The sequence below is a fragment of the Lepidochelys kempii genome, chromosome 10 (genome assembly GCF_965140265.1).
Source record: "Lepidochelys kempii isolate rLepKem1 chromosome 10, rLepKem1.hap2, whole genome shotgun sequence".
Classification (NCBI taxonomy): Eukaryota; Metazoa; Chordata; order Testudines; family Cheloniidae; genus Lepidochelys; species Lepidochelys kempii.
This window is the reverse complement of record NC_133265.1, coordinates 36,041,205-36,163,100: the sequence shown is the minus strand read 5'-3', so window position 1 is coordinate 36,163,100 and position 121,896 is coordinate 36,041,205. Positions and strand designations below refer to the sequence as shown.

Below are 121,896 nucleotides of genomic sequence, written 5' to 3'. Positions count from 1 at the left end.
AATTTCCAAAGTACAGTAAAAACACCCATCTTCTATCAAATAAACACAGCTTACTTGCTCTCCCTTGAGTTCTTGTGTCTCCCCACCTCTGTCTCTCCGTCCCTGTCTCATTGTCTTTTAAAGTAGCCAGGTAATATTTTTTTCCTCCAATCTTTAAAGCCTTCTTCTCCATTGAGATTTCAGCCCTACTTTTCATCTTGGTTTTCTCCTGCAGTTCCTTTCCTCTCCTGCACTCATCTCTTTCCCCCATGTTGGCCAGTGGAGATGGGATGCTAGCTAGAAATGGGATGGGCAGCATAGAGGAATGGGCAGCACTTACTCACTGCACAGTTAAGTATGATTCATTCCACAAGGATCTGGAGTAGTAGTCTTGGAGAACCCTGGATTTTGGATGCACATATAGTAGAATCCCCATAATTTGGCCTTTCATCCACTTTAAGGAGATGTCACTTGACATCCAAATTGCTTTACTCCTCTTCACTCTTGTGGGCTCACTAAAGAGTAAGTGATACAGCTCCGCCACTGACCAGAGTCTCAGAGCTAATTATGGGTGTCCCTGCCCTGATATGCTAAATTTGGGGAGGGGAGGTATAGAGTGCCCCCCACACACTAGTGCACATGCACAGGAACATCCCTGATTTGACTGGCACTGCCCTGATGCACAAGCATAGGGCCAGTCGGTGCTGCTGGCAGAGCTGACTGTTCCAGAGAGTGGCATGTCTGCATGAGGCAGGGCAGAAGATAGATCCATCAAGACAATTGGACTCCTGCGGGTAAAAAGGGAGATTCCCCCTCACTAATCAACTTGGACAAGAAGGCAAAACTGATCAGAAAATGAAGTCAGGGCTCTTATGTCAGGCACCTGCTTGCTGCACCAACTGGAGAGCCACTATGCAGCCTGCAGTGCTTGCTAAAGGTCTACAGAGAGCACAAAGTGTCTGCTTTATGGAGCCTTCCCTCTCTGTGCAAAGGGCTGTGCTGGCTGCATGCCCATTGACCAGGCAGGAGATTTTAGCTTCTGCAATTCAACCCTCCCAAACTCCAACTTTCCAAATGCTGTCCTGGGGGAAAGAAAATGCGTCAGGTTCTCTTTGAGCGGGGAGAGCCCCAGCTGCTCCGTCTGGGCTTTGGATGAAAAGAGGGGGAATGGATGTCTTTAAGTAAGGAGGACAACATCTCTTCCAGGAGAAAACTAAGCCAGGGCTAAAGGTCCCTCTCTCTTAGGGAAGGGAGAAAGCGTTATGCTCTTGGGGAAGAGGGATCTGAGTGAGGATGAGAAGAGGCACTGAAGCAACTGGCTGAAAGAGGGGGAGATGCAAAGGTGCTGGTGTGGGGAGGGACTTAAGTGAGGAGCTAAGAAATAAAACAGCACTGAGCCACCTACACTACAGAGAGAGAAGCTGAGCTATTCTAATGCTACCCCACAACAATGGGACAGTTAGGGGATGGAGGCTGCAGAGGGGAGAAACATATTTATCTTAGTTCTCCCCATGAACGCCTAAACCAGGTAGATAAAATGCTGCTCGAGGTCAGGAAGGGTGTTTGCCAGCTGGTCTGAGCCCCCATCAGGAGCAGAGCTTGAGCCAAGCGCAGCCCAGTGAAACAGAGAGCCAAAGGGGCACAGGGAGGGAAGTAAAGGAAGCAGAGCCCCCCACCCCAAACACTGGGGGAGGCAACTAGGGAGGGGCACATGCGAGTTCCTCCAGACACAGGAGGGGGCCCAGGAGAGGCCGCAGCAGTGTGGCTAACTCCGGTGATCTCACGAAGAACCTCGTGACAGGGTGCTCAGCAAAGCCCTGGCACCTGGAGTCGCGGGATCTGGGGAGACTCTCCGCTGTTTTTGTTTTTAAATAGGAAATTTCCAACCCTGGCGGCTGGGCAGGAACCGAACCCGGGGAGGGCGTGGGAGCAGATAGGGCCAGCCCGGCACGGGGGCTGAGCTGTGTTGCCTGGCGGGGGGGTTGGCCGCTGCCCCCCTCCCCCGACGAACAAGCCCGGCCGCAGCAAACCCCCCCTCGGGTCACGTGACGAGATCCGGTCACGTGAGGCGGCGCCGGGATCAGCTGGCCGCCGAGCTGCCTGCCCCGCAGGGCCTGGGCAGAGCCGGGAGTGGGGATGGCAGCTGGAGCGGCCCGCGCGGGGCAGCACTGACACCGGCCCGGAGCGCTGCCCGGTAAGCGCCCCTCCTTCTCTCCTGGGGGCCCCTCGGCCCCCCTTCCAGCCTTCCCCGGGGGGTCCCCAGCCCCCTTCTATTCCCTCCAGCTTCCCCCGGGGGATCCCATCCCCGGGACCCCCCTTCCATTCCCCCAGCCTCCTGCAGTGGGACCCCTGGCCTCCATCTCCTCCCCTCCCACCCCCAGTTTACCCCTGGAAGACCCTGCTCCTCAGGCCCCAAGATCCCTTGTCTCACTCCCTTCTTCCTTCCCCCAACCTCGCACCCCTTCCCCCCGTCCTTGACCTTTTCCCTAGCAGCCTCAACCCCCCGCTTTTCCTCCTAGACCCTGAGTCTCACCCCCTTACCGTCCCCTAAAGCTACTCCCAACTCAGTTCTAATTGCCCTCCCATGTCTGCCCCCCCATGCCACCCCTGCACCTTAGGGGAGCAGCTCTGAGCTGGCAGCAAGGCTGGGGGGATATTCAGGATTCCCCCACTCTGAGCTCTTCACTCCCCCCCCCATGTCTTCCTCCTCTGTTCCTGTCCCCCCTACTCCTCCTTCAGCAGCAGGCCCGTTGCCCTATGGGGAATCCAAAGCATGGCAGGGCTTTTCCAACTCTAGTCCTTTGCTGTGGTTGGCACCGCATGATAGAGAGGATGGGGCCACTGTTGTAGATCAGCTTTGTAGCGTGGAATCCAGTCGGGACCCTGAGGGGGGGCAGATGGGCGGGACTCACACTTGCAGGTGTGTCTGCTTTCTGGGCAGGTGTGCAGCCCATTCTGTGGCTGCAGCCACCTGGAGCAGAGGCCACCTCAGCTACTGGGGTGTGCAGAGCTGTAAGAAGCCCCTGTGGTGGCTGAGACCTTGGCAGCTGGATGGGTGCTTTGGAGAGAAACCTGTGCCCGTTGTAAGGTTTGAATCTTCGTTCTGAATGTTTTATGTGAAAGTAGTACCTGGAGAGGGATCAGAAGAGGGGAAATAACTGGCCCCAGGGGGCACTCATTGAAGGGAGTCTCCTGGAGTTAATATTTTTAATTTTGAGGTGGGTTTAATGCAGGTGGAAGATACTAGCTGGCTAGTCCTGGAGGCTGAGTCCTCTCTTCATAGCAGACACAGTAGTGGCAGTGCAAGCTCCTGGGTGTCATCCTGCCACGTTGCTTACGGGATAATTAAGGCTCAGGGTTTAACTAAATCAACATTATATATTCTGGATTTTTTTTTCTTCAACAGCAAACATATTTTAACAAAACAAACATGAATTTTTGAATTTAAACATTCAAGTTTTTTTTTTTAAAATCAGGTTTGTTTTTGTTAAAATTCTTTAACTAAAATAGTTAAATGAAATATTAAAAAAAAAAAACAACCAAAAATTAAATCGACTGTGTCAGCCAGGTCAACGTGAGAAACTTAAAATATTGGCTTCTGCAGCTAACTCGTCTTCATTTTCCTGTTTGTTCATAATCTGGAAAAGAAAAACAAGCTTTCCTGCTTTGTCAGGTCCTAAATGATTTCTCGATTTGGAGTGAATTAGTCCAAAGGAAGAAAATATTCTTTCTACACTGGCTGAAGAAGCTATTGCTTTTAAAAGTGAGAATATAACTTCAACTGTCTCTGAATCCAAGTGCTTAAGTGACTTCCACCAGTTCACTGGTGTGACTTTCTTTAAAACATCATCAGCAAACATATATTTTTTGAATGGTTCTTATTCCCAAACTGGGTCTCTTTTACGGCCATTATAGGTTTTCTCTTCTAGTGAGAGAATGGTATGGTAGATCTCAAATCAATGAGGGCTACACTCAGAAAGACCTCAAGACTTCTGGAATATGCTGATCAAACAGTTTCACTTTTGTTTCTACTGCCTGTCCCTCCCTTCTCACATTTATCTCCAAACTTCTTCTCCTTGTCCAAATCTATTCTGCCCCCAACAATCTTCTATTCATTGAACTTTCTGAAACTTTGCACTTTTAGAGAGAGGTAAGGGATTGATTCTATATATACAAATTTGCAGAGGGACAATAGGGTTGAGGTCTGTTATTTCTCACCTTTATATATTATTTTTTTAATACCATTTTTGCTGTTAACTAGTATGTTATCTCTGGAGACACAAATCCACAGTTTGAGAACTGCAAAACTAAGCATCTCTGATGGTATCTTCTAGACTGAGCACGGAGTCCCATTGGGTAGACAGAAAGATTAACCTAAATAATCTCTATACAGAAGCCCCTGGAACCGCATATGATTGGGTCCCTAATCCATGAACTGTTGGAACTCCTTTACAAAACTTTTCTTAAACATTACATGAATATATTGTCTCATACTATAGAATTAGAATTTATAATCTCTATTCCATGATGAGAGATCTTAATGTATCTTAATTAAAAGTATCTTTAGATCAGATTTTTTCCTCAAAAAGCATTTTATCAAAAAATCTGATTTAAATAAAAATCTGTTTTTTGTTTTAATTTTTATTTTTAAATCATTGATTTTTATCCACCCTGTTAAGGCTTGTTCGGTGGAGATCGCCTCTAGGAGCTAAAGGGTAATCCTGTCTTTGTGGCCCATCCATTCCTTTGTTCTCTGGAGGTCTCTTATATGTTGGTACCTGGACTGGTACTCTCAGACTGGCCTTCAGAGCAGCCATCGGTTGTGTGTAACTTGACTATGGATCACCCCCTGTTGAATTTGAAAACCTATATCTACCCTCTTACGGCAGGAAGCTAACCTCATGGTTGTTCACCATCTATCTGCCTATGTTAGGTAGTGCACAGGTGGCAGAGAAAATAATCTGAATGTGTGACTGTGCGAGTGAGGGTGTCTCTAAGTCAAAATGGCATGCGTTCTTTGTCCCTTTCTTGCCTCTTTGCAGTCTTCATAATTATTGTCCTTTTACAAACACAAGTGTTAATGTTAGGAGTGGGTACAAGGTTTCGTGACTGGCAGTATAGCTGCCTAGTAGTAAATTCTAACTGGGAGCCTTCCCACTTCTATGAATTTTCGACTTTGGGCCCTGGCTGTAGTTCTTACTTGTGAACGAAGTTATGAGGCCTGGAATTACCCAAGGTTGCTGCTGCTTTTTCATTCTCTTTAAAACATGCTGCAGTGAGCAAAGTATAGTAGATGGGGCAGCAGAAGACTGAGATGGAGTTGGGGTTTCCTGGTGTTTTGTACGAGGGGAGAGTGTCTTTCTGGTACCACATTCCAGTCTCTGTGCTCCCACCTTGGAGAATGACCGGACCCCATTAGCAATCACCTGGCTTCTATTTCCAGTGTATATCTTTGTTTCCCAGCATGGGAAGCTTGCGGCTGCTGAACACTGGGGCTGTAAAAGCTGGGAGAAGCTTTGTTTTGTTGTAGCCCTACAGCGTGGGTGGCTTAAGTGTGACAGTGAAATTCCTGTCCTGTGCATGTGTGTGTAAAGGAGGTTGTGATGATGACACTGTTGATTTTCAAAGGAGAGTCAATGTGCAGCTTTTCCAGTACTACTTAGTGGTTATAGGATTGTATTGCTGTGGTGACTAATATATGTAGAGAAATTTTGGGGGTTACATTTCTTTGCTTGTTCACAGTTAGAAAAGATCCCTCATAATAATTATGAATGGGTAGCAAGGAGGGAAATATAGGGTAAACATGTCTTGACCTGCTTGACAAGCTGTCTTGACCTGAACTAAGTCAGTACACAGAAATGCTAGCCCTGGAAGCTGCACTTCCAGGAGTGATGGGAGTTGGCTGAAATAGCATTCTCGGGTACCTGCTTCTCATGATGCTGTCATAAGAGCGGCCAGTTTGGGCCAGACCAATGGTCCATCTAGCCCAGTATCCTGTCTGCCTGATGCTACAAAGGGAATGAGCAAAACAGGGTACTTGTCAAGTGATCCATCCCCTGTTGTCCACTCCCAGCTTCTGACGGTCAGAGGCGAGGAACACCCAGAGCACAGTTTTGCATTCCTGACCATCTTGGCTTATAGCCATTGATGGACCTATCCTCCATGAACTTATCTAGTTCTTTTTTTTTTAACACAGTCCTACTTTTGGCCTGGCAATGAGTTGCACAGGCTGACTGTGCGTTCTGTGAAAAAATACTTCCTTTTGATTGTTTTATACCTGCTGCCTCTTAATTTTATGCGGTGACCCCTGGTTCTTGTGTTGTGTGAAGGGGTAAATAACACTTTCTCCACACCATTCGTGATTTCATAGATCTCTATCATATCCGCCCTTAGTTGTCTCTTTTCCAAGCTAAAAAGTCCCAGTCTTTTTAATCTCTCCCCATATGGAAATTGTTCCATACTCCTAATCATTTTTGTTGCCCTTCTCTGCAACTTTCTAATTTACAGGTCCCAGTACCGATCCTCGGGGGACTGTCTACTATTTGCCTCTCTCCATTATGAAAACAGACCATTTATTCCTCCCCTTTGTTTCCTGTCTTTTAACCAGTTACTGATCCATGAGAGGACCTTCCTTTTTATCCCATGACTGCTTACTTTGCTTAAGAGCTTTTGGTAAGGGACCTGGTCAAAGGTTTTCTGAAAATCCAGGTACACTGTATCCTCTAGATCACCCTTGTCAACATGTTTGTTGAACCCCTCAGAGACTTCTAATAGACTGGTGAGGCATGATTTCCCTTTACAAAAGCCATGCTGACTCTTCCCCAACAAATCGTTTTCTTCTGTGTGTCTGATAATTCTGTTCTTCACTATCGTTTCAACCAATTTGCCTGGTACTCAAGTCAGGCTTATCGGCCTGTAATTTCCAGGATTGCCTGTGGAGCCTTCTTTTAAAAATTGGTGTCAAATTAGCTATCCTCCAGTCATCTGGTACAGAAATTAATTTAAGCAATAGGTTTTACATACCACAGTTAGTAGTTTGCAATTTCACTATTGAGTTCCTTCAGAACTCTTGGGTGAATATCATCATCTGGTCCTGATGATGTACATTAAACAGTAGGGCTGTCAAGCAACTAAAAAAAATTAATTGCAATTAACTGTGGTTTTAATTGCACAGTTAAACAATAATAGAATACCATTTATTCAAATTTTTTTTGGTGTTTTCTATATTTTCAAATATAGGCTGGGGGTGTGGGGCTCAGGGCTGGGGCTTCATGCAGTTAAAGTGTTAAATTAATGCATTAATTTTGTTTTCAGTTAATCGCAGGCATTACCTGCAATTAATTGACAGCCCTATTAAACAGTAATATCAGTTTGTTCCAAAACCTCCTCTACTGACACCTCAATCCGGGACAATTCCTCAGATTTGTCACGGAGAAAGAATGGCTCAGGTGTGGGAATCTCCCTCGCATCCTCTGCAGTGAAGATGGATGCGAAGAATTTATTTAACTTCTCCTCAATGGCCTTGTCTTTCTTGAATTCTCCATTAGCATGTCGATCATCCAGTGGCCCCACTGATTGTTTGGCAGGCTTCCTGCTTCTGATGTACTTACAATTTTTTGCTCTTTGTTTTGTGTCTTTTGCTAGTTGTGTTTTGGTTTCCTTTTTGGCCTGCCTAATTATACTTAAACTCTGGCAAGCCAGGTGTAAATGCTCTTTTGTATTTTCCTCAGTAGGATTTGACTTCTAATTTTTAAAGGATGCCCTTTTGCCTCTAACAGTCTCTCTTCGTCTGTATAGCCATGGTGCTGGTTTTTTGGTCCTCTTTCTATTATTTTTAATTCAGGGTATACATTTAATTTGAGCCTCTATTATGGTGTTTTTAAAAAGTTTCCATGCAGCTTGCCGGCATTTCACTCTTCTGACTGTTCCTTTCATTTTCAGTTTAACTAGTTTTCTCCTTTTTGTGTAGTTCCCCTTTCTGAAGGTAAATGCTCCTGCAGTGCGCTTTTTTGGGTGGTTTCCTCCCCCGCACCAAGGATATTAAGTTTAATTACATAGTGGTTGCTATTACTGAGTAGTTTAGCTATATTTGCCTCTTGGACCAAATCTTGTGCGCCCCTTATGACTAAATCAAGAATTGCTTCTTCTCTTGTGGGTTCTAGGACTAGCTGCTCCAAGAAGCCGTCATTACAACAGGCCGTGCAGCAGATCAATGAGACGGCATGGGTCTGGGTGAATGGCCGTGTGATTGGGAATAGGGGGGACTCCTGTAAATTTCAGGCAGGGCTGTCACTTGGCTTCTCTACCTGTTTTCCCTGTCTATAAAATGGGGATTATACTTGCCGGTCAGGAAGCTTATGGTAACTAGTTGATCGCTCTGACGACACAGAGTGCTGTGTAAGTGACAAAGCCCAGATTCTACATCCCGTTACTCACCTGCATCCACGCTAACTCCAGGCTTAGAACAGAGGGCACAGCTGGAGCCATACAAAATGTCTGTGAACTCAGATGGCCCATCCCTTTGGGCACAAATTCCCTCACCACTGCAAGATGAAAAGGCTCAATTCCTTGCTTAAAAGAGCAAACATTAGAGCCTCCCCCGAAGAGTGTCCTGATGAAATGACCAATATTTTAAGAGCAAGAGAACAGGCATTTTAGCAGGGAAGTGCCACTAAAGGGGAAATGAAGTGGGCTTTTTGTCTTAATAGCAGAGAGAAGAGCGTGAATGGGAGCCAGAGTGTTTGATTAGGGCAGGGTTAATTTGGCTTGGGCCCATTATTACTGCCATTCAGGAGTGTTGAGACCGCCTTGGATTGGGGCCATCTCTGGTTGTGGGGACTGCAAGTCCTCTCTGAAATGTCAAGTGGCTGATGGGATCTACACTCAGTCTTATCCCTTTGCTTTGATTTCGGTTTGTAACGTCTGATTAAAGTGTCCTCAGATGTGCTGCTCGCCCCCGTGGTCCAGGCTTGGGCTGCACTTGCTAACCCTTTGGCATGACTCAGTTTGCCACCCTCGACTCACTTCACCATGCTGCTGCAGGTTCCGGCATGGTGAGCGCTTACGCTACTGCAGTGCACAGAGCACAGCGAGCTTGTAACTTCACTTTGGGATTTCCTTCTGCCGCAAGGGCTGTCTCTGCCTCTGAGAGCAATAAACGCATTAGTTTCATACAAGGAGGAAATGTTTTCAAGCGAGTAAAAGATGCTGGCGCTAGAATATCTGCCATTGGTTTGGGAGCCAGTCTGTGCTGCCAAAGCTGGCCCAGCAGGATTTCCCAGCAATACCAGAGCTGGGCGGACAGAGTGTAAGGGCAGGGGTGACACGAGCTAGCAACTGGTGAAAGATGTGTCTTATTCTTCTAATAATTTAATTGCCTTAAACCCTCCTGTACAGAAATAGGGATGCAAACAAAGAATTCTACGCTGGTTCTGTTTTAGGACTATGTTAGTACAGAGCAATCAGAATAGTAGCGTGCTTTCAAAACAATTGAAGGTGAAAATGTTGGCAAGTTACTAGTGGTTCTGGGTTGTCTAGTCATGATTCAGCGTGTTGGTGAGTGGGGGCTTCAAGCTTTCGATGTCCAACGTGAGCCACCTTAAAGGGGCCTGACGTTCAGGAGGCCAGACCTCTCTGAAAGTCCAGCCTCCTTCAGGTGGCTCAGTGTGGGCCCATGAGATCACTAGTCACTTTTGAAAGCCTTGGCCAAAGGGCCTGCCGCCTTCGGTATGGTTCTTGGAATGTCTCAGTACGGGAATGAATAGAGGAGACAGCCCCTCCCCATTGTATTGGGTGGGAGGAGGGGAGAAAGAGGGCGTTCTGGGGGGTTAATATTAATGTTTTGATTCAAGTGTGTCCTTCCACCCTGTCCCTCCTCTCCTCTGTACAGGTAAGGCTAGCATGTGGTGTCTTACTGCAGCCCCACCCTGCTAATATGGGAACAAGGCGGGGTCTGGCATGCAGCTGTCTGATGTAGTCCTGCAGGTTGGGCTAGTTCCTACATTACACGGTTCTAATGCTTATCCAAGTGGGGGAAGGAGAAATGCTGATAAGGGAAACTGCCTTTTCCAGTCCTAGTTTCTATGGAAACAGGACATCAGAAGAGCAGAAATGCAGTAAGTGCTTTAAAATAATTGCCAGTTCTCAGAGCACATGGCCTGTTCTCAGCTTGCTCATCCACCTCTGTTGAGATGGCAACTGGAAGTGGCCAGCCCCCAAAACAAGATGCTGCAGAAGAAGAGCACTAGTATATCCAGGCAGCCTGTGTTTTAACCACTGCGTTCTCTAAATCAGGGGTTCTTAACCTTTTTCTTTGAGCACCCCCCCACCCCAGCATGCTATAAACACTCCACTGCCCAGCTGTGCCACAATTTGTTTTTCTGCATGTAAAAGCCAGGGTCAGTGTTAGAAGGTAGCAAGGAGGTCAATTGCCCGAGGTCCCATGCCACAGGGGACAGCACAATGCAAAGTTGCTCAGGCTACAGCTTCAGCTCCTGGTGGTGGGGCTCAGGGCCCCAGGCTGCAGTCTCATGCAGGGGGCTTTGGCTTTCTGCCCTGGGCCCTAGCGAGTCTGATGCCAGCCATGCTTGGCGGACTTCCTGAAACCTGCAGGGCCCCGGACCCCTGGTTGAGAACCACTGATCTAGATCTCCTCTGAACTGGATTAGACAACATGGCCGCTAATAACCTGGGGTCAATCCAGGCTACCTTTCCCAATATTGCTTGCGCTAGTGAAACGGTGGGAAATGCGAAGAAAATGGACGGTGCAGATGCAGCTTCTGTGATAGACCTTCTGTCTTGGTGTTTGAGTGTTGACATTACTGGTTCCTCAAGAAATATCTACACACGTTTGGGTACCAGAGGCTCAGCTCTGGTAGTTCGGGTGTTGGAGAATGTGTCTCAATTTCATCTCTATTCCCCTGAACTTGGTGGAGTTACGTTGAGGATGGATTTGGCCCCATGGACTTAGATTTTCTCACCCGAAAGACTGGGGTATCTACACTGTGCATTGAGAGCATCTCTGTGAGAGAATGTTATTGCCCAGCTCTCCTTGCTGAAGCAGTAATGTTTTCTCTTCCTCTGGCTTTTTTATTTAGGAAATCAGTCTCATCTTCCAGAGCTTAGTGCTAAGGTCAGGGCGAACAGTGTTCCTGGCCAGTAACTTGACCCATAGTGCACTGAAGCTGCAAAGCAAGTGTGTTCACATGCAAATTCTATGGTGTCCTCCTGCAGCGTTACTCTTGTGCCTGAATGTTGCTAGGTCACTTATGGTTGCTTTGCAAGGAAGATGCTCCTGGCTCTGCTGTTGGGGAAGAAGATGCTGATTGAGAGTCTCCCAGGAGCTGATGTTCAGCTGATCAAACTTTCTTTAGTTAATTAAAGCAACAGGTGTCACGGTTTCAATAGAACTCCAACACGTACTGATGTATGCAGGGCTGGAAAGCCAGATCCAGTGCATTCCCTCTTCAGATTGTCTTGGGCTGTTTTAGACGGCTTCTGGAAGGAGTTTCCCTTTGCAGCCATATGTCCATGTTGTCAGGTTGCTCTCTCTGGGCTACAGACCCTGAAAAATCTTGTATGGTCTCAGCCATATGCTGACTATTTGGTTTGACTCCTAACTTCCACTTTCTTCTGTCTCCAGTGGGTCAGAGAAGTCCGACATCAGTGTTACAGTGAGACTTCTCTAGCTCTCATAGGGTGGGGAATTCCGTACTTCTCTTTTTACACTTATTGAGGGCTTGGTGGGTTTTGACTGGCATAAATTATAGTCTTCTGGCTTCATGTGATCTTGGTTTTACTCAACAGTTGCTCGTTGGTTTCCTTAGAAACTAACACCACAGTATCTTCAACAGTCTGAGCATCCTGATTGGAGCAGAAAGTATGGGCCAGGAGAACTGTCAGGACAGGGAGAGGAGCTCCTGCCAGGAGTGTCTCTCTCTTCCTACAGTCTTCTCTGTTGCTCTTTTGTTTTAAACTCTAAATTAAAATTTGTCTGCACAGTTGAGGGTGGGAAACAAAAATCTTCTGATCACTTGGCCCAGGGCAGCTTTAGATTTCAAATTTGATGTATGTCCCAAAAATGCAGCTGTCCAATTTGCACGCTATATCCCAGTCCCTTGGGCAAATTGAAATGAAATATTATAGCTTCTGCAACTAAGGGCCTTTCTCTGCACTCTTCTTGTTCTACTCTGAACTACTGGGCCAAGATTTCTCAGTTTTTATCCTCTTGGTTTAGCATTTCCAAACCTCATTTAATCTGATGTGTTGAGCTTTGTCTTCACTTTAAAATGCCCCCACAAATCAGATGCTGAGGCTGTGCAACTGACTTCAAGTTCAGTTCTAGATGGGTGATGTCCATTAAGTTTGCAGTCTAGATCTGATCATGCAGAGTAGCCTGCCCGGTGCTGCTGCTGGGTGCTCCCTGAGACCATGTTCCCAATTCCTTTTACGCTGGTATCGAATAACTTGTTGGAACTAGAGTGTTTCTACTCTTGGGCCACTCACTTCATCAGATCCTGGAGCATTCTTCATCGCCCTCGTATGTGGGTGGGGCTTCTGCCACAGCAGTGTTGCAAGTTAGAGTGGTATTTCCACCAGGCAGGTGGCTGGTGAACGTATAAGACTTGTGCGCTGTTATTTGCTTCCCATTTAATGGTGTCTAAATGTCAGTTTAGAGGCAGCCACTTTAGGTGAGGGCGCAGCCTCTCCTGTTCTGTCCCAGAGAAAGCACTGCTGATTCTCAGTTTGTACGTTGCCAGAATCGGCCAATTCTTCATTGCTGGGCCACCGTGAGGAGTCAAGGCACCAAAACCAAGGCACCGTGCTTGCTGTAGTTTAGTAAATGTGACATCCACATCTTCAATGTCAGGAAACCCAACACTTCTGTTTGCCTAGAGGGTGCTCAACCTTGTGCCTGGTTCTGGGTAACAGGATCCTTCCCAGACGGGTACAGCACTTCATCTGATTATGTGTTGCGGGTCAGTCATGCATGTTAGAGGCCGGTTTGTGCATGGGAAGCTGACACTGAGTGGGATGTACGCAGATGCGTATCTATACGTGTGATTTCTATGGATCTGTATTGACCTGACTCTCTGCCAGATCTTGGGATAATCCCTATAATGCAATTATTCCAGCAACAAATAGTGTAGTGATAGGACCTGCCTTGTAGCATGCGCTGTCTTGCAGGATAGATCAGACAAGGTGATTCATTAACCTGAAATCTCTCATTGATTTGTTTGTTTCTCTTTGATGCCTTGAGCTCTCCATGGAGATTTGAGGCTAGGCATGGTGATATGATGGTTTCATCTCTGGAAACCCATCTCTTTTTGATGAGGAAATTCTGTCTTGTGAGATGAGGAAAGTAATTGTTATTTGTGTCAGTCTGCGGCAGCCGAGCAGTCTCACTGGAATCAATCAAAGGAAACGACTTTGTGCAGCGTGCACGCAGCCTGCGGAGTACCAGCTGCAGGAGGGCAGGGGCACAACCGCTGTGGCAGGATTTTAAAAAGAGTCCCTGTGACATACCTAGGGTACAGTCTAGACTAGTGAGGAGCCAGGTCATCCCTGCCTTCTAACCTGGGGGCTCTTTATGCTGCTTTGTTGTTGTTGCCTCCATTCCTGGACTGCTTGCAATCCACCACTAGTGTGTAAGTCACTCCCAGCTATGTCCGTGTGCACTTGCAACCTGTCAATCACACCCAGACGTTTACCACCTTGGATTATACTGCAGCGTGACCCCAGCACACACCCAGCCCCCAGATAGTTCCCCAGAATTGTATGTTTTCTACTGCCCAGCCATCTCCTGGGCAATACAAGCTCATGTAAGTCCATCATTTTATTAATAGAAATGGTGTGCACAAATCCAGTTCTCCCAAGTAGTGTCCCAAATACTTCAGTTCAAATACACTGGTCTAGATAAAACAATAAAATGAGTTTATTAACTACAACGAGAGATTTTGAGTGAGTACAAGTAATGAAGTACAAGAAAAATAAAGGATAACGCAGCTAGTGCTTCACTTAACAAACTGTTAGATTCTAAGCAAAGATTCTCTTGCCACGTGTTCTCAACACTATTACTAGCCCAACTTTGTAGGCCAGGACCCCTTCTTCTGTGTAATGGCTGCTTCGTTTGTTCCTTCTGGTGCAGTGAATCGATGGGAGAGCGAGGAGGAGTGTTTTGGGGTGTTTCCCCTTTCTTTTTATAGTCCTTTCCCGCCTTTGGGCAGCATCTCTAGCCGGGGATCAGGAGACAGAAGATCTGTGTGAACGAGAACCCCAGGATGTTTCTTTGCTAAAATGTAGATTTGTCGTCCACGTCCCCTTTTCCTGCTAAAGAAAGGTCACTTAGCAGGTGATGGTCCAGGGACCTTATGTACCTCTGGCTGAGGTGCAGCAGCTTGCCCTTTGACGTGGAAGAACTGGCTTGGCCACTCCTCAGGTTTGGAATATGTGTTAGTAACTCCAGACTGAGGAATCTTAGAACTCAACATGCAATGTTGCTACACGTGTTTTTACCAGGACAGTAATGTTCAGAAAATTGAGTTTTCAAGTGATACCTACCAAGGCATACTTTGTACAAAGATCATTACAGTGGTATGTGAGGGGTGAATACAGGGGTACAGTCTGTCTCAACTTTAAGTCTTTAAAACTTATTACCACCGGTTGGGCTTGCTAAGAGAAGGGTGATTAAATCTTGTGTTTCTAAGCATGAAATGACTGCCAGAAGGGGTCAGAAAGGACGCATCCCCCTGTGTTCTCCCCCAGTATCCATGAATTGCATTTCATGCTTAGCTGGGGGTGTTACAGTAGCTTCTTGTCTTCTTCTGAAGCATCAGGTACTGTCTGCTGCTGTGGAAGGAACATCGGGGGCCTGTGGCAAATCGAGCATTCCTATTCAGCAGCCCAAGCCTCTGGAGCCATGATGTACTAGTGACCTGGGCATCTGAGAGCCATGACTGTAGCTACATTGAACCTCCCTCCTGGCTTCAGGGGAATTACAGGGGTGGATGGGAAGGAAGCAGCTGCCCTTGTTCCATCCCAGAACATTGAGGCAGATGTGTCTCCCAGATCTTACCCATGATTTGCTTCCACTTGCTTCCTTCACTACTCCCATCTCCTCTAAGGGAGCCAGGGACAAAGGCAGCCTTGTTCATAAGCCGGTGGCAAGGGCTATGCCAGCTGCTGACCTAGCGTTAGGCTGAATAGCCAGACATCAAAGCTCCTGGGACTCCTACTGTTTGTAGCATACTTAAGCCATGTTTGCGCAAGAGGCCTTGACATTTTTTTGGGTAAACACCAATCAAGTCCTTAGCGTGCAGTGTGCCAGCACCTGGTGCTTGGGCCCTGGGAGTGGGAGATGGAAAAGTCCATTGTTTGCCCTGAAGCTTTTAGAAAACTCTGATGTTTCAGCTCCAAGTACAAAAAGTGTAGAAAAACCTGCCTGTACGGGGAAATTTTTCCTACCCCAGAGGAGCAATATCAATCGGCAATACAAGAGGGTAAAATCACAGCTCATCTCTCTCTGGGGTGGAGATTTTCTTTTCCCATGAGGAAGTTTCTTAGTGCAGTGGCCAAAATAATGGAGAAGTGATTGGAATGAAAAGTAGAGAGAGAGAATCTTTCAAGACGAGTTGAAGGTCAGAGATGCAATCCAAATACTGATCTTTCTCCCACACACCTCCCTTCAGGTCTCTACATAGCTCCCCACCATTGTTCTTGTCCTCACCTGTAATAGTGAAATAAGATGACATATTGTTAATGCAGTGCTGAGGTTGCAAAACCAAATACTCGGAAGCCTGGAAATTCCAGAAGTTAAAGGGACCCCAACTTGGGATCGGATCAGTTTCAACATAGTGGGTAAAAAGTCACTTCATGTCTTCCAATTTTCGGAGGTTGTGCCAAGCTCTCGTTCCCATGCCATAAAAAATACCTTCGACGTGTGAAAGACTCCTAGGAACAGGGGACGTGGTTAAAACTGGCTAGAGACACATTGCTGAATACACAACATAAAGACTTCCCCCTCCTCTTCTCCCCCCCCCCCCATTTATTTCAGTTCTCGGTATTTCAGTTCTCGGAATAAGGTTTGCCTGAAACAATGGTGGTTAAAACACATGAACAGAAGTACGGCTTTTAAGATGATGCTGTCTCTCTAAGGCTTTTGTTGCATTTTTAATTCTCTCTCACAGGGTCACTCGCCTGGTATGTTTCGCTGCCTTACCAAAGGTAATCTTTCCTCTAATGTTGTTTGTTTTTTCAATGCTTAGCCTGTAAGGATATGCTCAGCATTCCTAGGATTTGCAGTGTGGTATAGGGTGTATTCAGCACAGTGTGTAATGATACACAATTATACCTTGTTTTGGAGTTATAGGGCCAGACTTTTAAATGGTGACCTCCCTTTTTGTGCATTCAATTACGATATTAAGTGTAATTTAGGCCACTCGGATGTCTAAGTCTCTAATAGCACCTGCTAATTGCGTGCTGAGATGTCTTATGATCTAAAGTGTACTCTGGTTTGACTTCCCTTTGGACTCTTTCTTTATGGTTATTTGTTGTTGTTAACAGCAATGGCCAGGATTCTTTTCTGTAGCTCTTCTGACTTCAGCCAAAGCAGGAGTTGCTTAATGCTACAAACAGGCCACTAGAGTTTACAACAGATGCCTTTGTTAGTTTTATAATTCCCAGTATCTCTTCTCTAATGATTAGCTTATGCAAATTGTGTCCCATGGGGGAGGTCCAGTTCAGGCTAATCTAAAAATCAGGGTCATCAAAACTTAACATTAGAGCCCTGTGCAGATACACATTGTATCTGCATCTGCTCTGCAATCCGCAAACATGGTCTGTGGGTATAAAGCAGATACCTGCAGATTTGCAGGGCTCGAGATATAAAATGTGTAGCTGCACCCATCCGCGATCTACAAACATGGACAGCCATGAGGTTATCCACAGATTTGCAGGGCTCTACTTAACATTATGCTACACATATTTGTTTGTTTGTGGAGCGCGGCAGAGTGAACACTGCATGTTTTTCCTACTGTTCTAGTCTTTGTAAATAAAACAGAGTAGGGAAGGAAAAGGATTTCCCTACTTTTTTCTGGTTGTTTACTCTCAGCCTTGGACAGTTCTCTGTCAGGTCAGGTTTTTCCTTTCTAATCAGTTTTCCCTGTTTAGGTGAAGTTACTAGGGCTCCATGAGGCTCTGCCCACTTGGATCCGACTGTGGGGTCAGGGTTGTATATTGTGTCTGCCTGTGTGAGCCTGATTCTGCTCTGACTAAAGACACCAACAAATGCACTGCCATTGTCTCCATTAGCAAGTGAGCTGGCTCTGTAGGTGGCCAACAGCTTAGCACAACTTTTTGCTGTACATATGTACACTCAGTGCTGCATTTTCAAACATTCATGACTGTTCAGAACCATTCTCCCCACCACACACGTGCATGCACAGAACATGCCTTCATGCCCCCTGTCATAAATATAAAGGGAAGGGTAAACACCTTTAAATCCCTCCTGGCCAGAGGAAAAATCCTTTCACCTGTAAAGGGTTAACAAGCTAAGACAACCTCGCTGGCACCTGACCAAAATGATCAATGAGGAGACAAGATACTTTCAGAGTTGGAGGGTGGGGACGACAAAGGGCTCTCTCGGTCTGTGTGATGCTTTTGCCGGGACCGGAGCAGGAATGCAGGTCAGAACTCCTGTAAAGAGTTAGTAAGCAATCTAGTTAGATATGCATTAGCTTCTGTTTTGTTTAAATGGCTGATAAAATAGGCTGTGCTGAATGGAATGTATATTCCTGTTTTTGTGTCTTTTTGTAACTTAAGGTTTTGCCTAGAGGGATTCTCTATGTTTTGAATCTGATTACCCTGTAAGGTATTTACCATCCTGATTTTACAGAGGTGATTCTTTTACTTTTTCTTTTCTTTTGAGAACCTGATTGCTTTTTCATTGTTCTTAAGATCCAAGGGTTTGGGTCTGTGTTCACCTGTAGAAATTGGTGAGGATTCTTGTCAAGCCTTTCCCAGGAAAGGGGGTCTAGAGCTTGGGGGGATATTCTGGGGGGGAGACGTTTCCAAGTGGGCACTTCCCCTGTTCTTTGTGTAACACTTTGGTGGTGGCAGCGTCTTAACCTAAGCTGGTAAGAATAAGCTTAGGGGGTCTTTCATGCAGGTCCCTACATCTGTACCCTAGAGTTCAGAGTGGGGAAGGAACCTTGACACCCCCCCTCCCCAAACTTTGCCAAGCATATGCTGCTCATTAAGACCTATTGAGACACCAGAGCCCTGATCTTGCACAGGTAGAATCCAGTTAACTTCACTGGGGCTCTGTGTGGGTGCAATGATGGGAACAATTTCAGCTGTTTTGAACTAAGCCCTAAGGTGGGGGAAAGAGAGCTGCTTTTTACAGTGGGAGGAAGGAGTGTGTGAGCTCGTCGTCCTGTTCTGCAGCCAAACGAGTTTTTCTCAAATTTTGCCTCAGGTGAACTTGTATGAGACCAAGCCTGGAAAATGTCAGCCCAAAAGCTGACTGCTTTGGAAAGCTACCTGTACATGTGGAAACAGAAGGTTAGAATAAAAATTGTTACCTATTGTGTGGCAGTTGCTGCTGGTGAGACCGCTGTAATATATAACTTACCGAGAGCTGTAAGCGTTCAAAGCACTGCACAAATACTGACCTTTAAAGCACCCAGCTCTGTAGCTGGCCTCATTTCTTCTTATGCCCCATCCCTCTCCTTATTGAATGCTCCTGCCTTTCCTACGTTGTTACTGATAATTCTACCTTAGCCTGCATTCAGGCTTCTCCTAACAGTCTTTTGCCCTCTTCAGACATATCTCCTCTACACATGGAACAGATCCGCCCCTCGGGTCCAAGTTTTCCAAGCCTTCTGCTCTGGGAGGTCTAGTGGGGCTAACCTCAGAATGTGTCTCTCGTCTGCTCCTGGTGGTGGTAATGCTGTCTCTGGTATGGCGGCTGGAGACTGTAAGCTCTTTGAGGCAAGGACCTAGTAATTTATCAACCTATCTGATGTAGCTTTGCCCCTGGAAAGGGCTTTGCACGCTTATGAGTGGGAGTTTTCAAAGTCACCTAAGTGACTTGGGCACCCAAGATCCTGCAGTGAAAGTCCAATGGGACTTGTGTGCATAATTCACTTAAACACATTTGAAAATCCAGGCTGTAAAAATAAGACTTCCCCATTCCCTGAAGAGTTGGATCCATTGCTAAAAGAAACCAGGCTAGACCCAAAGCCGTTCCCATGTGCTGGCTGTTCAGGGAGCTGTGTGATGTGAAATGAGCTGGTGGCCCCAGGTGAGTTCCTGGTAGATAAGTCGTTTTTGCCTGAGAAGCCCACCATAACTGAGCACCTTACTGGGAATCTCACTTGTGGCCAAAAATCAAATGGGCTATAAAGCATGAGCTCCTCCCTCCCTCTTTCCAAGAGGTAGTTCCTTTGGGCCAGCTTTGAAGCACAATGGCAGGGTAGAGTGGGGGAAGTTTGCCCTGCTGTTACTTGTGCTGTACAGATCCTACAACAGATAGGAGAAGGGGCAAGATGGGGTCATCCTAAGAACTAGATATGGGCAGATCAAACAGAATCAGCAAAAGAAACCCATGTGTGGGCTCTTCCAAATGGCCATCTCCATGATAGATGATCCTGGGTTTCTTTTGTACATTTCACTCACTGCTGACTGCTCTTTTCTTCTAGAGTCCAGGAAAGAGGTGACTCTCCCCTTTCGATTGAAGAATGGTCGTGTTAAGGCAGTTTGGGTTGCTTCTCTGGAAGAACTACATTTTGCAGGTACTTTCACGCTGGGCTTTCTGTGCGGAGGAGAATAGATGATTGTGAAGATGAGGCTAAGCGAATCATGGCTTTAGCCATCTAATGTACGATGCTTCAAATGAAGTCACTTCTCAAGACCCTCCTGATATGTCTTCAAGCTCCAATGAACCTTAGTCGTTAGGGCAGGACATCATCGAGAGGAGAACTTCTCTGGATTTGTTTGAGTGTATGCATGAGGGAGGCGGGGTGGTTTTGGTTTTTTGTCATGCCCCTTCCCCCCATCCCCCATTTACCAATCCTTGTCAGTTAAATCAGGGCTGCCTGTTGATTTTTTTGGTTCTTTGCAATCTGCTCCAAATACAGTCTGGGGTACACAATCTAGCTGTCAGCTGGTCATTGAATTTATTAGCTCTGCAAGGCTAAGCCGCGAGACCAGGGCAGCTGGATGCTGGCTTGTTTCTTTCAGCCTTTCAGACACTTCGAATTTGACATTCGTTAGTTTCCAGCCGCTGAAATACTAATCAGGGAGCACTATTTTAAATGCCCGATCTCTCAGTTGCTTTTATTTTTGGGGAGGGGAGGGACTCCATCCATCTGGCATGCAGCCCACACCCACCCAGCTGGCATGTTGCCCAGGGCATCTGATCCGTGTTCCATCCTGCTTTGCTCCCGAACGCTGTGTGTGCTCCAGGCAGAGCAGAGCACTGAATGGAAGCTGCTTACCAAGCTCACCAGGGGCATGTATTTTTTTTTTTTGTGCATGGCCCATACTCCCAATCCCTGTTCTCCACCTACTACCCTCTCATTGCAACTCTCTCCCACAACCCTGCTGTGTGTGGGCATTGGGGAAGCAGCACTAGGTGGAGAGCACTGGGATTGGTTAGGTGACAGGGTGTTTCATTCAATGATTGAAAGGGGCACTGGCTGGGGGAAGCGGCTAACCCAATGATCCTGTAGAAAGATTCATCTCACTAAAAGTCTCTTTGTTGTTGCTTCTGTATCACCTCTTCAGACAGAACGTTCCGATAGAGCTGGTCCATGGGAAGGCAGTAGAGGGGGAGCATGAGTCTGTCCATGTCTAGACATGTTGGTAACTCTAAGAATGGTTCTTGGCACTGTAACCCTTGGAGCTCATGTTGGGAGAAGAGTGAATGCGAGGCCCGGCCCCACCTCGCCACTATCCAGATAGACCCTGCAGTGGCTGTTGAAAGAGGGAGAGGACCTCTGGCTTTCCACCCATCTGGCCTTGGCTGCTGCCTGCCTCTTGAGTACGAACGGCTCGGTGCCGATTCAGCTCTGCCCCTTGCTGACAAAGCTGCCTGCCTCTTAGGATTGAGGTGAGGCACTGGACCAGCAGGAGGGGAAGGCAGGTTGGGTTAGATCTGGCTCCATTCAAGAGGCCTGATTCAGCAGCACAGAGCCTGTCTCTTCCTTGATGGAGCACCCTGTCAGCCCAGCTATGTTTCTACAAACTGGGCAGCAATGAGAAGCGTAAGCTCCTTCAGGCTGACTGATGAGCGAAGGGTTAATGGGCCATCCATCAGACAGCAGCTCAAACGGCGCTTAGCTCCTTTGGCCTCTTGCTGATTTGGGGCCACATAGAATCATAGAATATCAGGGTTGGAAGGGACCTCAGGAGGTCATCTAGTCCAACCCCCTGCTCAAAGCAGGATCAATCCCCAACTAAATCATCCCAGCCAGGGCTTTGTCAATCCTGACCTTAAAAACTTCTAAGGAAGGAGATTCCACCACCTCCCTAGGTAACGCATTCCAGTGTTTCACCAGCCTCCTAGTGAAAAGTTTTTCCTAATATCCAATCTAAACCTCCCCCACTGCAACTTGAGATCGTTACTCCTCGTTCTGTCGTCTGCTACCACTGAGAAGAGTCTAGATCCATCCTCTTTGGAACCCCCTTTCAGGTAGTTGAAAGCAGCTATCAAATCCCCCCTCATTCTTCTCTTCTGCAGACTAAACAATCCCAGCTCCCTCAGCCTCTCCTCATAAGTCATGTGTTCCAGTCCCTTAATCATTTTTGTTGCCCTCCGTTGAACGTTTTGCAATTTTTCCACATCCTTCTTGTAGTGTGGGGCCCAAAACTGGACACAGTACTCCAGATGAGGCCTCACCAATGTCGAATAGAGGGGAACGATCACGTCCCTTGATCTGCTGGCAATGCCCCTACTTATACATCCCAAAATGCCATTGGCCTTCTTGGCAACAACAGCACACTGACTCATATATCCAGCTTCTCGTCCACTGTAACCCCTAGGTCCTTTTCTGTAGAACTGCTGCCTAGCCATTCGGTCCCTAGTCTGTAGCAGTGCAAGGGATTCTTCATCCTAAGTGCAGGACTCTGCATTTGTCCTTGTTGAACCTCATCAGATTTCTTTTGGCCCAGTCCTCTAATTTGTCTAGGGCCCTCTGTATCCTGTCCCTACCCTCCAGCATATCTACCTCTCCTCCCAGTTTAGTGTCATCTGCAAACTTGCTGAGGGTGCAATCCACACCATCCTCCAGATCTTTAATGAGGATATTGAACAAAACTGGCCTGAGGACCCTTGGGGTACTCCACTTGATACCGGCTGCCAACTAGACATGGAACCATTGATCACTACCCGTTGAGCCTGACAATCTAGCCAGCTTTCTATCCACCTTATAGTCCATTCATCCAGCCCACACTTCTTTAACTTACTGGCAAGAATACTGTGGGAGACCGTGTCAAAAGCTTTGCTAAAGTCAAGGAACAACACGTCCACTGCTTTCCCCTCATCCACAGAGCCAGTTGTCTCGTCATAGAAGGCAATTAGTCAGGCATGACTTGGCCTTGGTGAATCCATGCTGACTGTTTCTGATCACTTTCCTCTCCTCTAAGTGCTTCAGAATTGATTACTTGAGGACCTGCTCCATGATTTTTCCAGGGACTGAGGTGAGGCTGACTGGCCTGTAGTTCCCAGGATTCTCCTCTTTCCCTTGTTTAAAGATGGGCACTACATTAGCCTTTTTCCAGTCGTCTGGGACCTCCCCCGATCGCCATGAGTTTTGAAAGATAATGGCCAATGGCTCTGCAATCACATCCACCAACTCCTTTAGCACTCTTGGATGCAGCGCATCCGGCCCCATGGACTTGCGCTCGTCCAGCTTTTCTAAATGGTCCCGAACCACTTAATAAATACTGCCTACCCCGGCCCTGAACCTTTTCTAAATAGGAAAGGAACCACCTTTCCTATTCTCCTGTGACTCACCACCCAAATATGCAGAGGCACGGAGCCTGCCCCCGCAGTGGGGGTGGAATCTGTAGCTTGTTTTTACAATTTAAAAACCATGAAACAGTTGCAGATCAGCACTACATGTTTGAAGTAATCACAAACTCACTGGTCTGTGATGAGGACTCCTCGGCACTATGGCAGTGGTCACCAACTGGTCGATCGCAATCAACTGGTCAATCCTAGAGGGTTTCCCAGATGATCGCGATCTCCGGGGCGGCACAGTGTGGCTACTGCTAAGACAGATTCCCTGCCTACCCCGGCCCCGTGCCATTCCTGGAAGCAGCCAGTGCAGCCCCGAGGGTGGGGAGCAGGGGTCTCTCTCTGCATGTGGCTCCTCTCTGCAAGCACCGTCCCTGCAGCTCCCATTGGCCGGGAGAGCTGCGGGGGCAGTGCTTACAGAGGAGCAGCGTGCAGAGCCACATGGCCCCCTGCCACAGGGGCGCATTGGCCCCTTCCGGGAGCCACCGGAGGTAAGTGCTGCATGGTGGGAGGCAGCACTCCAACCCCCATCCCTGAGCCCCATCCTGGAGCCGTCACCCTGAGCCCCCTCCTGCATCCCAAGCCCCACCCTGAGCCCCCTCCCAGAGTCCAGCATTCCAAACCCCTTCCTGCACCCTAGCCCTGACCCCCTTCCCAGAGCCACACTCTGCACCCCCTCCTACACCCCCAACACTCTGCCAGAGCCCCCTCCTGCACCCAAACTCCCTCCTAGAGCTTGTACCCCTCACGCCCTGCCCCAGGCTCAGTCCAGAGCCCCCTCCCACACTGCGAACCCCTCGGTCCCAGCCCGGTGAAAGTGAGTGAGGGTGGGGGAGAGCGAACGACGGAGATAGGGCAGGATGGAGTGAGCAGGGCAGGGCTTTGGGGAAGGAGCAGGGTAGATCTTGGGTTGTCCTTAGACTCAAAAAGTGATCTTGGGCATAAAAAAGGTTGGAGACCGCTGGACTACGGGGATGCAGCTAGTGTCTTATCCTGACGGCCTTACCACAACATGGAGGGCTGGAGCCAGCGGCCTGAATGAGGGGACTTCATTTTGTACTTGCTTCACTTTCCTCATCTGTTGTTCTTAGTGCTGGGAGGCAGCATGGTCTAGTGGATAGAGCACAGGCCTGGTTATGTAGCTTTGTACTTCAGACGTTCCTGCAGAATGAGAGACATTGTACTCAAAGCAAACATCTTCGGGGGGTGGGTCACGCCTGGTCCTGGGTTTGTATGTGTGTCTTGAGAGACTCGGGAAATGCCTCTCTGGGCTTAGTTCCCTCTAATAGGAACCTGGCAGGCCTGAATCAGCCAAAGGGCTGTGTTTCTCCCTGGCCTCCCAGTCAGGGAAAGTCGCTCTGATTGCAGAAATGAAACTTGCAAGTGATTAGCAGGCCAGTTAAAATGGCTGTTGTCTGAGGGCTAGTTCTGTGTGTGGAGCTGGGTCCATGTGACTGGCTTAGCAACTAGACAATGATAACTGAGACGCTGGTTGCTGCTGAGAGATGGCCGCATCCCTGTAGCCTCCTGAGCTAGCGAGCTCTGTAGTCGTGCAGTCCTGCAACTGGCAGTGTATCGTGGCTTCTGTTTATGGAGCCGGATGATGATTTTGGACAAAGTCCAGAAGGCAGTTAGAGGGTCAATACAATGATGATGCCCTGGGAGGCAGCCTGCCTGCCAGGGGAATGTTGTAAAACTATCAGACAATCACAACGCTGACTCTGAGCATGGCCTCTGAAACACTCCTCCATCATGCAGGGCCAGATCATACTGGGTGTAACTCCAGGGGCGGCAGTAGGTTTACCCCAGGGTTGAATCTAGCCCATGACATGTCAGTTATTTCATTGATTCCCAAACCCCAAAGGGACAGAAACTGGCAGGCTGATGGCCAGTAAATGCCAAAGTGAGGCAGCTGCCCCAGGTAGATGTGTGTGGGGGCAGGGGCAGCTTGTCCGCTCACACAGAGGAATCAAACATGGGCCAGATGCATTGGCAGCAGTGGGTGGATGCCAAGGGCATCAGGCAAGATTAGCTGTGTTGCCAGTCCCCCAAATGCTACCCCTTTCAGAGATTCACATGCCAGGTGAGCCTCCCTCTTTCTAAGAAACAGTATTTCCGTGGATGCGTTGGGTCTGGAAGCCCATCCTGGCCAGGTCCCCCTCTACTCTTGGGATATGCTTCGGGCAGCTGGCCCCAGCAGGACTTAGACAGCCAGTTTGCGCCCCTCTCCTTATTTCCGCCACCCTGCGGGCCCCCGAATTGCTCACAGGCCTCAGCCCTCTTCTGGCCTTAGTGCTGTCCCAGCATGCATGTCCTAGAACCTGTGTGGGCAGGGAGGTTCTACCTCCCATGGGGGCTCATCAGCCTCTGGTAAGACAGGTGAGCTGGAATGGACTCCCCACCCCTTCTGCACAGGGCAGGCCATGCTCCTCCAGGCAGGTAGCAGTGGCTGGAGCTGGAGCAGGGGACTCTGCTAGGGAGAGGAATTCTTACTTTATCAACAGTATTTTGAAGAAACAACAAATAATTCATAGCCAGTCAGGTCCTCGCACCCCCCTCCCTCCCAGTAACCATCTTCCCCTCCCCAGGGGTGTGCATCACTGTGTGGGAAGGAAGTATGGTCTTTTTGGCTCTGGAGTGGGACACCTGGGCTCAATTCTTGGCTCTGCCACAGACTTCCCTGTGTGACCTTGCTCAAGTCACTTAATGCCTTGTCTCCCCATCTGAAGAATGGGGTGATCCTTCCCCACTGTGAGAATAAAATCCTTTAATGTTTGTGAGGTGCTGAAGGTACTACAGGGATGGGAGGCAAGGGGGATAATCTCCTGTGTGGGCTGCCTTGCTGCATTCACTCCTGTTTGTTATAGGTCCAGGAGGAATCGGCCATTATAGGAAGGAAAACAATCTATGAAAGGTGGAGGGAGGGGAATACAAACACACCCATGAAGAAAGTATCAAGGTTCAACTCCAGTGCATCGATCCTTTCAACAGGGATAGCGAAATGCATCAGTATGAATCTTCTGACAGGAAAACCAAACCCTATTCTGTCCTTGGGTTTAAATTGTGATCCTTCCTAATGTGAATCAATATACTTGTGGGCCAGATTAACTGATTGTTGGAAGCATGTTGGAAGCAGTTACACAAATTGCGCACCAGTTTGGAGATGATTTAACAGCTTGGTGGCTGCTCCAGGTGATGTTCAGGGGTGGGGCTGGGGCACCTGAACAAGCAGTTGTACAACAAATTGAGTAATAACATCTTCCTTCCATCTTTGGATCTCAAAGCACTTCACAAGCCTTTATTAAGCCTCCCCTTACCCCAGTGAAGTACATAAATAATATCAAACTCTTCTATAGCACTTTTCATCAGTAGATCTCCAAGTGCTTTATAAAGGGGGAAACTGAGGCACAGGGAAGTAAAGTAATTTGCTCAGGGTCAGCCAGGTGACAGATATGGGACTAGAACCCAGGTCTCCTGAGTCCCAGTGCTCTATCCCTGAGGCCATACTCCTCTGAGATGTTCTGCTAATTTTATCAATGTGCAGATGGAGGCAAAGTGACTTGCATGAAGTTCCATAGCAATGTAGTGGCACAGCAGGGAATAGAACCTGTGAAGTCCTGATTCCCTGTCGTCTTCTAAGCATTGTAAGACACGACCCAATATAATGATGCTGTGCACCATCACCTCCTTTGTGCCCTTCCTCCCCCTCCCCTTCAGTATATCCTAAATGCTGCTGCCAAGATTCTTATCCCCCTCCCCAGATCATCTCATTCCTACAGGCTTTTTCTTCACCCCTTCTCAGGTCTCGTCTACATTAGAAAATTAGACTGACCCAGCTGCATCACTCGGGGTGTGAAAAATCCACATCCATGAGCGCTGGATTTAAGCCCAACTAAGTCCCTGTGTCGACAGCACTAGCTACCACCTTTTGGTGAGCCCCTCCGGTTGCTGAAAAGCTACAGTGGCGGTCGTGTTTTAAGTGTAAATGTAGCCTAAGATACCCTTACTGGCTTCCATTCTCCTTCATGTTCAAGACTCAGCGCAACTATTCCCTCCTGTTTCTATCTATACATCAACTCTTCTCCTCCTCCTTAGACTTGCTGTTCCTTTACCCAGTCCCAACTTCACTTCTCCTTTCCCACTGCTCCTCATGCTTAAAGCAGCATCTCTATTGGGGATCTGATCCAAAGCCCATTGAATGATTCTCACTGACTTCAATTGGCCTGGGATGAAGGCCTTAATGAGGTGATATGGTCTGGTGGATTGAGAGTGGAACTGGGCCTATGGGCCAAGAACTCTACATTTAATTCAGCTCTGTCACTGATTTACTGGGTGACCTTGGGCAAGTCACTTAATCGTGCTGTGCCTCAGTTTCCCTATCTATAAAATGAGGGTGATGATACTTTGCTGCCTCCTGGGATGGCTGTAGCGGGTAATGTTTGTATGGCCTTGGGAATCATAAAGCGATAGACATGGTAAGTACAAGTATTAACACTTGTCAATGGGGCATTCCATGTACTCAGGGAAGCTCTGTGGCTGGAATAACACCCTACTTGGCTTGTTGTGTATTGTGCTTTACTGCCTTGTGCCTCCAGACTATAAACTCTTTGGGTATGACTTCACTTAAGGTTTTAATGCCGATGAACTTATTAGTTATCATGTCTGAACATTCTACACTAGGGGTGGCTCCGGAGCCGCATGCGGCCCTTCAGAAGTTAATATGCGGCTCCTTGTATAGGTGCTGACACTCTGGGGCTGGAGCTACAGGCGCCAACTTTCCACTGCTCAACCCCAGGCCCTGCCCCCACTCCACTCCTTACCCCAAAACCCCCTCCCCTGAGCCTGCTGCACCCTTGCTCCTCCCCTCTCCATCCCAGAGCCTCCTGTACACTGTGAAACAGCTGATTGCAGCAGGCAGGAAGGAGTGGGAGGTGCTGATCGCCAGGTTGCCAGAGGGCGGAGGTGCTGGGGGTGGGGTCAGGGATAGGCGGCTGAGGGCTGCTGATCTATGACTCTGGCTCTTTGGCAATGTACATTGGTAAATTCTGGCTCCTTCTCAGGCTCAGGTTGGCCACTCCTGGTCTACATGCTTCCTATTCCAGGACGAAGCCCTCCGTTTACCACCAACCTTTGTGGCCAGAGATGTGGAGTGTCTAGACTAGTGCATTCACATGTGTTAACTCGAGTTAAATGTCAACTCCGTTCACTTGATATTAAAACTCCAGTGTAGGCTAACTTCTGAGGCAGAGGCTTTGGACTCAGGCGCATTCTCCCTGCTGTACGGGGTGCATGCCGCACCTCTAGTTCTATGTAAAAGTGTTGTTGCATCTAGGGTTTGAGTGATTGACAGCTAAGTGGCCTTAACCATTATAGATGTGGTGTGATTGGCTGTCATGCTTGGAGCTGCTGTAGTGTTATACTATAAACTGTCCAGTATTTACATTAAAACCAAACGAGGTGACTTTGCAGATGTACTGTCAGATTCCAGTGCTGCTGAATAGCCCCACAGCTGGGCATGCTCTGTGCTGGTCAGATTCCCACTATTCTTGATGCCCTGCTGTAATCTGCACCTATTCCACTTTGTGCTGTGAACCTGTCAGATCTCATCATCTAATCAGACTCCGTGCTTTGATGTATAGTGGCCTCCAGGGAATTGCTGAGGAGCTGCAAGAAGTGGTGTTGGAGGTGCTCCTTCCCCCTGTGTCAGAGCTGACCTGCTTATAAAGACCTCTTTTTGCTGGAGGAGGAGAATTAACCTTATTATGCTCTGACTTAATGCCAGCTCCGCTTGCCCCATTCATCTCCTTTTTCCATTTGAATGCATTATTGTTCTTCACTCCCAGCCCTAAGCTATTGGGTAACGCTGCTGTCCTTCACCCCAGTGGTACTAAATCACCAAGCACCCCTTTCCATCCTTGCAAGAATGCAGTGTCATAATTTGATATCTGTGGAGTGCCCAGAGATGGCCAGGAGAGCCATGTATTTCCTGTTTATTTCTTGCATGCAATTGCCCTTATCTCTAGGAAGGGTTATCTGTGCACAAGAGGTGAAGAGGGTAGGGAATGACGTGTCATGAGTTGAGTACTCCTGCATCCATCAGGACTCTATATCAAAACCTTGCTAGGATTCATAGAATCATAGAATATCAGGGTTGGAAGGGACCTCGGGAGGTCATCTAGTCCAACCCCCTTCTCAAAGCAGGACCAATCCCCAATTAAATCATCCCAGCCAGGGCTTTGTCAAGCCTGACCTTAAAAACTTCTAAGGAAGGCGATTCTACCACCTCCCTAGGTAACGCATTCCAATGTTTCACCACCCTCCTAGTGAAAAAGGTTTTCCTAATATCCAACCTAAACCTCCCCCACTGCAACTTGAGACCATTACTCCTTGTCCTGTCCTCTTCTACCACTGAGAATAGTCTAGAACCATCCTCTTTGGAACCCCCTTTCAAGTAGTTGAAAGCAGCTATCAAATCCCCCCTCATTCTTCTCTTCTGCAGACTAAACAATCCCAGTTCCCTCAGCCTCTCCTCATAAGTCATGTGTTCCAGACCCCTAATCATTTTTGTTGCCCTTTGCTGGACTCTCTCCAATTTATCCACATGCTTCTTGTAGTGCGGGGCCCAAAACTGAATACAGTACTCCAGATGAGGCCTCACCAATGTCGAATAGAGGGGAACGATCACATCCCTCGATCTGCTGGCTATGCCCCTACTTATACATCCCAAAATGCTATTGGCCTTCTTGGCAACAAGGGCAGACTGTTGACTCATATCCAGCTTCTCGTCCACTGTCACCTCTAGGTCCTTTTCCGCAGAACTGCTGCCTAGCCATTCGGTCCCTAGTCTGTAGCTGTGCATTGGGTTCTTCCGTCCTAAGTGCAGGACCCTGCACTTATCCTTGTTGAACCTCATTCAAACTGGCTTGTTTCGCTATTAACTCCCCAGGCCTTTTTGGTTTGTTCACCCTGTGCTTCATGCCACAAAACCCAGATGACAAGATCTTGGAGGCCGGGATTGTCTCTTCCCTTTGCCTGTTCAGCATCTAGCACAATTGTGTCTTGGTTTGATTGGGGTCCCTCTGCCAATGCAATGCAAATAATGGTCATCACTTTTGCCTTTGGCTATGACTACAGTGAAATGCAGTGGACTCACTATGTGTAGTACTGGCGTATGTGAGCAGTAATTTCCCTCCCAGTGCTAAATTGATCCCCTGCCTCCCAATCTAACTGGTTTTCCCTCATTTCTCCTGCAGAAGCGACAGATTTTGGTAACGGTCATAGAAATGTGCTTGCCGTTGCTGTTTGCCGCAATCCTCATTGCACTCCGCAACAGAGTGCATTCGATCAGCCACCCCAATGCCACTATCTACTCCAGCCAGTCAGTGGACGAGCTGCCATGGTTTTTCCATCACCGGAAGCTCAACCCCTGGGAGCTAGCTTACATCCCCTCCAACAGCACTGCTGTGAAGAGCATCGCGGAGGCGGTGGAAAAGGCGTTGCACATCAATATCAAAGGTTAGAATGGGCTGAGGGTTCCTGGAGGGGAGGGAGGTCTTTTAAGTGTAGAAACTGGTGTGTACATGTGTGTGGGCACGCGTTTCGTATGGCCTTATGCAGAAAAGCATTTAAGCATGTTCGCTTTGCTGAAGAGAGATGAGATTATCCTAAGTGATCATAGATCATAGCATATCAGGGTTGGAAGGGACCTCAGGAGGTCATCTAGTCCAACCCCCTGCTCAAAGCAGGACCAGTCCCCAATTTTTGCCCCAGATCCCTAAATGGCCCCCTCAAGGATTGAACTCACAACCCTGGGTTTAGCAGGCCAATGCTCAAACCACTGAGCTATCCCTTCCCCCTAATGCTTTTAAAGTGCTTTTAAAGCTAAGCATGTGCGTAAGTGCTTTGCTGAATTGGGATCTGTGATGAGGCTGTTTTAAGTGTCCTGGATGCAGCTTCAGAAGGGAATGGAAATTGCTCTTAGTTAAACATTTCTAGTGTCCAGAATTCAAAATCCAGTGCAGGCATCAGGTGACAGTGATGTGGCTAGCTTCATCTTAAGAGCTGAGCCTTCTGCTATTGTAATTAAAGTAGTCACTTAAAAACCAGACTTCTTCTCTGGAAGTTTTCACCTCCTGTCAAAGTAGTACCTGAGAGAGACTAACAGAAGGAGATTAGAAAAACTAGCAATCTCCTTTATGCTGCTTGTTTATTTTGTGCATTTGACAGCTCTTTGTCTAGTCAGTTTCTCTGGTTTCCCCCTATGATAGGGAGAACCAGCTGAAAACATTTTCTGTTGGAAAATGCTGATTCAGCTAAATGGAAATGTTTTGCGGGAACATTTCACTTTTGTCAAAATTTTCAATGGAAAATTATGGAACTACTTCATTTTCACTCCTGTGTTCTGTTGTGACATCGTCTGACCTTATCAGAATATTTTGTTGTCATTTTGAGTGTTTCTGAAATATTTTGGAAGTTTCATTTTGTGGAACATTTTCTTTTCATTCCAATTTGGCAAACAAGTGAATGTTGGAATTTCCCACGGAATGGAAATTCCCTTTTCCATCAGCTCTAATGATCTGTATCTCCCTGTAGTTTGCACGGGTCTTTCACCCAGCACTGGAGAGAAAAACCTTTAAAAATAGGGAAATGGGGTTTTTGCAACCATAGGAATTGTCAGGGAGATTCAAGACTGGATCCCGAAATTGCTTTTTAACTCCCTTTTCATATTGTTTAGGCTTCCAAGTTTGCAGCATCCCTTTAACAGCATAAACTCGATGGGATCAGTACCAGACCTTCCACCTTAGCCAACATTTGATTTGTTCTGGTCTTGAGTTAGTTTAATGCCAGTAAAAGGTGCCAGATTCTACCCAGGCGAGTGAAGTTCTCTGGATAGCTACACACTAGCTACAGCTTGCCAGCAGCAATGCAAAGTTCCTCACTCCCTACCCTGGCTGAGCCTTGTTGGAGGGAGCCCTTCTAGCCCTAGAAGAGCTGTCCCAGACCAGAATCACATTGTCATGTGATGGGTTTGGTGAGCCTGCTCTGGGGAGGGTCCTGACATTGTTGGCCACAAAAGGAGGGGCGGAGTTGGTAGAACCATTGGTAGGCCTTGCCTAAGAAGAGTCTGAGTGTGGCTGGGCTTTCTTGTGCATGAACCAAACTCTCCCGTTGTTTTTTCTTTAAGTATTGGGGGACAGGGTGAGCTTCCTTTCTTGTGACAGGAGAAGAACATAACCCCTAGGTATCAGGAGCTGGCACTTCTGGCATGGGTGGGGATGGAGCATCATACTGGGAGCTGCCTTCAAGTGGGAGACGGAGCCAATGTCTCTGATCAAAGCAGAGCTCGGAAATCATCCCACTACCCACCATGCTCCCCATGCAGCCTGTTAGGACTGAAACTCAAAAGGCCTTGGCTCGGAAACATCCCAGTGCGCTCCCTCACAGCCGCAGAGCCCACCCCCATCATAGGCAGCTCATTGCGTGGATTTCCCTCCTCTGCAGCTCAAGGGTTCCCTTCGGAGAGGGAGTTTGAGGACTACGTGAAGTTTGATAACCGCTCGGGTAATGTGCTGGCCGCCCTCGTTTTCAAACACTGCTTCAATCAGAGCAAGGACCCCTTGCCGCTGCAGGTAAGTGAATCTGCAGGCCAGGCCCTTTCAGAAGTGAGCATCCTCCCCCGTCACAAAGGCCGGCGCTCCTCGGAGCTGTGTGGTGACCCCCACGGCCGCCGCAATGTGACATGAGAGAGAGAGGGTGTCCTGGTTACAATGTTACGGTGCACCGAGCGGCTCACGCTTCCATGTTGGGCTAGCTCCAGGAGCCATGAGCACTTCCTAGTGCCACGGTGGCAGAGGAGAGTACCGAGGTTACCATAGTGATGGGGGCCATCAAAGTACCCAGATAGCTATATGAAAGACAGCACTCCCCGGCACAGCGCCCCCAGTGCTAAATGCAGAATGGGGGGACTGGTATCCTTTCAACTGTCCAGGCCAGAGACAGCAGGCCTGTAGTGATGCTTTTGGAGGAAGACTGCCTCACAGTGGTCTTTTGGGGTGCTCCGAGCTGCACCTCCCTTTTCTTCTCACTGGTGCGCTCTGTCGTGCTCTGATTCTCTGTTGCCTCCTCCACAATCCCCTAATTTTTTTCTGACTCCAATGCCCTTCTCGTTCTGTTGCCTTGTAGGTTAATTATCAACTGCGCTTCAAATACAGCCCTCGGAATGCCCCCCGGAACGAGCAGACAGGCTTGAACCCGAACCTCGACCGTGACTGGCACACCAGCTACCTGTTCCCACTTTTCCAGTTACCGGGCCCCAGAGAAGCCAAGTTCCCTGATGGAGGGACTCCAGGTGAGCAGCATCTCTCTGGGGTTCATAGATTCCAAGGCCAGAAGGGACTATTGTGATCATCTAGGCTGACCTCATGCACGGCACGGGCCAGAGACTTGCCCCGAAACAATTTCCAGAGCAGAGCTTTTAGAAAAACATCCCATCTTCATTTAAAAACTGTCAGTGCTGGAGAATCCACCACAACCCTTGGTAAATTGCTCCAATGATTAATTACCCTCATTGTTAACAATTTAGAGCTTATTTCCTGTCTGAATTTGTCTAGCTTCAACTTCCAGCCATTGAATCATGTAATAGCTTTTTCTGTTAGACTGAAGCACGTATTATCAAATATTTATTCCCCATGTAGGCACTTAGAGACTGTGATCAAGTCACCCCTTAACCTTCTCTTTAAGCTAAATAGACTCAAGGGCTCTATCTATCACTATAAGGCAGGTTTTCTAATCCTTTAATCGTTCTCATGGCTCTTCTCTGACCCCTCTCCAATTTATTAAAATCCTTCTGGAACTGTGGGCCCCAGAACTGGACCCAGGATTCCAGCAGTGGTTGCACCAGCGCCATATACAGAGGTCAAATAACCTCTCTGCTCCTACTGGAAATTCCCCTGTTTATGGATCCCAGGATGGCATTAGCCCGTTTCTCCATAGCATCGCACTGGGCGCTGATGTTCCGCTGATTATCCATCATGACCCCCAAATCTTTTTCAGAGTCCCTGCTTCCAGGGATAGTTCCCCGTCCTGTACATGTGGCCTACGTTCATTGTTCCTGTATGTACACACTCACATTTAATCCTATTAAAATGCACATTGTTTGCTTGAGCCCAGTTTACCAAGTGATCCAGATTGCTGGACCCCACTAGAGAAACACTTGTTTGATTCCCCATTTACAGTTACATTTTGAGGCCTGCCAGCCAGTCAGTCTTCAGTCCATATAAGTGTGCCATATTCATTTTATATCTGTCTAGTTTTTAATCAAAATGTCACGCAGTAATAAGTCAAATGCCTTACAGAAGTCTATTACATCAAACTACTGCCACCTTTATCAACCAAACTTGTAATCTCCTAAAAAAGTCAAGTTAATTTGACAGGAACTGTTTTTTATAAATGCATATTAATTGGCACTAATTACATTATCCTCCTTTAATTCTTTATTAATCAGGTCCTGTATCTTTCACTCCATTATCTTTCCTCGGATTGATGTCAGACTGACAGGCCCATAGTTAGCTGGGTTGTCCCGTTTATCCTTTTTAAGTACTGGCACAATAGCTTTTTTGCAATGTTCTGGAACTTTCTCTGTGTTCCAAGACTAAGGTCTTGTCTGCACTGGCAATTAACAGAGCTGCAACTTTCTCACTCAGAGCTTTGGCCCCTAGGCGAGATACTGGAAAGCCTTTACTTTTCGCTACCCTTGTGGTTTTGGCTGCGAGAGGCAGCGTGGAAATCAGAGAGGAGCAAATAAAGCCAAGCTTGGGATACTGAACTTGCCCGAAGATGGGAGCTGGGCTGAATTGCTGCACACGTTGCAATTTGGTTCTCGGCAGAGGCACAGCTCCCACCAGTTCCATTGGGAAAGCGTGGACTGTTATTATGCGGACCGCCAGAAGAGTTGCTGACCTCCCCACTTTAAGTCAGTTGTGGAGTTAAACCACTGAAACAGCACGGAGAGACTATCACAGTGATGATGGACAAAGCTGTGATTCTCTTTCAACATACATCATACTAGGGAGGGGCACATACCTGTGTAGGTACAAGACATGGCAGGTACAGTGGTGTAGCAAGAGGGAAACCGAAATGGAACGAGCACAGTGAAGCCATTGTGCCGAGCAGCACAGCACATCTGGTCACCCCCTTGCCTCAGAAATCACCTGTGTATATCAGAGGCCCAAATCTCCTCCTACCAGGTCTGAGCCAGGGAATAAAACTTACAGCCCCTTGTTACAGAGAATAAGGGAATGTCTGCATCCAGCTGCTTGTCTGCCAGCGCATGATGATCGCTGACGGCACATTTGCCAGGTGGTTCCAGTTTACTAGAGCAGAGGTACTGAAAAGGCATGAGGTATTTGAGGCTAGTTGGGTTATTTTAGAGAGGACAGTCTCCCTGGCTTGCAGACTATTGAACCACAAAGTATAAAACAAAACATCTACTAAAGTTAGACATTTTTAAATCAGCAGGCCCAGGTAACTTGCATCCAAGAGTTTTAAAAGAGCTGGCCAAGAAGCTCACTGGACCATTTATGTTGATGTTCAGTAAGGGCTAGTTTACGCTGGCAACACTAAAGTGCTGCCACAGCAGCGCTTTAATGTGCCATGTGTGGTTGTGGTGCAGTGCTGGGAGAGTTCTGTATCCCCAGCTTGGCTACATTTGCTCCTCTCTGATTTCCATGCTGCCTCTTGCAGCTAAAACCACAAGGATAGCAAAAAGTAAATGCTTTCCAGTATCTCGCCTGGGGGCCAACTCTCTGGGCTGTGCAGAGGCACGTCGAGAGCTGTAATGAAATGCTGTTAGCTGGAGCTGCATGAAAGCTAATTTTTGGAGCAGTCCTTCTCCCCCTGAAATCACTAGCCAGGCTGAGTCGGGGCACTCTCCTTCCGTCCACAAGGCCGTGGCTTCTGTCCCTGCAAGTGGGGCAGAGAATGTGGGTGTAGTTCCCTACAGAGCCCATCAGTGCCATTTCTTAAAGGCTCTGTGTGTGTGTGTGTGTGTGTTCACTTGGTTTTGCACTGATAACTCTTCAGCAAACGAATGGTTTGTATGTTACTTTGACGCTGGGAAGAGGGCACTGTGAGCTCCACAGCACGGAGTGGCTGTATGTCCACTGACACATTATGCTTCATAAGGAGGCAGCGTTCTCCAGACAGGGTTCCAATTAGCATCAATTAGTCCCTCTACCAGCCAGTTTCACCTCAGTCACCCTTTTGTTTCCATTGGGCAGCGGCAGAAACGGCATGGGGTTTATCTCTACCTCTTTGCTGTCCTTCGTCCTGCAGAGCCTGTCTAAGATGCTCACATGTTTCCCATCACTGCAGTAGCTAAGCGGCTGGCAATCTTTAATGTATTTTTCCTGTGAGGCAGGACAGTGCTATTATCCCCATTTTGTACAGATGGGGAATGGAGGCCTGGAGAAGTTTAGTGGTGGTCAGGGTCATCCAGGGTGAAGAATCAAACCTGGGTCTCCTGAGTCTCTGACTAGTGCCCTGAGGTCAACAGAAAACCTTTAAGATCGAAAGAAGTAAAAACTCAGCTGGGGATGTGGACTCTGGGGTGGGACTGGGGATGAGGAATTTGGGGAATAGGAGGGTGCTTTGGGCTGGGACCGAGGGGTTCGGAGGGCGGGAGGGGGAATCAGGGCTGGGGCAGGGGATTGGGGCGCGGGAAGGGGTGCAGGCTGTGACTGGGGGTGTGGGCTTTGGGGTGGGGCTGGGGATGAGGGGTTTGCGGTGCAGGAGGATGCTCCGGGCTTGGAGCGAGGGGTTCCAAGGGTGGGAGGAGGATCAGGGCAGGGGATTGGGGCATGGGGGAAGGCTCCGTGTGGAGCGGCCCCCAGCCCTGCTTCCCAGCTGGAGCACTGGAGGGGGGCCGTGCCACGGCTTCCGGGAGCTGCACCCGACCCTGCTCCCTGGCTGGAGCACCGGAGCGGGGCCATGTGGCTGCTTCCACAAGCCGTGTGGAGCGGCCCCCTACCCTGCTCCCCGGCTGGAGAGCCAGAGCAGGGCAAGCCCCGCTCCCCAGCGGGAGCTCAAGGGCTGGCTTAAAACGGCTGGCTGGCCACCCCTCCGGTGCTCCAGCCGTAGTTTGCCCACCCCTGGTTTAGAGTGTAAGCTCTTTGGGGCAGGTTGTGTGTTTGTACAGCACCTAGCACCGTCAGGTCCAGTTCCATGTCTGGGCCCCCAGTCATTATGCTAATACAAATAACACAGTGCGCACCCATTTGCCGGCAGGAAGCATTCACCTATTGGGGCAGCCGGCTGCCCCATTCCTGCAGTGCCTCTCACTCATCGCCCTGTGCTTCCTCACAGGTTACATCCGGGAAGGGTTCCTGGCCGTGCAGCATGCTGTGGACAGAGCCATCATGCAATACCATGCCAACACCTCTACCACCCGCCTGCTGGAGGGGGTCACTGTGACCGTTCGGCGCTTCCCCTACCCCCCATACGTCAATGACCTCTTCCTACTGGCCATCCAGAACCAGCTGCCCCTGCTGCTCATGCTGAGCTTCACTTATACCTCGCTCAACATCGTCCGTGCCGTTGTGCACGAGAAGGAGAAAAAGTTGAAGGTAAACGCCAGGCAGATGGCCAGGGCACTGTTGGCTTCCTGGCGGGCTGAGCTGCTGCTGCGGCAGTGACACTGTGCGCTGTTGCCAGAGCGTTCGAGTCTGGGGGAGATCAGCACCGTGGCTTCCAAGACAGAATGGCGCTTGAGTGGTCACCTGCTGTTCCCGTGCGGTGGGAGGGGATCGTATTGGGAAGGTGAGCCGGCAAGGTCGCTCTGCTCTGCTGGCCAGCTTGCCCCAGCAGCCTGGCCCTGCACCTTGGAGGACGCTGCTTGTCTGTGCCCCTGGTAGCCAGCTGTGAGGAGAACACAAGGGGAAAGGATGCTGTCCTGGGCTGTGGAGGGAGACCTGAGCACTCCACCTGGGCTGGAGTCTGGTGGAACAAGGGAGAGGAGAGGGATGGGGAAGCGAGGGAGTGGGTGGAAAATGGTGTGCAAAAGGAGACGTCAAAAAATAGCCCTGGAGGAAAAACAACTAATGGCAAGAGCCTTGCTTAGCTTCATGCAGTGCAATCTCATCGGAAGGATTAAAAAGCCTGTGATCAGTTTGGGCTCGGTCTCTAAGCACAGGCACAGATAACTCTGCATTAACTGCTTTGCTTACCCATGCCAGATATGTTCTAAAGGTTTTAAGCTGCTGAATTGTAAACAAAATCCCACTCTTGCTAGGAAAGCAGGTTTGTGGAGGGCTAGTGAATTCCAAGGAGGAAGGTAGCTGATCCTGCTGCAGGAATTCAGCTCTGCCGCCTTACCGTGCATCTTTGTCTGTTTGGCGAGGCTCTTAGATCTGGTGGCAGTGGCAGGCGGGTTGCTGTCTTGCGTCTGAGTCTGATGCCTAAAGTGTGGTTCTGGAGGAGATGGAAACAGTTGTGAGTTCTGGTGGCTTGGGGGCGTAGTGAGGTTTGTTGCGGGGGGGAGTTCTTTAAGCGTCTGGGCACGATGCATTGTTTCATATCAAGAGACTGGTGTCTAGGCAACCATGAGCTCAGGTAACTCAGTCACTAGAGCATCAGATTGTTACTCTTAGGGTCCAGGGTTCAGTTCCTCTTTGGTTGGTGAGATTTTTCTTGGGTTGTGCAGGAGGTCAGACCAGATAATTGTATGGTCCCTTCTGGCCTTATCCTCTATCCAAATGGGTTTGGGTCTCCACCCAGTGCTCCAGGGGAACCTTGCTCTTCTTGCCACCCCAGCGTGACCCCTGTGTCATCCAGAGTCACTGGTGGTGGTTGTTCAGAGACAGGCTAGGATTTGAAATAGAACTGCACATGGGTGACAGCTGCACGGTGCTTGTCCACATTGGGCCTGGTTCTAGCACATGGTGCCCCGTTCTCATCAGCAGCCTCTTTCTGTCCCACTACGGAAAATCCAATCGTGGTGCTCTCAGCAGGCAGCTGTCTGCCTGCCTGCCTGCCTGCCAGTGGCTGGCTGCCACGGCACAGGGTAATGCGCAGCTTGTGTTGGCCTCCCACAGGAGTACATGCGAATGATGGGCCTCAGTAACTGGCTGCACTGGAGCGCCTGGTTCCTCATGTTCTTCCTCTTCCTCCTGGTGTCCATCTTCTTCGTCACGGTGCTTTTCTGTGTCAAGGTGAGTGTCCTGGCTCAGGCTTCCAAGGTATATGTCAGAACCACCCTGGGGATGGCGGTGGGAGAGCTGGTAGCTTTCTTGCATGGACAGACATCTTCAGGTGGCTTTAGATTGTAGGGGGAGGGCGCTGTCCTAGGCCCTTTGACTCAAAGATGCTGCTGAATTATATTTCCCCACTGCTCTCCACTCCTTCGATCCAGGCAGCTTTTCTCTTCACTATCCCAAACCAGGGGGAAAGGGGCAGCTGTGGGGTAAGACTTCGAAGTCAATATTGCTGGTAAGGGGGGTGCCTGCCCCTTCTCGGAATGGGGAAGTTCATTTTGCTACTTCAGGCTGGGCCTTTGCTGCATTCGATTTTGTAAATGTTTGAATCCCCCTCTGCAGACAGCATAGCTTGCTTTTCATACAGCTTGTGATATGCCACAGGGTATCATTGAGGCCAACAGCTTAGCAGGATTCAGAAAGGGATGGGACGTTCGTATGGTTAGCAGGAACATCTGATTATTAAAGGATTAAATCACGCAGGGTTTTTGAAGTGATCTAAACCCTCCTGCTTCAGGTTGTATGCAGCCTTAACCAATGGGAGGGAACTTCCCTCATGGGCAGGCTATCCCAGAACTGCTGGGGAAGGGTTTCCTGTGCCTTCCGCTGGAGCAGCTGGTGCTGCCCGGTCAGAAACATGGGTGCTGTACTGGAGGGACCACGGGTCTGATCCAGTCTGGCCATTCCAGTGGTTAGCCTACAGGAGTCCTTGAAGTGTTGGGGGCATAAAGGCCACTCTTCGTTAGAGCCTGGTCTACACTAGGATAATCACAGCTTATAATTCATGCTCAGTGCAGTGGTACAGACTGTAGGGTAGAAAGCTCTTTTTGGTATCTTTAACACAGTTTCTTTATCTCTCTTGACCACTGAGCCCATTCTGTGCCTCCATCTGCACCATGAGGATTGCAGGTCCCAGTTCCCAGGCAAGATGTGTCCATGTGGGTAACAGTACTCATGACCTGGATTTTGTTTGTAGGTAAGCCAGCAGGGGGCGGTACTCACCAACAGTGACCCAACCCTGGTGTTCACCTTCCTGGTGGTCTTCTCCATCTCCTCCATCTCCTTCAGCTTCATGGTCAGCACCTTCTTCTCCAGAGGTGAGCCCATACTGTTAACCTTTCATGCTCTTTGTCAGAGAGGCTGCTTTGGCTCTGGAACATGGACACCCATATAGAAATGGCACCGTATCCTCTCCCCGTGTGGATCCTAGCTGCCGACTTTACTAAGATCTTCCCATTAGCCCAGCAGAGCCAGACCACCTCTGGGAGAGTCACCTAGAGTCTGATCTGCCTTGAGAATGATCAACAGAATGATATACCAAGTGGCAGGGAGCTGCATAGGTGTCACTAAGGGGTTTTGTCCTGCGGAACCTTTATTACCAGTGGGGATGTGTGCGAAGGAAAGAGCCCAGCTTGACTCTCAGATCCTATGGACCTTGCAGAGCCAAGTTGTTACTTATAAACAGAGCAGATTTGCTATAGGAGCCACTGAGAGCCAATAAATACAGAGCCCCACAGCTCCATCTTTGCAGTTTCTCTTCACCATGTGGTGGAAAGGGCAGGGGCTGGACTAGTTTCGACAGCACTCATGAGCACTGATTGTTCTTTGGGGCTAAATATCACAGTGTTGGGCTAGCTCCTCTGAATGCCCCTTGCTGTGTGGGCACTTTGTGGGGAAACAAGGGGTGACTTGCCCCTCTTCCTCAGCAAAGGGCTGTTGGTTGCTTGTGAGTGGGCAGGGGATTTGACTAGAATTCCTGGCTTTTTCCTGGTATCCTCCCGAATGGAACTTGGGTGGCCCCTGGCTAGTGACTAAAGGAATGAAATCCCGCCTCTAACCTAGTGCCTCCAGCCTTGGAAGGCAGCAAGCTTTATTTGTGTAGGACTGTTGTGGCCCGTGCTTTACAGAGAGTTTGATGCTCTACCAGGGGAGCCATCTGAAGGTTTGATTGTTGTGGGACCTTTGCGCAGTTGTCCATTTGGCACTGGGCATTAAGCACGAGCGCGCTGGGGACAGAGGGATGAGCAGTGTGCCATAAAACCAGCAGAGCAGGTGCATTCCTCCAGGCCAATAACTGCAATGGAAATACCTGCTGGTCTCACTTGTCCATTGTTTGGTCTCCTAATGGCTCTTATTCCTGTTGTATAGGGAACAATCCAAGTGGGAAGGTGACTTCTAGCCAGGCTAGAGAAGCTGTTGCTCTGGATTTTTGTGCTGGGTGAAGAATTCAGGCAAATATTCCATCAGCCCCTCCAGCAGTTTTCCACAGGAGACCCAGGGAGCAGTTTGTTCTGAAACAACCCAGTAGGAGAAGCTTTTCCCTATGGGATCTGTGTCAGTGTCGTGGCTTGTAAACATCCCTCTTTCGAATGGGAAGGGTCTGTGTGTTGAATTGCTGATGCTCCTCCCACCTGGTAAGGGCAGGACTCATCTGGTGGAGGAAGGGTTTGGTTTCTTCTGTCTCCTGGTGTGACTTACAAAACCAAGCCTGCTCTCCTCCACAGATGAGCACTGAGCAGTGGCTTCAGTTTGGGAGGCTGCAGGTGTCCTTGGCTGCCGTACTCTGTATGGTAGGATGCTGGGAAGGGCTCCAAAGCATGTTCTCATTACTGGTAGGCTGTGCATGGGGCGTGCAGTCACTTGGGCTGTCTGGTTTGATGCTCAGTAAGGGCTGTCAATGCACATCCCCTTTCACCACTATTATTAAAAGCTGTGGTGCACGGGAAGTTTATATGCCAAACCTTTCCAAACTGGGCCAGCACATGCCGTAAGATCTCCCAGAGCCTGCTGAAACGGCATGGTGCAGCCCGATATTCACGATCTGGAGGATGGTGTGGATTGCACCCTCAGCAAGTTCGCAGATGACACTAAGCTGGGAGGAGTGGTAGATACGCTGGAGCGGAGGGATAGGGTCCAGAGTGACCTAGACAAATTAGAGGATTGGGCCAAAAGAAATCTGAGGTTCAACAAGGACAATGCAGAGTCTGCACTTAGGATGGAAGAATCCCATGTACCGCTAAAGGCTGGGGACCGACTGGCTAAGCAGCAGTTCTGCAGAAAAGGGTCTGGGGATTACAGTGGATGAGAAGCTGGGTATGAGTCAACAGTGTGCCCTTGTTGTCAAGATGGCCAACGGCCTATTGGGCTGCATTAGTAGGAGCACTGCCAGCAGATCGAGGGAAGTGATTATTCCCCTCTATTCGGCACTGGTGAGGCCACATCTGGAGTATTGCATCCAGTTTTGGTCCCCCCACTATAGAACGGATGTGGACAAATTGGAGAGAGTCCAGCGGAGGGCAATGAAAATGATTAGGGGGCTGGGGCACATGACTTACGAGGAGCGGCTGAGGGAACTGGGCGTGTTTAGTCTGCAAAAGAGAAGAGTGAGGGGGGATTTGATAGCAGCCTTCAACTACCTGAAGGGGCGTTCCAAAGAGGATGGAGCTTGGCTGTTCTCAGTGTTGGGAGATGACCAAACAAGGAGCAATGGTCTCAAGTTGCAGTGGGGGAGGTCTAGGTTGGATATTAGGAAACACTATTTCACGAGGAGGGTGGTGAAGCACTGGAATGGGTTACCTAGGGAGGTGGTGGAATCTCCATCCTTAGAGATTTTTAAGGCCCGGCTTGACATAGCCCTGGCTGGGATGATTTAGTTGGTGTTGGTCCTGCTTTGAGCAAGGGGTTGGACTAGATGCCCTCGAGGTTTCTTCCAATCCTAATCTTCTATGATAGTTAGTGCAGGGAAGTTGGGAGACTCTCCTCTAGTCCCAACTCAGCCTCTGACCTACTGTGTGGCCTGGGCCAATCATTCAGTCGCTGTGTGCCTGTTTCCCCATCGTCGTCATGGAGATAACACCCGCCTTTGCCAAATACTTAAATCTACTTGGATGGAAGCTCTAGAGAAGTGTGCAGTGTCAGTATCCATTTGTGTTTGTCACTACACTGTTGAACATTTGTTTTCTTTTTTCCCCCCCTTCTCTGCACTTGCAGCAAATGTGGCAGCTGCCGCTGGGGGTTTCCTGTACTTTTTCTCCTATATCCCCTACTTCTTTATTTCGCCTCGCTACGACCTGATGTCCCACAGTCAGAAACTGTCGTCCTGTCTCATCTCCAATGTTGCCATGGCCATGGGGGCACAGCTGATAGGCATGTTTGAAGGAAAAGGTGAGTGATTTTCTCTCTCTCACTGCTGTAGTAATGTGCAGGCCCAGCTGGGGAAGCCAAGCACCTGGAAGTCAGCCTGGAGACGTGCCCTGAGCTGTAGAGTTCCAGGACTGGGGATGTTAAGCACTCTGATGCCAGACTGAAAAGTCAGGCTCTAATCTGGCCTCCTTTTTTGAACCGTGAGACTTGACTCTGATCCTGTACCATTGAAGGAGTCTTGCCATTGGTATAAGTGAGAGCAGGAGTCAGTTCTTGGCTTGCTAATCCAAAGGAGGGGATCTGTCAATGCACACACTTACTGGCTTCGAGGTTCTGGATAACTGATAACTCTCTGAAGGAGCTGCCTTCAGTTTGTTGGAAGCACCTCATGTCCAAATTGGATCTGGCCAGCAAAGCTAGGATTCTTCTGTGGTTTTGCTTTTGTTAATTACAAAGTTAATACTACTCTGCGGAATGTAATTTCTGACATTAATTGCATCCAGATCATCTTTCCCCTGCTAATTTCCATGTTAATAAGCAGTCTGTCTCTTTGCGAATTGATGACACTAAGCGGGAGATTGAGACATGGGTAGTATTTTTAGGGGAGAAGACACAAATCACTCTCCTTGGTACAGTGTCAGAAGGTGCAAAAGAGGGTGGATGGTTTGTGATCAAGGGCCCCATTTGGGAATCAGGAGATCCGAGTTCAGCTCCTGTCACTTTCCCTATCTGTGCCTCGGTTCCCCATCTGTAACATGGGGATTGACTGTACATTTGTACCTGGCAAGGGTGCCATGGGCTATAATTTCTAATGTATGAGAGGTGCTTAGACACTACAGTGGAGGCCATGTGGGAGCCCAGATGGGAAATGGTGCAGACTGACGTGAAGATTACACTAACCCAAGCGGTATTTGGCAGGGATGCTGTTCAAAGCACTCCTAAGGGGACACAAGGGGTTTTACAAGCGTGTTAGGCAGACCAAATGGTACATGTCTTCAGTGTGGACACGGCACTGAGGCTGGGTGGACTGATCTACACTAGCACTGAATGTTTTCTTTGCCAGCTCGGGGGTCCTGTTCTAGAATAATGTTTTTAGCAATGATTTGATTCCTAGTGCAGGTGGAGTTTTTGAAGCCATACTCGGGGGTGGGAATAGAACAAGGCTGCTGAGAAAAAGGTTATGTAGTAACTTGGGTATTTAGCCAACACATTTTTGCAGATCTTTGTAAATTAAATCCAGACAATAAGTTACAGGCATGTGCTAAACATATTTATCGTGTCTTGCTTTCAGATGTGTTTTCTATCCCCCTGCCTGCCACAAATGCGTGCACAGTGTGCTAGCAGCCAACTTGTATTGTGATACCTTATTTCACAGTCCCGGGGAACGTGCACCACTGTGTGTATTCTCCCAGCCTGCGGGTGAGGTGTTACGATGTGTTACTGACTGTAGCTGCACGTTGGCAGATGCAAACGCCATCTTATGTGTTTTCAGGGACCGGCGTTCAGTGGCAGGACCTCATGAAGCCAGTCAGCGTGGATGATAACTTCACCTTTGCACAGGTGCTGGGGATGCTGCTGTTGGACTCTGTCCTCTATGGCCTGGTGGCCTGGTACGTGGAGGCCGTCTTCCCAGGGGAGTATGGCATGCCGCAGCCATGGTACTTCTTCTTGATGGTGAGCACCGCTACTGTGCGCTCCGTCGCTGGCAACGTCTGAGATGAAACGCAGGGATTCTGCTCTCACACCCTGCATGTTTAGTATAACAGGGCTTAAATAGGAATACTCTGCCCTGTGTTATACAGGAGGTCAGACTAAAACGATTGCAATGGTCTCTTCTGGGCTTAGTCTCAGCATCTGTGCCCCATACTTGACAGCCAAAGCCCTGTGCTGCCTTATCTGAAGAGCCTTGCACTGAGAATGAAATGCGCTTTCCAGGTCTTGGCTTCAGATCTTTGGGCTGGGGTTTATTGGCACATGTGATGCTGTGAGTCATGCCACCACACCCCAAACACCTGCCTTAAGGCTCAGAGAGCAGCCATGTAAGTGACTAGATCTTAGGGTTTGAAACCTGGCAGAAACTGAGCTCCATACAAGAGCAAGTGGTACAGGGCCACCGAGCATCGGCCATCACACGGTGGTGTTTTCTTTTGCCCCCAAATCCATATCCCAGCATGCTTTCATTTCAGTGCCTGGCTCTGTAGGGCAGGTGGGAGCACACAGAGCCGAGCGCATTCCTCTAGGATACCTGTGTGGGGCTCGGGAGCCAGTTCTCTGCTTGGCAGGTTGGTCTGCAGACTGCTGGAAAGCACAGGGAGTGCCAAGACCCTTCAGATCAGGAAATAGTAACCTGATGCGATGACTTTTGACACTTTCCCCTACAGCATGGAACGGGTCAGGCCCACTCGTGTGGCAGGCAGAGGATTGTGTAGCAGGCAGGAGAGCCAAATACAGGAGTGAAGTCAGGCCCCTCCTTCCAGCTAAGACATGAGTGGCCCTCTCACTCCTGAGAGCATGGCTCCCCCAATGATTAGAGTGATTGCAGCCTCTGAATAGTGGAAGTTCATGGCTCCTTTCACTTAATGCGTTTGAAAATGCTGCGTGGGCGGGGAGGATGGGGGCAGTGGGAGATTTGAAGAGTAGGTGACAGCCCTCTGAGCAGTCCCGATTACCCCCCTCCACTCTCATTGGCCCAACCCCCTGCCTTGGGGAGCCAGTGTCCCACTTGGTACATTCCTTGGCCAATATCATGCTAGGTGGGTGGTGCCTGGGGACCTTGTGCTGCTGTCATCTCCATAACGATGAGCGCTATGAGAACGACTACCTACATGATGAGGATGCGTAGCGTCAGTGAAGGATTTCTGGCTAGAAGCAGAAGGACCAGCACGTAAGGCCAAGAGCTTTCAGCCAGTTTTTGATCTACTGTCAGTGCTCTACTTTTTAATGACAAAGCACTAAAACTGTCTTCTTGGAAGCTAGAGTGCATCAGTGGAGGAGTGAATTAATTCTCCTGATGCCTTTTCTTTTGGAAACGGCTGTCAGTAGAGTCTGAGGCTCCCCTGGGAGTCTTGAGATAATCAGGGGGCTCCCCTTTGGGGTGGGGAGAGAGGGGATTTCATGGCCCAGGAACCTGATCCTGGGAGGCGCTGGGCACCCTCAGCTTCTGTTGTGTTGGAGACTCTCCATTCCTAGCCGGATCCCACAAAGTGCTGATTTGAAAGGGGGAGTATTTCTAAAGCCTGTCTGAATTGTGTCTATAGGACGTGTCTCTTTGTCGGTGCTCTGTACGGCTCCATGTGTGGGATGTATCGGCATGAGCTGTGTCAGACCAAATCCCATCTGGGCTATGCTGGTTGGCGGGAGGGAAGGTTGCTGTGTGGCAGCTGGGCTATCCTCTCTCTCTGTCTCTCCTCTTAGCCCTCGTACTGGTGCAGGACTCCCAGAACCGTCCTGGGGAAAGAGAAGGAGGAAGAGGAGGACCCGGAGAAGGCACTGAAAAGCCAGTACATTGAGGAAGAGCCTGCCGATCTGGTGTCAGGGATCAAAATAAAGCACCTTTCCAAGGTAAAGTCCCCCAGACCAGCCCCTGCCCAGCAAGCAGGGACAATCTGACAGCAACACGTTGCAGGTCTTTTGGAGCAAGCAGTAGAGATCCCACCAGCAGGAAGAGTCAAGCACCACATAGATTCGTGCTGGCATGGGTCATGCAATTTCAGACAGGAATAGCAAGTGGCAATGCTCAGGGTGGGGTGACTCGGCTCTCTTTCCCTCCCTTCACCCTTGCCCCCCGCAGCAGCCGCTGGGGATATATCTGCACTACGGGCGAAAGCACTGTAGAGTAGATGCTTCCTTTGCCGATGGAAGGGGTTTTTCCATTCGTGTCGGTAACCCACCTCCCCAGGCAGCAGTGGCTAGGTTGGTGGAAGAATTCGTTCATCGACCTGGCTGTGGCTAGATTGGGAGTTAGTTTAGGTTAACTACAGCACTTAATTCACACCCCTGAGTGATATACCTCGGTTGATCTACATTTTACGTATAGACCAGGGCTAACTATTTGGAGTCTGTCACTTTCACGAGCCATGGGGATTGCACGAAATGACTAAAGCAGGGGTCTCAAACACGCGGCCCGCAGGGTTATTTTCTGCAGCCCCCCAGCTCCCCGTGGCACACCCCCCCCTCCCCCAGCATTTACCTAGAGTGGCTCTGGCCCGGCATGCACCGGGGGCAGCGGCCAGGACCTGGGCGGGGGGGGCATAGGGGGCTGTGTGTTGCCCTGGCCGCTTCTCCAGGTACCTCCCCGAAGCTCCCATCGGCCACCAATGGGCGCTTTGGAGGAGGTACCGGGAGGAGCAGCCAGGGCAATACACAGACCCCTGTGCCCCCCCAGGTCCCGGCCGCTTCCGGGAGCGGCATGGGGCAGGGCAGGCAGGCAGGGAGCCTGCCCTGCCCCCAGTGCATGCTGGGCCAGACCCGCCCCCCCGAACCCGTCCTGCAACCGAACCCCCTGCCCTGAGCCCCCTGCTGCACCCTGTACCCTTCCTGTACCCCCTGGGGGCAGAGAGGGGGCGGAGTTGGGGTGGAGATTTCAGGGAAGGGGTTGAAATGGGGGCAGGGAAGAGGTGGGGAAGGGGTGGGGCGGGGCGGGGGCAGGGCCGGGGCAGTGGCAGTGGGCGGGGGGGTGGTCAGCGGTGCGGCCCTCGGGCCAATGTACTAGTCCTCATATGGCCCTCATGGTCATTTGAGTTTGAGACCCCCTGGACTAAAGGGTTTGTTACAATGCTCTGAAGACCGGAGTCCCTGGAAGACCTCAGCGGGGTTCCTGGTACTTCAGACTCATTCCCTTCCCCTACCTGGAGCAGTGGCAACAGAGTACAGGGCTGCACACAACTCCTCTGTCAAAAAAGAGCATGAAGGCTGGGGTGTAGCTGCAACAGCCATGCATGCAAAAAACCCCTCCTGGCATTCAGTGGGTCCTGTGCTGCTATGGAGATGGGCTATTGCCATGCTAGCTACGGGCACTGAGCTCCTAGTGGGCATGCATCCCGTTGCACTGAGAAGTCCTTCCTTTTGCCCTCTCCTGACATCGTGCTCCCCCTATGCCTGACGCATCAATTAACAAATACTGAGCTAGCTTCCTCCTTTCCTCCCCTTTTGCAATCACCTGCTGGTAAACCGTCCCCACCCTAGGAACCACACCCTGTTCTGTACTGTCCATGCAGAAATTTGAACTGTGTGTTTGGCCGGGATCGCCCGTCGTCCAGCTTTGTGCATGATGTGCAAGCTGCTGTGTAAACACCCTCGTTACACGGGCTTTGGGCTTTTAAACAATGGACTGGGTTGGCTTCCCAGGCTCTTGCTGATTGTCCGGCTACGTGTGCTGAGGAGGGACAGGAAGTGTTGATCTACACCAGATCCCTGTAGCTGATGGCGTGGCACTGATGGGTGCTGAAAAGACATCTGCCTACAGGCTGGTGGTTGTGACACGGGCTTGGGGGGAGGGAATTTGGGGCACACCTGTCCTTTCCCAGGGGTCTGAAATGCCCTCTCTTATATTTTAAAAACTGCCTAATCATAGCTCCCATTTCAATAGGCTGCCATCTTCCTGAGTAGAGTATTGCTGGGCATTGTTAAACAGTAGCCAAGGCTCACGCCATAGGTGGTAGCATTTTTGCAATGGGGTAAAACAATCTGTCTATGCATATGGAGAAACCCAACTTTTTAATATAGCCACTCGAGGGATCAGCATACACTGGCTGCATAATGTTGTAGATTTGAAATTGCTCTGCTTGGACACACTTAGGGGTGGTCTCCCAAGACATGAGGTGGCCTCATCAGGAGGTGGTATGTGCTGTGGGATGAAGGGTGCAATGGGTGGGCGAGATGAATGTGTGTTTCCTTCTAACACTCGGCTTCTCTCTCTGCTTCTGCAGGTGTTCAAAGTGGGGAGCAAGACCAAGGAGGCAGTAAGGAACTTGACCCTGAACATGTATGAGGGGCAGATCACTGTCCTTCTGGGACACAACGGTGCCGGGAAGACAACCACCCTGTCCATGCTCACAGGTACAGCCGCCACACCCCAGGCCATCTCGGGGCAGGCGCGCTGCAGCACAGGGAATACGGCTGAGAGTGCTCAGGTGACAGCGCATTTCCTGGTGCAGGGTTGTATCTTGCTTTGGAGCATCTGAAGCCATAACCGTCTGCTGAGGTGCCTGGGCTGTCTCCTGGTGTCTGATCCATCCCCAGAGCAGCATCCTGTGACTGCTGCAGCACAGTCTACTCCTCCTCTTCTTTGGTTCCTGTCCGCCAGCCAAATGAAATCTTTTCACTGCTTTCTACCTCGTACCGGTTTCGTTCATCCTTAAAGCTTTTTGTTTTGGGTCATTCTTCACTGTGTCTGTCCAATGCATCCTCAGTCTCCCTCTGTTCCAAGTCCTTTACGCCCTGGTATGTATCACGCTACGCAGTGTCCGTTTCAAGTCCATCTGCGACACATCGGCACGATCGCAGTGGTCTTTCTTGAACTCTCTGTAACAGCGTTATTTCTTGCCCTCTACGTTTTCTTATGACTGCATTTTTAATTTTCTGGGGCCTCCACGCTCTCAGCATTCCCCTCAGCCAGTTCATTTCTGAAGACAAAATCGTGTTCGTCAGCTTTCCTCAGACCCCAGCATTCCAACCCACACGGTAGTGGCGGCCTGACAGTCATCGCATACGTGCCGATTTCCTTGTTCTTTAACCTTGTTCAAAATGTCTTTAGCCTTCCAGATCTTGCAGTTTTCTGAATACAGTAGCCGTTAGTCCAAGTCTTTTTGTGTCCTTGTAACAATTCCCATTCTCCACGCCTAGTCCTCCAAGGCACACAAGATTTCCCGCGTGTTCTAGTCCTTTTTCTCTGATCTTTACCTTTTTCCTTCTGTCTTCCAGTTGCCGTATTATTGTCTTCTCCATGCTGATCTTCTGTCCAAATTTTCTACTTTCCCTGTCGCCTTGTCAGCTATTCTTTGTAAATCTTCCTTGGTCAGTGCTGGTGGGGGAGGGGAGCAATATTGTCTGTGCGTTATTCTCTGTCCTCCCATATAACGTGACTTCTCTCAGTGCTACAGCCCATACTGCTTCCAGTACTAAGTGGAACAAACCTGCCGATTAGCATGGGCCCTTCTCTCCCTCCTATGGTCATCCTGAACTGCTCCATCAGCTCCTTTTGGCGACTCTCACCACTCTCAGCAACTTGCTGTGGATGTTTTCTCTCAGCTTGATCAGTTTCTCTGGGGTGCCATACGTTCTCCTAACTTGCCTTGCCCCTTGCTGCTAAGTGCTATCAAAAGCCTGTTTGAAGTCTAAAAGTTGTTCTGTGCACTTCTCCGGTGTCTGTCCTGTTACAAATAGGTGAGCTTTGTACTTTCTCCTGGCCTGTTCCTTTGAACACCCTGCTTCCACACACCACCTCGTTTTCCTGTGCAACGCCTTGGTGCATGCCACAGAACGATAGACCATTGCTATTGCATAGCAAATGGCTATCTGGAAATGAAGGGCTCTTGACAATTCAAGGAGCTGTGGGGTGACACATGGCCCGTACCTCCTCCTCCTCATGGGGCCTAGCACGCTGCCTCTGCTGGCCCAAGGATCGGAAGATGAAATGTGGGAATCTCATCAGGCTCTCTTGCTTGATGGCTGAATCCCGCAGGTTGGCCCAACCTTCATGTGGCTCTCAGCAGTGTGTGGGACATAGGACTTGCAAGGCCAGATCAGACCATTGGTTCAGCCAGTCTGGTATCCTGCCTCCTGTAGCAGCCAAGAGCTGATGTATCAGAGGACAGCAGAACCTCTGCCAATTGTGCAAAGGGAGAGGTGAATTCCTGGCCCCTGCAGTGAGTTGTGCCTCTCCCTGCAGCAGAGCGCTTTGCTGGCTGAACAAGGCTATGCAGCCAAGCCAGGACCGAGACTTCCTTTGACTTTGAAGGGGATTTCAGGCAGTGTGGGACAGTGGTGTAGTGGCAGGTGCTGTGCACTGCTGCATGGCAGACATGTTCACATCCCCACCCATCTCTCTCACTACTCAGGCCATTCTGGGAGCTCTGTGAAATCAGCTCCATCAGGGTAAAGGGAAGAAACTAATTAAGGGGTGGTACAGAGTGGCTCTAAGGGGAGCCCCATTCAGTTCTTCGAAGCACAGTGGCTAAAGTGAAGGTTAGTCAGCCTAGGGTGAGGGGTGTGGGAAGCCACAGGGCTTGGGAGCTGAGGTTCTCCAGTGCGGGCTGGGAGGAGACTGGGCCCTGGCACCTCACTGCTCTTACCCACATGTGGTTATTGCCACCTCCTAGGTCTGTATCCTCCCACGAGCGGCCAGGCTTACATCAGCGGCTATGAGATCTCCCAGGACATGGTTCTGATCCGAAGGAGTCTGGGTCTGTGTCCCCAGCACGATGTTCTGTTTGACAACATGACCGTGGCAGAGCACCTGTACTTCTACTCTGCGGTGAGCGGAGGACGTGTGGCATCCTGGGAGGGAAGAGGCCGGGGGTCCGGCTGTGCCTGCAGAATGGTGACCTGAAGCTCTGGGCTGGGCACAGCAGCTGCAGTCAGTAGTGTAGCGCCATGTTACTCCTGCGTGCACCCTGCACTAAACACTGATGTTATACTTTTCATACGAATAATAGAAAGTAATGTTTATCCTTTAATTTTCTATCCATACTGGGGTTATCTACATGCCAGCTTGCAGCTGGTTTGATTGAACAGGTGCAAACCCTGCAGAAGCACTGTCTTTGGTTTGAGTAGCTTATTCCATCCAGTTTATCTTAGAGTGGAGCGGCTCTAAGGATGGTCTCCCACTGAGGCATCTCGCAGTCCCATTTCCCAGCCCGCTGGGGGCGGGGGGTGGCTGGGTTGCTTCAGGAAAGAATTCACTCTGTGGCAGGAGCTCAGTGGTTAACTTCTTCTCCTTCTCCTGACTTTGCGTTCCTGGTTAATGCAGAAGCATGGGTAGAGAGGGAGCATGGGACATGTCCTTACACCAGGAGCTGAGTGAACAAGGCCCCTTGCATAGGGGCTTTCCTCATATCTTGTGTCAGTATGGGGCAGGGGGCAGGTTCCTCCCTGCTGGGTTTGCTTTCTTAACTGTTAACCCTTCTTTTGTCTTGCCTGCCAGCTGAAGGGCTACCCCTCGCTGAAGTGCCCGGAGGAGATAGACCGTATCGTGAGGCTGCTGAACCTGGAGGAGAAGCGCTGCTCTCTGTCAAAGGCCTTGTCCGGGGGCATGAAACGCAAGCTGTCCATCGGCATCGCACTCATCGGGGACTCCAAGGCAAGTGGCTCCCTTCGCTCAGGTGGTCCTGGGGGCTGGAGTGCTAGTGAGGGAGCTCCCTGGCAGAATGGCTGGTCCCGGGCCCCTCCTGCTCCCCCACCAGGAGGTGCACTGGTGATCTCGGGGGCACAAGGAGGCTGTGTCATTCAATGGCTATAGCAGAGGGCTCTCTGGGGACAGGGCTGTGGCAAACTGCTGCTGCCATCCCAGCCTGTTGGAGCAGGATGGGCGCTGAGCTCTCCGAAGGCTGCCCCTCCCCTTGTGAGTCAGGAGGGTTTGTTAGAACAGCAGGTGTTGGGGGGGTCTGGTACCCTCGGAATGGAAGTCGGGAGGCTGGGCTGCCTTTTCTGGACTAGTGCCAAGGTCGGTACTGACCGTGTCTAGACTGGTGGGGCAGACCAGTGTGCGGCAGTTGGTCCCTCCACTGTGCCCATTACACACTTGTGCAGAGCTGTGTTCAGCCCAGGCTGGGGCTGTCCCTCTGTGCTGTGCCGTGTCTGTGCAGAGCTGCTAGCTTGGGGATGCGTTCAGCCCAGGCCTTGCGGATCCCTGCAGGCCACAGAATCATAGAAATGTCGGGCTGGACGGGACCTTAAGTCTTCATGAATTCCAGCCCCCCTGCACCAAGGCAAGGCCACATAAACCTCCTAGACCATCCCTGGCAGGTGTTTGTCCTACTGGTTCTTAAAACCTCCAATGACAGGGATTCCACAACCTCCTGTGGAAACCTGTTCCAGAGCCCAACTGCCCTCGTAGCTAAAAGTTTTCCCTATTGCCTAAAGCTCCCAGGCTGCTGACTAAGCCCATTACTTCTTGTCCTACCTTGAGTGGACAGGAGAACAGATGATCACCATCCTCTTTGTAACACCCCTTAACACATTTGAAGACTGTTCTTAGGTCCCCCTTCAGTCATCTTTTCTCAAGACTAAACATGCCTAGGTTTTAACCTTTCCTTGTAGGTCAGGTTTTCCAAACCTTTTTTAATTCTGTTGTTCTCCTGTGGACTCTCTCCAGTTTGTCCCCTTCTTTCCTAAAGTGCAATGCCTGGAACAGGACACAGAACTCCATCTGAGGCCTCACCAGTGCTGAGTAGAGCGGGACAGTTACCTCCTGTGGCTTACATGCAACACTCCTGTTAATACACCCCAGACTGATATTAACCTTTTTCACACCTGCATCACACCTTTTTCACACCTGCATTGTGGATTTATATTCAGTTTGTGATCCTCTATAACTCCCAGATCCTTTCCTTCCTGCCTGTTTCCCACTTTGTTGTTGAGCATTTGATTTTTTCCCTTTCTAAGAGCAATAATTTGCACCTGTCTTTATTTAATTTCATCTGTTGATTTCAGACCAATTCTCCAATTTGTCAAGGTCGTCTCAAATTCCAATCCTAGCCTCCAAAGTGCTTGCAACCCCTCCTAGCTTGATGTCATCTGCAAATTTTATAAGCGTCCTCTGAACTCCATTATCCAAGTCATTAATGAGACTATTGAATAGTACCCAACCCAGGACTGACTCCTGCATGAACCCATTAGATATGTCCTCCCACTTTGACAATGTACCATTGATAACTACTCTTTGCGTACAGTCTTTCAACCAGTTGTGCACCCACCATATAGTAATTTCATCTAGACCACATTTCCCTAGTTTGCTTACGAGAATGTCTGTCATGTGGGACTGGGTCAAAAGCCTAACTAAAAGTGAAGATACATCACGTCTACTGCTTCCCCCTTCCACTAGGCCATAACCCTGTCTAAGAAGGCAATTAGGTTGGTCTGGCATGATTTCTTCTTGACAGCTCTATGCTGGCTATTCCTTTTAACTCCGTTATCCCCTAGGAGCTTACAAATTGATTGCTGAGTAATTTGTTCCATTATCTTTCCAGGGATTGAAGTAAGTCTGACTGGTGTGTATTTCTCAGGTCCTCTTTGTCCCCCGTTTTAACCACAGGTACTATGTTTGCCCTTCTCCTGCCCTCTGGGACTTCACCTGTTGTCCATGTGTTCTCAAAGATAATTGCTAATGGCTCCAAAATTGCGTCAACCACTTCTATAAGTGCCCTAGGATGAATTTCATCAGGCTGTGCTGACATGAATACATTTAACTTAACTAAAGATTCCTTAACCTGTTCTTTCCCGATTTTGGCTTGCATTCCTTCCCCCTTGTTAATATTAATTCTGTTGAGTATCTGGTCATCATTTAAGCTGTTTAGTGAAGACTGCAGCAAAGCAGGCATTAAACACCTCGGCCTTCTTGATGTCATCAGTTATTAGCTTTCCTTCCCTGCTGGGTAGAGCAGGGGTGAGCAAACTTTTTGGCCTGAGGGTCACATTGGGTTTTGGAAATTGTATGGAGGGCTGGTTAGGGGAGGCTACGCCCCCTCCCCCCCTTCCAGGAGTCCTGTCCCATCCACACACACCCCTCTCACTGCCCCCCACCACCCAATCCAACCCCCCTCCTTCCTGACTGCCCCCCCGGGACCCCTGCCCCCATTCAACCCACCCTCTGACCGCCCAAACCCCATCCCCTGACCACAACCCCGAACTCCCCTGCCCTCTATCCAACCCCCCTTACCGCGCAGCACAGAACACTGGTGGCTAGCGGCGCTACAGGCCGGCCGCCCAGAGCGTTGCATCGGTGTAGTGTAGTAAATGGCTCTCCGTAACTGCTACCAGTAGCACATTCCTATGCGGAGCAGTTGAATACACTACACCGGCAGCACGGCACGCTGAGGCTGCGGGCGATGGGCTGGCCTCCCGGACCAGGAGCTCAGGGGCTGGGCAGGAGGGTCCCCGCGGGCCGTAGTTCGCCCACCTCTGATGTAGAGGTCCTACGCTTTCCTTCCTCCTTCTCTTGTTGCTAATGTATTTAATGCCTTTTATGTCCCTTGCTAGGTGTAACTCATTTTGTGGCTAACCTTTCTGATTTTGTCTGTATGTGCTTGTGCTGTTCTTTTGTACTCCTCCTTAGCAAGTCGTCGTCTTCCCACTTTCTGCAGGGTTTCTTTTTGACATTTAGGTCATTAAAGAGCTCCTGACGCAGCCATATTGGCCTGATCCTATTTTCCCTCTTTGCATCAGGGTAGTTTGCAGTTGTCTCCATAAGAAACTGCCAGCTGTCCTGAACTCCTTTATCCCTTAGATTTTCTCCCCATGGTGACCTGACCTACCAGTTCACAGAGTTTATTAAAGTCAGCTTTTGGAAGTCCGTTGTCCTTATTCTGCTGTTTCACTCTTTTTCCTTTCCTTGGAATTGTGAATCACTTTCACCCAAATAGTCTTCCACCTTCAGATTCACCACCGGTTCCTCCCTGTTGCTGAGAATCAAGTCTGAAATGGCTGTCTGCCTGGTTCTTTCCTACACATTCAGAAACAACTTGTCCCCAATACCCTCCAAGTACTTACTGAAAAGTTTGTCTTTTGCCACGTTACTTTCCCAGCAGATGTCCGGGTAGTTCCAGTCCCCCATTACTACCAGCTACTGGGTTTTGGATAGTTCTGTTGTTTGTCCTAGGAATGCCTCATCCATCTCCTCTTCCTGATTTGGTGCTTTATAGTAGACCCTTACCATAATGTCACCCCTATTTTTTACCCTTGTTGTGCTTTACCCAGAAACTTTCAAATGATCTTCCTCTCACCAACTCCTAGACCTCAGAACAAGTGTCCATGTTCTTGATGTATAATGCAAACCTCCTCCCTTTTTACCCTGTCTGTCCTTCCTGAGCAAGCTACACCCCTCTTTACCAATCGTCCAGTCATGAGACTTATCCCAACAGGTCTCTGCTGCCAATTAAGTCAGAGTTTAGCTCATATGCTAATACTGCCGGTTCTTCCTGTTTGTTCCCCAGTTTGCCCTGCAGTTGTGTACAGACATGTAAGATGCTGGGCTGATTCCACCCCTAATTTCGCACTTGTTGCTCCTGTGACCCTGTTCTAACTATCTATGTCCCCGCTCCCCATGTCTTTGCGGAGCTGCCAGGCCAGGGCTGTGTTTAGCTCAGGCCCCTGCACAGTGCCAGGTCTGCCTCGGGCCCATCTAATGGACAACCTTCTCTGGTGCACAGGTGGTGATGCTGGATGAGCCGACATCAGGAATGGACCCAGCCTCCCGCAGGGCCACCTGGGACCTCCTCCAGCACCAGAGGAGCAGCCGTACCATCCTGCTGACCACCCACTTCATGGACGAGGCAGACCTGCTTGGAGACCGCATCGCCATCATGGCCCAGGGCGAGCTGCAATGCTGCGGGTCCTCGCTCTTCCTCAAGCACAAATATGGTATGGGGAGGCCACTGCACCCATAGGAATCAGGCCCAGATTAACCAGTGTACACCTGCACAGGGCCCTCAGCTCAAGTTTGGCCCAGCTTCCCCTCCCCATGACTGGTTTGGCACAGCTGCCGCCCCTCCATTGTGACAGACGGTATCCTGGCCCAAACCTGAGGCGCACTGCAACCCCATATGCCAGGTCACAACACTGCTCGCTCAGATTTGGCCAGCTGCCCCATCATCTTGATGGAGGGGGACTGGCGGAGGGAGCTGGGCCCAGCCCCACGGGACAGAACCCACCCCAGCAGTGTGAATGCAGGGTGGGCTCTCTCTCCAGTCTGCCTTTCCTCCTCCTCAGGCCCTGTTTAGGGTTGCAGTGCTGGGCTGGAGGCAGGGGTGCTGCTGCAGGTGATCGGTGCCCCCTAGGCAGCCTAGTGTAGAGCACGCATGGGCTCAGGAGTCTACATCCACCCTGGAGCGTGTCTACATCAGGCACCCTGGCGAGGAGGAGAATCCAAGGGCGAAGGGGTGGTGGCTCTAACGAGGAAACCTCTGGCCGTTTTGTATTCCTGTTCACTCACTCACTCCCCTGCCTGTTGCCGTTCTCTCTTTCGGAGATGTCATCTGCCCATATTCCTCATGGTGAGAACGTAGGTAAGTTCATGCAGGATAGGTTCATTGATGGCTATTCGCCAAGATGGTCAGGGACACGACTCATGCACCACGTGTCTCTAACTGCCAGAAGCTGGGGATGGATCACTTGATAATTGCCCTGCTCTGTTCGTTCCCTGTGAAGCACCTGGCTCCAACCACTGTCAGAAGATATGAATCTGGGCTAGATGGCCCATTGGTCTGACTCAGTCTGGCCGTTCTTATGCTCGTATGTTTTTAGAGAGACTGCAGACACCGTGAGGCTGGGAGGGTTTTCCACTCCTGCTGGTGCTGTGATTCCTGAGGGCCCCCCTCTAGATCAAAACTATCCACTAGTCCTTGGGGTCACGTCCACGAGCTCCCAGCTAAGGAGAGCAGGTGAGCCTCCCTTCAGATCCTGTCAAGGTGCCACCTTGCATTAGATTGTAGAGGTCCATGTAATGTGGCATTAGGTCAGGCCCTGTCTTCTCCTCAGCAGCAAGAGGCTAGGTATGCCCTGGAAGGAATTTCCTTTGTGACTGGTGCTTGTCTTTAACTGATCTTCCCCCAGGTGCCGGCTACCACATGGTGATGGTGAAGGAGCCGTACTGTAACCTAGGGGAGATCTCCCGCCTCATTTGTCAGTACGTGCCCAATGCCAGCCTGGAGAGCAATGCTGGGGCCGAGCTGTCCTTCATTCTGCCCACAGAGAGCACACACAGGTAACAGCTGCTCTCAGCAACTACCATAGCTGCCTTCACTGCTGTTTACATGGCTGTGGGGCCCAGATTTCTGGCACACAAACAAGGCCTGTCAGCAATTAGAGACCTAAACTATGCTGCACTGCTCAGTTATCCAGCAAGGTGTAGGAGGAAAGCTGGGCCAGTGGTTAGGGCACTAGCCTACAACATGGGAGCCTGGGTCCAAATCTTTGCCCCAGACTTCCTATGTGACCTTGGGCAAGTCCCTTAGCCTGGCTGGGCCGCAGGTCCTATCTGTACAATGGGGACAGTTGCTCTGCCCTGCCTCCCAGGATGCTGGTAGATACATTAAAGACTGTGAGTCCCCCACACGCTGTGGTGATGGGTGCCAGAGAGGTACCTAACATGGACAGAAATCCAGACTAAACTGGGCAAACTGCCAGTAGGAAAAGCAAAGCTATCAATTGAAGGGCTGCTTAGAGGAGCAATGTTGCCTGGTGGTTAAAGCACAGGATTATGACCCAGGAGACCTGGTTATAATGCTGATGCTGACTCCCTTTGGGACCTGGGGCATTCCCAACTACCAAACAGGGCTTCTGCCTGGACTGGCCAATGGCGTTCCTAGGATGGAGGGTCTCTGGTACATCCCAGCTATTGTATCTAGAGAAGACAGACCAGACTGCCTGAGTGGGGCATATAGGTCGCCCCTCAGTTGCACAGAAGAGAGACTGAGGAAGCAGCTTTGCTGCGTGACTCTGTGCTCAGTGCAGGAGCCCTCCGCCTCCATTTAGGCAAGGCTAGAGCAGTCCGGTTTTGGCACCGGAGTGCTCCTACTCCTGGGGGGAGATCCCCAGGCATGCTGTCACTAATGGGTAGTGGGGATCTATCGCTGGTGGGCTGCTTGGATTGTGAGCTCCTTGGGGCAGGGGCCATGTCGTCGCACAGTAGGGCTAGTCGCCGAGGGTGCAACAGGGATATAAACAGTTAATACAAATAGTTAATGCTGCTGATTAGCATTTCCACAGGGGCTTAGTGAAGCTGCAATGAGATGACAGTGCTCTTGGCAAACCACCCAGAGCTTCCATTGCAAGGCAGGTGGGTAAAGACTGAGCAGAAAAGCTGCTCTGGAGCCAAAGCGTCACTGAATGCAGGAGCTACACGATGGAACCCAGGCTCATTGGCTCATGCCAGCGCCTGGCCAGTGTCTGGGTGGTCTCTTTGCCCTTAGCTAACTTGATTCCCGTACAACCCTGTCTGCCTGAAATCCCGACACTGGGTATCTAGGGCGACAACACCTACTGGTGAACTGCTGTTCTACTCCATCTTGCTTCCCTTCACCCTCTGCTGGTCCATTAATTGAACAAGCTTGTCTCACATCAAGCCACGCAGAGGGCGCTGTCTGCCTGGCATCCTAATGAACAAGTGTGGCTGGCTACTGCCTGGCCTCTGCACAGGGAAACTGGGGAGCCGGCTTCTAGCAAGGGCCAGAATATAGCTTCTAACTCCATCCCTGTCCTGGCAGGTTTGAGGCACTGTTCACAGAGCTGGAGCAGAAACGGGAGGAGTTGGGGATCGCTAGCTATGGTGCATCTGTCACCACTATGGAAGAGGTCTTCCTCAGGTGGGTATCACGCGATGAGCCGTTTGGACAGCCAGCGGGGAAGGCTTGCACCCCCACTTACTAAAGGTGGTGTCTCCGAATACGAGCCCCAGCAGTAATATCCGTTTCAATGCAGTGACATGACGAGTGAACCCAATCCCCTTCCTTATCCTCTCAGGAAAGGTTTCCAGATCTGAGTCTTGCAGTGGGGCTCTGAGATCAGAATAGCTTGTGCGAGGTGGACGTGTAAAACCTGTACTGAGAGTAAGGACACTCTAGGCACCTCTAAGGAAACAACTGAGCCCTCCTGGGGTGTCTGGGCTTCATGCGTCTCTTACACGACTGATCACTGAGATTTAGTGTAGCCCTGACTCCTATTGTTCATAGTCAGTCACGGAAGTCCAGAAAGGACTCGGCTGATCCCCAGTCATTCCGGCAATTACTCCAGTATCCTTGCACTCAATTTTATACATTTTTCACCTCTGTATGAGTCATTAACAGTGTTTGAACCCTGCCAGCCCTCAGATCCACAGCACAGACCTCTTCCACTTCAACTATGTGTCACTGGTGGTAAACCCAAGTCAAGGTACTGTTTAGGGCACTGTGAAGTTGGATTGGGAGGCTCTCTTGAAATGCCACTTGAGTCATCACGTGATTGGCCAAAGCCGCCAAATCTGTCGTCTTGGATTTAAAAAAAATCCAAGCAGCGTTCACGAGAGCCCCCTGGAGCTCCTGGACCAACATTTTCACAGTAAAAAGCTTTCCACGAACCCTCCTCCTCATGGCTGAACTGGGAATGAATAGCTGAGAGAAGAATACAGGGTGGGGGAATGAGTCGATCCGGCAAAAGTCTGAATAAACGTAGGCTGAGAAAGGGCCTGTGGACTGGAGTTCAGCTTGTCCGTTTACAACCCTGCATGGTTGTGTGGGCTCAGGCTGATCTGTAGTGCAAGTTGTTAGCACTGATCCATGAGTCTCCTTTGTTTAACGTAGCAGCATGAAATTCAGTTCTCTGCCTGACTTCCATTGGCTGCTTTTCCTTCTGTTTCAGGGTTGGCAAGCTGGTGGACTCCAGCATGGATATCCAAGCCATCCAACTCCCTGCCCTGCAGTACCAGCACGAGAGGCGGTCCAACGACTGGGCCATGGATGACTCCAGCAGCCTGAGTGGAATGACTGACATGACTGATGATAGTGGGGCTCTGATCACGGAGGATTGCTCCAGTATCAAACTGAACACGGGGGTGAGTGCTCTGTCGGGAATATCCGGGCATAGGGAAGGCTAGAGTGCGTCTCCACTGGCTTGGTTGGGGTCTGGAGGAAATCAAGACAGAGCCAGATTTAGAGGTGAGTCTGAGAGTAATTTACACATTGAGGGGGGAAGGAAGAAGGTGTAAGTTACATCCCAAGTTGCTTAAATCCCTCGAAATCTAGCCCTTCTCTGAATTTGGCCCTAGGAGTCTTGGGCCACATAGCAGCATATGGTGCTTTTCCCTATTAATAAGAATAATTTAAAAGCACTTCACTAAACCCTTCCGCAAGAGGTTCTCAAATCACTTCACTAACGTTAACTGACTCACTCTACAGAAATTGAACTGTCCTATTGAGACAAAGACGCAAGATGGGGCAGGTAGTATCTTTTATTGGACCAACTTTTGTTGGTGAAAGAGACATGCTTTCCAGCTACACCGGGCTCCTCTTCAGGTCTGGGAAAGGGAATCCGTGTCACAGCTAAATGCAAGGGGGAACAGGTTATTAAGCTTAGTAAGGAGTTAACACATGTTGCAGGAGATCATTCAAGATGAAGTGGGCATTTAACAAACACTGCAGTCATAAGGCAAAGCAGTGTTAGTGTGTTACAGGTTGTTGTAATGAGACATACAACCAGTGTCTCTATTGAGTCCATGATTTTTGGTATCTAGCAAAGTTATGAATTTAAGCTCCCAGGGGTGTCTGTCAAAGGTGTGGTGCATATTTTCTTGGAGCGGCCAGATGTGGAGCGATTGCTTTTTGAAGTGTCCTCCCATGGTTGATAGTGTTTTTGTCTTTTGTCATTTTTCTGTGCAAGTTCATTCAAGAGCACAGTGATTGGCTGGCTTCACCCATGTAGCTGTGAGGCAGGTCAGTATTGGATCCCTATTTTACATATAGGGAAACTGAGGCACAGAGCGGTGAAGTGACTTGCCCAAGCTTACACAGTGAGTGAGTGACCGAGTCAGGAATTAAAACCCAGGAGTCCTGATTCTAGTCCCATCCTCTGACTCTAGATTCCCACTGCTTCTGATTTCAAATGCCCAGAATTGCAATCTGAGCTGTGTCTTGGTCGCTCTCTTTCTGAAACCCCTCTTATTTGACCGGCACTAGTTGCTGTGCCAGGGTTGAGGTGTATAGGAGAAGAGGTAGAATTCCTCCACAGCAAAATCACTGGATCGTGTGCATCTTAAGCCTTTAACTGGGAAGTACAAGAATGCCTGTCTCCTTTTGAGATGTCCTGGTCTTACTCTTCTCAATGTTTAACACTGAATATTTCCAGCACTATAAAGACGGATTTCCTCTCTCTGGTGTCTTTCCTCTGCTAGATGGATTTTGTGCATTCAATGAGGGAATAGCCACTGCAGCCCTTTTAAAAGTGCATTAGATCTAGAGGAGAAACAATGTCTGTTATTGGATCAGCTGCTGTTGGGTAGAAGGGACAAGCTGTCTTGGGCCCCCCAACACAGCTACAACAACACTGCAAAGTTTATGTTTTAAAGGGTCACTTCCGACTGAAAGAGATGCAGATTATCTAATCTTTTCCCTGCTGTTGTTCCAAGTAGCACGCCTACGCCTAGCACTGAAGGAGATTAGTGGACACAATCTTTCTCTCGCTTTGTGCAGATGCAGCAGCACCCTGTGTGATCACATTCTCTTGTTGCTCTGTGTGTCTATTTCACTAAGCCACAGGGGAGAAGAGAAAAAAGTAAGACAAGGTGGTTGTAAAACCACAAAAACTGGCTGGGGCCTTGGGAGCAGGAGCTACTCTTCTGAAAACGGATCGGATCTCAAGCTGACAGTGGCCTGTTGTTAGTTGCAGATTGTTGACCTTGCCATCAGAAGTCAAGTTGTTAATCCCTCATAATCTCCTGGTGGGCTTTGCTGGAAGCCAGCATCGCTAGTGGGAGCTCTGATGTTAGTCCAGTTAGCATTGTCTGGGTCAGGAAGGGCCCAGCAGGGATGGGGTTTAGCATGCTTGTCCTGCTAGGATGTCTGCTGGTGTCCAATTAAAACCTCACCTCCCCTCTCTCCCCTCTCAGTTCTACCTGTGCTGCCAGCAGTTCTATGCCATGTTCGTGAAGAGGGCAGTGTACAGTTGGCGCAACTGGAAGATGGTGGTAGCGCAGTTCCTGGTGCCTCTGATTTTCACAACCCTTGCTCTGGTTGTTGCCAAGACCTTCCCCGGGCCACGAGATTCTGCGCTGCTCAGGCTGACGCTGGACCCGTATGGCAAGACTGTCGTGCCTTTCTCTGTCTCTGAGGCATCCAGGATCTCCCCAAGGCTGGCGGAACAGTTTGCAGTGCTACTGGATGCTCAGGGCCAAGTGCCCCAGGAGGTGCCAGGTAGGTCAGGCCAGGGGTGGGGCTGCTACTCTGGAGGGGTCAGACAGCATCAGGCCATATCTGTAAGAGCTGCTGGTTGCCTGGTCCGAAGATCGGGAGTAGCTAGAATAACTGAGCAGGATCAATGTGATGCAGCCAACAGACACCGGGGAAGTGAGATTCCAGCCTCGCTGGATCCTGAACAGCTTGGGTAATGCAGTACATAGGTTATTTCTGATCCTGACCTGTTAGACCATTTCGCTAAGCAGGCATGCTAAAGACAGAGCTCCACCTTAACCTCCCAGTTTCCACCTGCCTTTCAATCTGGGCACTTCTGGTAGCTAATTCTTTCTATGGAGGGTAACAAAAGATTTCTCCAGTAGCTCAGAACTCCGTTGTGGGCTCAGTATTTACTGGCTTTGTTTTTAATATAAGGTGTGCGTATTAATGCTCATTAAATGTATCCAGATCTGCATATAGCCTGCTATTGTCTCCATGTTATTTCTCAGGGTAGGCTATGTTGGCTCTTAGCTAGCCTCTGCAGTCTGTAAAACAAGTAGATGTTTGCAGATGCATCAGTGTTTCCTCATGTAGACCAGAACAGGGGGTTAAACTTAATTCAGCTTTCCCAGACTCTGCGTGCGTTTATTTAATTTAAAAATATGTTGGCTTTCAGAGCGCTGTGTTAAACACAAGCACATCTTGCTTCTAAATGAGGAAATCTGGATTTATAGGAAGGCCTGGAATTGCTGTACAGGCTTTCCTATAAACAGCTCTCTTTGAATAACCCTTCTCCAAATGTGTTAGGTTTGGTCCTTGTGGGCCTGTCTGTCTGTCTCTGACATGCTTGCACTACTGGTAGACTTGCTATTCTGTTTCTTCCGTTACATTAAATAACGGCCTGTAGGTTCATCCCTTAGCAAGAACTCTGGATGGTGTGACCTCTTTTGACTTCTCTCAACAGAGACATACTAGCAGTATCTATGCTCCCTTCAAAGGGCATTTCCGTTTTATACTAAGCAAGCTGCCTATCACTGATCAGATCTATCAGTTGCCTGTCATGTGTGTCCTATCCAAACCCTGGGGATTTGCAGAGCCATGCAGCATGTTCTGAGGTTTGCCTAAAATGAAGTTGAATTAAAACACCACCAACACAAACCTAAGACCCACCCGCCTCTATAGCATGCGATTTCTTTCAGCCTTGCACCTAATTCCCCCATCAGGCTGTATTAGAGCTGGACTCTGAGGTGTGGAGCCTCCCCTGCTCCCGTTGACTTCTGGTGGAGTGTAGTTGCCTGGTATCTCTTATGCTCAGGCCCTGGTGTGCATTGCTGGGGTCCGTTTGTAATGGTGAAGTGGGTGTGCCTGGCACAGGTGACCTGGACGAGTACCTGATCTCCCGAGCGGTGGAGGAGGGCGGAACTTTCAACGAACGCTACATCGCAGCTGCTTCCTTCGGAGAGGTCAAAAACCGCACGGTGATCACGGCGCTGTTCAACAACCAGGCGTATCATGCCTCCGCCACTGCACTGATGCTGGCAGACAACGCCCTGTTCCGGCTGCTGGCTGGACCCAATGCTTCCATCACTGTCACCAACTATCCCCAGCCCCGGAACATCACCGAGACGGCGAAGGACCAACTCATGGAGTACATTCAGCTTCCTTACTGCTTGCTTTCATGCCAGGGGTTAGGGGCCCAGATCTGCAGCTGGAGTGAATAGGCCTAGTTCCATCCATTCCAATGAAGCCACGCTAACTTGCACCAGCGGAGGGTCCCGCGCAGAGTTTCCCAAGGCTGAACAAAGCTGGGAGTATTATCTCAGGCAAGAGCACAGGCCTGGGAGTCAGGGTATCAGGGCACTGTTTGAAGTCTGTTGTGCTACAGACTTGCTGCGTGACCTCGCCCAAGGTCACGTAAACCCAAATAGGCAAAAGTGGGTGTCTCAGTGGCTGAGTCTGTCTCTAGACACCCAGAGCCTGGTTTTCGGAGGTGCTGAGGGCCCAGGATCCCAGCTGTGGATGATAGAGCTGATGAACACCTTGGGAAGTCAGGCTGTAGGTGTCTAAAGGCAAGTACTTGACAACGGAGATGCCCGCTTTCAGCCAAGCAGTACCACGTTTGTCTGTGCCTTGACTCCCCTCTCTTCCCAGAGAATCATGCTGCTGATCTCACAAGGGAGTGTTCGGGTTAGTTGATGGTTGCCAGGTGCTCTGAGAGCCGTGGGTGGAGACGCTGGGTTACTACTGTAGTGCTTGTTCATTTTTATTTCACTTAGGTCTTGGGCATGGGTTTGGCTTCCTTGAGCTGAGCCTGGGGTGGACAAGGGCTGCTCGAGCTCTGCTGGCACCTCGGCACACCATGCTTTTCCAGCCCTGGTCTCCTCTCCACAGCCTAAGCAGCCTGCCATTGAGGCTGAATTGTATGATGCATAAAGGTCCAGCCAGGGGTGAACTGCTGCGGCCCAATTCTGAGTAGTGCACAGTGTCTGCAGTTCTTACTGAAGTCGATGGGAGTTGCAGGTGCTCAGCACCGCTCAGGATTTGCCCTTTGGTGCAGCAAATGCTGAACACATTACACCAGGAACGTCTCCCGGAGATGCCCATCCGCTCTCCAGGCTGGAGCACTGGTCTCAGAGCTGCCTAGAGTGACTGGGAGGGAGCCCAGGGGTGGGTCTGGAAGATGGTCAGGACCCATCTGGCATTATGAGAATCCATGCTGGGGGAGGGGATAGCAATAGGCCATACAGCCGCAGTAGCTCAAGCCACCAGCTTGGTCTGCGTGCAGCCTACAGCAGCATGAGTTAAAATGCTCGATATTGCTCTGATGGGATTTTCCCCCTGCTAACCAGTTGCTTTAATGTTCCCTTAGAGGCCAGACTGGGTTCGCCATTGCTATTAACTTGCTCTATGGGATGGCTTCCTTGTCCAGCACCTTCGCGCTCCTGCTGGTCAGCGAGAGAGCCATCAAGGCCAAGCACGTGCAGTTTGTCAGCGGGGTCTACGTGGCCAATTTTTGGCTCTCGGCCCTGCTTTGGGACCTCATCAACTTCCTCATTCCCTGTGCGCTGATGCTGGTGAGTCACCACTGTCATGTCCCTGGTTTAGAATCATAGTAATGTAGAGCTGGCAGGGACCTCGAGAGGTCATCTAGTCCAGCCCCCTGCACTGAGGCCGGACCAAGTCAACCTAGACCAGCCCTGACAGGTGTTTGTCCAGCTGCTCTTAAAAACCTCCCTTGATGGGAATTCCACAACCTCCCTTCGAAGCTTATTCCAGAGCTTAACTGCCTTTGTAGTCAGAAAGTTTTTCCTAATAGCTAACCTAAATCTCCTTAGCTGCAGATTAAGCCCACTGGTTCTTCTACCTTCAGTGGACTGGAGAACAACTGATCACCTTCCTCTTTTTATAACACCCCTTAACGGATATGAAGATTGTTATCGGGTGTCTCCCTCTCCCCCGCCCCACCACCTTCTTTTCCTCTTAAGACTAAATGTGCCCAGATTAACTTTTTCTCACAGGTCATGGTTTCTAAACCTTTTATTATTTTTGTGTTGCTCTCCTCTGGACACTCTCCAGTTTGTCCCCATCTTTCCTAAAGTGTGGGGTGCCTAGTACTGGACACAGAACTCCAGCTGAGGCCTCACCAGTGCCACACAGAGCAGGACCATTACCTCCTGTGTCGTACATACAATACTCCTGTTAAGGCTCCCCAGAATGATATTCACCTTTTTCACACCTACATCACCTGGTTGACTTATATTCAGTTTGTGATCCACTCTAACCCCCAGATCCTTTCCAGAAGTGCTGCTGCCTAACCAGTGATTCCCCATTTTGTAGCTGTGCATTTGATTTTTCCTTCATAAGTGAAGTACTTTGCACTTGACTTGATTGACTTTCATCTTGTTGATTTCAGACTAATTCTGCAGTTCTCAAGGTCATTTTGAATTCTAATCTTGGCCTCCAAAGGGCTAGCAACCACATCCACCTTGGTGTCATCTGTGGATCTTATAAGCATCCCCTCCACTCCATTATCCAAACCATTAATGAAAGTATTGAATAGTACCAGACCCATGATTGACCCCTGTGATACCCCACTAGCAACATGCTCCCAGTTTGACAGCGAACCATTGATACAGTCTTTCAACCCCTTGTGCACCTATCTTACAGCAATTTCATGTACGCCACATTTCCCTGATTTGCTTATGAGAATGTCAAAAGCCTAACTAAAATCAAGATATATCATGTCTACTGCTTCTCCCCCCTGTTTTCACTAGGCCAGTAATTTTGTCAACTCCCACACATCTCCTATCATCGGGGCCATCTTATTACAGTAATAGGCAAAGCAGGGCTGAAGGTGGCTCCCGAATGGCCAGAAGCTGTAGGAGATGCTGATGTGGCCAATCCAGTTGGGCTGTACCATGTCATGTAGCTCAGGGGTGTGGTATGGGCAGCCCTCCCTGGCCAGCTCTTGATGGCCCATTTGCCATGGACTCCTTGAGCCTCTTCATGAGGGATGCGAACTGGTGGCTTGCATGAACTGGTGATGAGACCTGGATCCACTGGCCTGATGTGTCTCAGCCTGCCTTTGTGACCTTGAGCAAGTTACTGATCTGCCCGGTCACTCAGTTCCCCATCCGTAAAATGGGGATAATATTTCTCTGTCTCTCCAGGGGTTGAGGATAAATTCACTGATGTTTCCGAGATGCTCAGATGTGTACATGGTGCCCAGTGTTGTAGTCTGGGGATAGATAGAATGGGACCATCCCAGCTGGATCCGTTATTGTCTCGATTACTATAAAGGACCAAAAGGAAAAACTGCATCTCTGGCCTACAGAAATCCTGCTGGAAAGACTTGTGGTGGTGGTGAAGTGTAAACAGTGTTGCTTTACTCCCGGTATCACGATCTATGGCTTCTTCTAGAAGGAGAATGTTGTCATACCTTGGTGGGAGCTGGTGGGGTTGTGTGGAGCGGGGCGCTCCATGAGACAGCTGACTCTGCCCAGGCCCCGGGGGGAGCTGGCAGTGTGTGTGAAGAGTTAGCTAACAGCTTAACAATCCTGCCATCTGGCCTGTTCAGATGGAGGCTCTAGGAGTCGTGCTGGTTCTCCTTTCAATGTCGTCTCTAAGGTGATATTCCAAGCCTTCGATGTGAAAGCTTTCACCCAGGACAGCCACCTCGTCGATGTGATGCTGATCTTCCTGCTCTACGGCTGGGCCATCATCCCCCTCATGTACCTTCTCAGCTTCTTCTTTTCAGCGGCAGCTACAGCCTACACGCGCCTCACCATCTTCAACATCTTCTCTGGCACGACCACCTTCCTCACGGTCACGATCATGAGCATTCCAGGTAAAGGGGCTGCCCGCTGCCCTCCTGACAGAATCCCCCCACCCCCAGCCACCCCCCTGGTAAGAACGCTGAGATGATTTGGCCTCCAGTGGAAAGAGGTTTTCCTCAGTTCCTTTGCTGGGGGAGCCTACAGTGCTAATTGCGAGCAGGGAAATCTCTGCAGATTCATCCCTTCTGCCATGCACCGTGGTGCCAATTCATTTTCCCTCCTAGCTTTGTAAACTCTGAAGTTTTGGCGCTGTGTTTTCTTGGAGAAACAGCAGGTTCCATCATTGAAGTCCGCCCTGCTGATCTTGTTTCTCTTTCAGAGCTGGGCCTCATGGACCTGTCCAAAACCCTGGATAAAATCTTCCTGATTTTGCCCAACTACTGCTTGGGCCAGTGCATCAGTGACTTTTACCAGAACTACGAGTTCATTCAGTTTTGCACCTCTTCCATTGAAGCCAACATCATCTGCAAAGCATTCAGTGAGTGTCCCAGTTGCTCCCTGCTCAGCTTGCCAGCCCACAACTGTCCAGCATCCCTACGCACCTTGAAGTAAGATGGCACGCGCAGGTGTCCATAGCAGACTTTTCTGAGAGGTGTTGGGTGTTAGGGGGAGAGAAAGGAACATTGCTGACATTTGAGGGAATTTGGATTACAAATGCTGCTCACCCCTCTGTATCATTTGGTGCTATTGAGTGCCTTCATGGTGCAATTGTATTCCTGAGGCTCTGCTCCATCTGGGGAAACTAGTGCAAATTGACAAGTGGAATTATATTTATTGACTTGGCATTTGGGCTCCTGGGGAGCTGGAGAGCCGATTAGAACCTTCATGGTCACCCAGAGCCATGGTATTGATGGGCCAAGACAGAAGAGTTCACGGGGGGGATCTTGGAGAGAGGTGAAAAATACTTGAAAGCTTACTGGTGTTTGGTCCCTGACGTGTGAACGCACAACAAGGGCGAATCTCTGCCTCCTTGTTTCTCTGGGGCTGGCAGGCCTGGCTTCTGCAGTTAGTGCTCCTTCAGGACACCTTAGCGTGGGAAATCTGTGGTTCCAGCACCTTGGGGTTCCACTCCTGCCCTTGGATGGTGGAGCTGAGAAGTCTGTTTGGAAAGCAAGAAATGAGGAGATGGTTAAAGGCTAATGGGGAGGGGGAAGGGCACAGTGGGGTTTCGGCATTAGCCTTTTACCTCGGAGGAACTAGGTTAAACTCTGGACAAAGAGTGAAGAATCCAGTGGTCTTTATGTGAGTCCTCATGGGCATCTTTCTGCATCACCAGATCCTTACCAGTTTGCATTCCCTGACTGACGGGGTGTGGCACGGAGGAGGGGCAGTGGCCTAGCTGCGGGGGACGCCCTAGCTAGGGGGAGTGGCAGGTTTGGGGGGGGGCACTGGCCGAGCTGTGCAGGGGGGAAGCCCCGGCTGTATTCACTCTGAAAACATAAAAGGGAGAATCCTCTCCTCCCACCCAAGGGCAGAATGACTCATCTCTGATTTCCCCCCCCCTTCCAGATATCAGTTACCAGATGAATTACTTCTCATGGGAGACTCCAGGGATTGGGCAATATCTGACTTCCATGAGTGTCCAGGGAACCGCCTTCCTCCTCCTCCTCTTCCTTATTGAAACTAACCTCCTCTGGAGACTGAGGACCTTCATCTGCAGCATCAGTAGGAGGCGGAAATGGGTGAGCTGTTGACTGAGCATTGTAGTTTCAGGTCTCCTCTATCCCCCACCTTCGTTCTTCATGGTCTGTGCCCTTTTCTTGACTCATACCAGCAACTGCCCTGCTCATGGTCCCCTCTGCCAGGTTTGGCTACTGTGCGTGTGCCCCTGGGCACAAGCCTGTGCAGCAGGAAGTCTGCCAGGCCCAGTGTTGCAGGGGGTACATGTATGCTTGCGATCCTGTAGAGACTCTGCTGATCGGCTCTGCTGATGTCAGGGAAGTGACACTGGTGTAAATGGGAATCGGGCCCGTTGGCTCTTGGGGTGATGATACAAACTGGAGTTGCACCCAAAGCGCTCAGTTCGGATCTGGTCCTGATTGTCCCCGAGCATCTGGGACCATTGGGATTGGGGGATATGCGTTCAGTTCAGGGGCATTTGCATCAGTCTGGTGTAAGGAAAGCCCCCCAGAGTATGACTTAGAAAGAAAGCCAAATCTCAACAGAGTACGAGGCCTGTGAGAGGTGTAGTCATTGTGTCGGAGCCACAGACTACCTGCTCTTTGCTCTAAATCCCATCTTCTTGCTGACTAAGAGCAGGAGTAATCTGGGGTGACTTCTCCAGCCCTGGCTAAACTGCTCACAGCACTGGTCTGTCCTTCTCTGAGCATGGGGGTTTCTTTCCATCCCCCACCCCCCCGACCAGGGCTGTGTCAGGCGTGGTGCAGAGCAGAGAATTGTTCCTAGAGTCAACTAGGCTGAAGGGTCAACCGGGTGGGGGGATCAATCCTCAGGTTGGCTGGGGGGAGGATCCATCCAGGGTGTATCGGAACATTGCATTTCTCCGTGTTGGGGGCTTGCCCACCGTCAGCCCAAGGCAGCCCGCCTGCCCCTGCCAGTAACTCCCTCTGGTTCCACCGGCATAGGCAATGCTGCTGAACAGGATCCCTGTGCTGCCAGAAGACAGGGATGTGGCAGATGAGAGAAAGAAAGTTTTGGAGTCCCCGCCAGAGCTGCTGTCATCGCTGAGCAGCCCGTTGGTCATCAAGGAGCTCACCAAGGTGAGCTGGAGCCCAGGCACCTTGCAGATCTGATCCCTACAGGGGTCCCAGGTTAAAGGGGATGGACACGGATGGTTTGTGCCATTGCAGCTCTAGCAGGGGTGTTGCGGGTCTGAATTTCAAGGAGCTCTAGCAAAGCCGTGCGGGGGAGCGTTTGCACAGCAGCAAAATCAGACCTTTCCTCCCGCAGTATCCCCAGCAACTTGGCACAAATGCCAAGTTCCACAATGCCACTCACCAGGGTGAAGGTGGCCATGCTGACCACGCCCTGCTGGGCACGCTGGGGTGAAAGAGTGCAGCCGTTAGTCCTTGGAGCGTCCTGTTGGCTTGTCCATGGGGAGGCATTGACTGCAAAGTGCCCAAGGAAAGCCCTGGGCTTCGGTGGATGTGGAGTGAGGCGCCCATGCTCGTCATTTCCCTGGGTGCTTGGATAAACACCTGTCAGGAATGGTCTAGATAATACTTAGTCCTGCCATGAGTGCAGGGGACTGGACTAGATGACCTCTCGAGGTCCCGTCCAGTCTTATGATTCTGTGATCCTGAGCACTGCATGGTAAGGCCCTGCACACTGGCTGCCATGAGACAGGGGCCTGAGCCCCATCGCTGCTCACACTCAGGATGCCAAATGCCCACATTATGGTCAGCTTCCCTTGTCACACTGGGCACAGCTGTGGTGGGCAGGGGTGGGTGGTGGGGATCTAATTCTGTGTTCTCAGCCCTGCGTCAGGTCAAGGGCTTGGATTTCATTTGTCGCAAGGCTCTTGGGGTCCCCTTCTGAGCCCTGTCCCTGAGCATCCTCTGTGGAGCCCAGCACCCAGTCAGGAAGCAGTGGTAGTGCATCTGTGGCAGACAGAAGCAGCCCAGGCTCCCTGTGACTGCGTGCTGGCTCTCTGCGTTCTCCCAGGTGTATAACAGCAGTGAGTCCCTGCTAGCTGTGGACAGAATCTCTCTGGCGGTCAACAAAGGGGAGTGCTTCGGCCTGCTGGGCTTCAATGGAGCTGGCAAAACCACCACCTTCAAAATGCTAACGGGCGACGAGAGCATCACCTCGGGGGATGCCTACGTGGACGGCCACAGCATTCTGGCCAACATCAAAAAGGTACCGAACGCCAGCGAGTGAAGGGGCAAGGCTGAGGTCTGGGCGCCACCCATGGTGGGCACTGCTGGAGGGGCAGGGCGGGGAGCAGCCTTGCTTCTGCACCCTGTGTTTGATTCTCAAAGCGCATGATGCTGCTTCTGGCTCTGTGCGTGTGGTTAGCGGCTGTCTGTCTAGTACGTGGAAGGGCCAAAGAAGGATTTGGGGGTGCTGCGCTGTAGGCTGTTGTAATAATGATCCCAAGAATGCAGAGAGCCAGCTGCTTTCTTGTCCAGCCAGCCTGCTCCACTGACTGAAATTTGGTTACTTGGCACACTGGCCCCCTTTGCTGTAACGGCAGAGATCAAACAAGTTCAACACTTGGATAACTTCAGTCACTCTTTGAAGCACACACAGTACTCAAAGTGGATTAAGCTACCCAGCATGAGATGGGCTGCTAAAAACAAGCATGCAAATTAGGGCTTGTCATGAAGACTTAGTGCATGGCAAGCCAAGGTGTAAATCGACAGCGCACTAACTGGCCAGGTGAACAAAAGTTCCATGGTGCACTCTGACGACAGTAACTTATCCCTGCTGGCAATCACAGCTGTTCCCAGCCTTTGGAGAGAAACCAAGCGCAGATGCTGGCCTGCCTAGGCAGTCTGGCTTTCTGGGAATATTGCTGCAGAGGGTGGAACTGTGCAGCCTAGGAAAGCCCCAGTCTGGCAGGAGAGAGACGTAGGTCCCCGCCCAAGAGAGGTGATGGCTGAGGAGCTGGTTCCCTTGGTTGACCACAGTGGGAATACCTGTGCCGTTGGTCTGCACCATGACAGATCTGGTGGCAGGCAGCGTGTGGGATCTGTAATGGTGTGAATTGTCAGCAGTTACAAGTTCTCACGCAGCTCATTTTTCTTAAGGTGAGAGAAAACCAAATCAAACAATAAAAACCTACACGCCTGCTAGTGGTCTCACCAGGGATCACCCCGTCTTCAGCAGGGCTCTGGCAGGAGTCAGCCTTTCACACCCCTCCAGAGGGTTTTCTGGGGGGTACAAGTTCGTAACAGCCTTTGCTCTGACACAGAACAGTGACCTGGTCAGGTCATCTATTTCATTACACGTGTCTGGCCTTTGATGTTGTCAAGGTTACTTCCCCACTCTGAACTCTTGGGTACAGATGTGGGGACCTGCATGAAAGACCCCCTAAGCTTATTCTTACCAGCTTAGGTTAAAAACTTCCCCAAGGTACAAACTTTGCCTTGTCCTTGAACCGTATGCTGCCACCACCAAGTGTTTTAAACAAAGAACAGGGGAAGAGCTCACTTGGAGACGTCTTCCCCCAAAATATCACCTCAAGCCCTACACACCCCTTTCCTGGGAAAGGCTTGATAAGAATCCTCGCCAATTTGTACGGGTGAACACAGACCCAAACCCTTGGATCTAAAGAACAATGAAAAATCAATCCGGTTCTTAAAAGAAGAATTTTAATTAAAAGAACCACTTCTGTAAAATCAGGATGGTAAATACCTTACAGGGTAATCAGATTCTAAACATAGAGAATCCCTCTAGGCAAAACCTTAAGTTACAAAAAGACACAAAAACAGGAATATACATTCCATCCAGGACAGCTTATTTCACCAGCCACTAAACGAAAGGAAATCTAATGCATTTCTAGCTAGATTGCTTACTAACTTAACAGGAGTTGTAAGGCTGCATTCCTGATCTGTTCCCTGCAAAAGCATCACACAGACAGAGAAACCCTTTGTTCCCCCCCCTCCAGCTTTTAAAGTATCTTGTCCCCTCATTGGTCATTTTGGGTCAGATGCCAGCGAGGTTATCTTAGCTTCTTAACCCTTTACAGGTGAAAGGGTTTAGCTTCTGGCCAGGAGGGATTTTATAGCACTGTATACAGAAAGGTGGTTACCCTTCCCTTTATATTTATGACAGATGTCCAGTTTGTGGGAACAGAGGATCAGCAGGCAAAGGCCCTCTCCTCAGGGCGGAGCTCCCAAAGGCTGTGCTCTGGCATTACCAGAGGTGGGGAATTTGCATTCCCCTCCCCCTAGACCTCCCAGGAAATCCACGTCAAAAGTCCATTCTCTTCTGGCATGTTGTTCATTGTAGTCCTTATGTCCTCCAATCAGGCCTTACATCCCATCTCCCCCTCAAGGGTACAGACAGTCCTGGCCCACAATAATCAATAAACTGCATTTAGTGCAATGGATCCCAAGTTACCTGAAAAACCTTGCTGAATTAAGTTCAAGGGTACTACAGGAAGTTGCCATATCTGTCACAATTTCTATTTAAAAGAATGGTGGGTACTCAATGGAGTTGTAAGGCAACAACACATTCAATAAACCTAGTTACAGGAAATGTTTCACGTAATGTATAATTAGCTGGTTGAACTCATTGCTACACAATGAGATTTTAGCATGATTCAAACAAGTATTAGACCTTTTATGGCTAATGAGAACATCTGCAGTTAGATTCAAGAGGGTTAAAATTATTCAGAAGGGATCGAAGCCCTGATACCTTATGGGACAACGTAGTTACTAACTGATGGGGAATCGATGAGAAACACCCCTATGGGTAGGCTGTTCCATCATGTTTCTTTACCTTCCTCTGAAGTAGCTGGTGCTGACCGCTGTGAGACAGACTACTGGACCTCTAGTCCCTAAATGGGATGAGCTGGCCTTTGTCTGTCCATCTTGGTTGGCTTTCAGGAAATGTTAGTGAGGAAATGGTGTCAGCCAAAGCAGCAGTGTTTCTCTTGTTCACTAAGCATCTGGTAGCCGTGAAGAGAATCCTGAGAATGGGCCATGATCATTTAGGTTCCGACACGTCGGTGGGTGGATGCCAATACATGGTACTGCTGCTCCAGGCACGTTAACAATTCCTTCCCCAAGACAATCCACCTTGACATTGGGGATCGCTTTTGAGGGCTCTCCTCGAATCCTGACAAAGTTCCAGTGAGGTTTTCTGTCCTGTCCCTTTCCCCACGTACGTTAGTTCTTCTCCCTGTCTCTCACCCCCAGCAGCCCCTCTTTGGGAAGCAGCAGACACAAGGGAGCACAGCACCCTCTGCACAGACACTGAATCTGTAGGGCCAGCTGCGGAATAAAACTGGCTAGGAGCTTGCGATCTTGTTTCTGTCACTCTGAAGCCGGTGTCGCAGCTAGGTGTTCATATCTCTGGGCTCTGGTTTGCAGATGGTGTTGATTTGGGAGAGGGAACACAGAGTTAAGACCTGAAAAGCTAGCCAGCAGAAACTAATGCTGGGGATCAGGCCATAGGAGTCTGGTGCAAATGTCACTCTTGCAAGTGAGGATCTGGGGAGCAAGATACCAGATGTTCTGTACAGAGAGTAACTTTGCATGGTGCCCACTTGAGCTCTCTGAGTGACCAGTTTCTCCTCTTGCTTATTGCCAGGCAGTACATAGAGCAGGGGTGGGCAAACTTTTTGGGCTGAGGGCCACAAATTGTATGCAGGACTGGGGCAGGGGCTTGGGGTGCAGGGTGTGGGAGGGGGTGCAGTGTGCAGGAATGGGCTCAGGGCAAGGGTTTGGGGCAGAGGAGGGGTGTGGGATGTATGAGGGAGCTCAGGGAAGGGGGTTGGGGTGCAGGGTGTGGCGAGGGCTCAGGGCAGGGAGTTGGGGTGCAGGAGGAGTGCAGGGTGTAGCAGGGCGCTTAGAGCAGGGGATTGGGGTGCGGGCTGCAGCAGGGAACTCAGGGCAGGGGGTTGAGGTGCAAGAGGGGTGCAAGGTGCAGGCAGGGAGTTGGGGGGCGGGATGCAGGAGGGGTTAGGCAAGCGGCACCAGGCTGGAGCCCGAAAGTGGCTCTGGGGTGGCAGCAGCACACACCAGGGCCAGGGCAGGCTCCCTGCCTGCCCTTGCCCCATACTGCACTGCTCCACTCTGGGAAGCGGCTGGCACCACGGTCCTGTGCGGCCCCTGGCGGGGGGGCACAGGGCTCCATGTGCTGCTCTTGCTGCGCCTCCAGGTACCTCCCCCGAAGCTCCCATTGGCTGCGGTTCCCTGTTCCTAGCCAATGGGAGCTGCGGGGGCGGTGCCTGAAGGCAAGGGCAATGCACGGAGCCCTCTGCCTGCCCCTTCCTCCCCCCCCCTCCCCCCAGGCTGCAGGGACGTGGTGCCAGCTGCTTCTGAGAGCAGCGTGGGGCCTGACGGGCTGGATCCGGCTCACGGGCCGTAGTTTCCCCACCCCTGACATAGTGTAGCTTTCTTTCCTGGTAGCCACAGCCAGCTGAATTGAGCCACACACAGAGGATCTGAATAGAGTAGTACGGTGTTATCAGACTAGCAGTTCAGGAAGCTTGTGTAGGAATTGGCAAGCACCAGCCACCCGTGCTCTGGTTAGCTAGCCATCCTACGTAGCTAGCAGCTCTGTGGCTTCTCATGACTCATTATCCTACAGGCTGGTTAGAAGATCTTTTAGTCATAAGGCCCTTTCAGACGGGGGTGTCTGTCTGTCTGGAGACCCAGTACATTCAGGGCTGTTGTGGTCTAAATCTACCCACCGATGTAACTAATGTAAAACAATTAGTATTGGAAGGAGTCTTTGTGGCAAGAACAAAGCTCCTCCTGCTGGTGATCTCAGTGAAATCAGCCCCTCGCTCTTGGCTTATTTTTTTTGGCCTGCCTTTGCTCCAAGGTCCAGCAGCGGATTGGCTACTGCCCTCAGTTTGATGCCCTGTTGGATCACATGACGGGGCGGGAGACACTGAGCTTGTATGCCCGGCTTCGGGGGATTCCCGAGCGCTACATCGGCAGCTGCGTGGAGAACATGTTGCGAGGGCTGCTCTTGGAGCCCCACGCGGACAAGCTAGTGAGGTCCTACAGGTGAGACGGAGACCCGGAGGCCTTCTGTGCCCAGACATGGCTCTGTGGGTGGGATTGGAAACCTGAGTGCCCGCGGGAGCCTGGCCGAGTGGCTAAAGCTCAGGGCTGGGAATCAGAAGAGCTAAGACCTAGTCCCAACTCTGCCACAGGCTTGCTGAGAGGTTTTGGCCAGCCTCCCTGTCTCTGCCTGGGCTTCGCCATCTGTCAAATGGAGAAACTTTCCCTGCCTGAAGGGACTGTGCAGGTAAATGCACCACAGGGCACTGAGGTTGTGCGAACTATTACCTTTTATAGCTGGGGGGGAATGGTTCGAGGAGATGCCCCAGCTTCCCTCCTGGGGACTGCAGCCCCAGGTTTGTCCCCACCCAGGCATAGCCCAGACAGCTCGGCATCCCAGAGAGCTGTGCACAATGCTCTCCCAGCCTAGCTCTCCCAGAGCTAGTTTAAAATTTGCCTCTCTTGTCGGTCCCTCCCTTGCAGCGGAGGCAACAAGCGGAAGCTGAGCGCTGGCGTTGCCCTGATCGGCGGGCCTCCAGTGATCTTCATGGATGAGCCCTCCACTGGCATGGACCCTGTGGCCCGGCGCCTGCTCTGGGATGCCGTGACCAGGACACGAGAATGCGGGAAATCCATCATCATCACCTCCCACAGGTGCCTGGTGCCCCTTTCCTTCCTGGGCTCCAGTGGGGAGAGGGAGGAGGAGGAAGTGGGGGGTGTGGAGGGGAAGGAGCGGGGCTGGCTGGTTGTGAGGTTCCCTGCAATGGACTAGCCCTTGCTCCCTGTATCCCAAAGCACCCAGCTGTGTTGCACGGGCAAGTGTTCGTGGCACCTGCTGAATGACTATTGCAATGGTAGCAGTGCGCAGTCCTTCGCAGTGTAACCCACTCAGCTCTGTCCACGGCATCTGGCCTGCGGAGCAGGGGCAGGGACAGGGGAGCTGGCATCCCACCTCCCACGTGGGTGAAGAGCAGGTTCCCGTGCCTGGCCCCAGTCCCAGGCAGCAGCACCCCCGGATGTTCCAGCATCGTCACTTCTGGGTCGCCTCCTTTCCATGGCTCTGTTCTCCTCCCTGCAGCATGGAAGAATGCGAGGCCTTGTGCACCAGGCTGGCCATCATGGTGAACGGGCAGTTCAAATGTCTGGGCAGCCCCCAGCACCTGAAGAGCAAGTTCGGCAGCGGATACACCCTGCTGGCAAAAACCAGGGCCGAGGAGGAGGGCGACATGCAGGTGTTCAAGGCCTTTGTGGAGAAGATGTTTCCAGGTACAGCCCCTCACTGGGACGTGGCCCCCGTTCATGCTGGGGAGCCCTAGGGGTGGGGCTTGGCAGCGCGCCCTGTTTGCACCCCTGCATGCGCATGTCGCCTGCAGTCTCCTAACTCAGCGCTAACCTCTGCTTGTCTCCCCCAGGGAGCGTCCTGAAGCACGAGCACCAAGGCATGGTCCATTATCACTTGACCAACAAGAACCTCAGCTGGGCACAGGTGAGGGCAGGCCAGAGGCTGCTAGCATCTGTCCCAGGCCAACCCGGGCTTCTCCCTTTCCATAGCAGACACAAGAGGCACTGGAGCGAAGCAGGGAGTGAATGGAGGGACTTGGATGCCCCTGGTCATTTGGTTGCCGTTCCAGCTGGGATTATCCATCCGTTCCAGCTGGGCTTTGCTTTAACATGCATGTCCACCAGGCCACTGATGTTCGTTTACTGGTGTCTGTTTAAAGAGACACTGTCTGTTTGAAATCCAGGCCATCAGAAGTCACTGATTTAAAAATAGCTTCAGCTCCTCTCCCTGCCCCTACTCTCCATGCTCATCTTTCTGGCTTTCCCTCTCACCGGTTGTGTTTTAAGCTGATTTTTGTCCCAGAGCAGATGGGTAACTGGAGGGGGCACTATTTCAGAAGGGCTTCAAATCTCCCTAGAATAGTTAGGAACGAGTCAGTGGTGTCCCCCACCCAACTCAGTGCTGTGACAAAGCTGCTACAATAAAGAAATACCAGTGTATGTGGGTGCGGCCAAAGGCTCTGCTAGCGTTGGGCCGGGCGTTAGCGGCTGGACTCTGGGTGCCCGCAGCGGTTGTACCATCCCCCTTGAGCAGCGCTGAGAGCTTGTGGGTGATCACAGCCTTTGGCTCTCAGCCCAGTAGGTGCCATGGCTGGGGCAGCTCGCCCTGACTGAGTGTCTCTGGAACTGATTTTTCCTCCTTGGCTTGGGCAAAATGTCTCCCTTTTTGGGGGCTTTCAGATTTCTTTTGGCAAAAATGATTGCCCCAGAAACAGCCAAGCCAGCCTGGCTGGGCTGGGGGTTGCTGAGCGCTGCAGCTCCGAGGGAGCTCTGCTGCGGGCGGGGCATCCCCAAATGCCTTGGAGTGACTCGCCCTGCTGCCCACGCCCCCTGCTGGTCCTGCGCATGGAAACGTCTGCTTCAGTGTAGCTGACTGTCCTGGGTGAGAAGTGCTTCCCCCGTCCCTCTCTTAGCTCTCGCTGCCACTTGTCTCCCCTTCCCCTAACCCTCGTCCCTGGGCACTGTGTCCCCCTTCATCTCCTCTCACCTGGCCTGTTGCAGCTCCCAGGTCCAGCACATCGAAGGCTCCTGGAAGCATGACTGTGTCGCATACACCCATTGCCCCGCCCCCATTTCTCTTCCCTCTGCTCCTGTTTGCCTTGGACTTGCCACCAACCTAGCCAGATGTCTCTGCTACTGGTGTGAGAGCCGCCTTCTTTGCAGCTCTCCATCTGGAACAGTCTCAGTCATGCTGACTCTCTGTCTTGTCAATCTTATCTGAGAGCCTCTGTTCCCCCTTCCCCCTCGCTCTGACTCTCTCCTGTCTTCCTGAGCCGCTTGCTGAGCTCAAAAGCGCTGTGGGATGCAGTTTGCAGGGGCTGCGCCGTGCAGATTGTCCTGGCCTGAGCCGCTTGCCTTGGGTTTCAGTGAACTGTGCAACCCAGTTATTTCCAGCCCAGGAACGTGTTCTTTAAAGAGGCAGACTCTTCATGAAACACCCTCCACCTTGAGCCCCAGCAACCCCCCTGCCAGGTCAGGACAGTCAGCCCCAGCTCCTGTGGAAACCCCTCCACTCCTGCCATTTGACCAGCAGGTGCTACCACAAGCAAGGTTCTCCTCCCGCGACCCCTGTCAGAGTGCAGCGGTGCCTGGAGCTGGTGCTGTGCCACGGGATACATGCCACCCTTACTGGGGCTCCTGGGCATCCCTGCAAGTTAGGAACCAAGCCTGCAAAGTGAACTCCCAGCCCTGCACCCAGGTACTTAGGCAAGGCTTGTGTAGATAGAGATCCCTGATCTGACCTCTCATAATGCAGTCCAGAGAGTCCCACCCCCAAACCCAACCACGTGGAGTCACCCGGCCTCTTGTGCCTTCCCCTCAGGTCTTCGGGGCGCTGGAGAGAGCCAAAGAGAAGTTCCACATGGAGGATTATTCTGTCAGCCAGATCTCCCTGGAGCAGGTCTTCATGAGCTTCACCCGCTTCCAGCACTGCACAGAGGAGCGAGGGAAATGAACAGAGACCCACCGGCCCCCCTCCTGGACTGACGTGCTGCCTATACATAGTATATATAGAGACAGTAATTTATATTATCAGCGTGTCTTAAATATGTATAAATGTCAGAAAGCTTTGACCAGGGTGTGTTGGGGTGGGGGGAGGAGGCATCCTGTCTGCTCCTCAGTGCAGGGGTCACAAGGAGCATGGGATGGGGGGTGTGCAAAGCACAGGCGGTGAAGAAGGTCTCCAACTTCTGCCTTTTGGGGAAACTTCAGAATTTTACTCCCCCCTTCCCATCTTTAAACCAGCCGAAGAGAGGACGGTGCTCAGCGACGGGGGAGCAGCCCAGGGAACTACCGAGCCACTGGAGTCCAGGGTTCATCTCTACACCACGGCTGCTCTGCTCCATCGAAGGGGGGAATCCTTGTATCGAATGATCGGGGGCGGGTGTCCTTGTCACCGATCCTTGCACGCGTCTGTGTGGGGCGCTGGCACCCCAGCTGAGTGTGAGAGACCGTCACTGCTCAGCGATCCATAGACACGGCATCAAAATGCAGGGGAAGGGGGCACCAGCACAGAGGTGGGCACCTGATCCTGCTCTTTGCAGTTGCAGGCAGAGTCTCTCTGGCTTTACAAGGAGCAGGAGCAGGCCCCGTGCATCCTTCTGGAGAGCTGCTTCGTTCCATGTTGGCAGCAGCATGAGACAGGTTTGTGTCGTAGCTGAGAACAGGAGGAACTCTCCCGACACCTTTCCAGAGGGTCCCCTCATCAACGTGCCACATCCCTGCACATGCCTCATCCACCCAGAAATGCACTGGCATAAGGACCTGGCTTTGGGACCCACGCATGTCGAAATGTATTCCGTCAGGGCTTGCTGGGATCTAAGGGGATGCTGTCACGTAGCTTAGAGCCAGCACTTCACTTGCGTCGTTGGGATCTGTTGGGGATTATCCTCCAGGGGAGCCCTTGGTGTTTAGATGGAAAGAAGCCACTGTTCATGCGCCAGGCCCTGCCAATGAATCTTCCGTCCATTCCGCCCCCGGGTGGGGCGGCCAGTGGCTGCTAAGGGGGATGGAGCTGTTCACTCTCTCTTTAAGCCTCCTAACAGCCTGTCCTGTTCTGACTTGACACCGGGGAGAGCTGCGTTCCATACTGAGCTGGGCTGCAGCGATCGCACGCTGTCCTGGCGCACAGCCGTCAGTACGAGGCGTGCTCTGTGTTGGGAGGATGTGAGACCCCCGCTGCCCAGGGAGCAGCTATCAGATACAACAGTCGCCCCCTTCAGAGACCATCCTGCCTGCTAACAAGGGAAGGAGCCATGCCGGCATGCGCTCACAGGTGCTCTGAGTTCACTGTATGGCCTGCACTTACATCCTTCACGGCCAGCGTTTAACAACTGTTCTGGGCTTCCAGGGTTAAACACCCGCCATGCCCAGCACTGGGGCCGCAGCCCGTGTAGAGCGAGCACTTGTGTTCTAGAGGGGCACCCTAGAGAGCGATCTGTGGGCACAACTCGTGGGTGATGCGCTGCAGAGCTGTCCGGGAAGGGTTGGCTCTGGAGCTGTAGTATAGACCCTGTGGGTGTGGCTGGAGAGAACCTTCCCTGACGCATGGTCCAGACCAAGGCAGTGAAATTATATTCCCATCTGTCTGTGTCCCCTCCCCCAGTGCACACGCCCCACAGAGTAAATTCTGGGGGTGCAGGTAGACTGTCCCAGTAAGGACTTAGTGTGGAACAAGGGAACCCTGGTGATCCTATTCAGTAGGCTCCAGGCCACCCCAGATCCCACCCTGAGGTCAGCATGGGCCTGTCTGTGCCAACGGGCACAGCATTTGCCTGTCGGACTTGCACAGCACCTGCTGCAACGAGCATCAGCTCAGCACTGAGCCCTGCGTATGCTGCCAGCTAGCTCACCAAAAACCACCCCGAGAGGCCAGGGACATGCCACTGAAAGGGGAAAAAGCTCCTCCTCCGCCCCCTGAAAGGCTGCCTGTTGGTGGAAGACCCCGTGTCGTGGTTCCCAACCTGCGGCACGGTGTGATCTTCAGTGGAACCTCCATGCAGAGCGCCCTCTGGGGTACAGGGCACGGCTGATCTCTGTGGTGAGCTGAGGCAGTATCCCATTCCCTCCAAGGGAAGCCAGGTTCTGGCTCGTTCAGATCCACATGCTGATCGTAACTGGTGTGAGTCTGGCCTCTACATAGCGCCCAGACAGGGCACGGCGTTTGGTGGTCAAGGAATAGCCACATCCCTGCCCTGAAGAGCTTACAGTCTAAATGGCAGAAGGGACGGAGGCAAACCGAGGGCTGGGAGAAGGAGGTGGGATTCCCTGGACCGGTTCATGGGGTTGCCATGCAAGACTACATGCTTTTAGTTCCTTCAGTGTTTTTTTTTTTTTTACAATGGGCTGCCCTGGCGTAGTGAATCCAAACACCCTGGCTGCAGGGCTTCCGATAGGAGCCCAGATTGGTCTGACACCAGTGCTTCTAATAGAGGGGCAGTGTGGGGCCCTCTCCCTGCTCTCTCCCAAAGGCACTCCATGGAGGTGGGTGACCTCTGGATCCAAATATGTCCTGTCTGGGACCCCTCTCCACTCAGCCTTGCCTTGGTACCTCCCTAGCAATGGCAAACTGCCCCCACAGCGGGCACCATTGCGCTCCCTGCGCAGCTTGCATGTCCCTCACCCTGCCGTGGGCCCGATCCTGCAGCGTGCCGTGGAAGTGACCAGTGTCAGCGGGCGGGATCGGGCTCTCCGGCTTGCAGAGCTGTCCCTGTGTAGAAGCGCCAGCTGAAGAGGCTGCGGGAGCAGCTGGTGATATGTCTGGGGTGTCTCGGTTCTCTCTCCTTTGCCTATATCCCAGTCTGATTCCCATGCTGGTGACTAGCTCCGTCTGTCTGACTGCTCCATGATCAGGGCAGAGCTGAGATATTGCACTATAGCTACACACACAATTGCACATAAGGAACTAATATTTAGGGGTGGGGTGCAGATTCCGTTTGAGTGGTCATGTCATTGGGGAGGTTTAACTTTTTTTCCTGTAACCAGCCCCTTTTCTGTTCCATTCCCCCTAATGTTACTACGGTGGTGCACCATGTTACTGTACTAAGAATGGCTCTGGCTCTTCACTGGGGCACGTGTCAGTTTTATTATTCACTCGCCAGGAGTGCGCACAAGGGCTCGGGTGCCTGGGAAGTGGGGAAGCTTTGGACCCATCAAACCCTGGGGGTGCTGAGCACATGTAGTAGATTCAGTGAATCGGCAGCTCTCACTACCAAAGGCCAGTCCTGCTCCCGCTTGAACCTGACTGCAATGGCAGTATCAATGGGAGCTGGTGCTAAGGGATCCATGGGCTGGGAGGCCTGGATACCCCAAAGTCCTTAAGTTGATACAGCAAACGGTGGGCACCTGCCCAGTCAGGTGCTGGGCGATCCAGCTGTCCTGCGTTGTACAACCGCTAAGCAGGAAGGGCCCCATCCTGCTCCTCTTGAAGTCCATGGGAAAACTTGAGTGGAAGCTGGATCAGGCCAGGAAAGAATGTTTCCCAGTGGCTGGTTGATTACTGCTGGTGTGGACAGGAACCCATGTGTGTTTTTGTGATTAACCCTTGCCCTGCTGGAGTAAACTGCTTGTTTTATTCTCCGACCCCACTCCCAAAAATCCCTGGGGCTGTCCCAAATTCTGTGGGACAACGGGGCAAAGATGTGATTACAGTGTGGTGTCTGACATTGCAGTGTGTGTCTGTGACAGGCAGCTTTCCCGTGCAAGCTTTACAGGTTTCAGACTAAAGATCTTTGCTTTTTGCCTTGGCACTGTCCCTAAACCCCCAATGCTGTGACATGGCTGAGAGGGGACTCTGAAGTGGCTGCTGTCTACAGTGGCAGCAAATTGTCACTGCAACTGTGTAGGGGAAATCTCTGGCCTGGCTAAGCAGCAGTTCTGCATAGAAAGACCTGGGGATTACAGTGGATGAAAAGCTGGATACGAGTGAGCAGTGTGCCCTTGTTGCCAAGAAGGCCAACGGCATATTGGGCTGCATTAGTAGGAGCATTGCCAGCAGATCGCGGGAAGTGATTATTCCCCTCTATTCGGCACTGGTGACGCCACACCTGCAGTATTGCATCCAGTTTTGGGCCCCCCACTACAGAAAGGATGTGGACAAATTGGAGAGAGTCCAGCGGAGGGTAAGGAAAATGATCTGGGGGCTGGGGCACATGACTTACAAGGAGAGGCTGAGGGAACTGGGCTTGTTTAGTTTGCAGAAGAGAAGAGTGAGGGGGGATTTGAGAGCAGCCTTCAATTACCTGAAAGGGGGTTCCAAAGAGGATGGAGCTCAACTGTTCTCAGGGGTGGCAGATGACAGAACAAGGAGCAATGGTCTCAAATTGCAGTGCAGGAGGTCTAGGTTGGATATCAGGAAACACTATTTCACTAAGAGGGTGGTGAAGCACCGGAATGGGTTACCTAGGGAGGTGGTGGAATCTCCATCCTTAGAGGTTTTTAAGGTCAGGCTTGACAAAGCCCTGGCTGGGATGATTTAGTTGGTGTTGGTCCTGCTTTGAGCAGGGGGTTGGACTAGATGACCTCCTGAGGTCTCTTCCAACCCTAATTTATGATTCTAGGGGCATTTTCTCTGACCTGTCAGCGCCTGTTGGCTAAGAAATTGTCAGGATCCTGGTGACCCCATGCATTTGTTGCAAATACAGGATTCATTGGCTTCATGTGGGGCTGACTTGCCACAAAATCAGATTCTAAAGCCTACGTTATTGAAAAGTCTCCATAGTGTAAGCTAGAGCACCAGCTGGATTTGGGAGTGGAATCCTGCCCTGATTGCAGTCAATGGCAAAACTTCAGTGGGGTGCGATTTCAACCAAAGAGAACATACGTGCAAGGCCTGGCTTCAGCAGGTTGGGGTCTGTGTACCCCAGCACTCTCCTTTCCATTTCAATTTGCTCTTGGTTTGTGCTTTGCATCAAACCTACCTTGCTTGCTCTTGGAAGTGTCTCTGATGTGCTTTGAGTTTTAACCGCCTCCCCATCTGCAGCAAGAAAGCTCCACACAGCAATTCTGCCCTTCATAGTTCAAGGAACTGGATCTCCCTTTTTCAATCCTTTTGAATCATGTTTGCCCAGTGCAATAAATACCCCCGCCCCTCCCTTTTTTTGCAAAACACAGACCTGGAGCCTGAGCACTTGCTTCGTGCCCACAGCGTGACCTGCAGGCCGTAGCTGTTACCTGTGTGTAGGAGCGTGTGTGTTGGGTCTGTTTCTGGAAGGCAATTTTCCCAAGCTTGTCAGCTCAGCTCCCTCCAGCCCAGGAGTGGAACCGGAACTGAACCTGAACCCTAATTTTGTCCTGCCTGCTGAACTGGAACCGACCTGGAAAAAAAGTTAGGTTACCAGTTAAAATAAAGGTTTGGCATGTTTTTAAGCTCAATGTTTGAATAAATGGCTGTGATCTTATTTTCGTTACAAAACCAAACCACCCCCAGGCATGTGAGTGCTGAGGATCCGTTCTCAGCAGAACGTTGCCTTCGAGTCAGTGCTTGGAATGGTCAGCCCCTGGTGCCGTCACGATTTCTCCTGCTTATTTAAGAACGCCCCCTGATTCTGCAGAGGCTTATGGCTGGGCTTAATTTGAGGCAGGGTGTGCAGCCTCCCAGAGGTCAGTGGATCTGCTCACAGTGCATAGGGTTAAGCAGAGCTCCAGAGGTCTCTGGAGCATTGAGCCCAACTATAATAACGGGATCCAATGCCAGGAGCTAAGCCTACTGCAGCTTGAGTTAGCCCCAGAGCTGGAACTGGTGCCTCTCTCTGCTGTATGTCTTGCCACCACCCGCTGTTTCTCAGCACTCAGATGCCCAGTTTCCATGTGTCTGTTTCCTGCCTGTGGCATTCTCTGCGTTTGTTGATTTTGATCTGGTTTTGTATTGGTTTGCTTGAAACCAATCTACTGTAAAGAGGAGGCGAGCGGTAGTGGTGAGAGGGAGGCGTTGACGTGAGACCATGTCATGTGCTAAGGCTTGTTGCTCTTGGATGGCCGTGTGCGTGCCAGTCGGCTGCAGCGGTGAAGCTTGTCCCATCTTAGAAATCAACTGGATTTTCCTACCAGTGCCACCTCCCATTATTTGCCTGTAAAGAGCAACTCCCAGGGTGAACAGCTGGGCGGTGTTGTTGGTTGTCCGCCTGCCAGCCAGAAAGTGTGGAAGCGGGGAGTTTTAGTGACTCAGGCCCGGTCTACACTACACAGGTAAGTTGATGTAAGGCAGCTTATATCAACCTAATTATGTAAGTGCCCTACTACACTGACATAACTCCACCTCCACAAGAGACGTAGGGCTTATGGCGGTGTAGCTAGGGCGACTAGACACTGCCTTACTTACAGGGGCTGTTGGCTGTCATTCTTGTCAATTTCACGGGTCCCTGCTGGAGCTGTGAAATTGACAAGAAAGGCTAGTAAGTTCCCTGTTGTCAATCTTTCACCCGGCTCACAACTCAGGCTGTCACCCTGGGGTGGGTGGGAGGCTCCAGCTAGAGCCCTGCTCCCCTCAGATTCCCCGCTGGGAGCCTGGCTGCCACCTGGGCTCCAGGTGCAGAGCTCCCTGCCAGGAGCCAAGTAGCTGCCAGGCAGTGGGGAGCTGCACACAGAGCTGAGAGCCCAGGAGCTAGCAGCCCCCCATGCTGCCCTTTTTAAGTGGGTGGAAGAATTCCTAGTGAGGACACGCACCAGCCCCAGAAGGAGAGCAGTGTGGATGTGAAAACCCACAGTAATTGCTGCAGTGACTGTAACTTACGTCTGTGATGTAGAAGTGTCCTCAGTGTCGGTGTGTTCTGATGGGGGTAGCGTGAGCACTCAGTGACCTCAGGTGCAATCCCCCTCCCCAGCCCAAGGTGCCCTGGAGAGGATTTGGGCCACGGGGTCTGCATTGGATAATTAGTGGGAAGGGGGTTGACTGACACTGGATTTGTATCAAGGAATCATTTCATTGACTGAATCAAAGTGCAGATTTGGGTGTGAGAAAATAGGGAAACAAAATGCTCCCCACTTGCCTCTCCTGTTGGCTCATTATGTGTGTTAGAGCCGTAGCCAGAGCCCCTGTCTGCACTCAGTCTTCTGGTGCTGTCACTGCACAGGGGGACCCAGTCCCTTCCCCCGGAGCTAACAGGCTCAATGGACCAGCCCCACACAGTGGGAGGGGAATTGGAGGTGTAACGAGGTGACTCAACAGGGCCAGGACCTTACAGCAGGTCATAGGCAGAGCAGGGTCTAGAGTCCAGCTCTTGAGGCTGTAACTGACTGGTGTGAGGTCTCTTCCAAAGGCAAACATCTGCTAAGCTGAACCACGGGGTTCCCCTCTGCTAGGTGGCTTTGCCTCCACAAACCACTTTGGCTCATGGCTGCAGGGGACCCTCCGAGGCATCGGCCTCTTATTCCACAGCCTGATTCCTCCCCATCACAGAGCCCCCTGTGTGCCAGCCCACAGCATTTGGCTTGCACTGGGGGCAGTTAGAGCTTCCCCATGGTGTCCCTTACGGCGGGCTCTGCCATATGGAGCCTCACTCATGCTGCTCAGAGCACTCGCCAACACGCTGGTGGCCCTGGGAGAGCCCAGCAAGGGGGATTGTGGCTGCATAGAGCAGGCTGGTGGGGAGCCAGCACCCCTCAGTCAGCCCGTAGGGCACTGGCATTTTCCAGTCACTCAGCTAGCGCCACACTTGGGGGCTGGCCTGGCCCATCTAGTACTTTGCATTGCCAGGGCCTGCCAGCCAAGGGCTGCTGAGCGCATTACCCAGCGGGGGAGCCTGGGCCATAGCAAAGGGAACAGAACTCAGGGGTCCTGCCTACCAGCCCCCCCTGCACTAATCACTAGGCAGCACTGTCCCTGGGCACAGAGGGTGTGTACATGAGTGTGTGATGGCTGCAGCCTCCCCAGGGGTACGTTCTGCCATTGGGCTACACACCCTTGGGTTGTGCAGTCACCAGCCTATTCTCAGGCCTACAGCAAGGCTGTTCCCAGGCCCAGGCTGGGAATGGAGCATTGGATGGCCAAATGCACAAGGTGATGGAGAAGGGACAGTTGGTTAATGAGGTGTCTGCACGCAGGGCTGTATACACTCGGCCCTGTGGAACTTGGCCCTAGCTGGTGGGGTGCTGCTGATCTCTGCCTGGGGCCCTGGATGGCACAGTGAGGCCGGTGCTGCTCTCTGCACGGGGAGCTGGCAGGCGTGGTGGGATTGGTAGTGCTCTCTGGCTGAGTCACTGATGGGCTGCTGCTGCAGCAGCTGGCTCAGAGCAGCAGTGGGATCCCTGTGTGTCCCACCCGTTCACTTAAAGGGAAGCTGTTCTGTAAAGCCTCCGCTCAAATGCGATTGTAAGATCTGTAACATGTATCATTACATTCTGCAGCCTTGTTGCAGACTTTGTAACTTCAGTTACTGTTAGCATAGCCTTTTAAGTTTTGTAACCTTTGCAAGCTCTGCAACCTTTTCAAGTTACCACTTATATGAACTGCCAAGCTTTGTAATATCCCATCCCGCAGTCAGGGAGAGTGTGAACTAGGCAGTGTGTGTGTGTGGAAGATAAAGGGTGTGAACAAGGGAGTGTATGGGGGACTAGGAAGAGAGGAACTGCAAGGAGAAAAGAGCCAGGAGCCAGGTGTGTCTGATATAATCTGCCCTGAGAAGGCAATCACAGAGTGCTCTAAAGAAAAGATGCATGAAAGGAACAGGGACTGGGAAGGCTTCTGCAGAAGAAAAACTCAGTGTACATGACAGGAGCACCCAGTTCCAAAATAAAAGCAAGCAGCCATGCACACAAGCTGCTGCTCCTTGAGCTGCTCACCAGCCCTTGTCCGTGACCGCAGGCGGACACGCCAGATCTACCACGCTTCGGCTTCTTGGCTTCCCATGCTGTCTCCGGTAGCTCTCCGCCTGTGTAAATGTGTGGGTTCATGGGGGTATGAATGCGGTGTATAAATAAGCTCCTTCCCTTTTCTGCTGACCCAACAGTGGCATTGTAATAAAAAAAAAATACAAGTGTGACCCTAGGTTGTTTGTTTTTTTTTTAAAGGGAACAAAGGTAACATTAGTGGTGGAGAATGTGGGCAGCCACCGATAGGGTACACTAGTGGTAAGGGGCAACACGGAGTAGAGAGTGCGTGCATCGCCTGCTCCCCCTTTCTGATTTTGGACTTGATGCTGCTGTTTAGAAAGGAAAAGAGCCCCCCCAGATCCACAAAGGAGGGGAAGGTGGCAAAATTCTCCCCCCCCCCCTTTGGCACACTCCAAGGGTGTTGACCCGTGGGTCCCAGGGGCAGTTTCATCAGGGGACACCATGGTAGATGAGGAAGATACGTACCAGAAATATTGTGAGCTTTATCATCCGGATTCAAAGACGAAGGATCGGGCAGCGGCATGGTTGTTGTGGCAAATTCGTTGTGCTTGGCAAACTGCTAAAGCTGATTATAATTCTGAGACTATGCAAGTGAAGCAGGAGTTGGAGCAGGTAAAGGCAGAAAGGGATATGTGGACGGCACAAGCGGCAGGGGCAAGTTGTCAGCAGCTAGCAATCTCCACCGTAAAGGATATGGAAAGAGCTCAACAGGCCGAAGAAGAGAGGGAACAATCTAAGGCCTGGTCTACACTATGAGTTTGTTGGATTTAGCAGCGTTAAATCAAATTAACCCTGCACCCGTCACACAACAAAGCCATTTTTTTCAACATAAAGGGCTCTTAAAACAGATTTCCGTACTCGTCCCCAATGAGGGGATTAGCGCTGAAATCGACATTGCCGTTTCAAATTAGGGTTAGTGTGGACGCAATTCGAAGGTATTGGCCTCCGGGAGCTATCCCACAGTGCACCATTGTGACCGCTCTGGACAGCACTCTGAACTCAGATGCACTGGCCAGGTGTACAGGAAAAGCCCTGGGAACTTTTGAATCTCATTTCCCATTTGGCCAGGTGACCATGCAGTCCCAGAATCGAAAAAGAGCTCCAGCATGGACCAAATGGGAGGTATTGGATCTGATCGCTGTATGAGGAGAGGAATCTGTGCTATCAGAACTACGTTCCAAAAGACAAAATGCCAAAACATTTCAAAAAAATCTGAGGCCATGAGGGACAGAGGTTACAGCAGGGATGCAACACAGTGCTGCGTGAAACTTAAGGAGCTCAGACAAGCGTCCTAGAAAACCAAAGAATCAAACAAACACTCCGGGACAGAGCCCCAGACATGCTGCTTCTACGCTGAGCTGCATGCAATTCTAGGGGGGGCCACCACCACTCCCCCACCCCTGTCCGTGGACTCCGATGATGGGGTACTCTCCACCATGCCTGAGGATTTTACAGACAGGGAAGATGAGGAGGACAAGCTTGAGGAGAGCACACAGCAACCCATTCTCCCTGACAGCCAGGATCTTTTTATCACCATGACTGAAATACCCTCCCAACCCAACGAAGCCGGAGAAGGAACCTCTGGTGAGTGAACCTTTTTAAATATAATACATGTTATAAAAGCAAGCGTTTTTTAATGATTAAGTAGCCCTGAGGACTTGAGATGCATTTGTGGCCAGTACAGCTACTGGAAAAGTCTGTTAACCTGTCTGGGGATGGAGCAGAAATCCTCCAGGGACATCTCCATGAAGCACTCCTGGAGGTACTCTAAAAGCCTTTGCAGAAGGTTTCTGGGGAGAACAGCCTTATTCCATCCTCCATGGTAGGACACTTTACCACTCCATGCTAGTAGCAAGTAATCTGATATCACTGGATGACAAAGCCTGGCAGTGTATGGTCCTGGTGTTTGCTGGCATTCAAGCAACATCCGTTCTTTATCTCTCTGTGTTATCCTCAGGAGAGTGATATCGTTCATGGTAACCTGGTTGAAATAGCGGAATTTAATTCAGAAGTAAAGCAATCATCCCAGAGAATTGGATGGGGGGGTGGGTAATTTGGTTTCTGCTACTGCACATTAACAGGAAAACCCCAGCACGAAATGGCCAACTCAACATGCTTTGCTTGGTATGGGAGAGGAGGGCGCTGCTGATTATGAAGGTTGCAGAAGCCTACAGACTATGGCTTACCATGGCCACCTGCAAGCCGAATTCTGTTGTCCGGCACTGAGTGTGTGATCTAACCCCAAAGCCACAGGCACTCAATATAAGATGCAAAATGCAACCTTGTACCAAAATCACACGTGCTATGTAATGTGAATAGCGTTGTTCACTGTGAAGGAGTATAGTCATTGTTCTGTAAAATGTATCTTCACTCCCTTTTTTTCCTCCAGCAGCCACAAATGTTTCAAGCCTCCCTCCTCCGTCCCAAAGGCTACCTCAGATAAGGCGGCGAAAAAAAACGCACACGCGATGAAATGTTCTCTGAGCTTATGCAGTCGTCCGGCACTGACAGAGCTCAGCAGAATGCGTGGAGGAACACAGTAGCAGAGTACAGGAAAGCGGCAGATGAACGTGAGGAGAGGTGGTGGCAGGAAGATCAGAGGAGGCATGAGGCAACTCTGGGGCTAATGCAGGATCAAACGGACATGCTCCGGCGTCTGGTGGAGGTTCATGAATGATAGCAGGATCACAGACTGCCACTGCAGCCCCTGTTTAACCATCCTTCCTCCTCCCCAAGTTCCATAGCTGCCTCACCCAGATGCCCAAGAATGTGGGGGGGGGGGGGCAGGCCTCCGGGCACCCAACTGCTCCACCCCAGGGTACAGCCCAAGCAAAGAAGGCTGTCATTCAAGAAGCTTTGAAGTGGCCTTTTCCTACCCTCCTCCCACACTCCACCCGGGCTACCTTGTGAGTTATCTCCTTATTTTTATAATCAGTTAATAAAGAATACATGTTTTTTAAATGATAGTGGCTTTATTTCCTTTGCAAGCAAGCTGTGTTCAAAGGGGGGAGGGTGGGTGGCTTACAGGAAATTTAGAGTCAACCAAGGGGGTGGGTTTTCATCAAGGAGAAACAAACAGAACTGTCACACCGTAGCCTGGACAGTCATGAAACTGGTTTTCAAAGCTTCTTTGATGCGCAGCGCTTCCTGCTGTGCTCTTCTAACTGCCCTGGTGTCTGGCTGCACGTATTCAGCGGCCAGGCGATTTGCCTCAACCTCCCACCCCGCCATAAACGTCTCCCCTTTACTCTCACAGAGATTGTGGAGCACACAGCAAGCAGCAATAATAATGGGAATATTGGTTTCGCTGAGGCCTGAGTGAGTCAGTAAACGGCGCCAGCGACCCTTTAAACATCCAAATGCACATTCTACCACCATTCTGCACTTGCTCAGCCTATAGTTGAATGGCTCCTTACTACTGTCCAGGGTGCTTGTGTATGGCTTCATGAGCCAGGGCATTAAGGGGTAGGCTGGGTCCCCAAGGATAACTATAGGCATTTCAACATCCCCAATGGTTATTTTCTGGTCTGGGAAGTAAATCCCTTCCTGCAGCTGTTTAAACAGACCAGAGTTCCTGAAGACACGAGCATCATGTACCTTTCCCAGCCATCCCATGTTGGTGAAATGTCCCTTGTGATCCACCAGTGCATGCAGCACCATTGAAAAGTACCCTTTGCAGTTTATGTACTGGCTGCCTGGTGGTCTGGTCCCAAGATAGGGATATGCGTTCTGTCTATAGCCCCACCACAGTTAGGGAATCCTATTGCAGCAAAGCCATCTAGTATGATCTGCACGTTTCTCAGAGTCACTACCTTTGATAGCAGCAGCTCAATGATTGCGTTGGTTACTTGCATCACAGCAACCCCCATAGTAGATTTGCCCACTCCAAATTGATTCCCAGGGCTATTGCCACTCGCTTGTGAACTGTGAGGGCTGCTCTCATCTTGGTATTCTTGCACTTCAAGGCAGGGGAAAGCAAGTCACAAAGTTCCATGAAAGTGCCATTACGCATGCAAGTTTCGCAGCCACTGGGAATCGTCCCAGACCTGCAACACTGTGCGGTCCCACCACACTGTACTTGTTTCCCAGGCCCAGAATCAGCATTCCATGGCATAAGCCTGCCCCAGTAACACCATGATCTCCAAATTGCTGGGGACCACGGTTTTAGAGAAATCTGTGTTCATGTCCTCATGACCACGCTGCTATCACCTCCTTGCATGGTTTTTCAGGTGCTGGTTCTACATAAACTGCACAATAATGCACGAGGTGTTTACAATGGTCATAACTGCTGCGGTGAGCTGAACAGGCTCCATGCTTGCCGTGCTATGGTGTCTGCTCAGGCAATCCAGGGAAAACAGCGTGAAATGATTGTCTGCCATTGTTTTCACGGAGGGAGGGAAGGTTGATTGACAACATTTACCCATAACCACCCACAACAAATTTTTGGCCCAATTCAGGCATTGGGAGCTCAGCCCAGAATTCCAGTGGGCAGTGGGGACTGCGGGAACTGTGGGATAGCTACCCACAGTGCACCGCTCGGAATGTCAACGCTTGCCATGGTACTGTGGTTGCACACCACCGAATTAGTGTGGACACATGCACTCAACTTTCTACAATCTGTTCCCAAAAATCGACTTCTGTAAAATCAGAATACTTTCATAGTGTAGATATGGCCTAAGGAGTTGGAGGTCCAGGTGGAGTGTTTGCGGGGACTGGTGTTAGAGCAGGGGACCCATCTAGGCGGGAGAGCAGCAGGACCACTGGGATTGGGGACAAAGACGCCACTCCAATATGACGCAGGAGACTGGGATGGGGGCATATAGTATGACCCTGACCCTGGCCAGATGGGCCAGGAGCTCGGCCAGCCCTGGTGGCAGCTATGCAATGGTTAACTTTCCAGCATGGCCCCCTGGCTCAGGGAGGGAGCTCTGGACCAGTAACAGGGGTAAGCATACAGGAAATAGCCTTAACCCCTGCAGAAATAACTTCTCTGACTCAGAAGTTAGGGCCAGCCAAGTCCAGCACATTCTCAGAATGGGAGTATCAGTTTCTGATGGCTATAGAGGTTCAGGGGTTAAACCCAGAGGAGGTTAGGAAGCTGTTGAGGGCGGCATCCACTGTACCAGGAAGTGATATAGGAATTGCACCGTGAACGCAGGCAGCCGGATGGTGGCAGTCCCCGTTCGCACTGGTTCATAATTTGGCTCACGGAGAGGCACTGCAGGAGGTTAGCTGCCAATATGCAGCAGGCTCCTCTGCTCCAGAGGAGGCCTCTGACGTTTTTGTGGAAAAAATGATATTAGTGGGATTGTTAACTGGGCGGTATCCGGCCTGTGCCCAGAGGGAGAGCAATCCCCAGGACCCTGTCTGAGATTGTGGTCCCAATGGCCAAATTAAGGCTTATTGCAATAATGTTGCCCAAAGATGTTCAGATGGCTGTGGGAGTGTGGAGGTAGGGAGAGCCCCTAGACATATCACACCTTAAGGAAGTGGTATGCCAGGCCACTAGAGTGGTTAGTCAGCCTGGAACTGGGGCTCCTGCTCCTGTCACTGCGGCTGCAGCCCCAGCACCTCGATACAGGTACCCCCGATCACACACCAATCGGCTCCACATACAATTGTGGATGGCCTTGAAGGACCAGGGGGAACCAATGGCATGGGAAGTCCACGGATTCCTGAGCACTCCGCTGTATTCAGCTGGGGTTGAAGCTCCCGGAGCCAGGGGGCCATATCTGGACCAGAAAAGCAACCTCAGATTAGGGGGGCCCTGACTCCCTGAGTCCACTGGGAGAGGGAAGCACCCAGGAATGGGCTGGGTGGGACCTCTCCAGGTGGATTCGGGAGGAAGGTTGTGGGTGCACCTTCAGGTGGGGGGGGGCTGCCTGAGCACCCTGAGACATCTGAACTAGACTTTGTGGTACTGGTGGACACTGGCGCGGCTGTCCCACTGCTTCCCTGCCTCAGGCCGGGAGTGCAAACCCAGGGAACCATTCAGATCCAGGGATTTGATGGTACCTTGGCGCAGGGACAAGTGTTGCGATGATTGGTCACTCGGGTGGGGAATCTTACCCGAAGATGGTCCTGGATTTATAGCCCCACAACTACAGAACCAATTGTGGGCATAGATTGCTTGTGGGAGGGAGAAATAGTGGTTGATAGTGCTAACAAAGGTTTATGGAGGATCCCAAAGAAAGACTGGACCCCTGAAGTAAGGCAGGGAGATACTGGATTGCTGATGAGTAGTATGCTGGGGATGGCGGTAGTGACTGGGGATAGCAGAGAGGAGTGGAGGAAGAACTTTCCCCAATCATGGGTGGCCCACAAGCTGGCCTGCGGTAAATGGACTGTGAAACCAGTGAAAATAGAAGGACCAGCTGTCCCCCCACAGAAATAATCTCCTATCCCCACTGCGGCACACCAGGCTGTAGCGGAGATAGTCAGGAGCTGGAAAGACAGGGAGTAGTGAAAAGAACGACTTCCCCCTTTAACTCCCCAATATGGCCTGTGAGGAAAGCTGATGGTGTCTCATGGAGACTGATAGTTGACAATCAGAGAGTCAATGTGATGACCCCCCCACCCCCAGTGGGCGCCAATAGTTGCAGACGTGACCCAGGTGTTACAAGACATACCAAGGGAAGCTAAAAGATTTTCTGTACTGGACTTGTCTAACTGTTTCTTTGCTATCCCACTAGAGGAAGGATTGCAGGATTGATTCGCGTTCCACATGGATGGGGTACAGTATTGCATTACCCGAGTACTCCAGGGATTTCATAGTGCCCCTGCTATTGTGCGTAAGGTAGTGACCCAAATGTTAGAGCATCTCCCTCCAGGGGATAAGGGGTGCGTGGTCTCATATGTGGACGATATCCTGATAATGGGAATAGACGACGTGGATGCCCGAGGGAGGCCTGAACAAGTACTGGAGTTGATTCAACAGTATGGCATGAAGGCGTCCCTGGAAAAGGCACAATTAACACAACCGCAGGTGGAGTACCTGGGGGTTACCCTGTCAGAAACAGGAACAACGATTGTCAGCATTGCAGAATCTACCAGCCCCCCAAGATTTGAGAGGCCTGTAGGCCATATTAGGGGCTTTTAATTTTGTAAGAGCCCACATATGGGACTATGCGTGTATCACCAAACCCCTTTATAACCTGTTGAGGAAGGAGGCACAGTTGCAATGGGGCCTGGAACAGGAAGCAGCTTTCAGAGAGCTGAAGCAGTCTTTGTTGCGAGCAACGACACTGTGACCCGTACGGGTTGGAGAGTCCATATATATGAGGGTCGCCAACAGTCCTGAGGCGTTGGCCGTGGTGGCATTACAAGCGGGCCCATTGCAGAAAACAGTCCCGCTAGCCTATTCTATTCATGCCTTTTAACACCAGTGGAGCAAAAGTTTGGCCCATGTGAAAGGGAATGTCTGGCAGTAATATGGGTGCTGGAAGTAGGGGTGGTGATGGTCGGAGATAATCAAGTTATTATTCGGAGCACCCACACCCCCTCAAAATATATATTGTCAGGAAAACTCACCCAAGCAGGCGTAAGTAATCCAAGGATGGCTCAGTGGACCCTGGCCTTGGTAAATCGAGGGGTCCAATACCAAAATACCCCAGGTGCTGGGCAACTACCCAGGGTCTTGCTTCAGACAAAAGGGGCAAAACATGAGTGCCCTGTACCAGAGACTCATTCAGTGCCAGTGGGTTGGGTAACCTCAATAGAGCAAGCACGGAGCCTAACAGCACTGGCCAACATTTATTTTTTAGATGGGGCAGCTTGGGTAAAAGAGGGGAAAAACCACATACAGAGTGCAGTAATAAATGTGGAAGATAAGTCAGTAGTGCGAGTTTGGCCCCAAGGGTTGGCACAGCTGGCTGCATTAAAGGCATTGGTGGAATGTTTAATGCTTTGGGAGCCGTGTCTGGGACCCTTGGTGGTCTTTTCAGATTCTCAGTATATGTTAGGAGAGTGGACTAAATGGATGCCACAATGGGCCAGTAGTGACTGGAGAAGTGCTGACGGGAAGGAGTTGGTCCATTATAAGGACTGAGAGGGTGTGCATCAGTGGGTCACTGCTAATCCTAACCAGTTGTTAGTAGGGCATATTAAAGGTCATCAAAGTGCAGACTTGTCAGTGGAAGCCCTTTTTAACAATAAAGTGGATGGTTTAGCAAGGACCCTGTGGTGGCCCTGGTCACCACACGTGGGGCCCTGTGCCAGCAGTTGAAGCAAGATGGACACCCAGAGGACCACCTGCTAGTAGTACTGGCATGGTGGGATCAACAGGAAATTATATGTTGGTCCCATGCACTGGCCCACGAAGGCATGGAAGGGACTCTGCAATGAGCTGGAGACCTACCCCGCTGGCCAGGACAGCAACAGGATGTGACCAATTGGGTACAGAATTGTCTTACATGTGCTGCTTTTAACCCATGCTGACCAGGGGAATCCAAGGATAAGCTGCCTTTAGGTCATCAGCGAGAGCCGGGCGGTCTGTGGGCTTGCCTCTAGGTAGATTTTATTGAAGGATTACCACCCAGGGAAGGAAGATGTACCTCGCTTTTGGTGATAGTAGATGCGTTGTCAGGGTGGGGAGAAGCGTTTCCCATGAAAACCCATAGCGCTGAGAAAACAGCTAAGGTTCCGTTCAAGGAGCTCATTTGCAGATACGGATCTCCCAAGGTGATTGATTCAGACAGGGGACCCCATTTGTGTCGGCAGTCTGGAAGGCATTACCGGATGCTTTGGGAATACAGCGGAAGCTGCATATTCCTAGGCACCCCCATAGCTCTGGGCAGGTGGAGAATATGAATTGTACCATCAAAGCAGCTCTGTCTAAAGTCTTGTTGGGGGGAGGGGGGCCTGGACTAAACATTTGCCTTTAGTGTCAGCTGTAATCAGGAATAGATCCCGGTACAGTAGCTCAGTGATGCCTTTCCAATTAATGTTTAGATGGCCAATGCACCTTATGCTATCACAATCGATCCCCTCCCTCTCTGACCCCACCACTCTGGAACTGATCCAATGGCATAAACTTCTATGAGAGGAACTTCCTCAAGCTGTTCAACTCATGCAGCAAACAATGGGATGGGCTCAGGAAAAAATGGACAAGGGGTGACAGAAACCACCCGCCTGGCAGGTGGGTGATCAGGTAATGTACATGGAACACTAAGCCCCTCCAAGCAAGGTGGGAGGGGCCATTTACTATATATAATAAGGGAAGTGATACAGTGTACCAAATTGGCCAAGGCCCCTGTCAAGGTTCCTTCCCCATTCTGAACATTAGGGTACAGATGTGGGGACCTGCATGAAAGACCCCCTAAGCTTATTCTTACCAGCTGAGGTTAGAAACTTCCCCAAGGTACAAACTTTGCCTTGTCCTTGAACCCTATGCTGCCACCACCAAGCGTCTTACACAAAGACCAGGGAAAGAGCCCACTTGGAGACGTCTTCCCCCAAAATATCCTCCCAAGCCCTACACCCCCTTTCCTGGGGAAGGCTTGATAAGAATCCTCACCAATTTGTACAGGTGACCACAGACCCAAACCCTTGGATCTTAAAGAACAATGAAAAATCAATCAGGTTCTTAAAAGAAGAATTTTAATTAAAAAAAAAGGTAAAAGAATCACCTTCTTCAAAAGAGCTGGTACCAGCTGAAGAACAACTGAAACGTACCATGGTGCATCATTGCGACCAAACAAACAAACAAACAAACAACTTCTATGTTGTCTCATGTTCTATGTTTTCTGTTTCATGTTTGTCTTGTCGCACTTGTCTCATTGCTAGCATTATGGTGTACGATGTTTGGGAAGAGGGAAGATACTGTATTAGGCTCAGAGCTCTCTTTAACTCTTAGACCCCTCCCACTCCCTACCCCTCTGTCTCCTGCCAAATTGTCAATCACATACCTATCCCTGTGGTGGCCACCTCCGTCCAAAAGCCTGTGTATAACTACCCCCTTTACTGATTGTTTACCTTCCCACCAAATGTTTTGATTTTCATCTAAATGTTGTACATGAGAAGGGCTGTTTGATGCTCATTGTTACATCCTCTGGTCAATATTTTGATATGTTTGTCTGTTACTGTGGACATGCTACATGTAATGAAAAGCTGGAATTGTTCTGGGAGTTGAAGCACTAGCATGGATGAGTGGAGACATGTCGTTCCCCTTTGGATGGTCACCACAATTTGGGCGACCAAAGGGTGGAAAATGTTACAGAATCACAGAGTTGGAAGGGACCTCAGGAGGTCATCTAGTCCAACCCCCTGCTCAAAGCAGGACCAATCCCCAGTTTTTGCCCCAGATCCCAAATGGTCCCCTCAAGGATTGAACTCACAACCCTGGGTTTAGCAGGCCAATGCTCAAACCACTGAGCTATCCCTCCCCCCAAAATTTCTCTGCGCCGCCCGGGAATCGAACCCGGGTCGCAAGAATGGGAATCTTGCATGATACCACTACACCAGCAGCACAACTTACATGTTATGTAAAGCCTCTGCTCAAATGCGATTGTAAGATCTGTAACATGTATCATTACGTTCTGCAACCTTGTTGCAGACTTTGTAACTTCATTTACTGTTAGCATAGCCTTTTAAGTTTTGTAACCTTTGAAGCTCTGCAACCTTTTCAAGTTACCACTTATATGAACTGCCAAGCTCTGTAATATCCCATCCCACAGTCAGAGAGAGTGTGAACTAGGGAGTGTGTGTGTGGAAGATAAGGGGGTGTGAACGAGGGAGTGTATGGGGGACTGGGCGGAGAGGAACTGCAAGGAGAAAAGAGCCCGGAGCCAGGTATGTCTGATATAATCTGCCCTGAGAAGGCAATCACAGAGTGCTCTAAAGAAAAGATGCATGAAAGGAACAGGGAGGGACTGGGAATGCTTCTCCATGACAGACACAGAAGAAAAACTCAGTGTACATGACAGGAGCACCCAGTTCCAAAATAAAAGCAAGCAGCCATGCACACAAGCTGCTGCTCCTTGAGCTGCTCACCAGCCCTTGTCCGTGACCGCAGGCGGACACGCCAGATCTACCACGCTTCGGCTTCTTGGCTTCCCATGCTGTCTCCGGTAGCTCTCCGCCTGTGTAAATGTGTGGGTTCATGGGGGTATGAATGTGGTGAATCTGAATGTGGTGTATAAATAAGCTCCTTCCCTTTTCTGTCTGACCCAACAGCGGCACTGTAATAAAACTAATACAAGTGTGACCCTAGGTTGGTTTTTTAGGGGAACAGAGGTAACAGAAGTGGTGCCTCTGCCCACGCAGTGCCGTCCTGCCTAGTCTCTGGCCTGTAGTTGGGGATCTCGCTCGGCTCCTCCTGGGCTCAGCTTCCCCAGCTGCTGCAGGCCTTGGCTTGTCTCTTTGCCTCTCAGATCCTGCCCCTCATCACACAGGTGCCAGGCCTGGCTGGTGGAGTGATTGGGGGGGTGGCTGGCAAGAGTTGCGGAGCCTAAGGCAATGGAGAAGAGTAGTCTAAACCCTCAGTTAGTGGGTGGGGGTGGTGTGAATGTGCAGGTTCAGGGTAAGGAGGGGCAATGCCTCTGTGGTGGATGGGGTGGGGGAGGTGAGAGGCATGTCATGAGAGTGCTTAGCATAGGGAAGAACGGGCCTCTGTGAGGATGGGGTCTGGGAGAGCCCAAAGTGGCATGCTGGCCTGGCTGAACCAAGTTATTTTTGTGCTTTGAATCTGCTCCCCTTCCCCCCCACCCCCCGCCCCAGGGTTCCCCATTCAAGCTGCTCCAGGGCCAGCCAGGAGCCCAAAGCCTGGAGCACAGTGAAGGGGCTGCACCAGCTCAGCAGGGAATGTGCAATGGGGCAGCCATTTCCCTGTACGGTGTGTGCCAAACGCTACCCCAGTCAGACATGGACACCTTCCACTCCTCAGCCAGGGGCACCAGCTGCAGGTAAACTCCCTGCTGCCCATGACCAGCCTAGCTGCAAAGGCAACCAAATATTCTGACCCAGCAGCCCATCCTCATCACTCAGACACTGGTTCTTTTGCATGCCTCCCCCCCAGTGGAGGAACCAGAAGAGTCACATGTGGCTCTGTCTGGTGCCACCAGCCTTGCAGAGGTGGAGTGGCAGCGGGTGGCTGTACCGGGCCTTGCTGTCTGTTGCCCCTCCTTGGTCAGCACCAAGCCTGCAAATAAAGCCCCACAAGCAGAGCAAGCTTCCATCCACTGGCAGTTTCAGCTCTTTATTGTACCAAGGTCCTGGCTACAGATAACCATTGTCTTCCCATAGGGCAGAGCTCAAGGGGCAGAAAGAGGAGAGAGATGACGGGGGTAGGGGGTCACAGTCCTCTCTCTCCCTCCACACCCACGCTGCAGTTGTGTCGCCAGGCCCTAGAGTCTGCAGGAGTTTCAAGTGTGTGAACACTGGCACTTAAGGAATCCCAGCCAGGGCAGTGGGCTGCTCTCCTCCCCTGTCCAGGCAGAGGGCTGTGGGTGGCATGGCAGAGCCGTGGTCCATTTCCGTTGGTGTCACTTGGGCTGGGATTATTTTAACAAGTGTATTTCTTACACTGTATTTTTGGTTGTTGTTTTTTTACGAGCCGTTTTCAATTTTGGCTAGAAACTGCTGTGCCCACCATTCCTCCAGGTCAATCGGCACAAAATCTGAAAGAGAAAGAGACTGGAACAGAATGTATGGAGATAGAAACACAGCTTAACGGTGCTCACATTGGCATATGGCAATTCCCCCATCTACCACTGGGGGGTGACATTGGACTGCAGGTAAAAGGCTCTCTATCCTCTTTTCTCCTGGCTTCTCACCACTGCCCCTGTTTAAGCTCAGGAGGGAATAATTCCCCTGCCCTGGAGCACCTCCCCTTCTTTCAACCACAGTATATCTGCTCTTCCTGCTGGCTGCTGCAGCTGCCTGCACCATGGCTCCCCCAGTTCTTTCTTTGGGCTGCTGGGAGTATGAAGGACGCGACAGCAACCCCCCTTCTTCGTGCGTTTGATCAAGGTCTCCTTGTTCCTGCCACGAAAGTGGCAGCTTCACTCCCTGGAGCTATGTGACTGGGCTGCCAGGTGTGGAAAACTTGGTGCCGTCAGTTTTGGAGGAGATGAGGGGGCTCCTCGTGGGAGTCTGACCCCGCCTGCTGCTCCCAGGAGAGCCCTGGGCTTCCTGGCAAAAGGCTTCCCCAGTGAGTGAGCGAGGCCAAGTCAATGGTGCTCATGAGTGATCTGGCCAAGAGCAGAGTTACACAGTGCTGGTGACTCAGAAGGGGGCACTCTTCCCCTGAGCCAGATCTGGCCCAATCTGCTGGCATGGTGCTGGTGGGGGCTCCCCTCTCCGAGGTGCCACTGATCCAGCCTGGTCGCTGGAATTGGGGATATTTTACAGAAGAACCAGAGAAGGGAGCTCCTAGTGACTTGGGCTGATTCAAGGACCCAGGGCACTTTTCTCCAGAGCAGGAGACGAGCCCCAGGCTCCTGGGTAACAACGTGCTGCCCTCCTGTGGACGTCTGCACTGCAGCTGGGAGCGAGCTGCCCAGCCAGACCCACTCAGGGTCACCACGTGGCTGTTCTGGCTGGAGCTGGCAGTCAGACTCTCTCACCAAGGGGGACTGGCTGGGCTTCAGAGCCTGAGCTCCAGCCCACATCGCAACCTCCACTCTGCTACTGTCTGCGTATTAGCTGGAGTCCTGCTGGCACCGGCCTGTCACCCCAGGCTGGGAGCACGCAACTGGAGCCTGCGAGCGGACAGTCAGCACCAGAAGGGGAGAGGGGGCAACAGGCATTTGAGGTGGGAGCAGAGAGCAGGAAGGGTTGCTGAGGAGGGGAGCAGGGATAATGGTGGACCCCCTCCCCCCAAGAAGCCCAAATGCAGTTGGTGGGTCACCCTAATAAAGAGCTGAGGATGCACTGGTCTCTAGGAAGCCAGCCTGGTCCATCAGCCAGCACCTAGCGCCTCCTCTCCTGCATGCATCTCCTGCTGAGGTATGTGCCGCCCCCTGCAGGTGGCCCCTGGGCACTTACTTGTCAACACGGGGTTGGGAGTTTTCTCCGCATACTGCACCGGGCCACGCCCGCTCTCCCCTGGCCAGCTGCCGTCCAGCTGTTGTTCAACCTGTTGCCAGGCTGGAAGGGAGAGCGAAGCTGTGAGCCACCATCACGCAAAGGAGCCTGCGCTCTGATTGGTCCAGCACAGGCACGGCCAGCTCTGCTGGAAGTTGGATCCCCCTTGTGCTTCTCCGCCCCCCTGTCCCCAGCCCCCTATGGCCTCCCCATCCCCACCTCTGCCCAGATCTACAAGATTCTGCTCCAGCACCTGGCCTGGGGCAGGCATGTTGCTGCTGAGTGACGGGGGGGGGGGCTCTCATGGGTGTGTCCCCCATGGGTGTGCCCCAGGGATAGGCTTTCTCTGCCTGCCCTGGCAAGTGCTGCTGCCTGCAGAGCCCCCAGACGCGGACCCAGGAGAGGAGACATCACTGGGCTGCTCTGGCCACCGCACTGTGGAGATGCTCCCTGGAGCTGGTGACAGCCTTACCAAGGGAATCGCATGCCCATGTGGCAGGGCAGGCAGACCTCCTCCCCCACCGCTAACAGCCCCCACCCCACACACACATTCCCTGAGTCTGAGGCCAGAAGGAACCACTGGGATCATGGGGGTTGAACGCCTGTGTAATGCAGGCCAGAGAACAGCCCCCAGTCACTCCCTAGAGCAGATCTGTCAGAAACACACCCAGTCTGGGCTGAACAACTGTCAGTGCTGGAGAACCCCCCATACCCCTTGGTAACTTCTTCCAATGGGTTTCAGAGTGGCAGCCATGTTAGTCTGTATCAGCAAAAAGAACGAGGAGGACTTGTGGCTCCTTAGAGACTAACAACTTTATGTGAGTATAAGCTTTCATGGGCTAAAACCCACTTCATTGGATGAACCGATGAAATGGGTTTTAGCCCACGAAAGCTTATGCTCACATAAATTTGTTAGTCTCTAAGGTGTCACAAGTCCTCCTCGTTCTTTCTTCCAATGGTTAATTCCCTTACTCTTACCAATTTACATCTGATTTCCAGTCTGAATTGGTCTGGCTTCAGCTTCCAGCCAGTGGATCCTGTTTGGATCTTTGCTAGACTGAAGAACCCATAATCAAGTATTTATTCCCCAAGTAGGCTGTGATCAAGTTACCCCTCAACCTTTGCTTTGTTAAACTAACTAGACTCAAGAAGCTCCATCTGTCACTATCAGGCAGGTTTTCTAATCCTTTAATCATTCCCATGGCTTTTCTCTGACCCCTCTCCAATTTATCAACATCCCTCTTCGGCTGCAGGCACCAGAACTGGACACAGTATTCCAGCAGTAGTCTCGCCAGTGCCAGGCACAAAGATAAGACCATCTCTGGTCCTACTCGAGATTCCCCTGTTTACACCTCCCAGGGTGGCATTAGCCTTTGAGCCACAGCATCATACTGGGAGCTCATGTTCAGCTGATTATCCACCAGGACCCCCAAATCCCCACTCAGAGTCTGGGCAAGCGAAGGAGAAAAGGGGATGCTGGCTGCAGCATGTCTGGATCACAAGAAACCTCCAATCAACATCCTCAAGTGCTCAGAGATGAGCGATGTCATGGAGGTGGCAGTTTGCTGGGGTAGTGAGAGAAGGACCAAGTCACACAACAGGATCCTTACCATGGGTAAGCACCAGGAACCCCTGGCACAGAGACACCCCTATGTCCCCTCTATCACGTTACAGCCCCCGGGAACCCCCAGCACTGAGACACCCCTGCCTCCCCTCTGCTCTGTTACAGCCCCAGAGAACCCCAGCACCAAGACACTCCTGCATCCCCTCTGCTATGTTTCAGGCCCTGGGAACCCCCAGCACCAGAGACACCGCTGCGTCCCCTCTGCTTTATTACAGCCCTGGGGGAATACCCAGCTCCAAGACACCCCCCTGTTACAGCCCCTGGGACCCCATGGAACCGAGACACCCCTGCCTCCCATCTGCTTTCTTACAGTCCCCAGGAGCCCCGGCACCAAGACAACCCTCTGCTCTATTACAGCCCCCGGGAACCCTCAGCACCCAGACACCCCTGCATCCCCTCTGCTGTGTTACAGCCCCCAGGAATCCCCAGCAGCAAGACACCCCTGGGACCTCCCCCAGCACCGAGACACCTCTGTGTCCCCTGTGCTACTTCACAGCCCCCGAGAATTCCCAGCACCGAAACACCCCTGCATCTCCTCTGCTCTATTCCAGCCCTCGGCACCGAGACACCCCTTTGTCCCCTCTGCTACGTTACAGCCCCCAGGAACCTCCAGCACTGAGACTCTCCTGCATCCCCTCTGGTCTATTACAACCCCCGGGGAACCTCTGGCACCGAGACACCCCTGCGTCCCCTCTGCTATGTTACAGCCCCCAGGAACCTCCGGCACTGATACACCCCTAGGAGACTAGCCAGACCCCGCCTCTTACTTTCATAGACAAAACGGACGTTCTCCTCGTGGGCCAGCGTGTAGCTCTCCTCTGTGGCTGCCGTGGGCTGTGTCGTCACCGGGGGCTTCTTGCCATTCACTCTGTTGAACACGAGTTTGGGAGTTGGGCTACTGAGGCAAAGAGACAAAATCAGAGGCTGAAAAGACAGAGCTCTCTGCGTCCAGAGCCAGTCAGCTGTAGGATAGGGGGCATGGTGTAATGAGAGGAAGTGGATCTTGTGGCCAGAGACTGGGACTGGGAGTCTGGACTCCTGGGTTCTATTCGGCATGACCTGAGACAAGTCACTTTGCTTCTTTGTCCCTAAATTTCCCCTCCCCCCTTCCTTTAGCTGTCTACTCTATGTTGATTAGCTCTCTGGTGCAGCACCTGTCCCTTTATCGGTCCAGCACCCAGTACAATGGTGCCTTGAGCTCAGGTGGCAGCTCTAGGCATTAATGAAATATAAACACAGTGAGGTGATGAGACCGTTATTAACGTTTGCAGTCTGCTTTCTTTAACTAACAGCCTGTTATTATAAATGATCAAATTCAATGCATGGGACTTCGATCATTTACTGTCGGGGCCACTCTTTCTGCCAACACACTTTCCAGATCCTCAGCGTGTGGACCAATGCTATGGCAGAGTCACTGCACTATGAGTTTTCGCTGGGAAGGAAAATGTTGCAATCGTCGTAGGAGCGGCAGAATTGGCAAAATAAATCGAGCCAGAGGCATTTCAGCCGGTGCCTCATCTTTCCTTGGCCAGGAAGTGAAATCCTATGATTGCCAGCTTCTGGCTTCACTGTGCAGCGGCTCACCCCCAACCCCCACTTGGTCTAATAGATCTAGACATTAACATGGTCACTTCCTTGTCCAAGCACCAGCATCGGGTGTGGGCACAGTGTGTGTCACTACCCATTCAAGCCAGTGGAGGGAGCCCAAGGGCAAAATATGTCAAGTCTGTGGGTGCCACTAAAACAGACTGCTCCTAACTGGTTGGGTTAGAAAAGCCCCAGTCAGCCCAGAGAGCCAGCCTGCTGGTCCCCAGTGACGTAGCTGCAGAGATGGTCACAGGCCAAACATGCTCTGGGAGAATATAGGCTTCGTACTCCGAGGCCAGGTCTGCACTAAAAAGTTAGACCCAGTCGCATCGCTCAGGGGCGTGAACAATCCTCACCCTGGACCCAGCCTCACCCCCAGTACAGACAGCACTAGGTTGATGGAAAAATTCTTCTGTCGACCTAGCTGCCACCTCTTGGGAAGGTGACGGGGGAACCCCTGCCATCAGTGTAGGTAGCGGCCACACTGAAGCACTCCACATGTTATTTCCAAAGGAGTTGAATATTTTACTATAGGCGGAGCTGGGAGCACCACCCAGAGTAAAGGTTGCCTGATGCTTCCCATTATAAGCTCCTGTTTTTAGTTGCTTAGAACTTTGCCAAACTTCAAGCTGTTTAGGCAGAAATTTCCCATACTGAGTGTCTGCCTTAGGCTGATTTTTGGGGGAAGATTTTAGCCAAAATGGCTCAGATGTTTCTAGTAACGAGGCTTGGAAAAAAATATGTTTAAAAAAAACTTGTGACCTTTTCTTTGAAAAGATTTAGCAGGGCCCCCATCTGCTTCGGAGCCATGATCCCCTGACAGGCCCAAGCAGGTAGAGGAAACTGTCTGATCTGAATGTAGAAGTGACAAGAGCCAGACCGGAGGGGCGGTGGTGTGGGCCGGGGGGAGGGAAGGAAAGGGGAGTAGATTGGGACAAAGGGTCTGGGCTGGTGGAGAGAATCTGAGGCTAGAGATGAGGGGAGGATGGAAGGGAAAGGGAAACTAGTGGGCTGGGGGGAGACTGGGATTGCATACCAATGGGGTGGGGTAGGGGGAAGGAGCGGAGGAAGCGGGGACACAGATCTTACAAGGGGCTGGAGTGCAGGGGGAGAACTGGGACTGGCAGGGCAGAGACTGGGACAAGGAAGCAGGGTTGCGGGGAGAATGCTGAGATTGGATAAGAAGCCCAGGGAGGAAGACTGGGACTGGGATCCAATGGGGATGGGGGACTAGAAGCTAGGGTGGGGGTGAGACACAGATCAGATGAGGAACCGAGAAGTGGGAAAGTGAGACTGGCTGAACAAGGAGACCGGAACTGGGGAGCCTAGGACATGCTGGGCAAGGAGACTGGGAAGAGAAGCCTGAGGAGTGGGACTTAGACAAGGAAGCAGGTTGGGGGAAATGGGCAGAAGAGTCTGTGCCCTCTAAAGCACAGTCCCCTCCAAAGCCTGGAATGGAACCCATGATTCCTGAGTCTCTCAATTCCTATGCTGTAACCCAATATCTGTTAAACCCACTGGCAGAGTGTCCCATACCTCTTTAGAGTTGGACCCACGTAGAGGATAATAACCTACTACTGCTATCAGTTACCTCATTAGCTCAGTGGCAGAGGTCTGTGCAGTATATCTAAAGTGTCCAACCCTGCTGATAAACAATGTAGGACTAAATATGATACCACTTGATGGAATTTCTGGGGGCGGTTTAGTTTGATTTTTTTAAAAACCTAGGAAATTACACACAAACATGCCATCTTACACAAGAATATACAGGTTGCTAAGTCATGCATTCAGAAGATAAGACATACCAGAACTAAGGTTGCCCATGCAACCTTAATTTGGCCCCTTCTGCATATGCACTATGGTACAGTCTTGAGTTACATGATCACATGCTATTTTTTCCCATAGGGCCTAGAAGGTGGAGGGCTCAACGAAGGAAAGAGACTGGAGTAATGTGTTTGAAACTGGAGTAGCTGCATCAATGTAGACCACACTTTACACAAATGCACTAAGTGTGCAAGAAGGGTCTAAACCAGCAGACCTACTAGAATTGACTGGGAATTTGATGGAAAATGCAGTTTCCACCAAAAAAAGACCCCTGATTTTGCAAAAATCTTCAATTTTCTGTCAGGAAAATAGAAATGAAATATTGTGTTTCAGGACGGGTCAACCCAGATTGAAACATTTCAGTTTGTTGAATAGACTCAAAGTTTTTCAGGTCAGTATAGTATTAATCTCTTGTCTGCTTGAGCTGCCATAGTATCTCATGGGAACTGTAGTTTGGGTGCCTTATGCCACCATTCTTCTCTATTGAATGGAACCTCTGACTGTACTACATCTCCCATGATGCTCTGTGGTGGGCCCTGTAACTGAACCATTGTGGGAGGGCCTTGTGAGTCACCTGACCACAATGCATCATGGGAGATGTAATCTAGCTGGGGATCCTAGCCTCATAGAAGATAGTAGATCACAAGGCATTCAAACAGACCAAACCATTTGAATTTGGGAATGTGAAAACAGAAACATTTAAATGGAACATTTTCAAGTGAAACTTTTCAGAATTTGCTGTTCTGGGGAAAATCTCCATATTTCAATTTTTCTTCCTGATTTGGGACAAAAACAAATTTTGAAATATCAGAATTTTGGATGGGGCAGAAATTCCAATTTCACCAGCTCTCATAGTTCCCCAAGTCTAGAAATTCCATCATACTCAATGGAACATTTTGAAGTGAAACTTTTCAGAATTTGCTGTTCTGGGGAAAATCTCCATATTTCAATTTTTCTTCCTGATTTGGGACAAAAACAAATTTTGAAATATCAGAATTTTGGATGGGGCAGAAATTCCAATTTCACCAGCTCTCATAGTTCCCCAAGTCTAGAAATTCCATCATACTCAAGGCCTCAGTTAGTAACCTGAAGGCCGGGACCTGCCCTGCCACCATTTGAGACCATCAGTCCTGAAAAGTGCTTGAGACCCTGTCTGACCAAGTCTCACAAAATACTGCTAGTCTATTTTTGACTCCATTGTCTGCCCCTGGGAGCCATTCCCCTGCCTTGATGAATCTGCAGTGCAATAACACAACCTAAGAGATGTCATATGATCCAGTGAGGAAGGCGCTCAGAATGCCAAAGGAAAATTATATTCTGTATAACATTCAACACAGTGTGAATGTTACAGCCAGGATGGTAAATAAGTGACTTGCAATTTTAAAGACGGTAAATGTTTAACGACCATATTGTTTAATGTGTGAAAGACAACTGACAAAGGGGGAAAAATGGAGCTTGTGTGTCTTTTCTTGTTTGGTTCTTGAGGATGGAGAAAAATGGCCAGAAAGATGTTTTGGGATTTTTAGGGATCCCCCAACCTCCAATCTGCATGATTTTCACATTAGACACCAAAGTGTTGTCTGCCCTGGGAAATTCTATGGATGACTAGAGATCTACTAAGATTCTGACACTGAAAATAGAAAAGAAATGAAAACTGATTAATAGAGAGGGAAAGACTATATAAACCTCTGTTTCTTGTTTTAACTCCTATTCAGTATCTCTAGCCCTTTCAGTTAAGAGCAGAGAAAGTTCTAAACCATAGCACTGTGTCATCCAAGGAGTCCTCCAGCAAAAGCAGGAAGACTGACATTCCTGATGTTTCTGAACAACAACAAATATCAAACCCTTCCAGACCTCCACTGTATACCACAAAGAAGGGGCACAGACATAGGTCATCTTGACGGGAGATTCTTGTGGCTATAAGTTAAACTGAAGTCTGGTCAAAATGAGAAACAGCCTTTCATGGTTAATGAAGGCTGTGGTTTGTTTAATAGGATCTAAGGGAAATAATATATTAACTGGTGAAATCAGTGGGTTTGACATCAGCAGTAACTTGCCCAATCATCATATGGCTCTTTTGCATACTGCATTTCCATTGGTTGCAATGCTTTTAAAGTAACTACATTATATAGTCTTCTGAGGCATCATAGCAGTGCAATGTCTAAAGTGTTCCAAAGATGAATTTTTTCTATGAAATATATTATAATGTTTCCCCTAGAGTATAATCCCCTAAACATAATTATATCTATTACCCATTTGGTGGAAGAACAGAAACAAGCAGACCAGTCACTCCCAACCTGTGGTCTGCAGAGCACTTACTGGTGGCTTGTGGAGAGTTGGTTGGTCCCATGGTGCTATCTTCTCCCTGTCTCCAGCTGCTACGCTGCACTAAGAGAAAAACCACTTTCCCTCATGTTAACTTTTTATGCAGGCAATTACCATGGTGGTGTTATGTGATCCTGAATGGGAGGGCAGAGGGAACTGGGTGAATGGTACGGGAAGTACTCACGAGACAATCTCTCTAATAAGGTATGGCCCAATCTATGAAAAGTTTTGAGAGCTTCCCAAAGTAGACAATGCTATCTGCCAGGGCCCCACTATATACATCCCATCATGAAAATGAAGATTCTCCCCACACCAGAGAATTAAGCAGAGGAACTGATGATATCATCGATAGACTAATCCACTCCTTACTGTTTGGAGGTGTGTATCCCTCCCCGCCCACCTCAGCCTGATCTGAATGGATCTGCAGTTTCCTTGGCCTTTAACTGAAACTTCTCCCCCCGCTCTTAGTTCTGTTTCATCTGCAGCTACAGAATAAAAATCAGATCTGATGGCTATGTCGTCACCAGAAATCTGTGTTTAATCATTCCAACAAGGGGCTATTTCTGAAGAACTTTTACAGTACATGCTACGGTTGGTTAAGAGTGAATATAGTTCTGCTGTTTGTAAATGGAAATACTGTCTGATTTCATTTGTTCATTGTTTGACAAATAGCATGTGATCATGTAATTAAAAACCAGTACAGTAATGGTCACTCCCGATAGGGCAGAGTTAAGGCTGTGTGTACAATAGCAACGTTGCAATATCCTGACTTTCAAATGCTTAGCTGTGCATCCCTAAGGTTTCCTTATTGCATTTTTACTGTGTCGAATTTTGAGTGATCTGATAAGGGAGTCCATGCTGGAGAGATATTGGGAAGAAAAGGGGCAGGTGGACAGGTCTGACGAGTGAGAAGGAGGCCACACAGCAAACAGGTGCTGGAAAGATCTTCTAGGTGCAATAAGATTAGAGTAAAATAAGTTTATTTTCATCCCAATTCTATGCACCATTCACAACTGATAATTTTCCAGATGGAAGGGTTCACTGCATTCATGTACCCCAGACTGTACATGTGGGTGATCCAGCAGGGGGCACCAAAGCATCCATGGGGCTCAACGTGGGGGCCAACGTCCAGCCAGGTGGATCAGACAGCACAGCTGAGGACCAAGCATAGAGCTAAGGTGGAATACCACTCTGCCCTTGGTTATTTTTCCCTGGAGTGGACAACAGAGAGGCTTGGACATGGGCAGTGACTGTGACTTGAGCCAGTGGATTGCAGTGGCTAACTGCCTCTGGCCCCTGCACCACCTCCAGCCTGGATTTCTGGCTATGTCATCATAGTGCCACATGCTGCTCGGACCTTTCCGTCCCCTCATGTGGGCTGGGAAACTAGGTAATATTTCTTATTGCAGGCAGGAGGCTGGGTGGGCCATCCCAATGCACCTTCATTGCCCTTGCCTAGGCCACTGAATGCCTGAGGGCTGGACCCATTCTTATCTTCAGACCCACAAAGAGAGTTTAATTCCTTATCTTCAGGCTACACTATTTGGAAAGAGCTGGTTGGGGTGGGGGTCAGAGACTGGGGAGGGGGTCTCTGCTTCTCCACCATGGGAGGATCCTCTATGAGCCAGGCTGTAAAGGGCTTGAACCCCATCTGCTTGAATCTGTAGTTCCCATGGCCTTTAAGTGAAAACTCTCCTCACTGAGTTGTTTCAAGCAGAAGGGAGCTGGGGGTATGGATGAAGGAACAGAAAGGCTGCATGGGGGGGGGGGGACACCTATTAGTTGCACCTGATCCTGTAATGGCTCATCTGAATCAGGCCATGAACTTCCAAAATGACCTCTGTATTTGGCAGTCCCCCACACCTGCCATGCTCAAGCACAGAAGTTTCTGAAGAGGCTCCCCTGCCTGGTACTGAGCCCCTGGGTGACGTCCTGGCCCCAATTAAGTCAATGGGAGTTATGCCCAGTGCTTAAAGTGGGGGTGGCGTTTGCAAGGTCACAGACGGAAGTTTTAAAAAAATTCTCCAGGGTCCCTGAGGTGTGCACTTTAAGGGTTGTCTTGCCAGAACCACTGCTCCCAGAGTATGACAGACACCACACACACATTCTCCCCCCGCCCCCGCATATCCTATTAGGTCCCAAATCTTGTGGCCCCACTATCCCTACATGGGTGTTGGAGCCCCGGGGGGCTGGCAATTCCAATGGGCTAGTATGGCTCCTTCCCTTGGATGGGGGGCAGCAGGAGGAAGATAGGCACTTAATTTAACAGAGGCCCTGGGAGCAACTAGTTCAGCTTCAGGGCATCCCCATGCCTGTACTTTGGTACACCCGGCTCCTGCCCCTCCCCCGGTGGGGAGCGTGTGTGCCTGTTCACTGGGGCAAAGGCTAACTCTGGGCAGCAGCAAGAGGGGGAACTGCCAGTGCTTCTGATCTGGCTGGCACCCCTTGGGCTACCAGCTCCACACCTCCACCCCCCACGCTGTCCCCCTGCCCCGCCCCCTAGCTCTCTGCCCTCGCCCCCCACGCTCCGTGCCCCCTGCCCCGCCCCCAGCTTGCTGCCTCTCCCCCCACGCTCCCTGCCCCGCCCCCCAGCTCTCTGCACTCGCCCCCCACGCTCCGTGCCCCCTGCCCCGCCCCCAGTTCTCTGCACCACTCGCCCCCAGTCCCCAACTCCAGCCCCCCCGGGCAGCGGGCCCTGCCCTAGGCTGGATCCCTCTCCCCGGCCCTTCGCAGGCCTTTGCCGGCCTGGGGAAACAGCGATCGGGGCCGGTTCCCGAGTCCGCTGCTCGCCTCCACCCCCTGATCCTTCCCCGCCAGCCCCTCCTCCTGCTCCGGAGCCATGTGGCAAGGACAAGCCGGGTAACCTCTGCACAAGGTCACCCCTCCCCCGGGCTGCCGCGCCCCGCACCTGGGCACCCCCCGCGGGAGGCTGGAGCCGGGCTGCCGGCGAGCTGGGACCCGGGAGCGGCACGTGCCAGATGCAGCCCGGCCCGGAGCTCACCTTGACAGAGGCCAGGCGCTGTGCGGCGGCTGCCGGCCTTTCAGATCCGCCGCCTTGCTCTCCACCTGCTGCGTGGGACCTGCGGCGAGACAGCGGGGTCAGGGCGGGCACAAGCCCCGCGAGCCCCCAGCCGCGCCTGGGCACGACCCACAGTCCCCCGGCGGCACATCTCCCCGCCCCGGCCCCCTGCCCTCCCAGGGCAGGCAGGCGACGGGGCACGGGCGACTCTCTGCCACAGGCAACGTGGTGCTTGAGGAGGGCACGCAGCCGAGCGGGGCGGGGGGAGAGCTCAGAGGAGCAGCACCGGGGGAGGGGGAAGCAGAGTCCTCCTGGCCCCGCAGGGCAAGAACAGGGGCGCCGCCCCCCCCACCCCCCAGCCTGCTTCCACCGAAGAGCAGCAGCTGCCCATTTGGCTGCCCCCTTACCTGTCCTTCTCTGGGTGGCTAGCTTGCTAGGTCCCCTGGTAATCGTGTACATCATGTGCCCCGCAGCTCCAGCGGATCGTGTGGCAGGGCTGGAGGGAGCGCGGCACCCAGCTTTGCTGTTGCGCTGGGGAAATGCTTGCCCGGCTCCCGGAGCGGGCCGCTAGCAGAAGACGGGTCTTGCCAGAGCTTCCAAAGCCAGAGCTGCCTGTTGCAAAACTCTTCCAAGATGCCTTTGACTTTAACTTCGCTGCGCAGAGCTGGGGGTAGACAGCGATTCCCCTTTAACAGGCAGAGGGAGGCCGTGAGAGACAGCAGCGTGTATGCAACACGCCCCCCAAGCCTCTTAAAGGGGCAGGCGGCGCCTCTGCTTCATTGTCCAACTACAAAACACCTAAGGCGCCCTGGATTCTGCTCACTGAACAAGGGGAATACACAGTGGAGGAAGAAATCGGGCCGGGGCTCCTCCCTGTTCTCTCTGCGTTTGCTGGGTGAATCAAATCTTTGGTGTTGTTTAACGGTATTTTGTTTTCTGTTTTGTAGCTAAGCCTCTTTGGCGTCTGCTGAACAGTTGTTGCCAGCCAAGCAGTGCCTGATATTAATATACAGCCATTAAAAATAGTCCAGGCAAATAATCTTAAAAGCCACCACCAAAGGCAGGACGTTGGGGATTTCCCAGCCCCATGTCTGAAAGGTAGCCGCAGCGCAGACAAATCTGTGCGTCTTGATCTTTATTTACTGCACTCTGCCCTCCAGCATGGCTCAGGGAGCATGGACATAAACTAATAAAAACACCTGGAGGTACATATAAACCTATCCCTTTTCAGAGATGGAAACAGAGCCATTGTGTTGCAAAATGCACACTGTGATGAGGTTGTTTCTGCAGATTGTCATCTGACACAGCACGATTGTGATGATGTGTTGCAAGCTGCAAAGGCTATTTTGGGGCTAGGATGAGCCTTGTGCCTACCCCTACCCCAAAACCAGCAGCCGCTTTTGAAATGGGATGTGCATGAGCTGCCCGCGAGGCCTGGCCAGTCCAACTCCCACTGACATCAGTGGGAGATTGATTGAACCCTGGGTGTGGAGGACACAGGGTTTCCACAACAACAATCCAGATGACCCCCAGAGCAAGGATTAAAATCAGGACAGATGCCAACCCAAGTCTTTCCCTGGTTCTGCCTAGGGTATTGCACCACTCTTGGGATTGCACCCAGTGTAACAGAGAGCCAAATTTAGCCCACCAAAGTCACCCAGCCTTCTGAAAACCCCAGGTGCCTTATCTCTCCATGGGGTAATGGGAAGACACAAGTGCAGCAGCAGTAACTTACTTTGGAGGGTGTGAATCAGACCCATTGTGATGACCTAAAGCCTCTCTAATTTCCTTGCAGTTCTATGGGCATCCTAACCCCTGTATCTAATAGAGCAGTAAGTTCGGTCCCATGCTAAACTAACAACATGTTAGCAAAGTAGCCACTGAGCTTTCAAAGGGTTAAACTGCAGCCAAAAGCTGGTTCCTAGTGGCTTACTAAGTCTCTCCTGGAATGGAGAAAGGGCAGAGCTGGGTGAGACTTAGGTGCTCAGCGGTGAAGGTTACATATAGGACACCTCACCCCAGTGTCTATAGGGGTAATATGGAATGGGAAAATTTCTCTATTGTATTAGCCAGATTGTTTGTGAGACTGTCAGAATATAAATAGGGGAAATGCCATTTTCATAAGTCATGAACTGGGGGGGCAATGTGGCCTAGTCAGGAATCTGGACACAGGACACCTGGTTCCTAATCCTACACTACAACTGTGGGCAAGTAATTTCAGCCCACGGTGCCTCAGTTTCTCCATTGCATCAGGAGTGTAAGAATTCCCAGCTCCCAGGGGCATTTGGAAGCTTAATTTGGTCATGTTTGCTGAGTGCTTGGAGATCAGAAGGGCAAAGTATCATTATTAGTAATGATAATGGGTGGCTTGCTTTCCCAAAGCAACATTAACAAAAAAAAATCCAGTCCTCAGTGGTTTTATTTACATATTTGTTCATTCCTTTTATGCAGTTTTTCTGCATTGACCTAACATTTCAGCTCTCAGTAATAAATACTTTGACTCTCAGTTGGTGTAAATCGGTATAGGCCCATTGAAGTCAATGGAGTTAAGCCGAATTACACAAGTAGATGATCTGACCCTTTATATTTGTACAGAGCTTTTCATCCATAGACCTCAAATACTTCATAAAGGAGGTACAGACGGGAAAACTCAGGCAACAGAAAAGCAGTGATTCTTTCCCAGGTGAAACAAGGGAGAAGATGGGACTAGAATGTAGGGCTCCCCTGACTCCTTTGCCCTGGCCACTGGGCACCACTGCCTCGATGCAGTCATTTCACTTCAGGTGTGAGAAGCAGCAAATAAGCCTAAACTCTCAGGGCTTGGCTACACTTGCGAGTTACAGCACAATAAAGGAGCTCCGGGCGCACTAGCTCACTACCTGTCCACACTGGCAAGGCACGGAGAGCGCTGAATCCGCGGCTACGGTGCTGCTGGTATTCCACCTCGGCGAGTGGAATAACGTTTGCTGCGCCCCCGCTGGAGCGCTGTGGTGCCAGTGTGAACGAGGTGTTGCTTTACTGCGCTCTGATCAGCGTCCGGAAATGTCCCATAACCCCCTGAAGTCAAGTGACCACTCTTGTCATTGTTTTTGAATCGCTGCAGGAATGTGGAAATGCCCTTTGAAAGCTCCATTTCTGACAGCCGGCTGCTTATCTGCTCCAAGACAAAGCAACCATTAGTGTGGAATGCTGTGTGGGAGAGAGAGAGGCCAGGGGGGTGAAGAGGGGGGTTTGCTGCTGTCTGAACTTACAAGACACCATGCTGACATGCTCTCAGCCCCCCAAAAACCCACTCTCTCCCCCCACATACACACAACACACTCCCTGTCACACTCTACTCCACCCCTCACCATTTGAAAAGCACGTTGCAGCCACTTGCATGCTGGGATAGCTGCCCATAATGCACCGCTCCCAATGCTGCTGCAAGTGCCACAAATGTGGTCACACCAGTGCACTTGAAGCTGTCTGTGTGGACAGACTGCAGCACTTTCCCTACTGCGCTCTACGAAGGCTGGTTTAACTCAAAGCGCTCTACATCTGCAAGTGTAGCCATGCCCTCAGATTTTAAACCAACTCCCAACATCTATGTATTGTAAAATCCCTACAGCTATTTTGCTGAGAACGGCTTCAGATTTCCTGATTAAATTAGCAGATCTGAGGGCAGAATGTGATCAAAGTAAGGAGAAAAACTGAATACAGATGCTTTGTCTTCAAAATTGAAATAAACAGAAGAGCTTCTTACGTGCTGATTGAAGAACTAAGAAGTGGCTGTAATAAGCAATTTCGGGCCCAAAATTGCAAACCTTTCTCTCATGAGCTTCAACAGGGCCACTGTACTGGCATGAGCACAGGCTGCAGGACTGGGCCCTAACTGGCTTTTAACAGCTGAGGGCTGTCATGGAGGTCTCTGTAAATACAGGGGAGATTGATGCAGTCAAATGCTTTAGCCCCCACCCTTCAGGTGCACTCGAGTGACTAGCATCCAAGGAGCAGGGCTAGTAAGTTGGCTGTGAGAGACTGCATACGCTGGTGATCTTCAGGCAAATTAGTTGGTTGACTGGAGAAAATAAAAGAAGTAAGGCTCCATTCACCCATAAGGCAGAGAAAATACTGTGGAGTCCCTGGCATATTCTCTTCTGTGGGACAGATAATGGAAGAAGACCAGGAGTGTGTGTGTTTCACTCCTTTAACCTCTGGGTCCCATTAGACCTGAATGGATCTTGGGGGATCTGCAGGAGATGCTGTGCCCCCTGGATCCCGTGGGATCCCTATCACACCTGTCTCCAGAGCCCTAAGGTGAGGTCCCATAGCACAGAAGGGGGGACAGTCCAAGTTAAGACAGCTCCTTCAGTCTGGCAGCCGCTGCTCACCCAATGGAGTCTCCTGTGGAGCCAGTGTTCAGGGGGGATGTGGGGGTGTAGGGTGCCTCCATGCAGGGTTGTGGAAGGGAACACAAGACTCTGAACAAAAATATATTTTGGGAGGGAGATGAGCTTCACTCCCCAGGGATACATCTACTGCAAACCCTCCCTGCTGCCCACGCCCTGGAGAAAGCCACTATTTTAACTTCCCCTAACACTCAGAGACACCCACTGGAAAAACCAGGGGATCGACTGGCTCCAAATGCCTGAAAGGTTCCCATGTGGAGAGGGCCATGTCTCATTTGCGTACAAAGACAATAGTCTCTCTGTTTGTGTAACACTTGAAAAGGGCCACGTTCAGATCAGGTTATAGCCAAGCCATTATGTGGTCTTGGGTCAATCTGAGGCATAAGCCATAGGCCTCTTATACAGTATCCACATGGAAGTGACACAGGCTTTGTCCCACCAGGAAGGCTGTCTCTATTCACTCTATACCATGGCACAGGAATACATGGGTGAAAACAGATTAGGTTCCTCTGCGCACAAACCAGTGAGATTAGAAAATGACTCATTTGAAACATAAAAGGAAATCGTTTTGCATACAATGCATAATTAACCTATGGAACTCACTGCCACAATGCATTTTTGAGGCCAAGGGTTTAGTTGGTTCACACCAGAACACCCACCATCACATTAGATAAGATGCAACATTGACAAGCAACGGTAGCTCTCATGCTTCAGATACTGTGGCCATGTCTGCACTAGAGGCATTGTAGCAGCATAGCTATGGCACCGTAGCTATGCTAGCGTGATCCTCTAGTACAGATGCAGCCCGCGGTGATGGAAGGGATTTTCCCATCACTGTAGGACTCCCACCTCTCCCAGCTCTGGTCGCTAGTTCAGCGGAAGCTTTCTTCCGTCAACCTAGCTGCGTTGGCTCTGTGTATTAGGTCAGCCGGGCTAGGTGGCTCGAGGGGTGTGTGTGGATTTTTTACACCCCTGAGTGATGTAGCTATGGCAACCTAAATTTTAAGTGTAGACCAGGCCCAAGACAACCTCTAACTGGTGGGGCTGAGAAAGAAAATTCTCCTATGGGAGTTTCTTTCATAATTGTCCACTGTGGGGTTTCTTTCACCTTCCTCTGAAGTAGCTGGTGTGGGCCACTCTCAGAGACTGAATAGGATGGACCACTAGCAATTCCCTCTGTCAAATGTTAACCACCAAAATGCTGGCTCTGGAACGTGATGTCCTAAGACGCTCTGTATGCATTAAGGAAATGTCATTTCCTGGGTCTGCCCCTTTCTGCTGTTGACAACAGGTCCCCGGTCCAGGATCTTCGTCACACATTGCAAAGGTCAGTGTGGTGCATTTGGCCTGAGGCAGGTTGGGAGCCATGGAAAAGTGCATGGTAAACACCAGATTCCTTCCAGCTCCAATCTGGGTTAAATAATCAAAAGAAGGACTTTACCGTTCTGTGTTTACGCAGCAGAATCCTGCTGCTGGCTTGTTTCCTGCTGCCCCCAGGAAGACTAAAAATCCCCAGTGAAATTCTGTCTGGGCTGGAGTAACAACCTGCAGAATCAGCAATGACTTTCAAAGCCCCAAATTACTGAGAGGGGGCAGAAATTAGTAGCCATAATATTCTGCACTTCCCTTTCATTTGAGAACCTTGAAGGTGGGCTCAATATTATCATCCTTATTTTAGATATGGGGAAACTGAGGTACAGTGAGTTGCACAAGGTCACACAATGAATCAGTGGCAGAGCTGGGAACCAGGTCTCCTAAACTTCCACGCTCTTGTTCTAACTACTAGATGATGTCTCCCCCGTCCCACTGCTGGAAAAGGTTATCCAGGGGAACACAAGGCCCCCACATGCCATCCAGCATTTCTTGTGCCCCAGATCAGATCCGGTTTAAAGGCAGTTTCCAGTTCAGACTTGACAAGAAGATGCTTTAGTCATTGGACTTTTCATCAGGTGTGGCCTGCCTTTGCCTCACAGGACATCCAGGGTGACCTTGGGCATTTCTGCTTCTCTAGCCAGTGAGGGCTGGGACTCTGGGAGCACGGCTGCACTGAACCTCTCTCCAGGGGAAGGTTCATTTCCCTGTGCCCTGGGATGGCTGTGAGTGACTGGCATGTGCAGCACGGCAGCCACCACCCTTTCTGGCTGCAATTAAGGCTGGCAGCGCAGCCCAGAGCTGCCCTGTAGGGCAGGGTGCATGGGTACACAGAGAAGCAGAGACCGATTGGAATAAAGGGAGGGGGCTGCCAAAGATCAGGATTCGGACCAGCTCTCACCTCAAGTCGCTGACCCAGATCCTCAAAGGTGTTAAGTGCCTAACTCCCATTGCCTAAGCCACTGCCAATGGGAATGGGAGGTTGTAATATAGAAGGAGGTGCCCTATATGCCCCTGTCGGTCTGGGTAGGACAAAGGGGAAGCCAAGCCCTTTCTCAGCTAGCCAAAGCCCAGCATCTCTGGCAACACACGAGTATGTGCGTATTCCTGCCTTTATTTCACATGAGATCTTGTGTTCTGAAGCGCAGAATGAGGAGCTGCCGGGGTTTCCCCTTGCCCTGACGGAGCATGCAGCTGGGGCGACATGCAACCTCTGGAGTCCTCCAGCCCCGTCGCTCCTGCCCCTCGGGCTCATGTGTTCAGTGCAGCTCCTGGCCAGGAAGGTCAAGAGCTGGGTGAAAGACACTTGGATTCACTCGACAGGCTCAGGGGTGGAGGGATGAGCTCGGGAGCGGTGTTTGACGCCAGCAAGGGCAGTGAGGCGCTGTAAGACAGCATGTACTGCTGGGGAGGATCAAGGTCTCTGTATTGAACACATTCAATGTCCTTCTAACTGAGATTCTCTTACTAATGCTCCCCTGACCGGGTAGGCAGGACGCTCTAGTCCATAAGACATTGACCTGGGAGAGCTGGGTTCAGCTCCCTGCTGTGCCATACCCAGTACTGGGTTTACAATGGTGTCATGGCACCGGGCCCAGGCTCCAAAGGGGCCCCGTCCTGGCCTGCTCTCAGGGCAGGGAACACCCCCACAACCCCAGCCCCCAGCCCCATACCCTGACTCCTGCACCCCCCCATATCCCCACCCCCACCCTGAGCACCAAACGGGAGCTCCTGCACCCCTCCCCACATTCCCACCTGCACCCCTCGCACCAAACAGGAGCTGCCCCAGGTAAGCGCTCCACACCCCAATCTCCTGCCCCCACCCTGAGCCCCCTCCTGCATCCTACCTCCTGGCCAGACCCTGCACCCCAACCCCCAGCCCGCTCCTGCACCCTAACTCCCTCCCAGAC

The 121,896-nt window shown here is 50.8% G+C and overlaps 2 protein-coding genes, 1 long non-coding RNA gene and 1 other non-coding gene across 9 annotated transcripts; 2 read left to right on the top strand and 2 right to left on the bottom strand.

Moving 5' to 3' along the window:
* The first annotated feature begins 2,083 nt into the window (after positions 1-2,083).
* Positions 2,084-89,975, top strand: ABCA3 (ATP binding cassette subfamily A member 3). 4 transcript variants are annotated; one of them, XM_073362874.1, is made up of 31 exons: positions 2,084-2,173; positions 19,677-19,769; positions 30,250-30,511; positions 32,498-32,625; positions 33,179-33,344; positions 37,358-37,617; positions 39,085-39,201; positions 40,220-40,340; positions 43,234-43,407; positions 44,879-45,060; positions 46,801-46,947; positions 49,314-49,443; positions 51,705-51,859; positions 52,529-52,684; positions 56,751-56,961; positions 58,153-58,303; positions 59,805-59,903; positions 60,934-61,126; positions 63,176-63,479; positions 64,833-65,106; positions 66,328-66,532; positions 68,586-68,805; positions 69,114-69,272; positions 70,304-70,476; positions 71,380-71,514; positions 72,419-72,613; positions 77,255-77,442; positions 77,923-78,093; positions 78,518-78,705; positions 78,852-78,925; positions 80,822-89,975. In XM_073362874.1, exons 2-31 carry the CDS (start codon positions 19,716-19,718, stop codon positions 80,951-80,953), a joined length of 5,124 nt encoding a protein of 1,707 aa, XP_073218975.1. In that variant the 5' UTR covers positions 2,084-2,173; positions 19,677-19,715; the 3' UTR covers positions 80,954-89,975. The 4 variants fall into 4 exon arrangements, with proteins under 4 accessions (XP_073218975.1, XP_073218977.1, XP_073218976.1 ...); XM_073362875.1 differs by lacking the exon at positions 2,084-2,173 and adding an exon at positions 18,452-18,537; XM_073362876.1 differs by lacking the exon at positions 78,852-78,925.
* Positions 89,976-90,886: 911 nt separating this feature from the next.
* LOC140918450 (uncharacterized) lies at positions 90,887-92,787 on the top strand. Its single transcript, XR_012161188.1, has 2 exons — positions 90,887-91,410; positions 92,216-92,787. It is a non-coding gene; the product is annotated as an uncharacterized lncRNA (long non-coding RNA).
* Positions 92,788-100,222: 7,435 nt separating this feature from the next.
* TRNAG-CCC (transfer RNA glycine (anticodon CCC)) lies at positions 100,223-100,293 on the bottom strand. The gene has a single exon. It is a non-coding gene; the product is annotated as a tRNA-Gly (tRNA).
* A 1,696-nt stretch (positions 100,294-101,989) lies between these two features.
* Positions 101,990-114,938, bottom strand: MCRIP2 (MAPK regulated corepressor interacting protein 2). 3 transcript variants are annotated; one of them, XM_073362873.1, is made up of 5 exons: positions 114,635-114,938; positions 114,210-114,288; positions 106,240-106,370; positions 103,810-103,911; positions 101,990-102,456 (listed from the first exon to the last, which is right to left on the bottom strand). In XM_073362873.1, the coding sequence occupies exons 1-5, from the start codon at positions 114,687-114,689 to the stop codon at positions 102,425-102,427; spliced, it is 399 nt and encodes a 132-aa protein (XP_073218974.1). In that variant the 5' UTR covers positions 114,690-114,938; the 3' UTR covers positions 101,990-102,424. The 3 variants fall into 3 exon arrangements, with proteins under 3 accessions (XP_073218974.1, XP_073218972.1, XP_073218973.1); XM_073362871.1 differs by having other exon boundaries at positions 101,990-102,440; positions 114,635-114,928; XM_073362872.1 differs by having other exon boundaries at positions 101,990-102,440; positions 106,240-106,367; positions 114,635-114,926.
* Positions 114,939-121,896: the final 6,958 nt, after the last annotated feature.

What these genes read in the sequence shown, in the direction of transcription:
- ABCA3 (XM_073362874.1), top strand. Translation starts at nt 19,716, where the DNA reads ATGGTCGTGTTAAGGCAGTTTGGGTTGCTTCTCTGGAAGAACTACATT. An exon ending in CAGCACCTTCTTCTCCAGAG is followed by an intron (nt 40,341 to 43,233) that starts GTGAGCCCATAC and finishes CTGCACTTGCAG; the next exon opens with CAAATGTGGCAGCTGCCGCT. An exon ending in GCGAAGGACCAACTCATGGA is followed by an intron (nt 65,107 to 66,327) that starts GTACATTCAGCT and finishes ATGTTCCCTTAG; the next exon opens with AGGCCAGACTGGGTTCGCCA.
- MCRIP2 (XM_073362871.1), bottom strand. Translation starts at nt 114,689, where the DNA reads ATGATGTACACGATTACCAGGGGACCTAGCAAGCTAGCCACCCAGAGA. An exon ending in AGCCACCCAGAGAAGGACAG is followed by an intron (nt 114,289 to 114,634) that starts GTAAGGGGGCAG and finishes GTCTCGCCGCAG; the next exon opens with GTCCCACGCAGCAGGTGGAG. An exon ending in CGTCCGTTTTGTCTATGAAA is followed by an intron (nt 103,912 to 106,239) that starts GTAAGAGGCGGG and finishes TCTCCCTTCCAG; the next exon opens with CCTGGCAACAGGTTGAACAA.